Source organism: Trichosurus vulpecula, chromosome 6, assembly GCF_011100635.1.
Source record: "Trichosurus vulpecula isolate mTriVul1 chromosome 6, mTriVul1.pri, whole genome shotgun sequence".
Taxonomy (NCBI): domain Eukaryota; kingdom Metazoa; phylum Chordata; class Mammalia; order Diprotodontia; family Phalangeridae; genus Trichosurus; species Trichosurus vulpecula.
In genome coordinates this window covers 68,280,723-68,402,618 of record NC_050578.1, presented here as the reverse complement: position 1 = coordinate 68,402,618, position 121,896 = coordinate 68,280,723, and the positions used below count along the sequence as shown (strand labels likewise).

At 37.5% G+C, this 121,896-nt stretch overlaps 1 protein-coding gene across 2 annotated transcripts; it reads right to left on the bottom strand.

Moving 5' to 3' along the window:
* Nucleotides 1-1,397: 1,397 nt before the first annotated feature.
* Nucleotides 1,398-110,025, bottom strand: FAM13A (family with sequence similarity 13 member A). Of its 2 annotated transcripts, none has more exons than XM_036763255.1 (18): nt 109,752-110,025; nt 97,842-97,883; nt 78,137-78,178; nt 76,021-76,200; nt 71,007-71,154; nt 58,416-58,495; nt 57,483-57,525; nt 49,941-50,088; nt 29,092-29,305; nt 28,346-28,484; nt 26,592-26,673; nt 22,255-22,472; nt 20,802-20,885; nt 14,753-14,848; nt 12,833-12,916; nt 8,366-8,553; nt 7,613-7,714; nt 1,398-6,103 (listed from the first exon to the last, which is right to left on the bottom strand). In XM_036763255.1, the coding sequence occupies exons 1-18, from the start codon at nt 109,778-109,780 to the stop codon at nt 5,977-5,979; spliced, it is 2,046 nt and encodes a 681-aa protein (XP_036619150.1). In that variant the 5' UTR covers nt 109,781-110,025; the 3' UTR covers nt 1,398-5,976. The 2 variants fall into 2 exon arrangements, with proteins under 2 accessions (XP_036619150.1, XP_036619149.1); XM_036763254.1 differs by having other exon boundaries at nt 71,007-71,193; nt 109,752-109,974.
* Nucleotides 110,026-121,896: the final 11,871 nt, after the last annotated feature.

The following is a 121,896-nucleotide window of genomic DNA, read 5'->3' as shown; positions in this document are numbered from 1 at the left end:
TGAGAAGAATCTAGTATGCTTCAACTGAAGTAAAAAAGGGATGGGTAGCAATCATGATTTTAGACAGAAGCAAAAATGGATCTAATTAAAATAGATAATTAGGGAAACTACATTTTGGTAAAAGTTACCATAGGCAATGAATATCAATACTGAACATATATGCACCAAATAACATAGTATCCAAATTCTTAAAGGAAAAGTTAAATGAATTACAAGAGGTAATAGCAAGTAAAGCTACACTAGTGGGAGACCTCAATTACTCCAACCAGACCTAGATAAATCTAACTATAAAATAAGAAAGGATTAAAAGAGATGAACAGTATTTTAGAAAAGTTAGATATAATAGATCACAGAAATAAAAGTATACCTTTTCTTAGCTATACATGGCACCTTCACAAAAAGATCATGTCTCAGGGCATAAAAACCTTAGAAACAAATGCATAATTGTATACTTTTCAGACCATGATGCAATAAAATTATATTCAGTAAAGGACCTTTGAATCATAGATTAAAAATTAACTGGATATTAAATAATCTAATCCTAAAGAATGAGTAGGTCAAAGAACAAATCATAGAAACAATTATTTTGTTAAAGATAATGACAATGAGACAACATGCATGGAGGACAATTCTACAAATTCACTATGTGGGCCTGCATAGAATAGAGATTTTCCAAAAGCTCTCTATTGCTCTCTATTCTCAAATGAAAGAGAGGGGTGGGGAGAGGGAGAGAGCGGGGGGGGGGGGGGGAGAGAGAGAGAGAGAGAGAGAGAGAGAGAGAGAGAGAGAGAGAGAGGGAGGGAGGAAATGAGAGAAGAATCATTTTGACCATTTTGTCCTGGAACTAGTAATATTTGGGGTGGCTCAGATTCACTAGAACCACGGCATTAGCAAGAGCATGAGTTAAAGGAAGGAAATTTCCCTCTTGCATAATTAAAATGTTTTCCCCCATCACGCAGCCCAACTTCTGAAAATTTGGAGAGTAATAGTCCTATTTTCCCCCCTCTTGTTATCTGCTCCTAAAAGGGGGAGGGGGAGCAGTGCACAGGGAAGGGAAACCTGGAATACAAGCATTGTCCTCTAGTAATTCTGCTCCTCTATGTATCACTAAAAACCAAGTATAAGAAAGTCAATTTTCATTAGACTCTTCAGAGAGCTATCACAGTAAGCAGCAGCATTTAGTACCTGCTCTGTGTGAGGCACTTTCTGAGTCCCTGGGAATATAGATACGACATAAAAAATAGTCCTTGCTTTCAAAGAGTTTACATTCTATTCAAAGGAATCTGCAAACATTTACAGAGACCTCAGGTCTAAGCCACAATTTGTGGCTCCTAGGTTTGAGGAAATAACATCACTTCCTCAAATGTCCTTGATACCATCCAATTTCCAGATGCTCACAGAGGTAAAAATATTCTTTAATTTTGTACAAAATACAATCATGTACAAAAATGTACACATCTTTCATTCAGTTCACATTTAAAAAGTACACAGGGCAATTTTAAATATTACATGTCTATAAACAGTTCTGGGCCCATATTTCCTCAAATTTTATCCTTTGTTTGGGTCATTATTTGCATGATCACACAATTTGTTTTCAGATAGAAAATAAAGTCTGCCAAACTAATTTTACCAATCTGTGCACCTAAGAGTAATTGGCCTCTGAATTCTGGGGAGAAACAGGAATATCTATATATACCACAAGCATCTCCATACAAGAAAATCGACATATAAATGTATATATACATATATACACACATACACATAAGTATATATATATATATATATTTGTATTTTACACTCATGCTTATATAAATAGATTAGCTTGATCTCTATCAGTTCCCATAGACCATCCTCATAAAGCATGTTTTCTGACTACAGGGAGATCACCAGAGAGGCTGAATGAGCACTCTGGAAGTGAGGAAGCCTGACAGAGTTTAAAGCTCAGGATCATAGATCCTGAGCCACACATGTTGTATGGCTTTTATTACATTTTACCAGTTCCTTTAAAAGCTACCATTAGAAGAAACTTGGGTTTGCAGAGAATAATAAAGTTCTCTCTTTTAGCAAACTTTTTTCCCAAATCTTAGTTCTTAAAAACATGTAGTTTGAGGTCTAGAGAAAATAATAGGACTTTAAAAAACAAACCAGGGGAAGGATGCTCCAACACACTCAAGGCTTTATATAAAACTATTTCACAACATAGTGTTATTTGTCTGTTTATCCCTTTTCCTCTGAGCTTGATGGCTGGACATTGTGGTATTAGGAAGCCTGGTTTCTTCATTTCTTTTCTTTCTCTCTTTCTTTCTTCCTTCATTCCTTCCTTCCTTCCCATCTAGAAAATACTCTTCTTTAGGCCAAATGACAAAATCAAGATGTTGTATATAATTGGTGTATAACTCTTTGCAAACTGTGTTGCAATAGAAACAAGTTTCGTCATCGAAAAAATATGATTTTGACTGTAAAACAGATTTTATCAGATTGACATTTCACTAAAATAAACATTCTGAGGTACTTTTGGAAATAGTTCCGAAATAGTTAAATCAAGTTGATGTTATATTAAATAGCCTAAACCTAGCTTAGCTTCTAAGTCATCAAGTCAATACAATAAATGATTTTTATGTAAGAAAAATGGCATCTTCAATATTAAAGGCATTCCATCTAATTGCACTGTATCCCAAACTTAGCAATGATGACAACATTCTCATTCTTTCCTCAATTCTTATATATTTGCAGTAATCTATGGATACTTTTATTTATAAAATAGGCATTGGATATGCAATCATACAGAAATCCCCTGAGACACGAATTTCAATTTTCCTTTTGGAATACAATTTAGCAAGGCACATAGAAAGCATAGCATGTTCATCCTCATTAGAAAACTTTGAATCCCTCAGAGGTCCAAATATTGCACTCCACATAAAATGTTGAGATACCATCAAAATGCCCAATTTGTACTAGCCATACACAGGCCCTCCTCTTAAGTGTACACATACTTGTTGTCTGGACAGTTTTCTACACCCCATCCATCACGTCCATTTTTAAATGGAGATTACAGATCAGGCCATGTCTCTCAAATACAGGAACTATAATGGCCTTTTCCTCTTGTCAATTAAAGCAAGTATCCAGAAGTAAACTAGTCTCACACAAGCTGTTCACAACACGGTATTTCATCAAAGGCAAACAAACAAATCTTTTCATTTTGTTTTTCAAGTTTGGCCTGAGTTGGTGTTCTGTGCAAACATTCTTTGAACTTGAAGCTAATAAATGTGTACAAAGATGGAAGCCTTTCCCCTTACAGAAGAATTTTTTTTCTTATTTCTTGATGTATTTTGAAACAGCCCTTACTAAAATCTTGCATATATTTGCTTCTTGTGAAAATTATAAGCCTTTGCCATCCTAATTCTCATAATCAATCATAACTTTTATTTTGTTTTTTCTTTTAATTATTATTCACCTTGAAAATTTTTATATTGTTGGCATTTGGTAACAAACATGCACATTTCTAACAGAGCAAAAGAAAAAACTCACCCCACATTGCTCTCATCCATGCAAACTCAAATAAAATAACTTTTGTGTCATGATACAACTCTTTGCAAACTGTGTTGCAATAGAAACAAGTTTGCCTCATAACTATTTTATTTACACACCAGTACAGCATGTAATATGTCTACAAATAAGTTTTGAGCTATTTTAAAAACGATTTTTAAAAGTTGGGCTCTATAAGCTTAAGGATTTGAATGAGTACAAATTAAAGTGGAAATTAGAACTGAAAACAAGGATTTATTTTGCTAAGTTTTTTGGCCTACTTAATAACAAAATGAAAATTTGTTAATTTATAATGTTTTTAATTTAGATATGCCAGTAACATTAGTTTTCTCACCATTTAGTGTTTTGAGTTTTATAATTTAGTTATATAAGGTTTTTTTTTCTATAGGTTTTCTTCAAAGATATTCTCAGGTATAATAAGTTAAATAGTAATATACGCTAATCAATATTCCCTCATATTTAAGGTGTTTTAGAGGCAATTTTTTTCTTTAAAAATACAATTTCTGATTATGTAGAATTCATTATTAATCACATTCAATTTCAAAAATAGAAACTATCATTAAAATACATTCTATCTCTTAAGCTGTAACTCTTTGGAGTTATAACAATCTGTCATATAAACAGTGAATCAAAGCATCCAGAATCATTATGTCTAGTCTCATTTTTTAACTTAGAAATTCACAATTAACCTTTTGGCTATGCACTGTCATTGTATAGTGAGTTAAAATGGGGAAATTATTAGCACAGAGCTCATGCTTACATTCATTTTTTAAAAAAGGGATCATTTTCTCCCCTGACACACCTCTCCATCTTTTAGCAATTCTTCAACTAATTGACAGAAATGGAGAAAAGCCACTTTGAGGTTATAATGCCATTGACTGAAAGTGGTTTGGCAAAGTTAACATCAGAAATCCACCTCTGACACTTTGGATCAATTAGCTTTAAGAACTGTTGTGTCAATTCAAAGGTTGGCCCTCCAAAAGAGACAGGCGTGTTTATCCATCAGGTGCCCTCTTCAGAAGAAAAAACCTTAAGAAATCAGTCCATGCATTCAGAAATCTACTCTAGTTCTTCCAAAGCACACTTGCTAGATTTGGAAAGAGTATGAACCATAAAGTGATCTTTGTTGATATGCAGGATAAGAAGAAAAGCTGATAAATCACAGGGTGAACTGTCACACTTAAAATGTCAACTTTTGAAATGGCTGATTTGAAGTCTAATTGCCTGGTCCTAACAAGCCAGCCAGTGTAGATGGCTTTACTGAACATTTTCCAATAAATAACCAGCAATGAAAATGAATGTAAATGAATCAGCAATAAATTGTTTTCTGCTTACATATTTTTACTGAAAATGATGTGAATAATATCCTGCCTTGGAGATCACCTTTGAAGAAATAACTTATTCTTCAGTTCCTAGTTTCCTGTTATAAGCCCACTTTTGCCTTTAACTCAGGAAAACAAGAACAGAGACCTACCTCTTGTCCCATACCCAGTCACTGAAAATAAGAATCCAGCATGTTTGTCTATCTTATTTTTTAATCAAAAGAAAATAGCAGACATAAACTGTAGTTGCTATAGGCATGTGGGTGGCCTGAGTCAGTGTTAAATGAGGACTTTTAATGTTTTTTAACCTATCACAGAAAGAGAAATCACTTTTCAGGTAACACTCCAGTTACTTGAAGCCAGTACAACTAATGTCACTGCCTCTGCTGTCTTCCCGTCATCCTATCTGGGTTGCTGGATGCTGCCCAGTCATAGCCAAGGTATGACATCTATTGCTCAGTTGAAGAAATGTGAAAGAAAAATATGAATCAAGAGAGTATTTGTCATTCTGGTCTGAGCTGCCATCTACCTGAGCTGAAGTAAAAGCCAGGCCACAAACAAAGATGGTGGATGGCATAGTGCTATTTAAAATGTCACAATGAAAGCCAAGGCAGAATACCGGGCTAATTCACCAGAAACACTTAACTGAACTGGGTCCAAAGAGAACATAAGACTCCACAGCATGCAGACTGTAAGTGAACAAAGTCCTGAGCTTATTTTTATCGCACTGAAATGGAACAGTTCTTTGTGTTTCTCGGAACGTTGAATAACTGTGGGTCATGTGTAGGGTTAGTGTATCTAAACTTAATGATGGAATAGCTAATATTAGTAAAGTCTGCACCACAGTGAAATGTATGTATATGTGCATAAATGTTGACTCGACTCGGATACAACAACATTCCTAAACAAAAGTTTCTTTCTCAGTAGACAGTACGTAAGTGAATGACTGGAGCACGGACCAAATAGCCTGTATGACCGGAGCTGTCCTTTGTACTCCCCACCGCTGGATTTCTTAGTTTCCTAGAGAGCTGCTGACTGCCTTGTGAAGGATCCTTCAATAACTCAATCCAACTGGGTCTTTTCTGAAGGGATGTTTTTTTTTTCTTTTTTACATGATCTTTAAATCAATGTCTCTCTTGCTGATGAGCACTTCCAAAAGCCTTATTTTTGCCTTCACATGTTTGTATTCAATGTACTCTTCAGCCATTGGAGTGCGGTCTTCCTTTTGGACATTTCTGGTGGAAATACAAGGAGGAGATAATATTAGTTTCTTTCCTTTCTTCTCCATATAAAATTCTTTACTACAGAGGGACTGTATTATATTTTACATATCTTTCTGATAATTAAAGCAAACCAGGAACATTTGACATTAACCCAAGTCTCCAGGGTGATTAAGGTTAGCTTAAAAAGAGAACACCTTATTTACATTTGTACTTAGATACTTGGTTTACATTTTACTTAGATAAATTCTTCCTTTGAACATTAAGCTATACGCAGAGTATGAACTCTAAAAAAATGTATATTTAAAAATATATGGTATAGAATATGAACTTTAAAATTACATATTTTAAAATGTATAATATGGTTTTTAAATTAAAGCAAAAGTCAACATACTTGTTCTAAGACCAATTTCAATGATTTTAATTAAACATACATTTTTATTATCATAATTTCCATTTATATTATACACTTAATTTCTTTAGACCTCAGGTCTATGATTTGTAAAAATGAGGGTGCTGGACTGGATGATCTCCAAGGTCTCATCTATCTCTGACATTCTATGGGAATATTTTAAAAATGTCTCCCCAAATGTCTCCTTGGTATTACTTATAACAGGTGGGTTTTATAAATCTCTGAATTTAGGGTGATTATGATGTTTGGCTTGGTGAATGAGTAATCTGTTTTAATGGCTGAAACTTAACTAGAAAGAAAAAAGATCAACATACCTTACTCAGTTTTGCCTTTGACTTATTATGTGACCTTAAGCACATATGAATGCCAAATGAAATCTACTTTTAAAATGTGTCATAGAAATTGCACAAGGCTGAAGTGGAACAGTTCCTGTCCACGAGAGAGAACAAAGTACTCTTTCTACTCATTGTAGATAAGTTCTTCACTCAGACTATAAGCTGCATGACCTGGGCCTCATATGTGGACTCTAAAAATGCATGTGTCATTATGATGTGGGTAGTCAGAGACAACGCAGTAGAGTGGAAAGAGGCTTGGCTCTGGAGTCAGAGGTTCAAATCCCATCTGATACTTACTATCTGGGTGACCTTGGGAAAATCATTTAACCTCCCTGGGCTTTGGTTTCCCCATCTGTAAAAGGAGTGGGTGTTCAGATGACCCCTGAGGTCACTTCTAGCTCTAGGTCTGTGACACTATGACCTCATGATCATTTGTGTTCTAAAACAAACTGATTATTTATTTTAAATCGATTAAATACAATTTTTATGGTGGTACTTTCTATTCTTCACTGTGCTTCACCTTTCTCCCCCCCATTCCCAATCTCGGTTTCCTAAAAATTATTTCAAATCTAGTTACTCTGCTACCTAAAAAGAAGCATGTGATATTTTACTTCTTTCTTGGACCCTAATTTCTCAGGAGATCATTTAGAGAAACAGCAAAAGATAGGCTACTGAGAATGGGGGGTCTTGGAAGATAGACTCAAGGAAAGTAATACAGTGAAGCTCCAGATGAGTATAAGATGGGTGAGAAAGAAAGGGAGGGGGGAAATGTAGTACCTTGAGTTTTGTCTGAAAAAATTATCCTCAAAGTCACGAAGTTTTTTTCGAATTCTTTTCTTCTCTTCTTTTACTTCTTGAAGTTGTTCTAAGAGCTCATGTCTAAGGAGGTTAAAAAATTAAAGAAAATCAAAATTGAACCAAAAAAACCCCACACAGTAATGCAGTAAAAATGAAAACCAACGGGGACAGTTTTGGAGTAGTTATGAAAATAAAACTTTTGGGGTCAGCAGGAGCAGATGTCATGGCAGACTTTTGCTATTTTAAGTGTCCTTAGGGCTTATGAAGTCTCATGTTGACATTTGCCATATTTTGCTTTACAAAATAGAGAGGATTTGTACTTGAGATGTATCAAATTGTGAAGTGCAGATTCATGTAGAGCCATTTATAAACATCTTTTCCTTGTTGAAGCAGGAGCCAGTAAGAGATGTCAGGAAACTCCAAACTAATCAATAGTTAAAAACAAAACAAAACAAAACAAAACCTCACCCTTAACTCTGCACCAGTCAGAGGATCACACATGGAGAGCCGTAAGGCCACCCCAATGCCATATAGTCTAATTCCCTCAGAAAACTGAGGCCCAGGGAAGTCATACAATCAATTATCATTAAAGATATTTGAACCTAGGTCCAGTGTTCCATGCAGATATTTCCTGAATAAGTCATATCTTTTTGGTCTTTACATTTATCTTCATGAAAAGGTTGAAAAAAGTAGAATTCATAAAAATAGAAAGCTCTAAGAAGTGTGACATACATAGATGCAGCATGAAGGTTGGAGAGTCTCATATCCTGACTGCCTTTTGGAGGTAACTTATCATCCAAAGGGGAGACAAAATGTTCGGCATTATCTTCAAGTTGGTCCAGAAAGCAGAAGTCAGTTTCTATGGGGATCGTGAAGTCTGGCTTTGTGTTGCTGTCATCTTCTGAACCATCCTCTTCCTCCTAGAGAGATATATAATAGCCCTTTTCTTAATCTTAATCATCACAAACATACTGAGTACCTACTATGCGTATACTACCACGGGAAATTTCAATTACCAAGACATTGTTTAGAAGTCCAATTCTACTCAAGTCAATCAAAGCAAAGTCAATGACCCTGAACTGGGGAACGGCTAAACAAATTCATAATATGATATTGCTGAACTCTAAGAAATGCTGAATATGAAAAACTCCAAGAAGTCAGAAAGACTGCGTATGCTGACGTTGAATGATGTAGAAACGAAAACAGAAGAAGATGTATAGTGACAACAGTGCAAAAGAAAAGAACAAAAAAGAAACTGGTGGGTAGTGGACTAGAGTGACTCACTTCTGGGAGGAAAAACTGAGAAAATCATCTCTTTGCAGAGGTGGGTGACTATGAGTATGGAATCTTGCATGTACAAAGTTGATATACTGATTAGTTTTGCCAAGCTTTCTTATCTCTTTCTTTGAAAAAAAAATACCTAAAAATTACTTGGGATGATTTATTGGATAAGGGATGCAATAATAATATGTTTAGAAATAAAGGCAGTGTAAAATAAAAAAAAAAGTAAAAATAAGATTAAAAAATGAAAAAATAGAAGCAATCAAAATGATATGCTTTTGTAACAGTGTCATCTCTCAGAAGGTGGAGGAGACAGATGATGATGATGATGATGATGATAGCTAGTATTTATATAGTATTTTAAAGTTTGCAAAATGCTTGATAAATTCATCTCATTCTTTCCTTGTGACAACCCTGGGAGTTAGGTACTATTATTATCACCATGTTACAGATGAGGAAAATTGAGGCTGACAGAAATTAGGTGACTTGTTCAGGGTCATATAGCTAATAAGTGTCTGAGGTGAGATTTGAACTCAGGTGAGACTGGCTCAGTGTTAATCTACCGAGCCACCTTGCTGTTAATTGCACTTTATTCTGAAGAACAAATAAAAACTAGTTGGCTATGTGGAAGTGCTGGGAATATTGACAGAGAGTGGTGATATTTTTTTTGAGATTTCATAATAGCCAAGAAGGAGAACATTGGGCATAGTCATACATGTATCTTAGACTTTAAGATAAGTAGATTTCAATGAGTTTATAATAAAAATAGGTATGATCCCCATGGACAGAGAAGAAAGATACGGTTTGAGAGGTCATGGAACTCTGATGGTACAATCATTGAGGAAAAAAGGGGAAGCATTTGAAGAAATCCAAAAACGCCAGGGGTAAATCTCTAATGAGCTCACATTTATAAGGAACGTGCAAGGTCTTTCACACAGCCAAGGATGACAGGTATAGAAATAGTGCCAAGAAAGTGAAAGGGAAGAATAAGCTCCTTCTAGCAAACAATTGCTAAGGAAGGAAAACAAAAATGGCCTTTTACAGCTGGAAGATGAACGACGAGGTGAAAGGAGACAGACCTCTCACCATATGAGGCAGACTGCATAATATCAGCAGGTAAGAAGGAGAAAACAGAGTTCGTAAAAGCTTCTCTGTCAAGAATTATCGACCCTTTTCAGATTGAAGAATGCATTTAAAGGGCAACACAGTAATACTGCCTAGCCTTTACAAATGAAGTCAAGTCTTCAGATTTGGACAAGTTTACTTCCCAAAGTACTAAAAGAACTTGTCATGATGACTAAGCACCGTGATTACCAACCAAACAAAAATCAGCAGCATGCTGGAGACAGGAAGCATCCTGATTTTTCAAAAGGTAGGTACTGGAAACTATAAACAAAATTCAGGAACTGATTGTTAAATGTCTTTAGGACCACTTTTATCATTCTGTACTCAACAGAGTGGTGCCAGTCTGGGCTTTTTAACAGCTAATTTCACTTGCCTTTTTTGATATTGTTAATAGACTAGGAAAATCTGCCTTTCATCAAGACATCTGGCAATGTCTCTCGAGGTATTCCTGTGATGAAGTGCTAGTTTTCGAGTCAGTAAGACCTGACTTCTGAGAGTAGCTGTGTGACCACAGGAAAACATTTAACCTCGCTGAAGCTCAGTTTAGAGATACTATTTATAGTGTTATTGTGAGATTCAAATAAGTTAATGAATATAAAACACTTTCCAAACTTTAAAGTATTGAATAAATGTACATATATGCATATATGTACATATATGCATACATGTACATATGTAAAGAGTATATATATGTATTTAAAAGTAGATAGAAATGTGGTCTAGACCCACTATGGTGGATTCACAGTTGGTTGTATGACTAACAGATTTATACCACCCCCTACACTGCTTTATATGTCTCTTTCTTGGTAGATCCTGTCTTATCCAACATTTTTGCCAATAATTTAGATCCGGGGTGTCAACTCAAATGGGAACAGATCCCTGCTGGCTGCAAATTGACTTAGAAAACCACCGAATTAACATTATCTATGTTATATTGTATTTTTTTTATTTTGTCAAACATTTCCAAATTATATTTTAATCTGGTTCCAGATACAGTGGGCCCATAAGTCTGACACTTGATTTAGAAGAAAGCATGCTTCTCAAACCTATGGACCTATGAATCTTGGCTGATAAAACATTTAATGTGATCCAGGGTAACATTAAAATAAATATAATGTCTACATCAAGGGAGGCAACAGACTCACTGTACTCTGCATTTATCAAAAATGTCATGCTTTAAAACAAATTACATGTTCAAAGGACAGCAATTAAAATAATGAAATGATTATGAACTGCACCATATGAAGAATGGTTAATGGAACTAGAGTTGTTGGGCCCAAACAACAGAACACTTGGGGACAAATAAACTAGCTTTCTCCCAATATTTGAAGGCTGCTATTATGGAAGAAAGATTTGTAGTGCTCTGGAAGGTAAAATTAGGGCCAATGGAGTTATTGAGAAGCATATATAAGAGAAATATATAAATAAATATGTGTGTACACACACACAATTAGAAATGTCTAGAAATGGAGTGAATTCCATTACATAAAACTGACTGGAAGAGGGTAAAAAGATGATTTCAACTACAGGGTAAGAATTTTTAAAGGTTTCTTTCTAATGACAAATTGGAAGTATGTCCATAGTTCATGTGATGGGACAAGTACTACCAAATTCTGAATGTTGTTACCAAGAGCAAGTTTTTTATGTAGCAACAACTCTGCCCTATGCAAATACCAGAATAATGCTCTAATTTTCATACATGTGTCCAAATTCACAGGAAAAAAAATATGGTATTTGAATTAATTAGCCAAGAAACAACTTAATCGGAATTACAACTATATCCAGCTTCAGATTATCCTTGCAAAAGTTAGATGAGAACATCTGAAACCTCACTAGTGTCTTGGACAGCAACATGCCTTTTTCAAGAGTTGCTAACAAAGATCAAGAGTGATAAATGTGAGCTTCATTTTGGAATGTGATATCATCAAAGTCCAGGTAAGTGGAGCTGATCTCTTCATGGGTCAGTCATAAGTAACTGAAAAAAAAAACAACTTTGATTAATCTAGACCAGGGGGAGGGGAAACCTGTGGCCTGGAGGCCACATGTGGTCTTCTAGGTCCTTGGGTGTGGCCTTTTGACTGAGTCCAAGTTTTACAAAACAAATCCTTTTATGAAGGGGATTTGTTCTGTAAAGTTTGGATTCGGTCAAAGGACTGGACTTGAGGACCTAGAGGGCCACATGTGGTCTCGAGGCTGCAGGTTCCTCACCCCTGACCTAGCCTGAATACCTGTACTCAGTCTTGCCAATGGGTAAAGAGGAGACTGGCCACGGATAGTTTCTTGTAGCTCTATAATGGCAGCTAGATAAAAAATACAAATCACATGTTGTACTGAGGGTAGGTCAGAAGTACCATCTTCACATATGAAAAATATTGCAAAAAATAGTGCTTTTTCTAGAAATCTAGCTAGGAAGATATAGAGCAGGAGAAAAATCCCAGCACAGGTAGAAAAGTATGATCTATGTTGCTAAATGAACTGTTACTATGTACAAGTTGGAGAGATTTAGAAGAAATTCATTCCAGAAGCTTGTGTTAATTATGCAATCAAACATCAAGTTATACCAAGAGCTCTTTATGGCAAGGTGTTATTTTTAAAACAGAAACAAAGCAAAGGAAATAAGCTAATCTATGATAAAAAGAAAAAATGTTCACAGTTAACTATGTTCATGAAGTTAATGATTTTCTGGAGACATTATAGAGAAGTAATACTGGAGACCAAATATCAATATAGTTTTCATTAATGTGAGGGGTAGGATCTTGCCAGGACTAGCTATTAGTAGTTTTATGCCTTTACCTTTATGTCCTTGAAGAAGGAAGCTGTTTCACCTTCGATAATTGGTTGTAGCAAAGGACTTCTTCTCTTGTTGGAGGGGGAACCCTGTGGCAAACATTAACAAGTATGTTATATTGTGAATTGCTTTCTCTTCCTCCTTTCTCCCCCATCCTTCTCCTTTCTTTCATTTCAGCCACTGGTTTATATATTAGCTTCTCTTTAGAGGAAACTAAGAATCATGGAGTATAACCCAATTATTTATTTGCTCATTTAATTTAATTTTACAATATCTAGCTAGGAAAGAATCTTGCTGAAATGTATCTAAGGTGGCTGTTTAGGACAGATACCTCCCCAGCTAGTCTAGTCTAATGAACAGCTACTCTATTTAAATAAGTCCCCCCCCCCAAAATGTAATCACAAGGAGTTTTAGGGTCAGAAAAAAATTCAACCTAACACTGTATGTGAATTTCAATCACAACATAAAGGGACAAGATGTGTCATCGATAGATATTTTCAAGGCCTGTTGTGAATGTATTAGTAGAACTAAAGGTGTGGGACAATAATAACATTGAAATAAAATTGGCGTCAGGAATTCCCTGCACGACAAGGAAAGAGATATCAGAGATGTACAAGAAAGGGCAGCAAGCAACTGTATTAATGTATGTGTGTACATGTATGTACACATGTATGTATGTACGTCCTCAAAACCAGGGTACCACCTGTATATGCAGAACAGGATACTACCTTCCAAAACTTTACCATCAAAAAGTGGATAGTATGATAGGAAGCTGGCCAACATATTGAAACCATTCCTCATCATCGTGCGGAATTCTTTAGCATACAACAGCTGGAATCAGGTCAAAGGGGCAGAGAGCTTACCAAAAACAGCCAAGTGCTGTGGACAATAGGATCATTTCACAATCCTTCTAAAACTACCTTCTTCCCTTTCCTCTCCACACTCCCTTTCAACCCCCTAAAAAGGCCACCTCTCTTGCTACAAGTGGGAGTTTGTCTCCCTGAAGCTAGAAACCCAAGAAGGACAGATTCTTCCCTTGGTAAAAGTTTCAGAGAAGCTGTGATAGGATTATAAACTCCCTTCATAGAGGGAAGGAGGAGGCCTGGGGTTTGCTACTGGTGTCACTTTGACTTTGCTTATGAGGGGGCACTGAGTGCCACTCATGTTCCTGCCCAAATCTGCATAGACATAAAATTTAGAGAGGGGATTTGAGGGATGTCAATATAATTATATGTATGGGGGGAAAATGTAGGCAAAACTGAATAACTAAAGGTGATGATTAAAAATTGGATTTTTACATTTAAATTTAAAAATAAGATTTAAAAAGGAAATCTGATAGGCTTTATTTGATTAGTTTTGCCCTTTTGTGGCAAATGTAGCCATAGACATTTTAATGAATTCTTCATTCTGGCTAGAAATTTCTTAGGCTGACATATAAAGAGAGATATTATCTGTATCCAGAGAAAGAATTGAAAAATAGATGTATGGAATAATTTTACATATATATACACATACATGTGTTTGTGTGTATGTGTATGTATATGTATATATGTATATAAGTGTGTATATGTGTACATAAATATGTACGTAGATGTAGGGGTGTGTGTGTGTGTATACACACACAAATTTGTGTCTGATGGTATCATCTCTGGGGGTGGGGAGGGAATAAAAAAAGGAAAAAAAAGAAATTCACATGATAATTTTGTTGTGTATTTGGAGGGAACAGCAATTTGTACACGTTAGACTTGCAGTTTCACGTGCAATCATCTTTTTTAATTGTACTGTGTTCTGGAAATTCTTGTTTTATTCCCTGAATTGAAAATAAAAGAAATTTTAAAAAAGAAATTTCTTAGGCTGTCAAGAGATAGTAATGAGGATCTGGAAAACCACCTGTTTACCAAAAGCTAGGAAAGTATTTTACTCACAATGCTGGGAATGGTGTTGGCCCGTGACAGGATCTGTTTGACCAGCCGATATCTGTCATATAATGGCTTCATAACCTGACGTTCGTGCTTTGTTACCTGAAAAATAAAAAACAGGACAATTAGTTCACCTTTCTCTCGGGTTTATGATGCCAACTATCTTAGTAAGCAGAGCTGCAGGGTTAAAGGATCACTGGTAAGAAGGAAAATTGTTCAATCCCAGCTATAAATCTTCTCGCTAATAGCTATGTAAATAACACCATTTAGTCAATAAGTCTTATCAACGCTTAAGATAATATTAGTAAATTATATCAGGCTTTTAATAGCATAATTTTCAAGCATAGATTGACGAAGACACATGTGACACTCATGTATAAACACACACATGACCCATAATTACTCAACTAACCTTGTAGATCCCAACAGAAAAACAGACTTAGCATTCCTGGCTGGGTTTGTCTGTACATGTCATTTTTTTATTTTATTCAGCAAGAAGGCTGTGGGAAAGGGTAAAGATTCCTATCTGTAGCAACCTGCCTCATAAGACTTTCCAACACTTGTTAAATGTCCCTAAGTAGTATACATTAGACTCTTCACTGCTGCCCAGTCTATTTGTAAGGCCATGGAATAATGGGAAAAACCTGAAGGAGATTGTGGCTAAGCATGGAACTATCAATCAATCAGATAAGCATTTATTGAGCACCTACTATGTGCCACCCACTAGGGATAGGGTGTAGGGACTGGATTTACAATTTTATTGGTTTAGGGAACTCCAAGATGAGGAAACTCCCTCTACCAATGCAAATCAGCATGTATATAAGTATAGTTTGGGTCAGAGGTGGGGCTTGACAGCAGGTCTTCCTGGCTCTGAGGCCATCCTTCTATTTATTACTCCATGCTGCCTCTTTGGGCACAAAGGCAAAAATGAAACACTTTCTGACTTCAAGAGGTTTACGTTCTATTGAGAAAGACACTTCAGGTCTAGTTCCTATCCCCAGTTCACTTAATAAGAGATACTTCAGGTAGCAGGGGAATCCAGGAAGCAGCACTGGGCTGAGCTTTGGAGGAAGCTAGGGACTCTATGAAGATGAGATTTATGGAGGACAAGTAGCCTTGGAAGGCATGGAGAGAAAATGTTGTGTGTGAGCAACAGCAAAAAAGCCAGTCTAACTGGACCAAAAAATGCATCCAAAGGGTTGATGTGGAGTGGAATGGAATTAGAGGTGTCCCAGTTTTTATATAAGAATCAGAGACTGCATCACAGACTGAATGCATTTCTCAGAGTACAATTCAAAGACACTTCTATGGCTTTGAAAATTTCTACCATTTTCTATTCATGTCTCCTCTTCCATTATAATGGGTGATTGTAATTGCTTGGCTCCCTTGTGCCAAAACGTTTTTTCCTAATTCACATTTGTAGGTTGATCATTGATACATCCAAATCACACTGAGATGTGACACTGAGATATTTATTTAGGACTGGGAGTAGCTGTGGTGGGTGAGTTTTGGTTCTCCCTCAATTAACCTCAGGGTTATTTATTTCCCCAGTAATGAGCTGACCTCAAAGTCCACTTCTAACTGAACTGCGGATAAATTTGGTGATCCTGAAATTTACTAGTTTAAAGTACCTAATTCAGATGTTTGTCTTTAGTCTTTAAAGTCCTTGACAATCTGGATCCAACTGATTCTTCTAGTTACTCTTATCTTATTCCTCCTCTCACACTGGTTCTTCTGGTCACTGTTACCTCCTTGGTCCTCCCTTCACATTCCATTCCAGCTGCTGCCTTTGGGTCACCCCTATTCCTCCAGACTCTCTCCTCGAATTCATTTCTGAGAGCCCATAGTTCTGTTCAAAGATCATTCAAATGCCACCACTTGTTATACAAGGCCTTCCATGATTTTCACCTGTAGTTAATGCTCTCTTTCCTCAAAATGATTCTGGAGTATATATTGCTTATTTCAGTGGTAGTATGTAAGCTCCTAGGCTATCTTAATTCCTGTGCCCAGCATCGTGCCTGGCACACAGTAAAGTTACCGATAGGGACCAGACCTGGGATTTCATTAGTATTGGGAAATCCCAGCTGAACAAACTCTATCACTGTAGGTTGGCACCTTCTTAGTTATTTACAGTCTGAGAGAGCTGCCTGGCACATTGAGAGGTTAAGTTGACTCGCTAAAAATCACAAAGCCAATATGTATCGGAGATAGAACTTGAACCTGAGTTTTGCTGGCTCTGAAGTCGGGCCTCTTGCCATTAAATGTTTGCGGCACTGAGGTACTGGTATTGCTTGATTTTTCAGGCTACGCAGCAAGCTAGACCACACTGTTGTTTCAGAATCTATGAAATATAGAAATAAAAACTTGGCATTGCCTTCTTACCAGCCCAGGAATCAAACTTAAAACTTTGGCTGATTTTCTATTCTGACCTTATTTTCCTGCAATGTACCTACTAGATAAACATCACAAAGTCTGGAAAGGATGTCCTAATCAATTATCCACTATTTATTAACAGGAGAAGAAACACCACAAAGGCTGGATTTGAAAGCTGTTTGTCTTTTGTGATTAATTTATCTTTACCAAAAGTACTACAATCCCCCTAAACCCTGAAACAATACTTATTCTCTAAAGGATTTTGTTGTTTCTGTTCAGCCCTGTCTGACTTTTTGTGACCCCATTTAGTGTTTGCTTGGCAAAGATTCTGAACTGGTTTGCCATTTCCTTCTCCAGCTTATTTTTACAGATGAGGAAACTGAGGCAAATGGGGTTAAGTGACTTGCCCAGGGTCACATAGTAAATGTCTGAGGCCACATTTGAACTTAGGAAAATGAATCTTTCTGACTCCAGGCCTGTCACTCTATTTACTGCATCACCTAGCTGCCCAATACTTATTAAGGGATTAGTTTAAAATTTATGTTTATGAAAGAAATAAAGTACTGGGTTTTTTTTTGCTTAAAAGAAGACAAATCTTCCATGCTGTGAAATTGCTAAGTACCACATAATAAAGGCCTTACTTGTTACATGGACTTGCTAAATATTTACACTTGTGCTGGTCATCTTTTTGTTTTAAATAATAAATGCCCTCAATTAGTCTTAAGAAATGGAAATGAAAGTTATCTATCTATTAATCTGTGTCTAACTTTTGCCATAATGCTGACAAGATAGCCCACATTATCTAGTATGGATTAGAAAATGAAACAGAAATCAGTATTTCCAATGCCTGGGATTTTCTGAGGCAAAGTAGAAATGATCCAATAGCATTCTTTTTCAATGACTCATCGTGACATGGAAGTGACTTTGAGCCATTCCATTTATTGATGAAAAGTTTAATAATAAAGGTAGCTGGTGGCCAAGAGGGATGGGCAGGGTAGATGAACAGGCTCTATGTCAATTTGGGCATATGTATGAACACTAAATTTAACACTACTACTGAACTTTTTATAAGCAAAGTTGATGTAATAATAATAATAGCTTTTATGTCATGCTTTAAGGTTTGCAAAGTGGTTTCTATGTTATCTCATTTAATCCTCACAAAAACTTTGTGAGTTAAGTGCTTATCTAACCCCATTTCACACACATAGGCAGGAGTGGGGTTGAATCTGTCACCCCTGTGATCGCCGGTTCTGACTGGTGAGCTTTCACCTTGTTTGAGTGGCCTCGGGCCCACTGTGCCAATAGTGGTCAATTCTGCTGAGTCCATATTTCCCCCAATCTCTTCCAACTCTATTTCTGAAAACAGTAATCAAACCAACATTTCTACTGCCCTCTTTCTGACTCCAATCACCATTGCCTTTGTCTTCTCCTCCCTTGCCACCACTCTCCGGTGTATTTTGTCTTTCTAAAGTAGAATAAAGTCTCCTTAAGGGCTGGGACTGCCTTGCTTGTGGTATTTGTACCCCCATCACTTAGCATATAAATGCTTTTTTATTTATTTATTCATTTGGAAATATCTATTAAATATGAATTGAGCATACTGATAAGCAAATGACAAGAAAACTGAGCAAGGAGTTGGGTGGAAGGACTCAAAAGATTAGAAGCAGAGTCCAGAGGAAAAATAAACATATATCACTATGAAGCAATTTCATTTGCCACTCTAGAGCTCTGAATTCTGAAGTCTCGTGGAAGGCATAGTTCACTCTGAAAGTGTCATTAACTGTTAAAACATTTTAACTTTTTTCTGGTTTGAATATTTAATTCCCTTAGAAGAAACTCCTTCCGACCCAATGAAGATCTGTGAATGTTCTACAATTTACAGTCTTTTTTTTAAAGAAAAGTTTAGCCTTTATTTTTTAAAATTTATTTTATTCTGAACTTAAGAAATAAAGCAAGCATTTCCATAACATAGTAGAATAGAAAAAAAGATGATTGTACATGAAACTGCAAACCTATTATGTACAGCTTTCTACTCCTTTTAAATATGTAACTTACAGTCTTAAAGAGTCACGTGGGGTATTGAGGAGGTTAAGAGACTTGTGCAAGGTCAAAGAACCAGTATGTACCAGAGGCAGGGCTAGAACTCGGGTCTTCCTGACTCTGAAGGCCAACTTTCTATTCATTCCACCATGCTGTCTTTCAATAAAATTAATTCCAGAAGAGAAGATGAACTTTTATTTAAATGCAGAACTATCTACTGTCAAAGAGCTGAAATCAGAAGTTTCTTTCTCTTAAATCCATTTAATATTCTTAAACCCTGACTCACATTCTGACCTTTATCCATTCCCTAACCAAGTTATCTCAACTGAACTCATATTTTTAAAAGAATATTTATAACAAATTCTATGTTTGAAACAAGTCCTGGAAAAAGATTGCATGACAACTCTGTTATAAAACTCACTGTCCTATGATGAAGTTAGCCTTAGAGGTTCTTGATTGTTCACTTGACAACACTATGAATTATGGGAGTCTGAGGCTGGGAAGAGAGAAACCATAATTATAGGCAAAGAAGGAAAAGTATTTTTCTGTATGCCTCAGAGTACCTAGGAAAGTGCCGGGCACAAAAAAAAAGAAAGTGCTGGGCACAAAGCTGATGAGTCAATAAATGAAACAAGTCAAACTTGTTGCCTTGGTGAAAAAAAGCGTTTCCTATTATAAAAAAGAAAAAGGAAATCCCTCCTCCACGTTTTTTAGACATTCACGAATTGAACTTCAGTTAAGCATTTTTAGATTCATACTATATAAGAGAACGATATGTTTGGCAACGGGGAAGAGAACATGTTGATAAGGCCTGGCTCTTGCCCTGACACACCTGATAATAGCCTAGTAGGAGAATATGATTCATACAGAGCAACTAATAAAAAAATGATGCCTCAGTGCTTCCAAAATAAAAAGCTCAAGTGGGGGAAGGACCACTACTACCTAGCCTAGAAATATCAAGGAAGTATTCCTGGAGGATACAGCGCTTGAGCTGGGCTTTAAAGGATGGGTAGGATTTCAACAGGCAGGTAAGAAGGAAAGGGCATTCTAGGCATAGGAAATAATCTGGGCAAAGGCCCAGAAGAAAGTAAAACATGAATAGAGGGCATTTTCAGTTCTCCAAATTCAGCCAAAGTCCAGCTTCAGGAAGCAGGATGGGGTAGAGGAGGTAGTAGTAGTGGAAGATGGGAAAGGTAGAAAGAATGATGTCAGATTGGAGAAGATCTTGAATGCTGAGAATCTATATTTTATTCATAGACAAGAGCGAGTCAGGAAGAGCTCTGAGTAGAGAATAACATGATCTTATGTAAGGAAGCTCAACTTAATAGTAGTGTGAAGAATGGATCATTATCTCAAAAAGGCAATTACAGCTACCGTATCAACTTGAAGCTTCATTATCTAACTCTTCTCACTGGAAGGGACTGTCGAAATCATCTAGCCTAATCCCTTTATTTGACAAATGATAATAAAGAAGATGAGAGAGATGAGTTGACCAAGTCTGATACAAACTGCCAGTCCCGAGCTCCCCAGTCAACCCCACTGCTATCTGATTTTCATTGAGGCAGAGAGAATCTTCATATTACTAAATTTTACTTGAAAACTTTTTTTTTTCCAAGCCGAAAAGACAGAGCAGCTTACATACCGGTCTTCCATGGATGCTCTCATAATACAACAAAGATTTCTGCAGAGCCACTTTTTCAATGGCAATCTGGTCTCTGGTCATGTCCTACATGGTGGAGAAAGGAAAGAGAACACAATTAATATTTATTAATATTTCAATGTCTTTAAATAACTTCCCCAAATAAAAACCTGAAATACTTAGTATTCCATCGGTTCCCTTGTCTCATAGCTCATTCTGAGGTTGACTACTGGGGGCCCTATGAATAAGAAACTGTCAGAATACAATAGCATCACACCACCATTATCAATGATGAACAGCTAAGAAGCACTGAGGGCATCTAGGTGGTGCAGTGGATAGAGCACTGGGCTTGGGAGCAGGAAGAGTGGGGTCACGAAGAGCAGGACGTGGCTGAAATGACTCAACAACAACAGACTGACCACAGAAAGTATCTCCATGTTTGTAGGGAAGAGTCAGGCACCTGCAACAGCCAAAGGTCCTAGGGTAATATTTCATTTGTAGTAGGCAAGACTCTGCTTAGGTCTAAGAGTTTTGATTGTACTTATTTTATCACAGAGAATCACCAGTTAAATTGTAACACAAATACAAACATAGGATGCTTGATCTAGACTTGAAAGGGACGATCTGGTCCTGCCTTCTCATTTTACAGGTGACGAAAATGAAGATCTGGGAGGTTAAGTGACTTGCTCAAATTTAGACAAGGAGTATCAGAGGTGGGATTCAAACCCAAGTCCGCTTGACTTCAGAACCAGAGGTCTTTCCACTACATCATGCTGTTTCACTTAACCCAATGAATTTCTTTGAGCAAAATCTTGAACAGCACTCTCTAAACTGTGGGTCGAGAAAAATTTGGCAACGGTAAAAGCTTTCTGAACATGTGACAGCCAAAAATTAGTTAAAAGTCAAATGTGTAATGAATCCAAGGTGTTTCCAGCAGCGCTTGGCCTCATGCAACTTCACTGCAGCCTTGATTCTGAACACAAAGCATGTGCACTTTGCATGTGCATGCCTTCAGGCCATGTAACACCAACAAATGTGAAAAGGGGTCCAGAGTGGAAAAAGTTTAGGAAGTCCTGATGTAGAACACAATTAAAATCAGCTAAAATCATGACATTAGTCAAGTTAAGAAGTATTTATTAAAGTGTCAAGTACAGTGTTAAGTGCTAGGGATACAAAGAAAGACAAAAAAAAAAGTCACTGCTCTCAACGAACTCATAGTCTAATGGGAGAGGATTATATTACATAGTACTTGAATAGAAGATCTATACATAAATGATCATTCTCTACTTACTACCATTTCTGTTATGTCTACCACATTTTTAAGGTCCCAGCATTTAAGGCTTATGTATCATGGAGCACTACAGAAACAAAACTGTGTAAGGCTATGTGGTAGAGACTCCATGCACAGTTTTTGAATAAAAGTATGATTCCCTCCGCCCCCACCTTACTCCCATACCTTAATGTCCTCAGGATGGTTGGTTTCCATCCGCTTCTCTTGTAGCTTCTTTTGAATAGATTCCAGGGTGGCTTCAACAGTAGGTTTCATTGCTTTATCTGCCATCTCTCGCTTCTTATCATCCTTCTCCAACTGAGAGCCAAAACTCTTGGGAAGTGTGTTGCTTCGTTGGCGCATCTGGGGAACTAGTTCTTCTTCAGATATCTTTAGTTTTGACTCTAGTTACCAAAAAACCAGTAAGAGGCAGAGTCAAGATGAGAAAGTAACAGGAAGAAGCTCCCCACCATACCTTTTCCCTAAACCTCTAGAAAAATCATGACCTATGTCATCTATAAACCAGGAATAATCCTGATTGGAAAATCCAAAAAAAAATCACAGTAAGTCATTTTTTCCAAGGCAGATCAACACAGGGAGACAGACACAGAGGTTTGCAGACACTGGAGATGGCATCTGGCCAGGAATGTACTGCATCCCAGCACCAAGGGACTGAAAGAGGACCAAGCTGTGGAAGAGGTTACAGAGGGTCCTTGAAGCCGTGCAAGTTATAAGAATGGGTGCTATCTTGCAGTTCTGCCACTTACTACCTACTTCTAGGAAACAGATCCATGGTGGACTGAGTAGGGGAATCATTTCTAGGGATGGCAGAATGGTCATGGGTCCTAGCTATGTATTGAATGAGGAACAAATTAAGCAAACGGTAGCTTTGTGATTCTGACCCCAGAAACAAAGCAAAGACTGACTTCCAACATCCAGCCTTGTCTGAATTCTACAGTGAAATACCCAAAGCAGGGCTACCAGACCAATGGGAAACCTGTAATTCTGTAGCTCTGAACCTATAGAGCTTCCAAGAGGGCTGGCAGGGCTGAATCCAGCAGCAACCTATTGGAACCTCTGACTAGGGGACAAACCAATAGTTGTCTTGCTGAGATCCAAAGCTGGGTTAGGAACTTGTGAAGCTTAGATCAGGAGGCTAGTGAGAAGACTGCCCTAGGCCACATCACTTTGGAAGCACTAAACCTTTTCAGGTATCCAGCTTGAACTATCCCTGAGATATTAGAATAGCACAATTCTCAATATCCCAAGAAAGCAGCAGAAGGACTAAAGAGGGCAAAAGTTCAGTCCAGATATTCCTCTCAGCAATTTGCAGAGCCCAGCCCTAAGAAAAAGTCCAAAGTAAAGAATTATGTTATAAGAATGAGCAAACAACAAAAACAATCCCACCATAAAGATCTGTTAAGGTGATAGGGAAGCTTGACAAACCCAGAAGAAGAGAATGACTCCAAAACATTTCTAAGCAAAGTCTCAAAACAATCCCACCATAAAGATCTGTTAAGGTGATAGGGAAGCTTGACAAACCCAGAAGCAGAGAATGACTCCAAAACATTTCTAAGCAAAGTCTCAAAAACATATCTTGGGCACAAATTCAATGGGAATTCCTGAAGAGATAAAGTAAGATTCTTTTAAAAGCTAAAAATGATTTTAAAACCAAATGAGAGTGGTAGAAGAAAAAATGGGAAGAAAATAAAAGCTATAGAAAAAAGTAGAGAAAAAATTTGTTCGCATATTGTCTCCCCAATTAGATCGTAAGCTCCTTGAGGGCAAGGACTGTCATCTGCTTCTTTTTGTATCCCAAGGGCTTAGCATAAAGCCTGGTACACAGTAGGTTCTCATAAATGTTTATTTCAAAAACAGCTTGGAACAAGAGGGACAAAACTCTACCCAAGAAAATAACTCTGTGAAAATTAGAATGGACCATGAAACTCCATGAGACAGCAAGTAATATCAAAAGAAAGTCAACAGACTAGAAAAATAGAAGAAAATGTACTGTATTTTATAACAGAAATAATTGACCTGGAAAACAAATTGAAGAGAGATAATTTAAGAATCACTGGACTACCTTAAAGCCATGATCAAAAAGGAGAGACTAGATATCATATTTCAAGAAACCTTAAAAGAAAACTCCACAGATCTCTTAGTACCAGAGGGCAAATAGAAAGAATCCAACAGTGATCTCCTAAAGGATCTCCCAAAATGAAAACTCCCAGGAACATCATATACAAAATCCAGAACTCCCAAGTGGAAGAAAAAATTCTGCCAGCTGCCAAAAAGAAAGAATTCAAGTACCCAAGAAGTCACCATCAGGACCACACATGATTTTGCAGCCACCACCATCAAAAGAGCAAAGAGCTTAGAATGTGATATTCCAGAAGGCAAAAGATCTAGGCTTGCAGGCAAGAATAATTTATCCAGAAAAAACTGAATATAATCCTATAGGTGAAAAAATAGATTTTTAATGAGACTTCCAAGTTTTCCTTTTAAAAAGAACAGAGCTGCATTAAAAATCTGAAGTGCAAACACAGGGGTCAAGAAAAGAATAAAAAGCTAAACATGACTGAGCAATTATAAAAGATTAAACAAAGATAAGCAGTCTACATTTTTATATGGGGAGATAACACAGGTATCCTCTCAGAACTCTGTTATCATCAAGGATCATAGATTTAGTCTAACTAGACAGAAGGCCTGGGAGTGGTTGTGTTAGGTTTTGATGATCTTAAAAGAAGAATGGAAAGGGAAAGAAAGAGGAATGCACTGGGAAGAGGGAAGTGAGAGAAAGAATGGGGGGAAATTATCTCACATATTTGGGGCATGGAAGTAGAAGACAATACCGCAAAGAGTAGGGAGTGTGTGTGTGGGGAGCAGGAGATACTTGAACTTCACTCATCTGAATTGGCTAAAGGAGGGAAGAGTTCACAAACACACCCACATACACACACACAGAGGTGGGTATAGAAATGTTTCACCAAACAGAAAAGCAATAAAGAAAGGGGAAAATAAGAACAAGGGTAGACTAAGGGAGGGAGCAGTCAGAAATAAAATAAACTTTTAAAGGGGGTAGGCCACAGAAAGAAGGAAAAATATAAGAGAATAAGACAAGAGGGAAATATACAATTAACAGTCATAACTGTGAATATAAAAGGGATGAATTCATCCATGAAACAGAAGAAGATAGCAGAATGCATTATAAACCAGAATCCAACAGTATTTATTTACAAGAAACACACCTGAAACAGAAAGATGCATGCAGAATTTTAATAAAGGGCTGGGGAAAAAATCTATTATACTTCAGCTGAAGGGTATTAATTATGATCTCAGAACAAAAGAAGAGCAAAAAAGAGAATCAATTAAAAGAGATAAATAAGGAAATTACATTTTGTTGAAAGTTACTATATTCAATGAATTAATAACAATACAAAGCATAAATGTACTAAATAGAAGAATATTTAAATTCTTAAGGGAAAATTTAAATGGGTTAGGTACAAGGAGAACTAGATAGTAAAACCTTAATTTACCCCTCTCAGATAAGTCTAAACAAAAATAAATTAAAAACAAAAGAAGGACCTCATAGAATTTCAGAAAAGTTAAATGTGGTAGGCCTCTGGAGAATACTGAATGGGAACAGAATGAAGTATGCCTAACCTCAGCTATGCCCAGCACCTTCACAAAAATAGACCATGTAGTAGGTCATAGAAATGTCACAAGTGCAGAAAAAAGGAGAAGAATGAAAAAGAACTGATTTCTACAGACATAAATTACTATTTCTCTCACGTTAGCACTTGTCTTGGCTCCATTTCTCTTTCTCAGGCAATATCTAATTGCAAGATTAGGCTGAAAGGCTTAGATTGAATAACCCAGATAAGTAAACCCTTGATAATGAAAAATTCCCTTGGATTATTTGGAGATTTGCATTGACATGAACCTCTGATGTAGCTTTAGTTAGCTCAATCACTATATGTGAGTTAAACATCCTAATATTACTTCAATATTTTGTTGATGTACTCCCTCTATTGACATAGAACAGAGTCATCTATATTTGGCAAAGTGTCTTTGAGTGTAGCTGTAGCTCCTTTGGCCAACCTAGCAATGAGTGCTTTCAAACTAAACTGTGTTTATCCTTAGACGCCAAATGGTTAATATTTGACTGAGACATCACTTGAAGGTTTTCTAATTTGATAGGACCTTCTAGAGCTTTAATTCCACTGGCACATCCTTTGAGACCCCAGGGTAACCATGACAAGGCATAGAAGTAAGGTCCTAACAAGGACTTGAGTAAATGATATGCCCTCTTTGGAATCTGCCATCTTAGCAGACTTATATTTTCCTGTTATTGAGCTTGCTTGGGAAAATGGGGGGAGAAGAATGCATGATAGAAATGTTAGTAGTGTCTTTCAGGAATCCTGACTCTCCAGTATATCTTTGGTTCCTTTCTTCCTTTCCACCCCAAGATTGAATGAATAGCATGATTTATACCAGGGTACCTATATGGTTTGAACTTTTACCTTTCAGCTGTTTCCGGAATTTTGCAAGGTCATTTGTCCATTTCAAGACCTCTGGATTGGCTGCTTTGTCACTATGGGAAGGCTAAAAGAAGAAAGTCTAGATTGAATATTTTAGGGTTGGAAAAAGAAATTGTTTGCTCCATCCATTGCATTTTAAAAAGAAAAGGAAGCTGAAGTACACTTACAATGTAGGAAATTACATGTGACCAAATCTAAGGCAACAAGAGACTCTTCTGGCATCTTAATGAGCTATGATTCACCTGGCTGCTCCTTAACATAACTACTTTACTCCTTTTTATCTACTTCTCTAGAGCTATGTTTCTCATTCTCTATGACTGTGTTCCCTTTTTAAGTCATTTTCAGCCTTAATATGTTTTTAAGTGTTTTGGTCTATTTAGGGGAGTGGTGAAACACTGATCAGAATCACAACAGATGCTTTCCTGTGTTTATCTTGGTGATTACTAAAAAGGATAGCGCCAATAGTATTTTTTTGAAGGATGTACTCCATAAATTTCAAAAAAAGACCATACTGAATTGTTTTAGCCAAATATGAGATTTTATTCAGTTATATTTTTACCACTTTGTCTCTTTTGGCTACTTAGTAACAAGGAATAAAGTCTCCAGTTCATTATACCATTTGTAATGCTTCTGACAAAAATTCCTAGGAAATGTTGATGCATTATACATAGTGTTACTAGTATAATAAGGATGAGAGTTGATTAAGTCAATCAGGCAGTTCATCCCACCCTACTTAAAGTAACCTATGAGACACGACACCTTTGTCAGACAAAGTGAATCAATCAGAAGTTTGAACTAAGTTCAATTAAGGTATTTCAAATGGATATGACAGGAAGTCTGTTAGGATTTGTTTAGGATAGGAAGGACTTGGTTATACCCTGTGGGGCTTATACAAAACCAAGAAACTATTTTGGATTCAGCAATTTGAGTGTCTAGCAGCTTAGTGGTAGAAATCTCTAGCAAAACATATGAGAAGGAATTTCTTAGTGGCAAGTAGTGCCTTGACCTCCATATCACCTTGGCTGGAAGAAGACCTTATGAACTTTGGAGGATCAAAGGATTTGGACTTTTCACTGGTGTACTAGAAACGCTGTGGGACAGAAATGGTTGGTGGCAGTGTTCTCAGGAGCTCAGCACATACTAGATTTAATCAGTTAGGGCAGATTTAGGAATAAAGCAGAAATCTATACCATTTCCAAAGAGAAGGTGTTGAGAACTCTAGCAGAAGGACTTCCAGGAGCTACATCTAACTTTGAATCCAATTTTCTTTGTGTCTGTACTTCTTGGTGGATGGATATGTCACAGACTTTTGGGTGGATATTTTATATGAACTGTTCTTACAGTAGCACCTTAGTAGATACTGCTTACTAAAAAGGAATCAGTCTAACTGATATCAGCTGATAATTATGGAAGGGGAGTATGTCAGGGAGGAATCATTAGCCATGGCTGATGAAAACTGATCCCCAATCCTTTAGGCCTACCCCTAGAACTCTGAAGGGAGAAGTAGCAACCACTCTTTTGGGACTGGTCTAAGTGGCAGTTGAAAGATTAGCTCCAGAATATATGCTACACTGTGTACTTCATTTTTAAAGTGATTTTCTATTATGGAGTGCACTAAAAATCTCCATTAATTTGAGGTTATTCTATCTTGTTGTTTTTGTCATTGCTATGTCTTACTGCTATCAACAATGAGTTAGGGAGGTCAAGAGAAGGGAGAGGTATATGCAGAATCTTACCCTGTATTTCCTTTCTTCTTCAAATCTATCTTCAAACCTTCTGATCTTTTTCTTAAGGCTTTGAATCCGCCGAGTTAGCTGTGCAGGTGTTAGGTCTTCTTGGTCATCATCATAAGATCCCAAAGAGGAGCTCCTTCTCCTATTAGGAACATGACAAAGGGTTATATTTGGGAGTACTGAAATTTAGAGATAGTGCATGCCATGTGGCATACATTCAAAATTCTACTTTTCTCTGTTCCCTTGAAAGAAATGGAATTAATTATTAACTGTGCGGCCTTAGATACCATATTTCCTCCTATTAAATGGAGATGATTGCCATTTTCATGCCTTCTTACCCTGTCTTACAGAAGACGTGGTAGTTCTTTCTCATTTTTGCTTGGGTGCCTTCTTGGGAAAAAGAGGTATTTAAGTCAAACTATGATGATTACTATTGGCCACATTCCAACCTGGTTCTAAAGGGTTGTGACTCTAATAAAACCTATGTTCTCTTTGGGGGAGGGAGGTCAATCTCATGGTGTGAGACAGAGACCTTGTAATGGGCTTCATTTAGGGAGAAGGGAAACAATAGACCACTTTTTCTAAACAGGGAAACAAAGAATTCCACATCTGATCTTCATGTTAGTAAAGAGTTTACATTTTTTCCTATTTTTATTAATATTTACTGGTCACATTTTAAAAACCTGCATTCCCACCCTTTCTAATGTTGTGGAGATGACACATAAGATCATCAGCAAACCAAAGTATACCTCATGAAAGAATGTGAATTGGGGGGGGAAGGAGGCACTTCCGTGTCATCCAGGTACTGCTGGCTCTGCCCATGAGCATAGAAGCGAGGGGACAGCATGGGGTCACTGTCTTCATCTAGAAGCTGGTGAATCAGGCGCCCTGCCTGTGGGGAAAGGCGCGCTTCATCTGAATCAATGCTGTCACACTGCCATGAGGAGAGGGTAGGAATAGGCTCTGAAAATGAACAGGGGTACTGGGTTACGTTTTATTTTTTTTTATTTAAATTTATTTATTTAACATATTTGGTTTTCAGCATTGATTTTCACAACGGTTTGAATTACAAATTTTCTCACCATTTCTACCCTCCCCCCCACTCCAAGATGGCATATTTTCTGGTTGCCCTGTTCTCCAGTCAGCCCTCCCCTCTATCACCCCGCTCCCCTCTCATCCCCTTTTCCCTTCCTTTCTTGTAGGGCAAGATAAATTTCTACGCCCCATTGCCTGTGTATCTTATTTTTTAGTTGCATGCAAAAACTTTTTTTTTGTTTTTGAACATCTGTTTTTAAAACTCTGAGTTCCAAATTCTCTCCCCTCTTCCCTTCCCACCCACCCTCCCTAAGAAGTCGAGCAATTCAACCTAGGCCACACATGTATCATTATGTATAACCCTTCCACAACACTCATGTTGTGAAAGGCTAACTACATTTTGCTCCTTCCCAACCCATCCCGCTTTATTGAATTTTCTCCCTTGACCCTGTCCCCTTTCCAAAGTGTTTGTTTTGATTACCTCCACCCCCATCTGCCCTCCCCTCCATCATCCCCCCCCTTTTATTTTTTTTTTATCTTCCTCCCTCTTCTTTCCTGTGGGGTAAGATACCCAACTGAGTATGTATGGTATTCCCTCCTCAGGCCAAATCTGATGAGAGCAAGGTTCACTCATTCCCCCCTCACTTGCCCTCTCCCCTTCTACCACAGAACTGCTTCCTCTTGCCACCTTTATGCGAGATAATCCACCCCATTCTATCTCTCCCTATCTCCCTCTCTCAGTATGTTGCTCTCTCATCCCTTAATTTCATTTTATTTCTTTTACATATCTTCCCTTCATCTTCAACTCACCCTGTGTCTGCTCTCTCTCTTTTACATATATATATATGTAAACACACACATATATATATACATACATACACATACATACATATACACATAGATATATACATACATACACATTCACTTATATATATACATAAACATATATATATATATATGCATATTCCCTTCAACTACCCTAACACTGAGGTCTCATGAATCATACACATCATCTTTCCATGTAGGAATGTAAACAAAACAGTTCAACTTTAGTAAGTCCCTTGCAATTTCTGTTTCTTGATTACCTTTTCATGCTTCTCTTGATTCTTGTGTTTGAAAGTCAAATTTTCTATTCAGTTCTGGTCTTTTCACTGAGAAAGCTTGAAAGTCCTCTATTTTATTGAAACTCCATATTTTGCCTTGGAACATGATACTCAGTTTTGCTGGGTAGGTGATTCTAGGTTTTAATCCTAGCTCCATTGACCTCCGGAATATCGCATTCCAAGCCCTTCGATCTCTTAATGTAGAAGCTGCCAGATCTTGGGTTATTCTGATTGGGTTTCCACAATACTCAAATTGTTTCTTTCTGGCTGCTTGCAGTATTTTCTCCTTGATCTGGGAGCTCTGGAATTTGGCGACAATATTCCTAGGAGATTTCTTTTGGGATCTATTTGAGGAGGCGATCGATGGATTCTTTCAATGTCTATTTTGCCCTGTGGCTCTAGAATATCAGGGCAGTTCTCCTTGATAATTTCTTGAAAGATGGTATCTAGGCTCTTTTTTCGATCATGGCTTTCAGGTAGTCCAATAATTTTTTTTTTTAAAGCAATTTATTTATTTAACATATTTGGTTTTCAGCATTGATTTTCACAACGGTTTGAATTACAAATTTTCTCACCATTTCTACCCTCCCCCCCACTCCAAGATGGCATATATTCTGGTTGCCCTGTTCTCCAGTCAGCCCTCCCCTCTATCACCCCCCTCCCCTCTCATCCCCTTTTCCCTTCCTTTCTTGTAGGGCAAGATAAATTTCTATGCCCCATTGCCTGTGTATCTTATTTTTTAGTTGCATACAAAAACTTTTTTTGTTTTTGAACATCTGATTTTAAAACTTTGAGTTCCAAATTCCCTTCCCTCTTCCCTTCCCACCCACCCTCCCTAAGAAGTTGAGCAATTCAACCTAGGCCACACATGTATTATTATGTATAACCCTTCCACAATACTCATGTTGTGAAAGGCTAACTACATTTTGCTCCTTCCCAACCCATCCCACTTTATTGAATTTTCTCCCTTGACCCTGTCCCCTTTCCAAAGTGTTTGTTTTGATTACCTCCACCCCCATCTGCCCTCCACTCCACCATCCCCCCGCCTTTTATTTTTTTTTTTCTTCCTCCCTCTTCTTTCCTGTGGGGTAAGATACCCAACTGAGTATGTATGGTATTTCCCCTCAGGCCAAATCTGATGAGAGCAAGGTTCACTCATTCCCCCCTCACCTGCCCTCTCCCCTCCTCCCATAGAACTGCTTCCTCTTGCCACCTTTATGCGAGATAATCCACCCCATTCCATCTCTCCCTATCTCCCTCTCTCAGTATGTTACTCTCTCATCCCTTAATTTCATTTTATTTCTTTTAGCTATCTTCCCTTCATCCACAACTCACCCTGTGTCTGCTCTCTCTCTTTTACATATATATATATATATAAACACACACACACATATATATATATATACACACATACATACACATACAAACATATACACATAGATATATACATACATACACATTCACATATACATATATATATATATATATATATATATATGCATATTCCCTTCAACTACCCTAATACTGAGGTCTCGTGAATCATACTCATCATCTTTCCATGTAGGAATGTAAACAAAACAGTTCAACTTTAGTAAGTCCCTTGCAATTTCTGTTTCTTGATTACCTTTTCATGCTTCTCTTGATTCTTGTGTTTGAAAGTCAAATTTTCTATTCAGTTCTGGTCTTTTCACTGAGAAAGCTTGAAAGTCCTCTATTTTATTGAAACTCCATATTTTGCCTTGGAACATGATACTCAGTTTTGCTGGGTAGGTGATTCTAGGTTTTAATCCTAGCTCCATTGACCTCCGGAATATCGCATTCCAAGCCCTTCAATCTCTTAATGTAGAAGCTGCCAGATCTTGGGTTATTCTGATTGGGTTTCCACAATACTCAAATTGTTTCTTTCTGGCTGCTTGCAGTATTTTCTCCTTGATCTGGGAGCTCTGGAATTTGGCAACAATATTCCTAGGAGATTTCTTTTTGGGATCTATTTGAGGAGGCGATCGATGGATTCTTTCAATGTCTATTTTGCCCTGTGGCTCTAGAATATCAGGGCAGTTCTCCTTGATAATTTCCTGAAAGATGGTATCTAGGCTCTTTTTTTGAGCATGGCTTTCAGGTAGTCCAATAATTTTTAAATTATCTCTCCTGGATCTATTTTCCAGGTCAGTGGTTTTTCCAAGGAGATATTTCACACTGTCTTCCATTTTTTTATTCCTCTGGTTCTGTTTTATACTATCCTGATTTCTCATAAAGTCACTAGCTTCCACTTGCTCCAATCTAATTTTTAAAGTAGTATTTTCTTCAGTGGTCTTTTGGACCTCCTTTTCCATTTGGCTAATTCTGCCTTTCAAGGCATTCTTCTCCTCATTGGCTTTTTGGAGCTCTTTTGCCATTTGAGTTAGTCTATTTTTTAAGGTGTTGTTTTCTTCAGTGTATTTTTCAGTATTTTTTTGGGTCTCCTTTAGCAAGTCATTGACTTGTTTTTCATGGTTTTCTCGCATCCTTCTTATTTCTCTTCCCAATTTTTCCTCTACTTCTCTAACTTGCTTTTCCAAATCCTTTTTGAGTTCTTCTATGGCCTGGGGCCAGTTCATGTTTTCTTGGAGGCTTTGGTTGTAGGCTCTATGACTTTGTTGTCTTCTTTAGGCTGTATGTTTTGGTCTTCTTTGTCACCAAAGAAAGAATCCAAAGTCTGAGACTGAATCTGGGCGCGTTTTCGCTGCCTGGCCATATTCCCAACCAACTAACTTGACTCTTGAGTTTTTCAGTGGGGTATGACTGCTTGTAGATTACAGAGTTCTATGTTCTACGTTTGGGGGGGAGGTGCCAGCTCTGTCAGAGCCGCACTCCTCCTTCCCCAAGAACCCCCAGTCCAGGCTGGGCTCAGATCTTCGGCAGGCTGTGCACCCCTGCTGTGATCCGCCACTTAATTCCTCCCACCAGGTGGGCCTGGAGCTGGAAGTAACAACAGCTGTAGCTGCCCCACCTCCGCTGCCCCCGGGGCTGGAAGCCGAACCGCGAACTCCTTCCACTCCCGCAGCTTTTCCCACTAACCTTCTCCGCAGTCTTTGGTGTTTTTGGGTCGAGGGGTCTGGTAACTGCCGCAGCTCACATATTCAGGGCGCTAGGGCCCCCTCCGCCCGGCTTCTGGTCTGGATCGTCCACGCCGCTCAGGCTGGGCTCTGCTCCACTCCGTTCCCAGCTCCCCGCTCCCAGCTCCCAGCTCCGTGTGGAACAGAGCTCACCCAGAGACCAGCCGGGCTGTCCTGGGCTGGAGCCCTGCTTCCCTCTGCTGTTCTGTGGGTTCTGCCGTTCTAGAATTGGTTCAGAGCCATTTTTATAGGTTTTTGGAGGGACTCGGGTACGGAGCTCACTGTAGTCCGTGCTTACCAGCCGCCATCTTGGCTCCGCTGAGTTAGTCTGTTTTTTAAGGTGTTGTTTTCTTCAGTGTATTTTTCTGTATTTTTTTGGGTCTCCTTTAGCAAGTCATTGACTTGTTTTTCATGGTTTTCTCGCATCCTTCTCATTTCTCTTCCCAATTTTTCCTCTTCTTCTCTAACTTGCTTTTCCAAATCCTTTTTGAGTTCTTCTATGGCCTGGGGCCAGTTCATGTTTTTCTTGGAGGCTTTGGTTGTAGGCTCTATGACTTTGTTGTCTTCTTTAGGCTGTATGTTTTGGTCTTCTTTGTCACCAAAGAAAGAATCCAAAGTCTGAGACTGAATCTAGGCGCGTTTTCGCTGCCTGGCCATATTCCCAACCAACTGACTTGACCCTTGAGTTTTTCAGTGGGGTATGACTGCTTGTAGACTAACGAGTTCTATGTTCTACGTTTGGGGGGGAGGTCCCAGCTCTGTCAGAGCCGCACTCCTCCTTCCCCAAGGACCCCCAGTCCAGACTGGGCTTAGATCTTCAGCAGGCTGTTGTACTCCTGCTCTGATCCGCCACTTAATTCCTCCCACCAGGTGGGCCTGGAGCCGGAAGTAACAACAGCTGCAGCTGCCCCACCTCCGCTGCTCCTGGGGCTGGAAGCCGAACTGCGAACTCCTTCCACTCCCGCAGCTTTTCCCACTAACCTTCTCCGCAGTCTTTGGTGTTTGTGGGTCAAGGGGTCTGGTAACTGCTGCAGCTCACATATTCAGGGCGCTAGGGCCCCCTCCGCCCAGCTTCTGGTCTGGATCGTCCACGCCGCTCAGGCTGGGCTCTGCTCCACTCCGTTCCCAGCTCCCAGCTCCGTGTGGAATAGAGCTCACCCAGAGACCATCCAGGCTGTCCTGGGCTGGAGCCCTGCTTCCCTCTGCTGTTCTGTGGGTTCTGCCGTTCTAGAATTGGTTCAGAGCCATTTTTTATAGGTTTTTGGAGGGACTCGGTACGGAGCTCACTCTAGTCCCTGCTTACCTGCCGCCATCTTGGCTCCGCCCACCACGTTTTATTTTTAAGAGTATTTTTTCCCCCAAGTTATATCCACTTTGTCTGCTGAAAACAACTGCCTACTCAAATAACTGATTCAGTTTTGGAGATGGTATTCAGTAAATATTCACTCAATTTACTGTTAAGCTTAATGGCTTTCACTCACCTTTCCTTGTTTTTAGAAAAGGATTTGAAAAATCCATTTTGTAAACCAGACTAGTTCATCATTCCCACGTTATCTCAAGGAGTCCAAAATTCCCATTAGCAGCACTTTTTGTTATAGCAAAGAATTAGAAACAAAGTGGATTCCCACTGATTAGGGAACTGTCAGAACAATACTATACCATGATGAGTAATTAACATGAAGAATTCAAAGAAGCATGGGATGAACTGATTCAGAGTGAATTAAGCAGAATCAAAAAAATAACATACACAGTGACTACAACAGTGGACAAGAATAAAAAACCCAAACAAAGCAAATTTGTACAATAGGGCCTGGATTTGTGGTGATTTTGCCCCTGGTGAATTAACTCATGCTATGTCCCCATTTAGAAAGCAGGACTCTCTAGACAGGAGTTTTAGCTTCCAGATGCTCTACTAAGAAAGACCCCTCTCTTCTGACCTGCTCTAATTGCTCTCCCATATTCTCAAGTCATAAACAGAGGATACCAGACAACTTAAAGACAAGATCAGTCACAGATGTTTATAAAATCAGTATTAAGAATCTGACAAATGTGGTCTTCTAACATTATTTTTAAAAAAACATAATAAAGTAGAAGTAAGGCGGGTCAGGGTAGGGATCACTCTTTCCTCTTATTTTGTTTTCCCCCAATACCCCTCCGCAGTCAGACACCTCTCTGATTATTCATGCAGAGGTTACCTCTCAGGGCTCTATTAAAAAAAAATGGAAATGCAGATCTCCTGGTCACTGGCTTCCACAGTTGCATTGCTGTTCATGTCCTGTGCTCACTCACAGATTTCTTCTCTCCTCACGTTCCTCATGAGCTATAGTTGTCCTCTATCAAAACTTTGCCTCCTCTCCTATTCCGAGTCTTATTTCTCATTAGTTTCTTTTCTCCCCAAACTGGGAAGAACTACAATTCCCAGAGGGTTTAGTGGTTAGCCTTCCCTTTGCCCTGAATGATCATTTATGTAATTATAATGGGGAAAAGGTTGAGAAAATGCATCTCTTTCCTTTCTTTGCAGAAGTTGGGGGAGGAGGGATTGTGGGTAGGGACTAAGGCATATGATGTTTAAAATGGTAGATATATTGGGTTGGTTTTTCTGAGCTGGGCTGCTCTCTCTTCTCTCTCTCCTGACTTCGAGAGGGATATGTGACCTGTGTGCAGATCATCCTGGATGAATTCTTTGAAACCTGTGGCAACCTTATTTCTCTTAGCACAGACAAAATGGTAAAGAAACTAGAAGACATTTTCCAGCTAGAGTTTTCTGCACCTTCTAGAAAAGAGTTAGGTTAGCAGTTGATCCAGTCATACCGATGTATGCCAGGCAATGAGAGGCTTTCATGTGGCTTATATGCCTATCAGCATGTGCTGACTATGGATGACTTGGGGACCTTTTATGCACAGAAGTGGCTTAATGACCCAGTGATGAATATGCAGAGAGACCTGGCAATGGACACTTTTCCAGAGAAGGTTCTTTTCTTCAACATTTTCTTCTATGACAAACTCTGTACCAAGGGTTATGACAGAGTGAAAAGGTGGACCAAAAATGTGGATATCTTCAACGAGGAAGAGTTACTCATTCCTATGCACCAGAAATTATACTGGTCACTCATCTCTGTGTTGTGAGGCAGGGGACCATTACCTGTGGCAGTGACTGTGATGTCTTTGTATCGCAATATCACATGTATTTGGCCCTGTCTTAGCCCTTAATCTTCACGCAACAGTACATGCCCAAACTTTGTCAGGAGATCTATGAAGAGCAGTGTCTCTTCAAATTCACTGTGTGAGCCCTGAACCCCTGACCCCCAACCCTATGTGAAGGCTGGAGAACATCTTTCCCCTCTGACCTGGAAAAACCTATTCCCTTTTCTTCCTGGACCCCCTGCTTCCCTCATATACTTTTTTGTCTTTCATATTTAAATGTCCCCTTGGCTTCTTACAAGGGATGGTTCAAAGAGGAATGGAAATGTTCTGAAATTAGTGTGTCTGAACAAAAGATATCAATATTATAAAAATGAGCAAACAATAAATGACAGATAACATGGTATGTTGGTGTATTGGCAACCAAAAATGGGCTCCTTAGCACTTAGTCAACAAGTGGCCTTGACTAGTTTGGCTTTTTCCCCTGAACTAAATGCTGTTTGTATCTTGGACTGGAGTAAGCTTGTCGGCCCCTTCACCTTGCTTCCCTTGCTTAAGCTGATGGAAAGAACCTGTGCTTTCCCGGTCAACCCCTTCACCTTGCTTAAGCAGATTGAAAGAACCTGTGCTTTCCCCGGCGTACCTTACACCCCCGCAGAAGCTGGATGGTTAAAAGCAGCTCCCGTTGGAGCCAGAGGCTGCCACAGCCACAGCCACAGCCACAGCCACAGCCACAGCCACAGCCACAGCCACAGCCACAGCCACAGCCACAGCCACAGCCACAGCCACAGCCACAGCCACAGCCACAGCCACAGCCACAGGTAAAGCAGGAGCTGCCAGTAGCAGAGCTGACCTACGGGAGGAAGCTGAACAAAGACTTCAGGCCAGTGGGTAATCTTTTTACCATAGAGGGGGAAGCATGATTTTGCTTTACGCAATCATGCTTCTCTGTAGCCTCCTGGTTACTCTTTCAAGGCGTACTTATTGGGCCTGGAAGCTTTTGATCAATATATCAAAATGGGGTTGCTGGTTCATGGGTTGGTTACTGTGGAGCCTAAATATATGTTTTGATTCTTCTGCCTTCTACTTTGAGAGTTTCTTATATCCGGCGGTTCTGAACCTTTCAGACATGTTTATGATCCTCTTTGAGATTATAAACTCTGCCCTCCTACTACAGTTGGATAGAAAATTGACCCCAAAAGTATGGAAGACCTTGTTTCAGGTTCCATGTCTGATATATACTAACTCTGTGACTTTGAGCAAATCCTTTAATCTCTTGGTGACCCTTCTTTTACCTATATTATTTTTAATTTTATACATGTGTATCTACATACTATAAAAATCATCGTCAATGACCCTCTTTTCAAGAAATAATATAGTGTGCTAGTTTTTAATGATTGATAACCTATGAAATATCTGAGACTAGGTTTTACAATAATTCATAAATGCGAAATGTTCTATGTGCATTTGTGAATGTGACCACAGGATTATAATTCTTTGACCTTAAATTTTAAATTATTATTCAAATCACAGCAACACTTGCAGTTTGGGCAACTTTGATGCTAGCAGATTCCTGAGATGCACAAGAGCTTTACTGAATAAGAATATGGTTATTATAACTTGTTTGGAAAAAAGAAGCAGTTCACCAAGTATAGACTCCTACCTATTTCATAAAAGGAGACTGAAGTAGAATATAGTATTGGATATATATATTTTCTATAATACTCACAAACTGGTGCACATGAGACTTAGTTCTGTTGTAGACTTTGGCCTACAATGTAATACGATGCTCCAAAGAATTACAGACCAAAGTGTAAACAGCTCAAAACTGGGTAAGCTGGTTTTTCGTTCTTGGTAAATGTGGTATTTTTTTAGTTTCTTTCTTTAAAACGAAGAAGATACAAAAATTTTAAATTGCTAGATTGCAAATTATCCAAGGGATGGATGAATCCTTTATTCATCTGTGTATCCCCCAGAGCCTAGCACAGTGCTTTGCCATTGGAGTGCTCAATAAAATGATAGGTCATTTGAAGAAAGTAGAAAAGGAGGAGGAGGAAGAAAGGGGAACAAAATTTCAAGAAGAAAATTAATGTTTCAGGAAAAAGTACTATCAAAATTGGTCAAGACTATTCTTCAGATGTATCTAAAAATACTTATATTCAATAATAAAGCATTTTGTTTTGAGGAATGCGATACAGAGAATGCCTAATCAGGAGGAAGAAAAGGTTAAATAGTAATGAGGCAATTACTTAATTCCTGGGCAATGCTGGAGCAAAACAAACTGGGGGGAGGGGAGAAGAAGTTTATCAGGGATACAGAGCACTGGCAGAGGAGAAGCTGGGTGTTTATATTGGCACATGGACATGCTAGTTGGTTTAAAATTTCCACTTAATAATGCTGAAATTATTAGTGTTGACAAGTTCTTATATTCATATCCTTTGGGGGGGGGCAGAGAGAGAGGGAGAGGGTAGGGAGGGGGAGGAGGGGGGAGAGAGGGAGAGAGAGGATTATCTTAAGTTATCAAAAGAACCACTTTAATCAAAAGATCAGACTAGTCTATATGCTGCCTTTATAACTAAAGAAATTGTTAAGGCTAACTCAGGACCACCTTTTTACCATTAATTAGATTTATTCACAAGAATTCATTCCATTTATTGTAAAAACAAAAATCTGTATGTTGCCTACTGTGGTAAGGACAAATCTGAGATAAGATATACCCAGCAGTCAATTCCAAACATATAGGTACATTTATTCATAAGGCCTATCATATGATAAAGGTATGATAAATGAAACTATCTTCTTAAAAATAACATTACCAAACTGTTAAGTTTCTCAATTATAAGAAACAAGAACAACTGTTTTATCATTAATCAGCTTTGCAGACCAAGCATGAAAAGTCCATCTGCTATGCAGTATGTGATAACACTGGAAAACTGTGAATCAGAACACAAAAAGATGTACAAACACTCTCTCCTCCTTTTAATCTAGATATAATTTAATAAAGACTCAAATATTGGTTCTTATTTAAGGGGAAGTTTCCATACCCCAACCTCAGTTAATTAATCAATATGAGGGCATAATGAAATTTTAAATGTGTAAACAAGATGGGCTATACCCAGTGATCTCTTTACAAGGTGTAAACTTCTTTGATTAGGTCAAGAAAGCAATAGTGGATTGGGTGACATAATCGACTGGCCCAGAGGTGGGGAACCTGCAGCCTGAGGCCACATGTGGCCTTCTAGGTCCCTGGTGTAGCCTTTTGTTGAGTTCAAGCCTTACAGAACTAATCCTTTTATTAAGGGGATTTGTTCTTTGAAGTTTGGATTCAGTCAAAGGGCTGCACGTGAGGACCAAGAGGCCCACATGTGGCCTCAAGGCTCCAGGTTTTTTACTCCTGGACTGGTCACATCCCCAAGAGCTTAATATAAAAGGTTTGTTGTTTGTCCTTTTTGAAGAGGATCAATGGCATCATGAGATGAACTGGATTTAAGTGAGGCAGAGTCCCACAAAGTCCTCAGTCTGACTCTCTCTTCCAGAGTCATCCAAGACCAGTGGCAAGACAAAAGGTAGGATGACTGGTGATGGCCCAGAATGTAGTAGATGACCTTAGTCTTTGATGCCTGACCAAGCTCAAAGAGCTCCACAATGCCTGTTTCAGCATGTGCTGTCCCATGGTAGAAGTCTTCACACGCTTGGGATAGACATTGCCCCAACTTACCAAATGGCAAGCCCTCACGCCACAGGTGCTAGTCCTCTTTGAACACCCCATACACCCTATAACTGGAGGTGTTTCAGTGCTGAAGTAGCTTTGGAGAACTCAAAATTTGGGAGATAAAGATTCTTGTGGGGAGTTGAAAGGGAGAAAGAGATAGTTAAGGTTTTAGGTCACTGGAGAGACTAGATCATTAAAAGACAGTGAATCCATCAGAGATACGGAGAGTAAATATAATTACAGACAGATACCCCAAGAAATATTCACTTGAGGGAGGCAGGCAGCAGCTTTAGGAAGCATGATGCCTTGGACCATAAAAGAACGCCAGCTGGCACCAGGAGCAGTGAGTTACCACTTTGCCACATGTATCCCAAACAAGGGCATCACTGCCATTGTACCCTGTTTGAGGGTCATTTTTCCTAAGGATCTGTGTGTCATCATGGAAGTTTGTAGCTCTGACTCTGTGGGAGAAAGTGGTGAAGACATTTTCTAACAATCACTCTGACCATGCTACATTAGTAAATATGCTTTATAAAAGCTATTTCAGTCTAGCCCCCACTGATTTTCCTCATATTGGTTGGGGCCTATGAGTCACAGAACTAAAAATGCAGCCCTTCAAGGTTATCCTTAGAACCCTGAGAAGAGGAATAGTTATCCATCACCTGGGTACTGGCCTGCCAATCTGAATGTGTTGAAAAAGAAGGGGTGTCACATTACATAACACATAGCTTAATCTAACTGAATGATATACTGAGATGATCCTCCTCCTGTCCCCTGGTTTCAAATATTTTAAGAATACAAAGCTATTTAATTACATTTTTACACAGATGCCCAACTGTGAAAATAAGATAAGGCAAATGTAGCATGTGGCAGTACATACATTCTATTGCCTGCATAAGATTTACTGGAACATAGATTTCTAGCCCCTTCATCCTACAGGATAAAGAGATGGAAGCACTGAGAGATTGTGACTTGTCCAGTGTCATATAGATAGTAAATGGGAAAGTCAGGCTCCAACTTCAATTGGAGATATATAGATTTAGAACCAAAAGGAAGGAAATAAAAGGAAAAAGAACTTACTTAATAACTTTATTATATACTTAAAAGGAATAGCAAGCCGCACATAATAGATTTGTAGTTTCATATATAATCACCTTATTATACTGCTATGGAGTTGCTTGCTTTATTCTATAAATTAAAAATTAAATAAATGAAAATTTAAAAAAAGAACTAGAAAAGACTTCAGAGACTATCTAATCCAGCTGCCTTAGTTTACATAATGAAAAAACTGAGGCTCATGGGCTTACCCAAAGTCACACAGGTAGTAAGTTGTAGATTTAGGATCAAGCTACAGTCTTCTGACTTTAAATCCTGTGTCTCTATTTGCTACATGGCCTCTCTGGTTCTTTTGGAATTCATTTACCTGTAAGTCTTTCAAGACTTCTGGTATGGGTAAGATCATATCTTAGGTTTAGTATGCTGTAATAAGGAGCACGAGGGTATTCCAGGGAAATTATTTCAAAGTTGAATAGAAAGATTTTGAGCTTCAAAATGAGTTTTTATCTTATTTCAGTAAAAACAAGGAACTCAAATTTGTTTTACTATGTAGATCAAATTCCTAAGTACATAAACAGCTCACATTAGGAATTTATGTTTTCCTCTTCATGCATCTGGCTACATCTAAGGCAAGATGTAGGCAATGTTTTTCACATTTAAAATGCATCTACCTGATAGCAGCAGCTGCAGAGTGCAAGAAACTGAGGAAAACCTGATGAACAGCTGGAAGAGTTGCAATTTATGCATCTAACTATAAGAATTCTGTATTTGGAATCCAGGGATTATAGTTCAAATCCTAGACACTTGTATTATTGCAACTCTTGGCTGGTCACAAAACCCTCTGGAATTTGCAGTTCTTTTCAATTTGGGAAGAGAGATCAGCAAGACAGGAAGGGGTGGAGGTCTGTTCATGCGGAGAGATGGGGGACTGTAAAAAAAAGGAGAAGGGAGAAGTGGCAGTGGTCCCAAGGCAGTGGTGCAACCAGGGCAGCTGGTGCCAGCTACATCTGCAAGACTATGAAACATGCCTTCCGTCCAAATGGACAAGTGTATGTGCACCATGTGTTCTATTAAGGGCACTCACCCCAGTAGTAGGGGCACTGAGAGAAGTCAGCAGGCCTTACCCTGCCCCAGGCTTATGCTTGTGATTTTCTTAGATTTATTGTTAAACACTACATTTGCCAGATTTAATATTATTTCTAATTAGCACTTGGGGTCACCCCTTTCCCTTACATTGTTAGGTATCCCTCTGTTTGCAGCATGAGCGCTCAGTGGGACCCATGCTAGCTCTCTAAGTGGGGACATAGGCACAAACCATTTCATAAATATCCTTCTAGGTGCAGAGTTATGATTAATTCTCCCCTATTTTATAAATCTATTCCATAGTCAGGAGTCAGGGTCACAGGGTGACTTTATGTAACTCCTCTAGGGTCTCATTTTACCCAAATCAGAAGAGAACAAAGGGAGTTGAAAGCATCCATATTTTGACTAAATAGAACAACCAACGACCAACATTTACGATACAGTATTTGTTGGTAGATAAATTTCTACTTGGAATAACTTACATTGATTGAATTGAAACAGTCCTTATAGTCATTTAGTAAGTATTTTTAAGGCCCTGCTATATGTTAGAAACCATGCTAAGCATTGTAGATACAAAGACAGGCGAAAACCAAATGAACAAAATAATCCTAGGTTTCAAGGAGCTCATAGTCTAATGGGGAAGACAACCAGCAAGTAACTATGTACAAATAAGCAACAGACAGGATAAATTGGAGATAATAAAACCTGGCTTTATCCATTTGATGTCTCATGAATGTGCTGTCAGTGTGGCTAATATAAGTTGAGATGGGGCCAGACCACGGACCAGCGCATCCAAGTACGTTCTGCCTCCCACTGGGCCTGTCCAAAGCATCTCATTCCCCACCTTCATTTCCACTTCTAGCACCCCACACCAATCAAGGCCTCAGGCCACCCTCGTTATGACATCAACATGAGGGGTTGATATCCATTTTTCAGGCTGTACCTGTCATGAGCCTCAAATGATTAATTTGATGGGAACTCAGGGAAGGTCACGTTAGCTTTATGACCCAAACTCCTCTGGTATCATCTTGCTAAATAAATGAGTGAGATGATTGAAGGAGATTATGTAGAAGGTAGGGGGTTATCAGGGACTTGAAGGAAACTAGAGAGGCTGGGGGATAGAGATGAAGAGGTCAAAAAAAAATTCCAGGCATGGGGGATAGCAACCAAAAACATTCTGGAGTCAGGAGATAGCATCTTGTAAAAGGAAGGGCAAGGGGGCCAGTATCACTGGATTGAAGAATGTATGGAAAGCAGTAAGATATAAGGAAAATGGAAAGAGGTGTGTGTGGGAAATGTTATGAAGGGCTTCGAACGACACAGGATTTTATATTTGATCCCAGAAATAACAAGGAGTTCCTGGAGTTAATTGAATAGGGTCTGACCTGTGTTTTGGGAAGATCAATTTGAGTGGAAGATCAAGCTGAGTGGAGGATGGACTGGAGTGGGGAGAATATTAAGATAGGGAAGTCAACCAGCAGGCTGTTATAATAGTCTAGGGCTAGGCATAAGGACATGAGGGCCCGGACCACATTGGTGCCAATATTAGAGAAGAGATGGGAGATGTATGAGAAATGTTAGGAAAATGTAATTGGAAAGGGATTAATTATTAATTTAATTATTATTAATTATTTAACAAGAACTACTAGGAAAACAAGAAAGTAGTCTGGAAGATATTAGGCTCATTTCATATTCCTCCCAGGGTTGTTGTGAAGATCGAATGAGATGACATTTGTAAAGCACTCAGCACACAGTAGGTACTCTATAAGTGGCACATAGTAAGCACTGTACAAAAGCTAGCTGTCATCATTATTGCTATTATTAGTGGTGGTGGTAGCGGTAGTAGTAGTAGCAGTGGTAACTTTGACTGCCATGTTCTTCAAGGATCAGAGGGGCAGTTCAGAACAGGATGCTGCATGCACACCTTTAGCTGGCCCTAATCCAGCTATCCTCCTAGACTGAACTTTTCAAGCTCTAGACCCCAAGGTTAGGCAGAACAACCACAGATTTATCCTTGGGTGGAGATCCAGCTGACAGTTCACTTAGCTAGAAAGCTCTACAGGTTCAGTACGAGAGAACTATAGGCCAATCCCTGGCCATACAATCCCAAACCTAGTTACTCTTCCCTGGGATGAATCATAATTATAGGTCCAGGCTCAGAGGGATAGAGCTGCATGCTAACCCTTGATCTGAACCCAGGGGTTGAATCCATGGTCTTCCTCAGGATTCAGAGCAACAGAGCTGTTGGTCCACTTGTTTCCTGGTTCCTGCACTATTTACTTTGCTTGTGGGCTGAATTTGTGATCTTGGGCTGGAAAAATGACCCACTGTGGTTTCTTCTTAGATTTCCCAATCACTAAAGCTTTTTTTTTTACTCTTGTAAGATTTGTTTGGATTTGCTGAACTATATTTGGATTTCCTCCTCTGCCATTTTGTTGGTCTCTGATTCAAAACTTTTAAATAAAATCCTGCCAGACTATAGCAATTTATCTAAGAAACCTTTCATTATAAACAAGTTCAATTTATACCAGGGATTCAACATCAGGAAAACAATCACACAATTAATTACGTCAAAAATGTGAAAATATCCCAAACATGATTATTAACAGGGGCGGGAAAAGTCTTTGACAAAATATAATACTTATGCATGCTGAAAATTTTGCAAAGTAATGGAACAGAGGGACCTTTTAAACATCATAAAATATGTTTTTAAAACTAAAAGCAAAATGGGGATACCCTAGAACCTTTCACAATAAATACAGAAATCCAAGAAGACAACTCTGCACTATTATTTGACATAGTTCTAGAAATGTTAGCAATGAGGAAGGAGAAATAAATTAAAGTCTTAAATATAGGCAATTTATGGTAAGGCAAAAAATTATTGATTATATGATGCCCCACTTAGATATTCTAATTAGGAAATCATCAAAGAAACCAAATGAGACAAGTAATAGTTCCAGAAAAGTTATAGGCTTAGAAGAGAAATACACAAAAGTGAACAGCATGTATTATTCTATAAATAATAACAAAATCCAAGAAGCAATAACAGAAAGGTAAATCCAATTCCAGTGACTACAAAGGGTATGAAATATTTGGCGAGAGAAGCAACCTACTAAAGCAGATTAATACTAGAATAGAATTGATTACAAAATTCTCCCAAAAGAAATAAAAAAAAAACAAGTTTAATAGTTGGATGAACACTCAGTACTTACAGATGGGCCAGGCCAATATAATCAGGATGGAAATACTACCAAAATTGATTTTCAGTTTTAATGTGATACAAACCACACTACCTATTTCATAGGACTTGGAAAAATAATAAAGTTCATTTGGAAAAACAAAAGATCTAGAATAACAGGGGAAATAATGAAGAAAGGTAGGGATTATGGGGTGAGAGCACTCAAACTTTTATAAATCAGTAGTCATCAAAACCATCAGGTTTTGATTAAAAAACAGAAAAGCAGGTTACTGGAAACAGAAACAAGAGAACTCAATAATTCTGTTTGATAAATCTGAAAACAGTAAGTTACTTAGGAAAGAATTCTTTACTGAGGCATATGATATAAAATTTTAGTCTAAGCCTAATTAAATTCAAAATAGATACATGGCTTCGATTACTAAGGATGATGCTGTAAAAAAATAGAAGAAAAATCATCTCCTTTCATAGATGTGGGTGTAATATTAATTTTTAACCAAACAAAGGACAGAATCAAAAGATAAAATAGGTATAATTTGTTCCAACTGAAAAGCAATTGCACGAACAAAAAGAATGCATCTAACATAAGGGAACAAGTTGAAAGGGAAAAAAAAATCTTCATGTCCAATTTCTCAGATAAGGGTTTAGTAGCTAAGATCTATAGACAACTTACAGAAATATATAAAACCAAAAGCCAATCAATAGAAAAGTAGTCAAAGGATATGAACAAACAGTTCTCAAAAGAGAAATCGCAAATCATTAACAATCATATGAAAGAATGCTTTAAATCACTAATAATGACAGAAATGCAAATCAAAACAATCTTGAGGTTTAACCTCACACCCGGAAAAATTTGCCAAATATGACAAAAGCCTCAAGGCCGTGGGTTTCCCGTCCCTGCTCTAGTCAATATGGGAGGGACTGTAAAAAGAAAGGCATGTTGATTGATGCATTGTTTGCAGAGCTGTGTATAATCATTCTGTAAAGCAATTTGGATTTATGCAAATAAAACAGCTAATATGTTCATAACCTTTGCCTCTGAAATTGCACAACTAGACATATACCCCAAGGAGGTCACAGACAAAAACAAAGGCTCCATGTACACCAAAACAGGCAGCTAGTTGGTGCAGTGCTGGACCTGGAATCAGGAAGGCCTGAGTTCAAATCCAGCCTCTAATACTTACTAGTTGTATGGTCCTGGGAAAGTTACTTGACCTCTCTAAGCCTCATTGGCCTCATCTGTAAAATGGGGATAATAATAGCACCAACTCTAAGGCTTGTTGCGAAGATCAAATGAGACAATATACATCAAGCACTTTACAAACCTTAAAGCACTATATAAATGCCAGCTATTATTTGTAATTATTTTTATTATTTGTAATTTTATTTGTGATGATAATATTATTCATAATAAGAATATTAATAACAAACATTTGGAGTAGTAGCATATTTGTAGCAAAACTTTTTAGCAACAAAGTAGATGCCAAGTGAATCAAAAATGTCTAAACAAACTACGGTGCATGAATGTAATGAAATATTACTGTGTTTCATGAGATAATGCCCATAATGAGTATAGAGAACCATGGTAAGATTTACATGACCTTATGCAGCATAAACTAATTGGAGCCAAGAAAAATGCACAATTACTATAATATTGAAAACAGAAAGAGCCACAAAATAATTTTTAAAAAGGATGTTGCAAAATTACAAAGAACAAGTTTGGGCCCAAAGAAGAGATATGAGAAGGTACTTCCTCCAATTCCTCTGCAAAGTTGGGAGGAGGATATTTCCATAGCTGTGGAACACACATACACATACACATACACATACACACACACACACACACACACACACAATATCAGACTTCTTTGATGTATTCATTGATTTGCTGAATTCTTTCCATTCTTCCCTTTTTCTTTATTAAAAATGATTTGCTATAAAGGATGACCCTCTGGGGGAGGAAAGGGGAGAAATACCAGGAAAAATTTAGATGATATCAAAAAGTATTAATAAAATATCAGGAAAATTTTATTTTTAAAAAGCAAAAAATATAAATAATTGGGATGGAAAAAAGGAAGAAAGAAAGAGAACTGGTTGTGGAGTCAGAGGAACTGGGTTCAAAAATCTCTGATTCTTATGACCTTTGTTTGTTGTGTTAACTTCGGCAAGTCACTTAAACACTCAGGCTCAATTCCCTCATCTGTAAAATGCTGAAATGGTTCTAGGTGGCCTCTGTGGCCTTTCTAGCTCCAGTGTCTAGATCAGTGATCCTATGATCCCAATGATGCAATAATTCTAAACTCTTTGCATAACATGATAAAGTCACTTTTGGAATAACCACAGCTTATTGTCTCTGGATAAAATTTCGTATTTTCCTCATACTGGAATATAGTGCAAGTATATGCTTACCTCAAGACAAGAGTAAGGTAAAAGAAAGCACACACCCTCCTCTCTTCAGGGTGAATCATTAAGCCACTGGTTGAGATTTGGAACCCAGACAAAAAAAATCCCATGACCCAGAAGGGCTTTCCTCCCCGCCCCCTTCATTCTAATGAAACAGGTAGATTATCATATTTTGGAGACTCCAAAACAAGACTCAGTCTTTTCTGAAAGGTTTAATTTTAAGCACTTAGTGTTTTCACAGAGGAAACCTATTGCTGCTGGGTTTTTTTTTTTTTTGCCATCTCAGCCAAATGAATGACAGGAAACATATCTGATTATTTCTAAATAAAATGCAGTTTTACCTAGGTTAAAGAATTCAGATTCTGTCTGACGGACAAATTGAAAAAAAAGCCTGCAGTTTTTGCTTTATCTTCAAAGTGTCGGAAGCTGACAAAATCATACCTCAGATGTGAGTACTGGTTAAGAGGGAAAGGTTGTTTCAGAGAGGCAGGGTAAGAAAGTTTTTTTTCCCCCCACCTCTCACTTCAGTGAAGTCAACAGTGTGTCAGGTGCTGCTTTTTCGCTTGGCCTGACTCTCTTTTAAATCTTCTTTTATTCCATCTTCTAAGATAATTAACATGGAGTACTCATGGTTGGATAAGGGAATGGGAGATAGGGGAATCACAGAACTGAGAGGGGGCTGTTGCAGTCTATGCTAGGTCATTCTTCTGAATGATACTAACCTAAACCTTTCCTCTCTTTTTTTTCCTATTAAATATATAATATCTGTCATACAAACTGAATTTTCTCATTCTGTCTCTGTCTTTTAGTCTGTTTCTGTCTCTATCTCTGTCTCTCACATACACAAGCACATGCATACATACACACACACACACCAACACAAAAACATATGGTCATACACAAATTCCCCAACAGTTTATGTATAATTAAAGAGCTAACTGATCTCTAAACTCTAAGTATCAGCATTAATAATCACTTGCAAACCAAATTTACAAATTTTACTATGATTATGTAAACCAGGAATTTTAAACTCAGCATTGTATTCGATGAGTTGATGTCTGTTTATAAATTTAAAGGAAAAAAATCTGTGCATTCAACATTGAAGCAAAGGGAATGAAAATAGTCTTTTTGACAGACTTTTAGATCCCCACATTCTCAAATGATAGTCATGGGGGAAAAGATTTGGGATATGATTTTTGAGAGAAGTACCTTCCTCAGGGAAGTCCTACGTTATTTGACCTTACTCTCCTTAAATACTGTCTTGTAGTATTGCTAAAATGCAGAGTTCTCATGGATGCACAAGGCAACGGGTGATGAGAATAATAATGCTGAGTGGGGTCTGCTTTTTTAAAAATTGATTTAGAATTTTATTTAAATTTGATTTTTTTTTTAAAAAAAAAGGTCTTTTTTTTTTCTCCTGCTGGGAGTGAGGGGTCTAATGATAATGAGGAAACAGTTTGCTGGAATGTGGGGAGGGAGAAAAGGCCATACTATAAAAGGAATACATAAATGCAGCCTGCCTCCTCAGTATCCTGAACTGCAATACAGTACGTGCAAAAGAACATTTTTTCAGAAGTAAAACGGAATATGCAGATGATGCTACACTGGGAAATATCATCTGGGACACATTCTTGCATTCAGACCAAAAGAGATTTTCTATCATTTTAGGTAATTTAACACGAGTGCAGTTATTCCAATGCAGTCACATCTTTCCTCCCCACTGGTATGCACATGCTATTTCAATAACAATCAAGAAAACATCGCGCCACCGTACCTTCCCAGCTGTTCTCATTACACAAAGTGGTCAAGTCCAACTGAGGCATTTCAGTGGCAAAGCTATCTTCCTGGACATCCGTGTCCTGGTTTCTCTGGAGTTTCGTTTCGGGTAGGCTTGGATGTTCCTGAATTTTCATGGTGAAGATCTGCAATAACACCCACGTAAAATTGTAATGCACAAGAAAAACCAAAAGATGCCTGCAAGGTCTTTTCTCTAGGTTGGAAGCTTTCAAATAGTAGTTGCACGGAGGGCAAACCCAAAAATCAAGCCTTGCCTGAAGAGCCCCTAAATGCTACTTCTAGTCACTTGCTCGCATAGCATGCACCCATATGCTTTCCCTTCAACTTTTCCTTCCTTCTAAATCTACTACGTAAAGCCTCTAAAGCGAAAGGCAGCTCAAATTGATAGCTGAATGCAGCTGACAATCATGAATATTGATTGGGGGGAAGGAAAGAGGGGAGGGAGTTGCTAGTTTCTTAAAGGAGGATGCCTCCCCTAGATTGTAAACAAACAAACAAAAAAGAAACCGCTTTCACTGTTGCTAAGGCTGCGGTAGCAACACGGTTTCTTTTCAAAGCCGGCTTGCTAGCCCCTAAGGTAAACAGCCCCGGACAGCTAAGATCAGAGGCTGAGAACAAGAAAGCCTTCACGCAGGCCGGGCAGGCTTAGCTCAATTAGTGCCGGCGAAACTGCAGGCTGCCCATTCTCTGATTTCCTCTGCTTGTTTTCTAGCAGGGCGTGGGGAGAACAGTACTATTTATGGAGGAGCTCTGGGTTAAAGCAATGTTGCGCAAATGTAAATGGTAGTGGGGTTTGGCGTATCAGCTGGGAGCAGTGCAGAATCTGGTCAAGAGCCAAAACTGCAGAGAGGCCGTCTTTCTTTCTTCTGCTTCTTTTTTTTTTTTTAACCCCTTCTAATAAAAGTAAGGAACTGTCAAGCCGGTGATGAATAATTTATATTTTGCAACATGAAATTGTCATTTGTTTCCACTACTCTTCATCCCTTGGATATTCCATCTACCTTATTATTATCATAAAGAAAAACAATATTTGTACAGGAACAAAACACATTAGATTTCTTAAGGTAATTTCTTTAAATAAAAGGATCATAACCTAATCAAATCCTAAGAAAAAAAATTCTGGAAAACCTAAAAATAACTCATGATAAATTTCATATATTTAAAATAAAACATGACTTTGCTTGACAAGTTACACTTAATCATCTAATCCACTTTAACAGTGCTGGCGGACTAAAGGCTCTTATTACATTTCCAGGAGGTGATTCACAAGAAGTAATATTTTCTTTAGTGCACTAGACTATCATCAGTTCGTGTGTTGGGGGAGGGAGGAAGAGAGGGAGAGGGAGAGAGAGGGAGAGAGAGAGAGAGAGAGAGAGAGAGAGAGAGAGACAGAGAGAGAGAGAGACAGAGAGACAGAGAGACAGAGAGACGGAGAGAGACAGAAAGAGGGGGAAGGGGGAGGGAGGGGGAGAGAGGAAAGGAGATGGAGACATAATATCTTTCCTAATTTACTCCAGCCCTACCTCCCATCATCTTGTATCTATATTATACATCTACAAATATATGTATATATATGTATATATATATATACACATATGTATATATACATGAAAGTAAACTGAAGTAACTAAAATAATAGGTCTCTTAAAACAGAATAGTTTGACATAAACATAAAAGTTCTTTAAGATACAAAAACATGACATAACTGTCTCTTGGTCTTACTGTTACCCATCTGCTTCCTTCTGTCTCTACACTCTCTCTACACTTTCCCCATGAGCCCAATTAGTATTTCTAACCTGTATATCCAACATATATCTTTGTCTCTTGAGCACCAATTGTGCATTAGCAAGCACTTGCTGATTATCCCCACCAGACCGCCATCTCAAATTCAGCATGTCTCAAATGAACTTCATTATGTTTTCCTCTAAATCCACTCCTTCTTCTTAATTTCCATATTTCTGTATAGGGTGCCATCATCATTCTAGGTACCCCAATTTCAACCTGAATGATTTCTTCTTCCTCCATCCCATTACTTCTCAAGTCTTGTTGATTCTGTCTCCACATCTTTCCCATTTAGCTTTCTTTCCACTCACACGGCCAACAGCCTAGTTCAGGCCCTCATCATCTCTCAACAGCTCTATTGCAATAGGTTCCTAATTGGCTTTCTTGCCTCTAGATCTCTCTTCACCATAATCTATCCTTCACAGAGCTGACAAAGAGATATTCCAGAAGTACAGGTTGGACCATGCCACATTCTTGCTCAAGATGCTCCAATGATTCCCTGTTGACTCTGAAATGCAAAGTTTTTGGTTTGTTGTTTAAATGTTGGCATTGGGAACGTGTTGAATCTGGAGCGAAAGGACCTGGGTTCCAATCCCAGCTCTTCTACTTTTTAACTGTATGGCATTGGGCAACTCACTTAACCCTTGAGACTTCTATTAAGAAAGGCTGTGGGAAGAGTTTATTGCTTTGCCCTCCAGTCTTCCATTGGGAGGAAGAGGCAATTGAGGGAGAACCTCACAGGATGTGGATATTGGGTAGTGTTTGAAGTACAATTAGTCAGACAGGCAAATGCAATCAGACCTAACATTCAACATAACACAAACTGCACAGGAAGTAGCAATTCATCATAAACAGAAGAGTCAAGTGTTACACTGGAGAAAGGAGAAACACCTAAGCTTCTAACACATCAAACTTGAGGAAAAAATGTGAAAGTTGAGGTTTCAGAATCCTTTTGAGATTGTACTGACTTGGAAATGGATCCAAATAAGGTAGTGTCTTTTTCAAGCTCAATTAGTTATCATCTAGAAAATTTCTAAACTTTTTATTATGAAAATCTAGTAGGTGAAATAATGGAGTCTTTCACTCAAACAAATATTTGTTGGTGAGTTTAATGTACTCCCAGGTATCAACAGCTTGGCACATGTGACATCCCTTATCAGTTAATTGATTTTTTTTCTTAATCTTAATGGAAAACTCCTGCATTTACTCTTTAATATCAGGCCCTTCCCCCCCTCCCCTTCAAGAAATGGTAAGGAAAAGAAAATAAGAAAGTACTTTTCTCATTATGAATGACCTATTTGTTATCAAAAGTATATTTCTAAGCTCCTCTAAGCAATAGGCTTATAAAGGACAAGGAATGCAAAACTATTTTTTGAAGGAATTTAACATTTTCTTGATCTCTTGGTTAAGACAACACTTTTCTGTGCAATTACTAATTTGTATTGAATTTATATTTCTTTATAAAAAAACTGAGTTTAAAGAGAAAACAATTGTAAAAACAAAGCTCAATTCTGAGGACCAATGTCACTGGAGAAATTGTTGTTCACTCATATTTAACTCTTTGTGACCCCATTTTCTCCACTAAGATAAGGAAGTAGTTTACCATTTCCTTCTGTAGCTCATTTTACAGATCAGAGAACTTGAGGGAAACAGGGTTAAGTGATTTTCCTAGGTCATACAGCTATTGTCTGGAGCTGGATTTGAACTCAGTTCCGGCACTCCATCCACTAGCTGCCCTATTGGGGGAATTACTAGGAATAAAACTTAAAGAAAGATTAGAAATGTAATATTGCTATCTATTTCTAGGTAGTATAACACTGTCTTTTGAATTGTTAATTTTTTAGAAAATGCTTTAAAAAGCATTTTCTCCACTTTGCCCACCTTTACTTTCCATAGGATCTTAGATTTAGAGCTACCAATGCATCCTGGGCCATCTCTAGTTGTCCTGGTGCATATCAGGCCACTGGACTCAGATGGCTCTGGAGGAGAAAGTGAAGCTGGTGACCTTGCACAGCCCTCCCTTACTCAAATCAAAGTCAACTGCAAGTCAGGTCATCATTTCCCTGATGTCCTTCGAGAACGAAGGACAAACATAACAACAAGAAGGTATCTTAGAATCCACTGAGTTCATTACCTCATTTTATAGAAGATGAAGAAGGCTTAGGTGACAGTGAGAATCACGTAAGTGCTAAATGGAAAAGTAGGATTTGAAATTAGGCCTTCTTGAAGTACTTTAACTACTGCAGAGATCAGAGATTCAGGGAAGGAAGGGACCTTCGAAATTCATTTTACAGATGAGAAAACTAAGGCAGAGAGGTTAAGTGACTTTCCCAGGGTCACACAGCTAGTGTGTAGAACACAACCTCAGGTCTCCAAGTCCACTCCTTTATTGACCACTCACAAACATCATTTTTTTTAAAGCTATGGGGGTAGAAAAAGGGGAGGATTGGAAAATTGGAATTGGAAAATCAGAAAAAACAAAACTCCAAAGGACAAGTTTTAAAGTATGAGCTTAAAAGAAGAGAAACATGGTGGGCCATTGCTTTTTATTTTTAAATCACAGATTGGAATTTCCTATCATTTTAGGATCACCTGTCAAATTATATGATTTTTACAGGGTGTAAATGCCTTTTAAAAACTATAACAAAATTAGACCGACATCCTTAACCTGGCAGCTTTGGCATTTCTGCATGTGTCAGATAGCTCAGCAGATCTTTTGTGCTTGTGTTTATCTTCTCATTTGAATTGTTATGATGATGGTGATTACCAAGTAGTCTTTATACAAGGCAACACTGTGCTATGTGCTGCTGATTAATAGCTGTACTGGAGGATAGTGAATGTATTTGGTAGAGGGAATTAAGATAAATTCCATTTTTCACTTGTGTGTGACTTCATTGGAAGCTGTCCAAAGAGTTCTTAGAATTGATTTATTTCAGTGTAGTCTCTGATTGGTTGTCTTTGGAATTTGTGAATTAATGTTATAAAATACCTCTAAAAATCCTTCTTTATAGCCTTGTATCTTAAAGAGTGTGACAGGCATGAAAAGAAAGCACTGAGATGAGCTCCATCCAGAGAAGAAAGCCTAAGCAATTTTCTTTCAAATAATGCACAGTGACACGAGTAGATGCTTTATGAAAGGAAAAAAGGGCACATAATGGAATGAAAACACAGGTGGAAAATAAGACAATACCAAGCCAAGGTGGAGATTATGCCCTTTAAGAGGCAAAGAAGGATAAATCAATATGCTAACTGGGGTTCAAGGGGGAGGGAGGGAGAAATAGATGGCATAAGCTAGGAATACCAGTTGAAAGTCCTTTCCATCTCAAGATCTACGACCCCATCTTTCTCAGTGGGTGAAACAGCTGTGAGGCCAGTTTGGTACTCACTGGCAGGGATACTGGAAAACAAATGCATCTCAAAACAACTGTAAAGAGGGAATTTTCAATGTCTCCCTTTCTACAGGATCATCTTTCTGTCTACAAATATACTCAGATGACCCATGTTCTTTAAAAATAAACAACAACAAAAAAATCCCACTGCATTTGATTCTACCATTGTCTGCAGCTACTGCCCTAGACCTCTCTTCTTTTTCACAACCAAATGCTTATAAAAAGCTGTCCACACTTGTTGCCTCTAGCTTCTCACTTACTCACTTCTTAATCCTTTGCAATCTGGCTTCTGACCTCATCATTCAACTGAACTAATCTAACTAACTAAACTATTCTTACTAACTAATCTAATCTAACTAAACCAATCTCTCCAAGAATATGAATGACTTATTAATTTCCTTCTACATATTTTAATTGATTAGTATTTTATTTTCCCCAATTATGTGTAAAAGATTTATTAATTTCTAATGGACTTATCTCAGTCTCTCCTTTTCCTCCTTGACTTTTTCAAAACATCAGACAATGTCCATTTCCTTGAAAACCCTCTTCTTGTCCAAACTTCCCAATTTCCACTGGGGGCACCAATGTCCTTGGTTACCCAGATTCCCAACCTTGGAACCATCCTTGATTCTTCTCTCTGCATTGTCTCACCTCTCACATCCAAAACAGTTGCCAAGGCTTCTAAATTCTACCTTACTCTCTGCAACTTCGGCTTCTTACCTGAACTAGGTGATCTGCCTAGTCTCTACTATATATAGCTGTTGACATGATATCACTAAACCACAAATCTGACTGCCTCACACTCCTTTCCTTTTTTTCTGTTTTCTTTTTTTGTTTAATATTTGTTTCCCCCAATTACTTGTAAAAGTAATTTTAATATATATTTTATATATATTATAATTAAATTATTATATATAATATAATTATAATATATAAGAACATAATATAATTATAATAATTATAATTTATAATATAATATAATTATAATTATAATACATAATAATATAATTATAATATATAATTAAATATATATTTAATATATATTTTAAAAAATTTTGAATTCTAATTCTCTCCCTCTTCCTTCTCCTTCCCCCTTCATTGAGAAGGCAAGCAATCTGATATAGATTATACTTCACACTCCTTTTCAAGAAGTTCCAGTGGTATTCTATTAATTTGAGGATAAAATGCAAACTCCTGTGGCTTTGAATGGCCTTCATAATCTATCTTCAATATGCTTTTCTAGTCCTATTGCACATTTGTCTCTTTTATGCACTTGTTGTTTCAGCCAAACCAACCTGTACATGATATTCCAGCTACCATTTTGGAGCCCTGGCACAAGCTATTCCTCATGCCTAGAATGCATGCTCACCTCACTTCTGCCTCTTAGAATCTCTAGCTTCCTGAAAAATTCAGTTCAAGTGCCACCTCCTGTAAGGAGCCTGTTTAATCTCCTAAGTTGCTGGTGCCTTTCTATCCAGAAATTACCTTGGACACAATTTGTATTTGATTTTCTACTTGGACATTTTCCCAAGCAATAGAATGTAAGCTCTTTGAGGTTAGGGACTTTTAAAAAATCTCCAGATTCCCAGTACTTTGCATAATGCCAGGTGCATAGTAGGCACTTAATAAATGATTGTTGAATAAATTGAAAAATCAGAAAGTTTTTTCTCCCCTAGGGGAAGAATTCTGAGAAATCAAGAGCTCAAGGTTTGGAATCCAGGTACAAATGCTAAGTATTGATCTCTCTATCTATTTTTCTGTGACCATATCATCTATCATTTATCTATCTATCTATCTATCTATCCATCCACTCATCCATCATCCACACACCCATCCATCCATCATCTATCAATCCATCCATCTATCCATCCATCCATCCATCGTCTATCTATCCATCTATCTATCCACCCATCCATCATCCACCCACCCACCCATCATCCATCCATCTATCTATCTATCCATCTATTCACCCACCCATCATCTATCCATCTATCTATCTATCTATCTATCTATCTATCTGTAACACTCTCTTCCCCTCTCCTTCTTCTCTCCCTCACCCTCTCTCTCTCTCTGTGACTCTCTCTGCCTTCCTTTCTCTTTGTGTGTGTCTCTCTGTGATCATCTGGGATTTAAGTGAAGGTCCCCTGACTCCTGAATCAGTGTTAAGTCCATTGTATTTCATTCATTCATTTCTTCAATAAACATTCATTATATATTTATTAAATAAAAGAATCTCAAATGTTTCTTCAGGAACATTCTCAAAGTACAGTACTGATCTTCTAGTCAAGAATGGCCCAATTACTCTATCTCACACTGAAACACAATATATAAAGCAATAGGATACTGACCTGAGAATTCTGTGGGTACTTCCCATTACTGCTATTTTCTTTGCTAAAAAATAAACAAATACACATTGCATAAAGCAAAGGCAATTTGTTTTATTACAACACTTCTCATCCTTTCCTCACTTTTTCCATTTCAGACTTCTGGCGCACTTACATTTCTATGTAGTAGCCAACTTGAATCGTTTTAAAAAAGAGAAAAATATTCACAATTTGAATCATTATTGTTGAGAAAGAGAAGTTCTTTACCCGCACATAAACATCAGCCAGATCACAAAAAGCACCAGTGAAAAACAAATGGAATCCAAATCTATTTCTTTATTTAAAAAATCAACTAATTTTTAAATAATAAGTTTTTATCAAGCCTTTTGTTTTTACATTACAGTCATTTCTAGATACAGTACTCCTCCATAATGGAACCTGCCCTGGTAATAAAGCAAAACAGTTAAGCAAAACAATGGATATGATAAAGACACCTGACAATGTATGTAACATTCTATCCGAGAATTGTCTTAGCTCTATAGTTCCTTATATTTTTGTTTTACAGGACCATTACTATTTAAAAAAAAATTACTCAGGGCATGATTTCTTTTTAGTGATCTTTTCATTTACATTGCTGTAGTCTTTATCTACATTGTTCTTCTGGTTTCGTTAAAATGATTTCTTTGCTTTAATCCTCATTTGGATTCTTTTATGTCGGAAAATAAATATTTTAATATAATATGTATTACATAACTATATAATATGTATATATATTTATATAATATGAGAAAGAGAGACAGAAAAAAGAGGGAGGGAAGGAGGGGGGGAGGGAGAGAGAGAAAGAGAGAGAGAGAGAGAGAGAGAGAGAGAGTTTGTCTGGAATGACAGGAGAGAGGGGGCCTAAATTATTAAAGCCCACAAAAACTTATTCATGGTCTCTTGAACTCTTCAATTTACCTTTCATCAGACATCAGTTCCAGGATATCATCACATCCAAGTCTCTCCTGTGGTCTTGCAGAATTGATGCTTTCCATAGTCTATAAGGCAATATACCGTTATTAAAAAGGGCACCGCATGTAAGATACAGATGTTACATTTTATGCAGAAACAATCTGATTTTAATTTTTGCCATATTTAAACTATTAGAATATATAAGAAACACTTTACAACAAAATGTATTTTTTGTACTTATATGACCCCTTTTGTATAAGAATTAAGAAAGCATTCTGGAAATAACAATTATATCTCTAGCACTCTTGTTATGTATTTTCTGAATCTGATAGATAGATATAGTGAGATGCAAAGATTAAAGACAACGTTGTTAAAGGAACGCTTTGTCGATATTTAGAAAGGAAAGTGGTAATCACTAAGAGACAGTACAGCTTCATCAAAAAACAGATCATTCCACACAAACTTTTTTTTATACAAGGTTGACAAAAGATCAGGAGAATGCTGTAAACACAGTTTACCTAGATTTTTAGCAGAGCATGTGACATAAACTCTCAGGCAAGATGGAGTGATGGCAGGTAGGAGACATTAATACAATTAGATCAATTCATAACTAACTCTGACTGAAGAGGAGTTATTAGATGATTAATGTAAGCTCAAAAAGAAGTCTCTATTGGACTACCCCCAAGGATGTGTCCTCAGTACTATGTTATTCAACACTATCAATGACTTGGGTAATAACAAAATTATCAAATTTTCAGATAAAGAAAGCTAGGAGGGATAGCTAATGCAGCAAACACAGGAATCAGAATCCAAAATAAACTTCAAAGGTTAGAAAATGTACTGAAAGGTGAAATCTAATGGAGATAAAGGTAAAGTCTCACACTTGGCTTACAAAAAAAAAAACAACTTTGCAAGCATATACTGGCTGAGGTAAAAGTTAATATGCAAAAGATCTGAAGAATTTAGTAGAATGTAAGCTCAATAAAAGTCATGTGAAATAATGGTTTTTTTTAAAAAAGGAATGTGTTTTTAGGCTATTTTGCACAGCATAGTACCCAGAATGTGGGAAGTGATAGACCCTATTGCTCCATACCATGAACAATACTCCACCTTCAGAGTATTATATTTAGTAATGTGTCACAATTTTAAAAGGACATCAGTGAGTAGACAACACATCATAAGGGGCTCAGCTGAAGGAAATGGGGATGTTTGGGAAGAAGAAGAGATAACAGGAAGGGAAAATGATAGCCTTCTACAAGTTTCTTAAAATATTATTATATGGAAGAGGGACCTAAGTCTATCACTCAAGTTCTCCCACAAAGGTTCAAAGAGTAGAACATAGAACAACTGGTAAAAGTTGTATAGAAGCAAATTCAGGCTTGATGTGAGGAACTATTAATAAATAGAATGGGCTCCCATGGGAAGTGATGGCCTTCACATTTCTTTTCTTAAAAAAAGTTATTAAAGTTATTATTTTTTAAAAGTTATTATTTTTAACTTTTTAAAAAGTCAACTAGCATTTATTTTCTGTCCTCCCCACTCCTCCCCCCACAAATGAAAACGAAACAAAACAAAATAAAATTCTTGTAACAAATAAGCATAGCCAAGCAAAATAAATTCCCACACTGGTTAAGTCCAAAAATATGTCTCATTCTGCATCCAAAGTTCTTCAATAATCTATTAGGAGGTAAGTGACATGCAACATAAATTCTTTGTGATCATAATTAATTAATGAATTGAGAAGAGATTTTAAGTCTCAATTTTTTTTCATTTTTTTCAATACGATATTATGGAAGAAACTGGTTCTACTAATTTTGCTGTGTATCCGTTCGTGCAATTCTCCTCAAGTTTCTCTAACACTGTCCCTCTCATCATTATTATGGAAGAATAATATTCCTTCATATTGATTTATCGTAATTTGTTTAGTGATTTCCTAATTGATGGTAAACCCCTAATATTTCAGGTGTTTGCCATGAATTTGTGTAGTTGTGTTCCTTTTCCCATTATTTTATTGCTTTGGTATATAGGTCTAATCGTGCTATTGGAGGGTCAAAGGGTATGTACAGTTTAGTAACTATTTAGACATAGTTTCAAATTGTTTTCCAGAATGGATGGACCAATTCATGGCACTACCAATAGTGCATAAATGTGATTATCCTTCCTCATCCCCTGGACATGTCATTTTTCTTTTCTTCTTTTGGTCAGTGCTGTCAGTCTGATGGGGGTGAGATGAAACCTCAGAATTGTTTTAGTTTGCATTTCTCTAATTATTAGGGAATTGGAGCATTTTTATGTGGCTGTTGATGGCTTGGAATTTTTCTTCTGAAAACTACCTGTATGTATCCTTTGACCATTTATCAGTTGGGGAATGGCTCTTGTTCTTATATATTTGAATCGGTTCCTTATATACTTGGAAGTGCAACCTTTTTCAAAGAAACTTCTTCTAAGGTTTTATTGTCCCCAGTTAACTCTAATTTTAGCTGTATTGGTTTTTTTTGCAAAAATTCAATGTAGTCAAAATCATACATTTTATCTTCTCTGATCTTCTCTCTTCCTTGCTTGATCATGAACTCTTCCCTATTGATATGAAAAACAATTTCTCCCTAACTCCTTTAATTTGTTTTTATGATTTATCCTTTAGGTCTGAGTCATATACCAGTTAGGAGCTTTTCTTAGTATACAGTATGAAGTGCTGGCCTAAACGTAGTTTCTTTAAGACTGCATTCCAGTTTCCCGAACAGTTTTTCTTGTCCTTGTCCCAATATCTGCAATCTTTGGGTTTGTCAGAGGCTCATTTGCTACTCTACTATTTTGCTTCAATATTATCACATATATAATCTGTTCCATTTATCGACCTCTCCATTTCTTTGTTTCGAATTGTTTTGATGATTACTACTTTGTGGTATAATTTGAGATCTAGTATTCTTAAGATTTTTGACCTTTTGTTCCCCCAGATGAATTTTCTTGTTATTTTTTCTAGCTCTCTGAAAGAATCCTTTAATAGTTTAACTAGTATGACATTGAATAAGTAAATAAATTTAGGTAGTGTTATCATTATTATATTTTCTCAGCCTATCCATGAGTAATTGATTCTTCATTTATTTAAAAATTTCTCTATTTGTGTAAAGAGTGTTGTATGACTGTGTCATATAGTTCTTATGTATGCCTTAGCTGGTAAATTCCCAGTATTTTATATGGATAGTATAGTTATTTTAACTGGAATTTCTCTTTTCATAGCTCCCTGTTGGATTTTCTAGGTAATATTCAGAAACATAATACATTTGGGTTTATTTTATGTCCTTGAGTACAAGTTTGCTGAAGTTGTTAAATGTTTTAATTAGCTTTTTAGTTGGTTCTCTAGGTAAACCATTATATCATCTGTTAAAAGTGATGATATTCTTTCTTCTTTGCCTATACTTATTCCATCAATTTCTTTTTCTTCTCTTATTGCTGTAGCTAGCTTTTCTATTGAATAGCAATAATGATCATGGATAGCCTTGATTTACCCCTGATTTTACTGAAAAAGCCTGTAGTTTATCCCTATTCCAGACAACGCTGGCTCTTGATTTTAGATAGGTACTCCTTATCACATTAAGGAAAGATCCGTTTATTGTTATGTTTGCTAGTGGCTAGATTTTAAAACAGGAACGGGTATTATATTTTGTCAATAGCTTTTTCTGCATCTATTTATATAATCATATGATTTTTGTCGTTCTTCTTGTTAAAATGGACAATTAAGTGTTTAGTTTTTTTTTTAATTGAACTAGCTCTGAATTCAAAGGTTCCAACCAGGGTATATTTTTTGTGATATGATGTTATAGTTTCCTTGTTAATATTTTATTTTTAAAATTGCATTAATATGTATTAGTGTTATTGGTGTATAGTTTTCTTTCCCTGTTTCAACTCTCCCTGGCTTAAGTATTAAAGCCATATTTAATATGACATCTTCCTTTCCTTTTTTCTTCATCTTTGTGATTATGGATTAAAAGAATAGGAAAGGTGGGGTATGATCTCCTCTTTTTTTGCACTGATTCCCTACTCAAGAAGCTATTGTTGCTTCCTGTTGCCTCAGGGTTAAATAGTAACTCTGCTGTTTGACATTTAAAGCACTTCACAGGTTGGTTCATTCTTTTTGAATGATTTCACATTGCTTTCTGTCATGCATTCTACCTCCCAGGTAAACTGGCCTGTTTACTATTCTCCATCCCAACATTCCATCTTAATCCTTGGTGCTTTTACACAAGCTATGCCTTAACATGAACAGTGCCTCTTGGAACACCTAGTTCCCTTCAAGGACAGTTGAAATGATTCTTCAGGTTATGTTTCCTCTTCCTTGTGCCACCAGTATGTTTACTTTGCATATATTTTATATTTACTTATTCGTTGTTGCCTTTCTTTAGAAGGTACACTCCTTGGGCTTGCTTTAGGGAGCAAGAAGTTAAGCTCTCTATTTCTTGAGGTCAGTAACTAATTTATTTTTGCCTTTTTTGTCTACAGTGATTTGTACACAGTAGATATTTAATAAATATTTGTTGAAGTGCATATGAGGAATACAAAGCACTAAAAGATCAGATGAGGACCCCTACCAGCTAAGGAGAGCAGAGAAACTTAGGAGAAAAAGTGGCATTTGAGGTCAGCATTGAAGGATTGATCAGTAGGTCAACTTGTCAGTGCAGACAGAGACAAAGTTAGGGAGACAGATCCATTTGTCATTGAAATAAGTAGGACTCACAAAACTTTACCGGCAATGCTGGTGTTCATTGTTGGTTTTTTCCTGAGGGAGGAAAGTGCTTTACCCATTGCAACTGACTTTACCTGTTGTCTAGCTGACCCTGAGGGTCTTCCCCTCCCAGCTTGATTATTTTTTTCCTTTTTTTCTAATTGAAGGGGCCATCCCTTGACTTACTTCTTAAAGAGGCCTATTCACTTAAATGGCATTGCCTCACTCTAAATGAGTACCTGAAAAGGCCTTAGCCTAAAAGGGCCAGGGTCTCCCATTGCACCAGGGCCATCTCCAGTCATCCTGATGAATATCTATCTGGCTCTGTAGGAGAAAGTGAGGCTGGTGACCTTGCACATTCCTCCCTCGCTCAAATCAAAGTCAACTGCAAGTCATGTCATCATTTCCCTGATGTCATGGTCCTCTTTGAAAACGAAGGACAAACACAACAACAGCTGACTTCAATTCCAAAGTCAAATATAGGTGACTGTCTACTAAATGCAAACCCAATGACTTCTGTGAAAGTACATGGTGTCCTTACAGGCCATTTTATGTAACCAGGTTATGAATATTCAATGTGCTAACACAGACCTGTGGGACAAAGTCATAATTAGAACAATTTTAATGTTGAAATCAGAAATATCAAACAATATAAAGAAATCAGACTCTAAAAGCTAATTGTTGAATGCACTTCAACACATGGAAGGTCATGCCCCACCTTTCCTTATCCCTTCAGTCCAATATCACAAAGATTTTAAATTTTAATTTAGAAAAATAATCTGAAATTTAAGAAAGCTAAGGCTTTTTATGACATTAACTCTTAAATTGTAGAAATTATTTCCAATTTCTTTTTCCTTTTGTTCTCTGAGTTTTGTTACCAAAAGCTAAATAAAATATTGGATTCCATGCTGTCTTGGGGGGGGAGAAGGAAGGGGAGAAAATTTGGAACTCAAAAAATTGTGGAACTGAGTGTTGTAAACTAAAAATTAAAAATTAAAAAAGAAAGCTAAATATGAAATAATTTGACCATAGAAGCATTTAAAAACACTCAAGGCAAAACAATTTTTTAAATTGTAAAATGCCAAAGAATATTTTTTTTAGATTGCATGACAAAGTGATTTTTCTTCTTACACAGAACAAGGTAACCTCAGCACTCCTATGCTAGTCACAACTGGTTCACTGTTCTAACTTCACATAACCAGAGGAAAATGAGCTTCACAGCTAATAAATTCTTATTAATACAAACTACGGGCAGAGTTAGACTTTTCCTTACATGTTTCATTCCATATGCTAACACACTGAGTAATCTATGATACTGTCAGGCTGGGGAACTCCTGGTATGGAAACCTCTTACACTAAACGAAGGGCACAATTAGCAATTCCTCCAGACTTACCTACGGTTCATAGAAATGGATGATTTGCCCAGGTTCATATAGGAGAGGTAGGAGTGTCCTTGACTTTGAGCCCAGCACTCACGGATACAATGCTTCCTCTCTTTCACGCCAAATTGTTTGCAAATGTATTATTATTAAAACATTCAGAAAAGGACCAGGATTACTTTTTCACAAGTAAAGTAAAACTCACCTGAGCTTTAATCTCAAAGCTAATTTTCTCTCAGTCTCTTCCTTAGCCCTATAAAGTAAGAACTCCCTTTGTTTATTTCTTCTCCTTTCATTTTTGTGATAGTCTATGCTAATGTGGAGAAATCAATATAAACTGACAAAGGAAAATGAAATTGTCTGTTAACAAACATTTACTAAGTGCCATGTGCCAGGCAATGTGCTAAGCACTGGGGATAAAAGAAAGGTAAAAAACAGTCCCAAGTCTCAAAAAGCTCACAATCTAATGGTGAGAAAATATGCAAAAACTATATATAAATAAGTTATATGCAGAATCAATTGGAAGTAATCAACAGAGGGATGGTACCAGAACTAAGAGGGATTGGGAAAGGTGGACGGAATTTTAGCTGTGACTTGAAGGAAGCAGGAGATAAAGATGAAGGAGGAGAGCATTCCAGGCATGGGGGCAGCCAAGCAATGGAGTATCTTGTCTGAGGAACAGCAAGGAGGCCAATGTCACTGTTATCAAAGTATGTGGAATAGTGTAGGGTGAGAGAAGACTGTAAAGGTGTGTGTGGCAGAATGCTTATAAAGGGTGTGTAATGCTCACAAAGGATTTTATATTTTATCCTAGAAGTGATAGGGTGTCATTGGAGTTTATTGAGCAATTCTTATTTATTTATTTTTAATGTATTAGATGATAGCTTGGTAGAGTATAGTGAACTTTTAAAAATTTTTATCTATCTATCTATCTATCTTGAGGCAATTGGGGTTAAATGACTTACCCAAGGTCACACAACTAGCAAGGTCTGAGGCCGCATTTGAACTCAGATCTTCCTGACTCCAGAGCAGGTGCTCTATCCACTGCATCACCTAGCTGCCCCATTTTTTAAATGACATGGTCAGACCTATAATTTAGGAAGATCATTTTTGACAGCTCAGTGGAGGATGGACTGGAGTGGGGAGAGACTTGTGGCAGGCACACCATCCTCAGACCACTGCCAAGCATGAGATGATGAAAGCCTATCCCAGGGTTGTGTCAGCGAAGAGGGATGTATATGAGAAATGTTAGAAAGGTCAAACTGACAGGCCTTGGCAACAGATTGAAAATGGGTTAGGGGTGAGAGAAAGTGAGGGGTCAAGGATGATGTCTAGACTGTACGTCTGGGTGATTGGGAGGATGGTAGTGTCCTTGACAGTAATAGAGAAGTCAGAAAAGGAGAGGGTTTTGAGGGAAGAATAAAGAGTTCAATTTTGGGTATGTTGAGTTTAAGGTGCCATAAGACATCCAGTTAGAGATGTTCCATAAGCAAGTGGAAATGTAAGACTGAAGGTCAGCAGAGAACTTAGGGCTAGGTAAATAGATTTGAGAATCTATTCAGAATAGAATTTGAGATTTGAGAGATGATAATTGGAAGCTAATGAAATTACCAAGTGAAACAGAATAGAGGGGGAAGACAAGAGGACCCAGAACCGAGTCCTTTGTGATACCTGCAATTAGCAGGTGTGGTCTGGATAAGATTCAGCAAAGGAGTCTGGTAGCAATGTGTCAGGACTTTCCTTCAAGATAAAATATCAAGATCACAATGCATGTTTCTCTTCATTCAGGTAATCTCTGCTCTAGCCCTATGAGTCCTCTTGCTGGAGCTCAAAACATTCCACGTCCTGTCTGATTTTGTGCAGATTGTCCAACACACCTGAAATAAATTCCCTCCTCTTTCTACCTCTTAAAATTTCTAGCTTCCTTCAAAGATCAATCCAATTGCCACCTCCTACAGGAAGAGGCTTTTCTTTCTAGCAACAGCAACAGCTTCCTACCCTGTCCTAAAATTAGTCTTTATTTTCTGTGTATGTATTTTTGTATAGACTTATATGTGTGCATATAATGAAAGCATCAGGAAGACGGAGACTTTTGTCATTGTGGACCTAGTGCCTAAAACGGTGCCTGGCACAGAAGAGACTTCTGTTAAATGCTTGATGATTGATTGCTAGAACAGTACAAAGTGCATAAAAATGGTGGGTGTGCTGTTAAGCACAGTAAGAGGAATTTTTTAAATTGGAAAAAGTGTTCAATTTCTTTGATTTTCCTTTTAGATTAAAGGTTTTTGCTCAAAAGAACCCAATGCTTTTAGTGGTACTTTAGTAAATGACTGGTTTCTTAGTGCTGAAACTGCTTAAAAGAAACATTCAATTGTCAAGTTATATGTAAAATATATACCAAAAGTACAACTTTAAACACATATGAATATTGTTGTCGACTTAGTTCTGGGGTCTGTGTTCTTCTCTAAAAGATATTCGTTTTTGTTTTCCAAATAATGAACAGTAAAGCAATTGGAGGGGCTATGAAATAATTCATGTAATGACATTTGCCATAGTATTGATGAATATAAAAGGTATGACTACATGGAAACAAGAAATCTATGAAAAACAATGGGATTAAGGATGAAACCGAAAAAATGACCAAACGATATTTAAAAGATAATGCTATTAGTAGCCCTTATCAAAATGGTTCTTAGAAGAAATAGAGTAACAGTGCCTACATCAATAAGAGAAAATAAAAGACTAGATGAATTATCTGTACCTAAAGACACTAGACAAAAAAAAGGGAGAAGGAAATTAAAAAAAAAAGAAAATCGAGCTAATAAAAATGAGAGCAGAAGCAAATAAATAATTACCCTAATTTTATGGATGAGGAAGAAATAATGAAATGACTTGCCAAGGTCATGCTTAATTAGCCTCCAAACCAGAATTTAAATAGAGGTGTTCTTATCCAAGCCCAAGGCTCTTTCAACTAGCTCTTTCCACCTGAAGCCCTTTATTTTCGGAAAGTGGATGAAGAATGGTACCTAGATTTAGTATGGAAAAATACCTCTTGTCTAGTTAAGGTCATCACTTTCCCCCATCCCCTGAGAGGACACAGGAGTGGGGAACCTGTGGCCTCAAGGCCCTCTAGGTCTATGTTGCTCTCAGTTCTCCTTTGACCAGCTCGAAAGAAGAGCCTCTGAAGGACGTGGTCAAACAAGATTGGGGGATTTTAGGAAAATGATTCTCCAGGAGTAGGCCTAAAGTCCAAGGAATAATTTTTCTGTTTGATAAAGCAAAATATGAATTTTTACCTTACCCTGAGTCATAACTATATTTTATAAAATTGTGAAAGTTTCTTTATTTTAAAATGTGACATCATTGTAGAATCTATTTCAGATTACATGCCATCTTGGGGGATAAGGGGGAAGAGAGGGAGGAGGAGAAAATTTGGAACTCAAAAACTTGTAGAACTTGTAAACCAAAAATAAAAAATAAATTAAAAAAAATAAAATGTGACATCAAAATGACTTGTATTAGAGAGATGTGTTGAGACCATGAGGAGATTATATCATTTCTCTCTCCAAGTAGAACAATGCTTAGATTTAGATTAATATAAAATTAATAAAAAAATATTTCTTGTGGCCTTGTGCCTATAATGGAGAGAATTAATATTTTTCCTTGATATCTTTCTACTATAATAAACTTTTAACTGTTAACAGACTAATATTAAAATTAAAGTTATTCTCTGACCATGAACATTGGTAGGTATAGTCCTGAAGCATGTTAATTGGCACAGGAAAGACAGACTGGGATAAAAAATTAATCAGAGGTCATAGTCACAAATTTAAATCTGAAAGGGATTGTAGACATAATCTAGTCCAATCCTTTTTTTTATAAATGAGGAAACTGAGGGTCAGAGAGAATTAAAGTGATTTGCCCAAGATCACACAGGTAGCCAAGTTGATCTCTAAAATGGATTCTATATACATGAGAGGTAATAATATTAACTTTACTTTGATGATCTCGATATACATCCATATGATTTTTTCCTTTTTTATATAATATTTTATTTTCCCCCAATTACAAGTTAAAGTAATTTTTTAAACATTTTAAAAAAGTTTTGAGTTCCAAATTCTATCCCTCCTTCCTCTCCCCTCTCTCTGAGACAGTAAGCAATCTGATATAGTTTATACATGTGCAATCATGTAAAACATTTCCATGTTGGTCATTTTGTATAAGAAGACTCAAGAAAATCTGAAAGGCAGTATGGTGTAACGAAGAGAAAGCTGATAATGGAATCCACAAGATCTTGGTTCAAGATCCACCCCTGATGTATCCTGTCTATGTGACCATGGGCAAGTCACTTAACCTTTTAACGTCCCCAAGCAAGGTGCTATGCTCTATAAGCAAAGCAGAATTGGAGTAGCTAAACAACGAAACAAAATCACAAGATGAACAAATTTAGAGAATCCACCCCAAAGGCTCACACAGACTATTTGTGCCTGATCTGTGGTAGAACATTCCAAGCTCGTACTGGTCTGATCAGCCACAGTCAGACGCATTGTAACTTGATTCTAACACAGTGATGTCATTTTGGTCTTCTTCAAGAAGGAAGGATGACAACCAACCCCAGGCCACTTTCTAAGAAAACAAATTGCAGATGTGGTGCTGTTCTGAACTGGTAGAAGAAGTTTTCTTAATGGAATTTCTCAAATGCTTAAAGGAATTTTCAAAGAAAAGACTTAATATTTGAATCCCCCACTCACTAAAATGATATAATTTATCTTCTAACTTTCAACATTAATTTTTTTGACAAGAATGAATTAGGAAACAAGTATCTTATAGAAGAAACTGACACATAAGCTAAAACTAGGCATACAGTAAACTTTAAATAAATATTTCTTTGTTTAAAGCAATTTGCCCAATGATCCAAACACCATTGTCAGTGGCATATATAGGTCTAAACTGTTGAATGTTTTTTGAATAAATATTTTAAATCACCCTTTTATAATCAAAGATCTTGATTAATTTGAAAAATGATTCATTTACTAAGTATTTACTATATTCCAGGCACTATTCTAGAAGCTGAAGATACGAAGACCAAAAGTGATTCCTGACTTCAAGGAGCTTACTTTCAACTGGGAGGTACAAGGATAATACACACACATACACACACACACACACACACACACACACACACACGCACACACATGCACATACACATAATATATTATATTTTATTTATATATAAAATGTATTTCATATATACACACTCACACACGATGTACACAATGTACAAAATAATATATACAATATACATACATATATATGTACAGATAGAATATACATATACATACATATATTTGGTATATACGTGTACAAGTGTATGTATATACACATACTTTGTACATATTTTATATATATATACACACACATACACTTATATACATATATACAAATATATTTTGTATACATGCATACACAACATATATACAAAGTAATTCTAGAAAGGTGGGGCCCTCAGCATTATCACTCCTTTTTATTCTTTTTTAAGTTCTGTGTGGTGGGGCGGTTAGGGAGGGTTCTAAACTTAAGATTTCATTGGTGTTGGGAAGTCTTGGTAGGGAAACTCCATCTTAAGTTGCAGGTTAGAACCTGCTTTGAAGTTGGCTGTCTTAGCAAGTTAGTTACCTGGGTGCACTGAGACATTAAGTGAATTGTCTGGGTCACAAAATCAGTATGTATCATAGCTGTGACTTGATCCTGAAGCCAGCTGTTTTTTTCTTTATTATGTCATACTACCTTTCTTCATTCATTATTTTTTATGACTTCAAGTATGATTTTATTCTGTTTTATTTTCATGGAGATGGTTATTAAGTTGGCAATAAAATTATTTTAGAAATAATAATTATACTATATTAAAGTAGTGATCTGTCAAAAACCTCTCCAAAAAGGAGGAATTTGGACAAAAGCCTGGGGGATGAACCATTTAGGGTTGGAAGGCAGGAGGCTTTGAAAGGAGCCAAGCCAGGGGACAGGGAGTGCTTTGGCCCCTTCTTTCCAGGACACTGGAGCTTGTGGTCAGGCTGGACAGCAACAAGATTGACTTATGGGCTGGCCACTTCCCTGTCTTCATTTATTTTTAAAAATGTAAACTCTGAGGTAGCACTCAAAGGATGGTGTGGAAATAAGAAAAGACATCAACTTTCCTTGACTAAAATCTAACCTCTTTCAAAGATATTCCAAAGGACATAAAACCCAAAGCTGATTTTGGTTGCAAAAGTTTACACCAATACTATCTTGGCAAAAATTTAACCTTTCTCTATCTCTGGTTCCCTATCAGTAAACAAGTGTTAGATGACATGATTTCAATGGTCCCTTCCATCTCTGAAATTTCATGATTGTACAAAATTGGGTCCAAAATGAGTTTTCATGTTCTGTAATGTTTAGTAGAAAGAAATGATCTTCCTAAACATGCTGCATTTCAATATTTTATAGGAAAAATTCACTTACCACATGATTATCTTGGTTGTCATTAATCTCAGAAAGTCTGGTACTGGATTTCTGTCGTTTAGGTTTGCTATTTTCTTCAATATATACACAGTTGTTTTCCTGGTATTTTTCTGCTTCCTGTGCAGTCAAAATACAATCCTCGAGGCTGCTGAACTCAGAAGGAATATTTTCTTTGTTGATAAGTACCCTTCAATTTAAAAAACACATAATTTTTATGCCTAATTTTACTGAGAGGAGAAAAGACCCATGATCTTAATCACAGCTCATTGAAGAAAGATAGATGAGCACCAGGCCTTCCCAGGTGTCATCCTGAGATCATAGGCAAAAGCACTACAACTCCTGAAAAACAGCCTGTGCAAATCTGTATGCTAAATAAGTTACTTATTTTGCAAGGCAAGTTATTCTTGGACACAAATTTGCAAGGGCTACTATTCTACAATGTACAACTTTTTCAATTGTAGTCAAAATAATTTATGTGGTTTTTAAAAGGGAGAAGAATTAAAGATTCAAAAGAGGCTTCGGGCATCTAGGTTTGGAGGGATTTATTTTTTTGGTTATAAAGAGAATGTGATACTGGGGAAAGGAAATTAAATGTCCTATTATAAAAACTATGATAGATTTATCACCCATGTAGGAAACATTAAAAAAAATTAGAAAATAACATATTTTTCTTCTCCGATGCATCCTCCAAACTTCCTGGTGTTACAACTAACACATTAGACAAAGTGAAACCTTAATAAAGTAAGTTAATCAAAGGGCAAAGTTTCAGTTAAATGAAAGTCTAAAATTTAAAATGCAGTTTGGTTTCTTTTATGTTTGTGAGGTATTAGAAATTAAGTCTTATAAAAGGATATAATAACATAGTTTTTTGAATAGATAAAAATTCTGTGAAATTAGCAAAGGTATTACAAGCAAACAAAACTTCTAAATTTCTTGAAAATGGATCTGTTTAAGTAGCTTAAATATACTCTAATGAAATTTTATTTAAACTACAAATTTATTTAGCAAATTTCTTTCCATAAATAGTGGAAAGGTAAGCACATGTCCAAATTACATTACCTAACAGGGAAGAAACTAATGAGGTGGCTAAGATGAACTATTATTGTCTGCAAATCTTGCTCCCTGGGAGGCTGAGAATGGTAGATCACTTGAACACAGGAGTCCTGAGCTGTAGTGGACTAAAGTTCAGTGGGTGGCCTCACTGTCACCAAATAGTGAGCTCACAGGAACAGGCTGCCTAAGAAGGAGTGAAACTGAGCTGATCAAAGCTCCCAAGCACATCAGCCGTGGGCTTGGCCCCTGTGAGCAGCTACAGAAGAAGAAACAGTAGGAGAGGGAGGAAGAAGGGGAAGATCAGGAGGAGGAGGTGGAGGAGCAGGAAGAGGAGGAGGAGAAGGAGGAGGAGGTGGAGGAACAAGAAGAGGAGGAGGAGGAGGCACAACAGGAGGGAGAAGAGGAAGAGAAGAAGGGGGAGGAGGAGAAAGAAGAGGAGGAAAAGGAGACGGGAGGAGGAACACGGGGAGAAAGAGGATAAGGAGGAGGCTGAGCAGGAAGGGGAAGAGGAAGAGGAGGCGGAAGAGGAAGGTGAGAAGGAGGAACAGAAGGGAGAGGAGGAAGGTGAGGAGGAGAAGGAGGGGAAGAAAGAGGAGAGGGAAGGAGAGGAGGAGGAGAAGGAAGTGGAGGGGGAGGAGGTGGATCAGGATGGGGAAGAGGGAAAGGAGGAAGAGGAAGAAGGTGAGAAGAAAGAGGAGAAGGGGGAAGGAGGAAGAAGAGGAGAAGGAAGAGGAGGAAGGCGAGGAGGAGAAAGAGGGGGAGGAGGAGGAGGAAGAGGAGAAGGAGGGATGGGAGAGGAGGAGGAGGAAGAGGAGAAGGTAGGGCAGGAGGGGAAAGAGGAAGAGGTGGAGGAGGAGGAAGGGGGTGGAAGAGAAGGAAGTAGAGGAGAGGAAGGATGAGGAAGATGAAGAGGGAGAGGAAGAAGAGAAGGAAGGGGAGAGGAGGAGGAGGAATAGGAGAAGAAGGAGGAGCAAAAGGAAGAGGAAAAGAAGATTATCAAAAATGATACTTATGATCCACATTTACATAACTGATGCAATTTCATAGTGCTTTCCTCACAAAACTCTAGAATTTGGATTGTTCAAATATCATTTTTTTTGCATTGAAAAGATGAGGAAACTGAGTTCCTAAGACATTAAGAAGCCTTCTCATGTCCCAGTTAGTAAGTAGGAAAGACAAAATTTTAATTCAGTTCCATTAACTTCAAAATATGCTGCACTTTGCAATTTTTTTAAAAAAAATCACAGCTCCCACCCCACTCCTTTCCTTCACCTAATGAACATGCCTGCAAAAGGGTTGAACAAAACCATCTGACAACTGACTGACTGATTGGCTGATTGAGAGCCTATGTCCCATCCTGCCCATGTCTACCAAAAAGGGAGATGTGCATTTCACCATCTGTTTTCCAAATGGTCACTCAGAATATGGTGACTGCAGTGCTGATGGATATGGCTCTCATTTTCTTTCTTCTATATTAGTTCATACAGGTCTTCTCATATTTCTCTTATCTTATGACACAATAATATTGCACTACATTCATGCACCACCCTTGGTTTATTCATTCCCCCATCAAAGCACCCACTTTGTTTCCATTTTTTTTGGCATCCCTAGGTTAAAGTCCAAGAATACCTTAGTGATTTTTGTCATATAAATTCAAATTATTTTCCAAAGTACTTGAACCATTTCACTATGCCACCAAAAGTATGCCTTTTAGCAGGAGCCTCTAGGTGGTGTAGTGGATAGAGCACCAGATCTGGAGTCTTAAAGACCCAAGTTCATTTGTAGCTTCATGACACTTTCTAGCTGGGTGACCCTGGACAAGTCTCTTAATTGCTGTTTGCCTCAGTTTCCTCTTCTGTAAAACAGGGATAATAACAACACCTACTTTCCAGGGTTGTTGTGAGGCTCAAATGAGCTAATAATTGTAAAATGTTTAGCACAGTGCTGGAACATAGTAAATGCTATATTAATGTTAACTATTATTACATTCCTGAGTTACCTTTAACATAAAATTATCAATCTTTGTTGATCTTCTGGGTCTGGGGTATAATCTTAGTGTTGTTTTATTTTTTCATATTATTAATGATTTAGGGCAATTTTTATGTAGTTGCTGATAGTTGCATTGTTTTCCCAACTGTGCACTACTTCATTATAACCTTTACAGAAACAGTCTTCAAACTTCCAGGTACTTTTGTTTTCATAAATAATAATACAATCCTGCTTACATTTCTTTATCAATTTATACAAGTAAATTGCCTTCTAATGATGGAGGGTTGTTGTATCTAACATCTGACCTACCTACCTCAAAAGTTGCCTGATTGGGCATACCAGTGGAAACAGCTTTTAGCTTTTCAGACAGATTTAGTGGAACTTTTCCTGTCTCTTTACTCATTTTAAATGTTTTTACTTTACTTTTCATTTTAAATGCACAGTTATCCTTTCCACAATGTGACTTCCCCATCATGGTTTCGATATATCGTGGGTCAGCATAAGAAATTAAAAGGGAATTTTTGGGGAGTTTTGTGGGAGTTGTAGATTACACACACAGGCCAGCATAAAGCACAGAAAAAGTTTAGAAACTCAGAAATGCATAAAGTATATGGATAGTACTGTATAATAGCATAGTATTGTATAAAGACATAATAATTCAGTATTATATAATACCATAATAATTCAGACTTCTTCCCTGGTATGAAGGGAGGGCCAAAGATTTTTACGTGGATTTTACAGATTCGAGTGGGTGCTGCATCCCTAATCCCTGAGATGTGCAAGGGATATCTGTATGGCCTATAGGGAGAGTAGTAAATGGTTCTTATCTTAATCTAAATATTTAACATATACTTTATCTAACCAATCAATAAGCTTTTATTTAGCTATGTATCATCTTAGGGATAAAAGGGCAAAAATGGAGTGGTCCCTGCCCTCAAGGAGCTTAGATTCTATTGGGGGAAACAAGAGGTACACAATTAGTCTACACAAAATAGATTCAAAGTAATTCTAGGAAGAAGCAGCAGAAGTTGAGACAGGAAGAAAGGCTTCCTATAGGAGGTAGCCTTTGATCTGAGCTTTGAAGGAAGCCTGGGATTCCAAGGGACAGGGGTAAGGAGAGAAGGCATGTCAAGCATGGAAGATGGACAGTGGTTTTCAAAAACTCATGACTGCCTCCAGCCAGTCCATATATTTTAAGGGTGGCAGCTACTGGGGAAGCAGTGTTAGGAAAAAAAATAGGAAAATACTAATACACAAAAATAATTAAAAATTTTTTTCTTATAAAAGTTTGAGTAAAACGACCATTATAATAGCAAGATATTCTTTTCCTTTACTCCTATATGTTCTTTTTAATAGTAAGATATAATTTTTTCCTGTATTTTCTTCATATTTCTGAGAGATAATATTAATCTTCAGTATAAATATAATACTACACCTACAATGTAAGCCTTGTTCACTAACACTCACTTTAGGTTGTATATGTGATTGCCGTATGACTGAGACCTTAATGAAAATGAGAATTCTTGCATATTTCCTCCGTTAATGATATCTAAGTTGGATCTGCCCTATGCAAAATTCTTCTCCATAGTCTAAGAGTCAAAGGGATTAGGTTTCACAACCAAAAACAACACTGTTGCTAGATATTTTATAAATACCATGTCATAGGTCTGCTTTCCTTCCAAATGGTTTATCATTACTCAAAAAATAAGTAATTAATGGAGAAAACATGACTTCTAACTAAAGTCTGAACAAATTTCTACATGAAAAGTAAAAACTTTTATCAATCAAAAATGGTTCTAAATACATGAAATTTTTTTCACCTATAAAGATGCAACTATTAACATAGCTACAGTATAGTGGTATTTTATGAATGCATATATAGTTATATATTTGTATATGATATTTATGTATTTATATATACATAAATATATATGCATATATGTATGCATAAACACAAAATTTTACATCTTACCTTTCTCTGCTATGTCTGATTTCATTCTGACCCTTGTTATGCCACCGTTTATGCCCGGCAGCTGCTGTGGAAGAAGCTGATGGTCCTCCACATTCTGAATCTTCTGAACTTTGACCCCCAGAGTCCTGAACATCAAAAAGATGCTGTTCCACAGTTGACCGAATTGTTCTTTCTAACAACCTAGTAAATAAAGAACACATTTGGTCAATTACAAGTTTTAGCATCTACAGAGTGATTGTCATTAAAACATTTCTCTATAATCTTAAATTCTTTTCAGTATATAGTACTGAATTTGTGGCTTTGGTAAGTCTGTCATACAAGGCAAAGCATGTGACTTTAGCCTTCATGTGCTTATGCAACACATTATCTTTCAAACGAAGCATCTCATTAGTTCTTTGCCTGTGTTCTGAGTCTTTGCATGGTATCTAAAGTCACAGAAATGTATATAGTAAGCAAAGGAAGCATGACAGGAAGTATTCAGGAAGCAAGTGTCATTTAAGATAAAGCATGATAAGGAAAGAAAATTTTTCTTTAGAGAACAACTAACAGATTTAGTCTTAAGAAAGCAGGTTTCCTTGAGGTTTTAATAAACAAAGAGGTAGCAAGGCTCTCCTAAGAAGCCAAGCAAAACATCAGATCCAATCTTATGTTGCCTATTAAATTTGGCAATGTCTCTTTAAGGAAAAAAAGGAAATAGATGGATAATTGTAATTCCTTTCCTTGACTTCCCTCCCCAAAGATGCAATTACCACTTATTACAGCAAATCAACACAATCCTTTCTTGAGTTCTGCCCAATTTAGACATGATGCATATCATTGTAACGGGTAGTATTCATTTAAATACTCATGATATATCAGCTGAAAGGTTGAATTTACTTTGGTTAAAATGGGTAAGATGCTCAGAAGAAAAAGAGAAAAAATTGTGCATTAGGCCCTCTAGAGGGAGCTTGGTCTACACCTTGGGAGGAAATACTGATGGTGAGGAAGGTCAGAAGTATGTCTACAAATACTTAGGTATGCTTGCACACACACACACACACACACACACACACACACACACACACACACACATATATATGCATATATATATATACACACACACACACACAAATATATACACACATACAATATGTATACATAAACATACCCACATATATGTATGTGATATGTATGCATGTGTGTATGTATATGTTTATAGACATGCTTCTGTATTATATCACCACAGGTATTTATAGTGCAATAGATGTATATCCAGATACATGTATTATACTATATGTGTTTATATATATATATATATATATTTTTTTTTTTACTCAAACTGTCATTTTAACGGGCTAGGAAACTCTCCATATGGAAATTCTCTCTACCAAAGAAGATGAGCAGCACTTCATGTATATTTTACAACATTAAAGACTTGTATGGGGGCAAGGAGAGGCTGTATCACTTGCCCAGTGTGTTAGAGGGGGAGACTTGAACCTTGGTCTTCCTGGATTGAGGTGAGCTTTCTATCCATTACCCCATGCCACCTGATACAAATATCACAAATGCACAAACAGACTTATTATCTGGTGTATCTAAGTAGTAAAAAAATTAATATAGTAAATTAAAGGATATTTATCTTATATTCAGAAGACCTCGTTTCAAGCTTTGCCCCCTCACTGGCTGTGGGCCAAGTTTCTCTATCTTTCAGAGCTTCACTTTCTTCATCTATAAAAATGGGGTTGTAATATTTATATTTATTTCACAATGTTTTATGAGGAAAGTGCTTTGTAAATCCAAAAGTAGTATATAAATGTAAATTACTGTCATTAATTCATGTTATATGTATTCACTTGTATTATATCAATCACAAACTTACATACCCACATTGGCTATTTGACCCTAGACAAGTCATTAACTCAATGCTGGAGGCACCAACTCTGTAAGACTAAAGCAGAAAAGGCATTGATCAGCATTGCTAGAGAAAGTTTCCTATCAAGAGACTTCACTATAGCTATGAAATTATGGTTCCAGTCCCTATCCATGAATTCAATATCTTTTGTCTTTCAATAAAGTTGCTTTTCTTGTTGGTTTTTCACAGTGAGAGAATTAGAATGAATAGATCTAAATTACTTACTCTCCAGTTGTTGGAACATTCTTGGTTTGGGACACAGGAGCGCTGTATAAAAAACAAAAAGAAAAAACAAAAGGAAAGATTGGTGATGAAATATCTGAATAAGAGTCAAGGGGACCTCAAGAGGCCATCTCTATTCAAACTATCCTCAGATAGATCATTATATGGTCTATTTTTATTTATACTAAGGACTTTGGAGGGTAGCTTCATCCTGGACAGATGGATGATCTCTCTGACTTTTAAAGATATCTTTATGTTGTCAGTAATATCTCTCATTGGCAGGATGTGTTTTCATAGAGGGAGGGAGTGGTTGGTTACTTCACTGAGCCTGGAGTCAGGAACTTGGGCTCAAGTATGATCTCAGATTCTTACTAGCTGTATGACTCTTGGTAAGTCACTTAATCTTTGTTTGCCTCACTTTTGATGGTAAAATAGGGATAACACTAGCACCTGCCTTCCAGGGTTGTATGAGGATCAAATGAGATAATATTTCTTTAAAAAAAAAACACAGCACAGTGCCGGGCACATAGTAGGTGCTATATAAAATGCTTATTATATATAGTACAATATGTATGTATATATGTACATATATATATTCATAGCATAAATTCTTTAACTATATTTAAACTACTGTGGCTTAAAATTAGCCCCTAGCAAATATGAAGATGGTGCTTGCTACAATGTTTAATCACTCTTATAAATGATAAATTTTTATATCTAATAAAATATTTTCTTGTTACAAGTGTAAATTTTTCATCTTGTTAAGGTACTGCAGGAGGAGGATACATAATCAGTATTTTTTTCAAAATGAATTTATATCAAATTGAGCCCTCTCTTAATTTCCTCTGTGGGCTTAAGAATTCTAAATTTCCTCATAAGATCTATTTTCTATCCTTTTAATTTTTATTGATGTTCTTTTCTAAAATTTTTCTCATTTCTACATCTAAGAGCTTGAAAAATCCAAGAAATGCTTCAAATTCCAAATTTGGACAATGAACTTATATCATTCTTTTTTTTATTCTTCAAATTTTTTACCTTTATCAATGTACATGACCATGTATTTATATTATTTTAAAGCAGTGGGGTCAAACTCAAATTGAGAAGGATCATTGGGGGCCATATACTGACTTCAAAACCGCAAATCAACATTGTATTGCATTGCATTTTTAATTTATTTTGTTTAGTATTTTCCAGTTACACTTTAAATTGGTTCAACCCTAGAGAGTTTTGTTGGGCATTTTGCGGTCAGCTGCAGCTTGTGGTCTCCTAATTTGACACCTCTGTGAAGCATTCTGTTGCTTAGCATTCTTTTTGGTCTTTTCTCATGAATGTAGTTTTATTCTGAGCCAAAATTTAAAAGTGTTTATATTTTAAAGTGTTAATATTTGAAAATACCAAGAGATTTGGTTTTTGAAATCTTCAAGATATGACAAAATATGGTTCTGTAATATTTCTTTCTTGGCTTTCAGATGTTTTATTTCTTTTTTTCCCTCTCTCTGAATGCCAATCTGTGTCTTTTTATCTATCTGTTTGACTCAAAGATCATTGCAGATGGTGACTGTAGCCATGGAATTACAAGCTGCTTGCTCCTTGGAAGGAAAGCTATGGCAAATTTGGACAGAATACTAAAAGGCAGAGACATCACCTTGCCGACAAAGGTCTGTAGAGTCAAAGCTATGGTTTTTTACAGTGACAACATATGGTTGTTAGAGTTGGACTATAAGGAAAGCTGAGCACCACAGAACTGATGCATTGGAATTGTGGTACTGGAGAAGAATTTTAAGACTCCCTTGGACAGCAGAGATCAAATCAGTCAGTACTTAAATTAATCCAGAATATTCACTAAAGGTCAAATACTGAGGCTGAAGCTTAAATACTTTGGTCACTTAAAGAGAAGACAGGACTCCCTGGAAAAGATTCTAATGCTGGGAAAAATTGGAGGCAAAAAGAAAAGGGGACAGCAGAAGATGAGATGGATAGATAGTGCCATGGAAGCAATGAACATGAGCTTGGATGGACTTTGGGAGTTCGTGGAGGACAGAAATCCTGGTGTGCCATGGTCCATGGGGTCATGAAGAGTTGGACACAACTGAACTACAACAAAAACAATATTGATTGACTTAATACTTGAGGGAAAACTATTATTACCTAACATCCTTTTCAAGAATTCTTGTGGAATTACTTTTGCTGGAATCCTTTAACTGTAAAGGTTAAACATTTTAGCAGGTCAAGTTTCTCTTTCCCAACCCATCTGGTTCTTATGTTGACTCTTAACAATGCAAAGACAATTGACTGTGTATAGCTATTATTTATATTTTTGGTGAAGAAAGGTCCCAGCCAGGAATATTGGTTGCTCTAATCATATTGTCACTACACTGACAGGTAACGTGTGATGAGCATGCTCCAAAGAGTTCTAAGTGCTCTATAGTCATTAAAATCAGTGTAATGGGGCAGCTAGGTGGTATAGTAGATAGAGCCCAGCCCTTGAGTCAGAAAGATCTGAGTTCAAATTTGACCTTGGGACACTTATTATCTATGTGACCCTGGGCAAGTCACTTTACCCCAATTATTTAAAAAAAAAGCAGTATAATGCAAAGGGAAAAGCACTGTCAATCAAGATACAGGTTCTTGTCATTCAGCTGCTAGCTCTGTGATCCTGGACAATGCATTTGACCTCTCTGTACTTGTTTCCTTTACTAAGGAAAATAGGGAGTTGGATGAGATTTCTAAAAGGTAAGAGAATCAAAGAACCTTAGAATTAAAAGGGGCCTCAGAGGCCATCAAGTCCAAGTCCCATACCTGACCAAGAACCCCCTTTATATCCTTGTCAGTAGATAGTCATTCAGCCTCCACTTGAAAACTTGGCAGTCAGAGGTCCTAGGTTCAAATCTTGCCTCTTACACTACCTGTATGACCTTGGGAAAGTCACTAAACTGCTTTCAGCCTCAGTGTCCCCATCTGTAAGATGAAGGTGTTAGACCAGATGTCTTCTAACCTCCCTTCCCTTCTAAATCTGTGATTCTGTGAGACTGCGACCTCCAGGGGGAGGAAACTCACCACCTCTGAAGTCGGCCCATTCCACTTTTGGATAACTCTAATCAATACCTGACATGCACAACTTCTATCCCTTGCTCCTTGGTCTTCCCTTTGTCATCAAGCAGAACTATTCTATTCCGTTTCCCACATAAAACCCATTCAAATGCTTGAAAATGTAGCCTGGATTGTCCCCACCATTACCCTCCTTCATTCCTATGCATGGGCTTCTTGAATGTAGTTGAAGAAACTTTCCCAACAGCACTAACTGGGTACATTATAAATTCAAGTTTTCCAACTTCAACAGGGCCCTCACTGACACAAGGCAGTAGTTTCATTCTTCCCTAATTGGTTCCCTATCTCATTCCCCAGAGAAGTGACTCCAAACCTTGTCTTCCCTTCTCCCCTTCTCTCCTTCTCTTTTCACCCTACTTCCCTTCAGCTGAGGGCCTGGACTCTTACTACATTTCCTATCAGTGTCCTTTTCTCCCTTTCTCTTTCTCTAAAAACTTCTTGACTCTTTCTTCCTCTACTCTCTCATGTCCCCTTGTCTCTGACAAAGATGTGGCCTTTTCCCTTGCCAATGCCAACTCTCCTGTTCTTGACCCCATTGTTGCCCAACTTCTCCAGCAGATTTTGACCTCAGCCATCCCCTTCTCTGCTGAATCTTCAACCTTTACCTAACTACTGATTCCTTTCTCATTGCCTTTAAGCATGTCCAAATATTTTATCCTAAAAAGAAAAAAAAAGATTAGATTTAGCCAGACCTTCAAGCTATCGTGTTCTATCTCTACTCCTTGTCTCAGAAAAACTCACTGAAAAACCTGTACACATTCACTGCCTCCACTTCCTTTCCTCTTAATGACTACAAAATGTGTCTTCCAATCTCATCACTCAATTGAAATTGCTCTTTCCAAAGCTACCAATGATCTCTTAATTGCCGAATCTGATCATGAAAAGGTTTTACTTTTTATCAGTTCACTGTGTCCTTCCTGCATTTACATTATTTTTAAGTAGTGATGTCAAACTCAAATTGAAAAAGGATCCCTGGGAACAACATAGTAACTTTAAAAAATACAAATAAATATTATCTATGTTGCATTGTATTTTTATTTATTTTTTTAAATTATTTCCTAATTACATTTTACTCTAGTTCAGCATTGCAGAGTTTTATGGCCAGTTGCAGGTTGTGGTCTCCTATTCTCACCCTTTCTGTTTTCCCACCTATCTTCTTTACTTCATACTGTTGATCACCCCCTTTTCCTGGATATTCTCTCTTCTCCAGGTTTTTGTGACACTACTCTTTCCTGGTCTTCCTCATATCTGTCAAACTCCTCTTTCCCACCTCTTTTCTCTCACCCATGTCATGCCCTCTACCTCAACCTTCTTATGGTTCCCTAAGGACTAAGTCCATTTACCCTTCTTCAACATTCTCATCAGCTCCTTTGATTTAATGATCACCTCTGAGCAAATGACTCGCAAATATACATATTTTGGTTTCACTCAGCCAGAGTCCCTCCAACATCACCAATTGCCTACTGAAAATTTCAAGCTGGATGTCCCAGAGATATTTCAAAATCAACATGTCCAAAATTGTCTATTATCTTTCCTCCCAAACCCACTTCTATTTGAGAACTACCCATTTCTGTCAAAGGCACAACTATCCTCCCACATTTGTACCTTTGGCATTATGATAGTTATACAGACTTATGAAATATTAACATTTATAGCAGTCACTAATAGCCAGTTTGACTAAAATGAATGAATATGCTAATTGTACTTCCCTGGAATTCATCTGGTTACTTGATAAAGATTGAATACATACATCCACAAACTTTTAAGATTCAATCACCTCATCCAAGAAGTCTTCCTGTTAGATTCATCACTCTCTTTAATACTATATTTTCAAAATGCTATAATTAAAAAAATTAAATCTCTTGAACAATTCTAGTTATTTGAAGGGAGAAGGCAATTAAAGAAGGAATAGAGATGAGCAACTTTTTTCACCCCTTTAATCTTGGTCCTCTCCCTACTTCCACATTTTCCCAAGATGTGAAAGGAACAGTGGAAAGATAGATCCCCAGCTGCACTACCCCACACTAGCTCCTGTGGACCACATGAGGACACACCTGACATGCTTTGTAGTTATCCTCTTTTCAGGTATGTATATGTCATTAAACCTTGGAATTAGAGTAAAAAATGTCCTGATTTTGAATCTTACCTCAAATACTTACTAGCTGTGTGACCCTGGGCAAATCACTTTCCATCTCTTAGACTTGGTTTCTTCAACTGTAAAATGGGGATAATGATGCCTGACTCCTGGGATTGTTATGGGAATTATATGAGATAACAAATGGAAAGTATTTTGAAAACCTTTGAGCACCATATCAGTGCTAACTATTATTATGTGGAAGAATGGTGATGCCTTCCACAAAATGGGGAAGCTCAGAAGAGGGGAGGCTTTGGGGGAAAAGATGAGATCAGTTTTCAGTGTGTTGAGTTTGAGATGTCTCTAAGACATCTAGAAATCTGGGTCATGTATCCATTTGGCACTTATTGTGGTGTGAGTGGGTAGTCTAAACTTAATTTCTGTCAGATTGCTTTCCAGTTTTCCTAGAGGTTGTTATCTAATAAGTAGTCCTTCCCCAAATAGCTGAGGTCTTTGGTTTTATCAAACACTATGCTGCTATCTTAATTTCCTTCTGGATTGTATCTAATCTCTTCTATAGAGCAAGTGTGAAAAGTGATGATTTCTCTCTGGTATTAATAACTAATTATTGTATTAGGACCAAAGATTTTCCCCCTTTCTACTTCCTCATCCAGAAATCAACCAGTGTGGGAAATCTCTCTCAAAGATGTGCCCAGGCCAAGATCTAATCAAAGGCGATAAAGACATTCTAAGTTTGGGCTAATGGATGCATTCCTGCATATTTTGTTTGCTCAGACATGTCGGGGGGGGGGGGGGGGGGGAAATGTGGATTCTCCCTTTTGTTAGACAAGTGATATAGAAGTTGATAAGTCTCTTTGACCAAGATTTGGGTGACTGTAGCCCAAGATCCTCCTTATAATATAGCCCATTCTATCACTGTAATATTCATTTTCTTATTAATTGTTAACCAATCAGAGTTGATCAGTACCCTCAGGAATACTTACTCTTCAAAGGGCGTATAAACTGCCATGAGGGGTCTTTGGTTTAAGGGAGACAGCCAAATGATCATCTATTTATTAAAAAAACATGCTGGCCTTTATAAAGTCATTAAATTACCTAGAAACTATGTCTCTCAGAGCTTTTTAAAATATCACACAAGTTTCTTGTAACAGCAAGCATCCTGGCACACCCAGGATGCCCTGCTAACACAGGTTCTTTGATCTGCTTTTCTTAAAGGAAAGGCAACCTTGAAGGGATCAATAATCTTACTTTAATTACATTCACTAGCTCAGGGGAAAGGTCAACACCCTGAACATGGAGAAAATACAAGCAGAGAAATTAGCACAAAGACCAACAGACAGGGCTCCAACTGTCGGAACAAGGTAATACAACTACCTACACATACCACCAAATTGGGGGAGCACCACTACATCTGAGTAGTTGAAGGGCTCTTAACAAATGTCTACTCAGAGTCCCATCCAGGGAATCAAAAGGTCCTTCTCATGAGCAAGCACCCAAAGCAAAATCTTACCTCAGAATATATATCTACTTCTCAGAGCCAAAAGGCATCACAACCTACATGCCTCAGTGCCTAATTACCAAAAGGTGTGAAAGCCTTCCTGCAAGCAAGCCTCCCCATAAGCAAGCTTCCCCTTTAAGCAAGTCCCTCCCCCAATGGATTCTATGTGACTTAGGATATATCACAGCTATGATTGAACACATATGGTCACATAGGCCTATTAATGGACGGGGAAGATCTTCCTAATCCCTATTTTTTTTAAATCAGTACCAAACAATTTTGATTAGTATTTCTTTATAACATTATTTGAGATTTGGTACTGCTAAACCTCTTCCCTTCCAACTTTAAAAAAAATATTATTTTCCTTGTGTGATAGGACGAAGCTATACCTGAGACCCCTTAGCCTGAGATTCCTTGATACACCTTCCTGGTTCAAGGCCTCAGACTATATGAGTTGCCATGGGTTTTCAGACATAGATGAGAGTCAAGTTAGAGAAGCTAAGTGTCACCATATCTTTTTATATTCTTCCTGTGTTTGGGCAAAGTAACCCCACTTTATTAAATGTGCAATAACTTATAATTTTATCACTTCTTCCCAACCAAATCTGACCTAAGAGGGTGCTGATGGTAAGACCATATCTCTGATATTGGGTATAGTTGTAGGATGGGACAAAATGAGATGGCCTCATGGTTGAACTGGGGGAAGAGCCCTATAAATACAGAAGAGAGTGAGGTGATGGATGGAGAGACACTGCAGGTCTCCTTGTTACAACCAGAACCTTCCTGATCCTGTTTGAGGAGCCCTATCTGTGGGACAGGGAGCAAGCTCCATGCTCAGTGGGTGCTGAAAGAGACTGCCCTGGGCATTTTCATTTGATCTACCAAATACCTGGAATTCTCTTTTTCTCTTCTAATTTCTGGCTCCCTCTGACTTCCTTCAAGTCTCAACAAAAGTCCTTCCTTCTGTAAGAAGATTTTTCCATTCCCCTTAATGCTAGTATTTTCCTCATGAAGATGTCTCCAATTTAACCTGTACTTATAGTTTTTGTACACACTTGTTTGCATGCTATTTTCTCCATTAGACTGAACTACTTGAGAGCCAAGACTGTCTTTTTTATCCCCAGTGCTTAGTACATCGCCTGGCACATAGTACTGTATAATAAACACTTGTTGACTTGACTTGTCTGGAAGCTGTCATGTTCCATTCAGTTTGCTATGGATACTGATTACAGACTTTTAAGACTCTGCTTATTTCTTCTCAAGATTAGTCGCTTTCCATTTTTTTCTTCTCTTCAGTAATCATAGAAAAGTCTTTCTAAAACACACTGTACTTATAAGTTCCTCACATAGAGTTTCTTTATAAACTTCTCTCTATAAGATTTTATAAAATTACATTTAAGATAGTTTTCACAAGCAAGATGTCTATCCTCACTTCCTCTTTTCTCCATGGATTCTTTTATTCAGTACTGATAGTATTAAGATTTATTATTATAACAAATATAATAAATTATTTACATTATAATAAATATAACAAAGTATAGGAAATATAATAAATTATCATTGTAACAAAGTATATAAAATATAAGTTACTTGTCCTAATAAATATAATAAAGTATAATAAATTATAATTTATTATTATTAAGATTGCTTTAGTAAATTAGATTTTATAGTGTTATTTTAGAATGCTTTTATGACACTTTGAGAATATCTACTTTTCTAACTGATGGTAGAGGCAAAAAAATTACTTCTAACTTACATTTAGTGTTACATAAATGCTACCAGAATTTTGTACATCTCTTACTTAACAAAATAAACTAGCATCAAACTGACTGGTGTGTGTATATTAAGCCAAAATTTTTCTGGTTTATTTATATACATAAATAATTTCTTCTTAACCTTGGTATACCTAAATTCCAGACACAAGTATCTTTTAAAAGAAAAAGTTTAAATCTGATTTTTAATTCTGATGGTAATGTAAAGCTCTGGAACTTATTCATTTTCCTTTTCAGCTAACATGGTGTAGCATAATATCCACAGTTTGTGGCAGACAACAAACCAACAAGTAATTTGAATACCACCTACTACTCCAGTAGGAAGTACCATCACTTTTCTAATGGAGCCATCCATTTACTTGGTAGCATAGTCACAGGGTAGGAATAATACTTCCAAGTAAGTGAGATCATGACCTAGAAAAAAAATTCTGCAATATGTAAAAAAAATGTTTAAGACTCAATTTAATTTTGACTAACTGAGCTCTTCATGCTTTCACATGAGTTTTGAGTTTGTTTTTGAGGTCATTTTATTAATCATTTATTCTCATGTTGTATATCTGGCCAATTCAGCCATTATGGTAATAAGTGAGAGGTTATGTTTCATGGTTTGCATTTCTGACCTCATCTGGGACTTTTTGGTCTATATGCTTTTGTATGCAGTATGGATATCTAGCTTTAGCCTCTGCATGTCAGGTGTGTCCTCATCTGGTCTGTAGGTGCTGGTGTGGGCCAGTGTGGCTGGGGAACTATCTCTCCATGTTCCTTTCACATGTTGGGGGAAAATAGAAGTGGGGGCAGGACCAAGATTGAGGAGGGGTGAAAAAAAGTTGCTCATCTCTTTTATTTCTTTAATTGCCTTCTCTCACCTCTTCTAGAACAAGTTCAAATAACTAGAAATGTTTAAGCCTCTTCTGCCCTAGGGTAAAAGAAGCAACAAAAGTTTAAGTTTTCTGTCTGGCTCTAGGACCTGGTCATGAAAAAATAATTGCATAAAATAACTCAGTGCATAGGAGACCTCCACAGATCCATTCTATAGCCTCACTGATCACAGATAAAACACACACGCACACACACATACACATTTTCTCTGACTCCATAGGGAATACTCCATTCACAACAAGCCATTTTTTCAACTGACTTTAAAGCAGATCCTCCTAGATCACAGATAAAAATATACACCTCCCTGATTCCATAAGAAGAACACAGTCATTTCTTAACTGAATTCCAAACTGCAAGCACAATTTTCCCCTTTAATATTCAATTTGGCTCTTAAGGCTTTAGTAATAATTACAGTCTCTTAGAATCTATGGGGTCCCGATTGGGGAAAATGCCACAAAATACAGTACTAAGTGAAAAGCCATAAAATTTAAACTCTGAAAGGTAGAAGCCTGGACATGGTGACCTGTTAAAATTATAACTTAGTGGATCATAATTTAGAGACTGAATCATAACTTAAATACTATGACCTATGAAAGCCATAACAAGAACATTGTGATGCATATGTGACTGGTACATGATCAATACACAAACTTGGGTTTGGGCATAACATTGGCTTAACACCCAAGCTCATTACGAAGCAGAAAACCAAAACTATCCACCAATCAGTAGTTATGCACTCTCTAGCTCCTCCTCCCTTTGCCTGTTTTCTATAATTACCATGGGGATTTTTTTTGCAGGGATTCACTGATTGGTTTGGCCACTGCCACCTCAGACCATGGATAATTAATATTTTGGTAGGAATCCATTATACTGTCCCAAATGTAAGCAAACCAAATTGATTAAACTACTATCTATAATCAATCTGGAGCTCCTTGGCCTCTTACTTTGGTATTAAGAACACCACATGGTTATGGGGTAGGGGGGGGGAATCCTGGACCTTTCAGAAACAGAAGAATGAATAAAAGAAAACATTTATTAAGAGTTTATTATATGCAAAATACTTTGCTAAGTACTGGGGATACAAATAACATCCCAGTGGTTAAAGTCATTCCTGGCTAAAGAGGTGAGATGTTGACTACCCAGATGAAAACAGATGATAGTCAATAAGCATTTATTAAGTGCCTACTATGTGCCAGACACTCTGCTAAGTTCTGGGAATACAAAAAGAGGCAAAAGCCAGCCTGGAGCTTGAAATCCATTGAGGGAGACAACAAGCAAACTAATGTGTTAATTGGTGGGAGGTTGTCCTTTGTTCTCTAAGAGGGCCAAAATAACATCACTATGTTAGGGTCAAGCACAGTGTATTTAACCATGGCTGAGAAGACCAATATGAGCTCAGAAGGCTCTACTACGCATGGGACATGAATAATCCATATGAACATTTGGAGTGGAGATGTCTCTAAATTTGCACGTCTCCCATTTCTATATGTACAAACTACGTACAAACAAGTGACACACAGGATAAATAGGAAATAATTAAGAAGGAAGGCATTAGAATTAGGAAGATTTGGGAGAGGCTTCCTATAGAAGAGTAGTGTCAAACTCAAATAGAAATAAATTCCTGAGGGGCACATATTGACTTAGAAAAGCACAAATTAACATTATGTTGTATTTTTCTGTTAAAGATTTCTTATTTCTATTTTAATCTTTCTGGCAGCAAGTAAGATAATTCTGCCTAACTTTTCTTTCTCTTCTGTTCCCTCCTTCCCCCAGTGTATTATTCTTTCCCTCTCCGTTCTTTTCACATGATCATCCAAATATAACAGAACCACTCCCATGCCTTATCTAATTGAATTCCTTCTGTGACCCCTGATGATGACTGAGTTCAGTAGATACCCTATTGATACCCTATTAGAATGCAAGCAAGTTATCCTTGCTTAATCCCTTATGGCTATTTGGTTTAACTGTTTTATGTTTCTCTTAACTCTTGTGGTTGAACTTTAAAGTTTCTATGCAGCTCCGGTCTTTTCATTAGAATTTGGAAATCTTTTATTTCTTAAAAATCTATTTTTCCCCTGTAGGATTATATTGTTTACTGGGTAAGCTATTCTTGCCTGTAAGCCTTGATCTTTTGCCTTCTGGAATATAATATTCCAAGCTCTCCACTCCATGACGGTGGTAGCTGCTAAATCTTGTATAATATCTTGACTGCCTCCTTGGTTCTTGAATTTTTTCTTTTTGGTAGTATCTTTTATTTGATCTATAAACTCCAGATTTTAGCTATAATATTCATAGTTTTCATTTTGGGATTTCTTTCAGGAGTTGACCAATGTATTCTTTTGCCTTCTCTCTCTAAGGGATCTGGGCAGTTTTCTTTTAAGATTTCTCAAAATAGGATCTCTAGGTTCTTTTAAAATTATGGCACTCAGGTATTCCGGTGATTTTTTAAAATTTTCTCATCAATCAGTTTTCTAGGTCAGTTATTTTTGTTCTGAGATACCACACATTTTCTTCTATTTTTCAGTCTTTTGACTCTTTTTAACATTTCTTGTTGTCTCATAGAGTTATTTGCTTCTGCTTGGTTTATCCTCATTTTCAGGGAATTTGTTGTTTGGGCAAGATTTTGTATCTCTTGTGCCAGGCTATTAATTTACTTTCCAATTTTTTTCCTATAACTCTCATTTCTGTTCCAATTTTTTTCCTCAAATGCTTTGATTTCATTAATGAAAACACTTTAAACTTTTTAAAAAAAATTCCTACTTTTTCTCTTCCACAGAACTGAATTTATTCCTAAACTGTGTTTTTTCTTTGAAGCTTTGCTCATAGATGTTTTGAAGTCATTCTTTTCTTGGTTTGGATATTGAGCATCCCTGCCACCTCTTTGTGGTGGGACTCTTTTTTTCTTTGCCCATTCTTCCAGTCTACTTCTTGGCTTCAGACTTGATGTTAGGGCTTGCCTCTGAGTCTTTTTGGAGTAAAGCTAGATCCAGTCCTGCTACTGTTTTTGTTTTGTTTTATTTGTGTGTTTTTGCTTTTTTTTTTTAACATTGAGTGTTCTGTTATTCCAGGATCTTGGGGATAGATCAGGCTGGGGACCTGAAAGCTTTCAGTGTTCCCAAATGGTCTGATTGAGAGAAAAGTCTGCTCACTGCCCTTCCAGTCTGAGTTCTGCAAATGCCTAACCTGACTTTGGATCTGAGCAACAGCAGACTGTTGCTGTCAGCCACTATCAGCCAACTGGGCAGCTCTGTTGGTTCAGAGTGACAGAAATGCAGTTCTCCTTTGGTCTGGGATTGCTGTTCTGGTTATTCCTTTGTAGTCTGCTGATTGAGCTAAATACTGGAACTGAGATCCCACTGTGTTTCTGGGGTAAGAACGACACAGCTGCTGCTTGCTTCTGAACTTGCTTCCTGTGCCACCCCTGGGTCCCTAGATAGCGCACTGTAGATCTGTGACCTGGGATTGTTTTCCAGCTGCTCATTTGCACAAGACCAAGCAGAAAACTTTTAAAATGATCATTAGGCAAATATCCATTGCTTATGGTCTAACCTATAGGGATGAGGATATGGTAAATATACTCTAGCATAAGTTAGAGTAAGCTCTCTCATGAGAGGACCCAACCCTGAAGCAGGAAAATTGGTTAAAAAAAGATTTTAGAATTTGGTAGAAGTCAAGATACATAACTCTCTGAACTGCCACCTTTTCCCTTTGGGAGTTGGTAGATGAAAGAGTTCATACCTCTTTGCAATACCACCTGCTGCCTGGATGAATTGGTTGAGTTAGTGAATGAGGCTATGCCTCTGTACAATTTCATGTGCTTTACTAAACCACCCTATAGCCCAGCCTAAGGAACAGAACTGAAGAAGCTTCTTCAAATCCCAGAATTTCTGCCCTTTCTGAAAGAGCATAACACCAACCAAGCAGTGAAGAGGCCCAGCCCAAGAGAACAATGGCCTAGCCCATCTGTGGAGCAGCTAAGCCTAGTATCAGATCCACCCATCCAAAACAGATACCAGACCTATCAGTGAACTTTGTGTAGACTGTCCCCAAGAAAGAGAAAAACATTAAAGTAAGGTCTACTGTTCTGTAAATATGTGTTGTTGTGAGCACATGTTCCTTTCACATATGTGTACCACTACTATGCTAATTTAGTTTGAGTTATCTCTCTATGGGTGTTAAGTACCTTTTTGGTAGAGTGTACACCTGTTTTATGGAGAAGAATATTGTCTAATTATTAATTTTTCCTCTTGAGTAAATGCCTTTATTAAAAGTTAACTGAGTCAGTGGCTCATTTGTTAGTGGTCAGTACACCAATGGGGGATCAGCAGTGAGAGTAGCTAACCACAAGGTTCCCTCTAGTATCTAGGATCTAACTTGTTAATGATGGGAGGGAATGAGGGAATGGAGGGAATGAGTTGGGGTGTAAGTTTACTACAGTAGGTCATCTAGTCTACCTTCCCACTTTCACAAATATGAAATCAGTCCTAACTTACCCAAGTGTGCAACAACGTGCTATGTCTCCAAGTTGAAGGTTTTTGGTTTGTTTGTTCTGTTGAACCATGCTGGCCCCAATATTCATTTGTGCGCTCCTTCTTATTTTTGCTGTCACCACAATAATACTGTGAACTTATCAACCTTTCTGGGACTCGTTTTGTCTTTCATAAAATGAAAGCATCTGGGCCAGATGATTTCTAAGGGCCCTCCCATCTCTACTTATGATTCCACTGTGACCAACAGGACTGGTTCCTATTAATTACCAGTACTAAAATATGCTAAATGGCTTAATATCTATCAAATATCTAATGGTCATCAGTATAAAATTACCACACTGTATTGCAGAATAAATACCAATCCATATACATCCAGAAATATACTCTTTTATGCTCTCCATTTATATGATTGGAGGGTGGAAGTTGCTCATGATCAAGACCAGGCTAACTGGCAGAAAATTAGTCTAAATAAATTGGATAACAAAGGTTTCTGAAACACAACCTCATTTGTCACAAAGTGATGATCCTGTCACAAAGTAACAGTGCAATAGGCTACAAGTTGCTGAAGGACAATTTGCATCTGAAAATAAGGCACTGGGCTGAGTGAGGTGCCCTTGAACAGAATTCTGAGTTGTTGATGGAGGACATAATTGGATGATGAAACTGGCCTCTTGACAAGCTTAAATGACAAAGGTACAACTGTACATCACATACAAAATAGAAACAAAAAAACAAATGAAGCTGAGCACAGGGAAGCAAAGGGAGAAGTATCATTTACATGGAAAAACTAAAATAAGAAAATTCAGGCATGTCCTTTATTTCCCTATTTCACTCTCATTTATATTTTAAAACTTTTTAGGATGTGTCTCTAAAGAAAGAATAAATTAAAAAACCTTGAATTTAAATCTTGTGGTTTAGTCGGTCACTGTGGTAAGCCTGGTGATAAGGCAGAAACAGTCTCTACCGCCAAAGAGCCAACATTCTAATGGGTGACACAGGATGTAAGCAATTAGGTATGCACACAGTAGATGAAAGGTCATGTTGGCAAGGAAGGACCCAGTGGCCGGGAAGGGCCTTCAAAAGCTGGAATTGGAGCTAAAGGAAGGCTCTGGTACAATATCAGGCAGCACTGACACTCTTTACTCAATGCAGGGATAAAGACCTGGAAAACATGATTTCCACTAGCTTGAGTTTTGCAATACTGTAAATGTAGGCTTCTGAAAAATAATTCTACACTTGATTATTATGGTCTATTCGGTTACTGCCTATTTATTCACTTTCTAAGTTGCCCTCCAAAGTGGAAGCACCTTCTAAGCCGCACATATGGGCTTGGTGCAGTGAATCTGGAGTCAGAGGCTTGCTGCCACTCTGTGTGTGACCCTGGCCAAGTAACATCAGTTTCCTCCAATGCAAGATGAGGTTCAAAAAGATGCCCTTTGTGATATCTTCCAGCTCTAAATCTATGATTCTAGACATAATTTATAATGTATATTTGCCATAAATATACAAATATATGCTTATATAAAATAAGTACAAATATTCTCTAATACTTCAAAAGACTATGACTCTAATGGTACGGATTATCAACCATGGCAGGTGTTTCAACAATCTGGCCAGCAGCTTCTGTGGGGTGGAAGATCCACCCACAGCCAGCACCCAGAAAGCTGCCAACAGCACAGGTTCTTTTGATCTGCTTAACTAAAGAAAGCAAGGTGAAGGGGTTGACAAGCTTACTTTAATTCAGCACACAAATATCATTCACTTAGTTCAGGGGAAAAAGACCAGCATACTGAACTTCAGGGCAAAATACAAACAAATTACAAACATCAACAGACAGACCTTGTCTGATTCAAATCCCAATACATAGTTACCAGAGTTTAACAAAGTCCCAGCATCCCTAAACAAATTACAAACACACAGACCCAATACAATTCATAGTTACCAACATCTAGGTGCAGCCTGGGAGCTTAGAACAAGGACTGGCCCAGACTCATGCACGCCACCACTGCTGCGGCAAAGAGCTCCAAAGGAGAGGAGGCCAACCCCTGGTTTTTATATCTTTTTCAGCATCAGGGGTGAGTCACACATGTGACTCACCCACGTGACCTAGAATCGTCACAAAGAGGCAACTTAAACCCACGTGGTCTAAACGCCTCTGGTGTCCCAGACGTAAACTAGGCCCTCCCTGGAGTTAGCCCCACCTTGGGCCCCACCTTAGTTGTCAATCCACACCCACTAAGGTTTTACACCTAATAGGGGTTTGGGCCTGGGGCTTAGCACCTAGTAAGGCTCAATGAAATACACTAAATTACTCAAAGCAAACAAAAGCCAAACTCTTCAAGGGCACTGGTTGAACTAAGTGCTAAGGAGCCCATTTTGCTTACCAACACAGCAGGTTCTGGTAACCTGCTCCAGAAGTAACCAGTTTGCCTCTGAGCTTTAGCAGGAAGTCTTCAGAAGTTGCTATATTCCCTCCCAACCCCATTCATTAACTGATGACCAAATATATTCATATACTATAGTATAGGGTTGTCTTGGGGGAGGGGGAAGGAAGACAAACCTGGGATTTTATTGGTAAAGAGAACCGGAAATGAGGAAATTCTCTCTATCAATGCAGCTCTGCACATGCTTTGCATCTGTTACTTTGCCTGAATCTGCTGGGTAAGGAGGGAAGCTCCCGCCAGGGAAGGAGGGGAGCTTCTTAGCATCCTAGTCTTACTGAATTAGGCATTCCATTGTACTCTCTCCAAGGATTTTCTATGACTCCACCTCCACCTGGTCTGAGCCTGCCCCAACCTCCTCCCTCTCCGAAACCCTGGGAGGACTTGACCCTGAATTCAGATGCCTAGGGATGATGATAACTTAACCAAACACATTCTACAACTCACGAATTCCATCATATTCTCCCCATCCCAGTGATTCTGAAGCCTTGGTTGTCACTGGTCAAACAACATTCTCCAACCCCCATTAACCACCCCTATGAACCCAAGCCTCGACCAAACCCAAGTGCTTGACCAACTCACCAATTCCTCAACACTCTGGAATGCCTGCTCAATAAACTTGCTTTTGTCTTAAACCTTTTCCTTTCTCCTTCCATTTTCTTATACTCGCTGAAACCTTGCTCCCTCCATATGTCACAACTTCCCTGGCCAGAACTGGCTGCACATTCACTCATGCCCTCTGACTTACTGGTTGAGATGGGGGCATGTTGGGGGTTGTAATACTCTTGAGTCTTTTGTCCCTTTCTTCACTAATCTTGACTGTGCCAAGCCTCAGTCTTGGACCTCTCCCATCAATCACTCACTGCCTTCACTCCTACCCACATACTGCTGAACAAAGCTGGAGAAAATAATGAAACCCTGCTGACTAAATTCACTACAAATTTATGTTTTATAACTCATCTGGGTTCTCGCTGCAGTAGGGCAAGCCTTTTATATCTCTCTGATTGATTCATTATCCCATTCACCACAGTGACTTTTCCAAACCTTTTTATATTTCCAAATCTCCCATAGCTTCCCCTCTCCTACTTAACTGAGAACCTTACCTCAAATTCACTGAAAAAAATTGAAGTCATTCACTAAAAGCTCCCTCTTTCCCCTCCTTATCTCACGTTTCTTAGATTCCTTTTACCACCATCTCTTCATGTACCACTGTCTCAAATGAAGAGGCAGACTTTTTCCGTGCCAATGAAAATCTTTTTACATGTGCAAGGGATCACATTCCATCTAGTATTCTCCAGCAGACTGCCTCCTACATCATCACTATTCTTTCACTAATCTTCAATCTCTGCCTCCCTATTGCCTAAACACATTTCTGTGTCTTCCCAAATCCTTAACAAACTCATTTGATCCATCTATCTCTGCTAGCCATTGTACTATATATCTCCTCCATCATCCATGCTAAACTCCTTGAAAAAGCCATCTACAAATTGTTGTCTCTTCTTCTTACTCTTTTCTTGGCTGCAGTCTGGCTTCTTCCTCATCATTCAACTGTAACTCTTCTCCAAAGTTACCGATGGTCTTTGAATTGCTAAATCTAATTGTCTTTTCTTAATTCTCATCATTCCTGGCCTTTCTGCCGAATTTGACAATACTGTTTACCTCCTTCTCTTTGATATTCTTTTCTAGGTAGGTTTTTACAACACTATTCTCTCTCCTGGTTCTCCTCTGACCCATCTGACTTCTTGGTCTCTTTAACTTTATTTTCATCCATATCATGCCCACTTACAGTGGCTGTCCCTCTAGGTTCTGTCCTGGGCCCTCTTTTCTTCTCCCATTGTACCTACTTCACTTGGTGATCTGATCAGCTCCCATGGAGTCAATGATCATCTCTAACCTCCAACATCTCTCTTGACCTCTAATGCTGCATCTGCAACTGTCTATTGGACATCTTGAACTGGATGCACCATAGACATCTTAAGCTCAACATGTCCAAAACCAAATTCAATTATCTTTCTCCCAAACCTCCCTGTCCTCCAAACTTGCCTTTCACTCTCAAGGGTACCACCATCCTCCCCATCACCCAGGCTTACACCCTAAGTGTCATCCTCAATTCCTCATTCTCTCTCACTCTCCATATCCAATTTGTTGCAAAGCCTATTAATTTTATCTTCACAATATCTCTTATATATTCCACCTTCCCCCTGTGAGGTTGCCAGCACTCCGGCCCAGGCCCTCCTCACCTTATGTCTAGAGTGTTGCAATGGCCTTCTGGCTGGTCTCCTTTCTTCAAGTATCCCCTCACTCTAGTCCATCCTCCACTCAGCTGTCAAAAAAGATCTTTCTAAATAAAGTATAGATCTGACCATGTTAGACCCCTATTGAGTTAATAAATCTCTATTATCTCTGGGACTAAATATACAATCCTCTGATTGGCTTTTAAAGACCTTTACAGCCTTGCACTTTTCTACATTTTCAGTTTCCTTTTATCTTAATACCCTCCATGTATTCTATGATCCATTGACACTGGCCTTTTTGCTCTTCCTCACATAAGACACTGCATTATCTCCTAACTCTGGGCATTTTCACTGGCTGTCCTCTATTCTTAGAATTCTCTCCTTTCTCATCTCCAGCTTGGCTTCCCTGGCTTCCTTCAATCCCAGCTAAAATTCCACCTTTTTGCAATAATCCTTTCCTGACGCCTGCCCTTTCCCTCCTCCCCATGCTAGTATCTTCCTCCTGAGATTATCTCCAATTTATCTTGTTTCTGCATAGTTGTTTGCATGCTGTCTCTCTCATTAGATTGCAAGGTCTCTGAGAGCAGAGAACGTGTTTGCTTTTCTTCGTATCCCCAGAGTTTAGCACAGTGTCTGGCTCTTAATAAACTCTTATTGGCTCGACTTGTCTGAAAGCCCAGTCTTATTCAATTCAGGTTTCCACATATACTGATCAAAGCCTTTTAAAGACTTTAGACACTTAAAGCCTTGTTGATTTGCTATTGAATTGACTCTGCAACTTATAGCATTATAGAGTTGTCTGTGACAAAATGGGTGAAGTGATTTGCCCAGCCACACAGCTAGTATCTGTCACAAGTAGAAATTAAATACAAGCATTTTTGACCCTGAGGCCATCTCACTACACCCTGCTAATGGTAATACAATGGTACAGAATAGAACGAGCTGAATAGAGAAGAGCAGAATCATTAGGTGATTTTCAAGTTAAAATTCCATGACACATCTGCATATTTGTCTTCTATCCTTTTCAATTGTTTGTTGGAAAATTTTCCAGTTGTCTGCCAGAAAATATCAGAGGCTGATGGTCATGTCTTAATGTAGCCCAAGTTTCAAAATACGTCATAACGTAGATGACTAAATACATTAAAAGAACCCTTAAGCTCCTCTAACACCCAAAACAAATTAAAAAAATACCTTAAATAAAAAGGTGACATGGGTCTTTCTTCTTCTTGAGAACTAGAAGGAAAATATATTTGATATTAGTATATAGTTGAGTTATTTGCTTAAACAAATTAATTTGTAGGAAAACATTTGCTTTTGTAAAACTAAAATTTAAGTATGGTATGAGTGGAACAGGATTCATTTTGCTACATTGATGTTAACCTTAGCATAGATTAGACTAAATTAAATATTTTTCCAATTGGAAATGATCACTCAGCTAAGGCAAGTTACCTCTTCCAGAGAAATCGAGGTAGGACTTGAGGTCTTTCACTTCACCAGGATCATATTATTAAAGGGAAACATTTAACCACCTTATTCCAGTAACAGAAATAACTACAGTATTTTAATTTTGTTAGAACTTTTACAATGCATGCACTGTATGAATTATTCAAAGAAAATGAACCGTAGCTCATTATAACGAAGGAGAAACTGATTAACAGCAAATAAATAATCGGTGCACACATGACGTACTATGGGCACAATTCTTTTAGCAATAGCAAAGCACACTGATGAACACTAAGCACTTTGCTCCATCCCCCCCAAGTTTCTCTGATAAGTTTCACTCTACATTAGTGAAATTTAAAGGTTCTATCAAGGCATAATTAAATAAACATTAAATTAAGATAAAACAATAATATGGTTTTAGAAATAATTATAGTAAAATATTTAAGCTAAATTTTTTGCATTAAAATATAGACTTCATAGAAACAAAACAATTTTGTTCTCCTTTATTAGAAATTGAAATTAAAAAAAAAATTTGAGTGGATGGCACTGATTAATCCTTGTCCTGAAATACCATAGGACTTAATACTCAATACTACTCTTACAGTACCTCTATCAATTTGTGTTTTTACACATTTTTTCATCTTATTTCTAATTAGATTGTAAATTCATCAGCAAAAAGACATTATTATGAGTTACTGGGGGCGGAGCCAAGATGGCGGCTGGTAAGCATGGACTAGAGTGAGCTCCGTACCCGAGTCCCTCCAAAAACCTATAAAAATGGCTCTGAACCAATTCTAGAACGGCAGAACCCACAGAACAGCAGAGGGAAGCAGGGCTCCAGCCCAGGACAGCCCGGATGGTCTCTGGGTGAGCTCTATTCCACACGGAGCTGGGAGCTGGGAGCTGGGAGCTGGGAGCTGGGAGCTGGGAACGGAGTGGAGCAGAGCCCAGCCTGAGCGGCGTGGACGATCCAGAGCAGAAGCCGGGCGGAGGGGGCCCTAGCGCCCTGAATATGTGAGCTGCGGCAGTTACCAGACCCCTCGACCCACAAACACCAAAGACTGCGGAGAAGGTTAGTGGGAAAAGCTGCGGGAGTGGAAGGAGTTCGCGGTTCGGCTTCCAGCCCCGGGGGCAGCAGAGGTGGGGCAGCTACAGCTGTTGTTACTTCCGGCTCCAGGCCCACCTGGTGGGGGGAATTAAGTGGCGGATCACAGCAGGGGTGCACAGCCTGCCGAAGATCTGAGCCCAGTCTGGACTGGGGGTCCTTGGGGAAGGAGGAGTGCGGCTCTGACAGAGCTGGCACCTCCCCCCCAAACGTAGAACATAGAACTCTGTAATCTACAAGCAGTCATACCCCACTGAAAAACTCAAGGGTCAAGTTAGTTGGTTGGGAATATGGCCAGGACGCGAAAACGCGCCCAGATTCAGTCTCAGACTTTGGATTCTTTCTTTGGTGACAAAGAAGACCAAAACATACAGCCTAAAGAAGACAGCAAAGTCATAGAGCCTACAACCAAAGCCTCCAAGAAAAACATGAACTGGCCCCAGACCATAGAAGAACTCAAAAAGGATTTGGAAAAGCAAGTTAGAGAAGTAGAGGAAAAATTGGGAAGAGAAATAAGAAGGATGCGAGAAAACCATGAAAAACAAGTCAATGACTTGCTAAAGGAGACCCAAAAAAATACTGAAAAATACACTGAAGAAAACAACACCTTACAAAATAGACTAACTCAAATGGCAAAAGAGCTCCAAAAAGCCAATGAGGAGAAGAATTCCTTGAAAGGCAGAATTAGCCAAATGGAAAAGGAGGTCCAAAAGACCACTGAAGAAAATACTATTTTAAAAATTAGATTGGAGCAAGTGGAAGCTAGTGACTTTATGAGAAATCAGGATATTATAAAACAGAACCAGAGGAATGAAAAAATGGAAGACAATGTGAAATATCTCCTTGGAAAAACCACTGACCTGGAAAATAGATCCAGGAGAGATAATTTAAAAATTATTGGACTACCTGAAAGCCATGATCAAAAAAAGAGCCTAGATACCATCTTTCAGGAAATTATCAAGGAGAACTGCCCTGATATTCTAGAGCCACAGGGCAAAATAGAAATTGAAAGAATCCATCGATCGCCTCCGCAAATAGATCCCAAAAAGAAATCTCCTAGGAATATTGTTGCCAAATTCCAGAGCTCCCAGATCAAGGAGAAAATACTGCAAGCAGCCAGAAAGAAACAATTTGAATATTGTGGAAAACCAATCAGAATAACCCAAGATCTGGCAGCTTCTACATTAAGAGATCGAAGGGCGTGGAATGCGATATTCCGGAGGTCAATGGAGCTAGGATTAAAACCTAGAATCACCTACCCAGCAAAACTGAGTATCATGTTCCAAGGCAAAATATGGACTTTCAATAAAATGGAGGACTTTCAAGCTTTCTCAGTGAAAAGACCAGAACTGAATAGAAAATTTGACTTTCAAACACAAGAATTAAGAGAAGCATGAAAAGGTAATCAAGAAACGGAAATTGCAAGGGACTTACTAAAGTTGAACTGTTTTGTTTACATTCCTACATGGAAAGATGATGAGTATGATTCATGAGACCTCAGTATTAGGGTAGTTGAAGGGAATATGCATATATATATGTTTATGTATATATATAAGTGAATGTGTATGTATGCATGTATCTATGTGTATATGTATGTATGTGTATGTATGTGTATATATATATATATATGTAAAAGAAAGAGAGCAGACACAGGGTGAGTTGAGGATGAAGGGAAGATAGCTAAAAGAAATAAAATGAAATTAAGGGATGAGAGAGTAACTTACTGAGAGAGGGAGATAGGGAGAGATAGAATGGGGTGGATTATCTCCCATAAAGGTGGCAAGAGGAAGCAGTTCTATGGGAGAAGGGGAGAGGGCAGGTGAGGGGGGAATGAGTGAACCTTGCTCTCATCAGATTTGGCCTGAGGGGGAATACCATACATACTCAGTTGGGTATCTTACCCCACAGGAAAGAAGAGGGAGGAAGATAAAAAAAAAATAATAAAAGGCAGGGGGATGATGGAGTGGAGGGCAGATGGGGGTGGAGGTAATCAAAACAAACACTTTGGAAAGGGGACAGGGTCAAGGAAGAAAATTCAATAAAGCGGGATGGGTTGGGAAGGAGCAAAATGTAGTTAGCCTTTCACAACATGAATATTGTGGAAGGGTTATACATAATAATACATGTGTGGCCTAGGTTGAATTGCTCAACTTCTTAGGGAGGGTGGGTGGGAAGGGAAGAGGGAAGGGAATTTGGAACTCAAAGTTTTAAAATCAGATGTTCAAAAACAAAAAAACTTTTTGTATGCAACTAAAAAATAAGATACACAGGCAATGGGGCGTAGAAATTTATCTTGCCCTACAAGAAAGGAAGGGAAAAGGGGATGAGAGGGGAGGGGGGTGATAGAGGGGAGGGCTGACTGGGGAACAGGGCAACCAGAATATATGCCATCTTGGAGTGGGGGGGGAGGGCAGAAATGGGGAGAAAATTTGTAATTCAAACTGTTGTGAAAATCAATGCTGAAAACCAAATATGTTAAATAAATAAATTGCATTAAGAAAAAAAAAGACATTATTATATTATTCATAGTGCATTTAGTGCACATAGCATCTTGTAGGTACATGCATATTTGTTGACTAAGCCCAGAATAATGGAGTCTCAAGCTATGATAAAAAAACCCCACAGATAAAAGATATAGAACTAAAAAACAAAAACAAAAAAACAACCAATCTAGAACTGGTCCACTCTCTTGCCTTCAGACTAGAAAGTTACTTTTCCCCCTTCCACATTATACTGATGAGACAACAGATGATACCTTCTAAGAAATTATTGTTGACTAATATCTGGTTGGAATCAATCAGTTTTCTCAAAGCTTTAGATTTCTTAAAGAAAACTAGCTGTATCTATTATTAACTTGACACCTTTGTAAATTTCTTACAACCACATATATGTATGTGTATTACACATCTGCATATATGTATAATACATACTATATATATATATATATATCAAAAGAAACATGGGAAACATGACTAATAGTAGAATCTCTAGTTTTTATTTATCAAATACAATGGCTTTTATTTATTCAATAAATAAATTCAAGTTTAAAATGAGTCAAGAGTGAGACATGGTGGCCAAAAAAGCAAATATAATCTCATAATATATACTTATGTATAAATATTGTATTCAGAACAAAGGAGAAAATAGACTAACTGTGATCTACACTGGTCATACTGTGCCTTGAGTACTATGACCATCTACTTTAAAAGGCACTTTGTCCCTTTTAATATCTAGAGAAAGGTATATATTGAGGGGAGGGTAACCAGAAGGTTGAGAGATCTGAAACCATGGTATAACTGTAGTGTGACTCTTGACAATTCAATTATCTGGGAGCATAAGTCTATTTCTGAGAAAAGCAGTTGCTGGGTTATGGCTGCCTTGATAGTTCATTTATCTGGGGTATAATTCTGCCTCAGAGTTCTAAGAGAAGCAGTGATTGAGTTAAATTTGACTCAAAGTTCCATTGTAAGACCGGCATTGTTCACTTGTATATGACAAGCTCTAGGACATAAAATGAATGGAGAACATAGTCTGTTCCAGTGGGCTGCATATGAAGAATTAGCGAACTTTTAGGTTAGTTTTGGGAAATCTAGACACCAGAACAGATTATAAGACAAATATAATTTACCTGATTATAGACAAAAGATGAGAATTTATTTTACTAAGCATAAGGTGTACCATAGTTGTTCAGAGAGGACTCAGCTGCTGAACCAAGATAAGTTGAGAGAAAAAGAAAAGAAAGAAGTGAAAAACACATTTTTGAACTGAGTCAAAGAGAGTTGATAACTTCCTCTCTGCACTTTGATACATATCAGATAAGACTGGTTGGTGAGGAGAGGCTGTTCTCTACTGCAATCTTCTTCTTCTAAGAAGAAGAAGAAGAATGAATAGAGAATATTCTATTTTGACTGGCTGCTGAAAAGAATAAGAATGAATAGAAAAATGTATTCACCTCCTAATTGTGATTTCTTGCTGAGAAGAAGAAAGGAGAAGACAACTTATCTTCGTTACTACACAATATTGCCAAGAGGAGAAAAATCTTGCAAAGAAATAGAAGTGGAGAGATTTCCTGACAACTTTAGCCTAAAGGTCTTTTCTCTTTTCCTAAAAGACCCTAACATTACTTCAGCTGAAGGTATGATCTTAGTCTGAAGATTGAAGTGTTGTCTACTCCAGGAATAAGTCCAACTGAACCAGGAAAAGCTTGGAAGTCCAAACGAGTTGAGGAAAAGCTTTGAAGCAGAGACTACCCAAAAGATTGTCTAGTGTGGTTGTGAGGTGTTACTCAAGCACAGTGTGGATCAGCTCGGGTTAGCAGTGGAAACATTTAGTCAATATTCATCATCCTATTCTGTGCTCATCAAGGACCTTTTATAGGTGGTTCCCAAAAGAGAAAAGCAAAGTGTACTGTTCCAGAGTTGTCCCCTACATAATTTAGGTGCATGCCTATTTTCCCTAACAACATTGTCTGCATTGTAGGGAGAGTATAATTGAGAGTTATGGTTGAATATTATTTAACTACTGAGTGTTTTGTATTTTGAGTAAATGTTTTTGTTAAGCTTAGGTTAACTGAGTATGAGTGGCTAATTTGTAAATGGACAATATACAGGTAGGAGTTCATGAGCTGTAGTGTTGGTGAGAATAGTCCTCCTAAAGGGTTATCCCTAGGAATTTGAAGATTAGAATAGTAGCTGCTACTCTTGGCAACCATCCTAACCTGCTGAATGGCTTAGGGAATTTAAGTAAGAGAATCTCAGCCTACAGAAAGCAAGAGAGAGAATCTGGGAAGAGTTGAGGTCAGTACCATGCTTGGATGACATAAAGGTAGGTTGGCAGAACTAAAGTTGTTAGAAGACAACAAGGAAAAAGCCATGTTCTTTAAAAACTGGGAGATATCACAGTTGCCTTCTAACATTAGAATGATTTTTATTAGGAAGAGGGATGTGCAATCAATGATATAGTGTCTAAGTAATATTTTTTTCTATTCTGTTCACCTATAAATGTAGTGATTCTATTTTTCCCCTGAAAAATGTTTTAGCTACATCTCAAAAACTATGGTATATTGTTTCATCATTATACTTTACTTTCATATAATTACTAATTTTTTTATGATTTGTTCTTTGAATCACCCATTATTTAGTATCATCCTACTGTTAAGTTTAAATTTGGGCCTGTGCATTGTGCTTGTCCTCCCCAAACAGATTAACATTTTTTATTGTATGATGGTCTTTAAAGCATAAGTTTATGTTTCTGCACTTTCAATTTTGTTTGCAATATCCATGCCCTAACACATGACAAACATTTGTAAAAGTTCCATGTGGTCATGAGACACACACATACCTATACATGTCCATTCCTTACCAGTTCTTACCAAAAAGACATGTCATAAATCTTTTCACTATAGTTTCTCTAGTATTTTGTCCAATTATTCAATGCTTTCCCTTTTCTTTATCTTTAGAGGGACATGAAATCTCCTGCTACTATGTCTTTTTGTAATACAATTATTTTTTCCTTTATTGATTTAGATATTAAGGCTTTTGGAGCCCATAAGTTCAATACTGATATTGGTTTGTTGTCTATGATTCTTTTCAGCATAATGCAGTTTCCTTATTTATCTCTTTATATGCTGTGAGTGTTTGTTTTTGCTTTGTCTGATAGTATAATTATGACTCTTTTTTTTTCTAATTATCTGACTACTTAGTTTTTTTCCAGTTCCTCATTTTTATTCTGTGTGTGTTTTTAAATGCGTGGGGTTTTTTTGTTAGCAACAGTGTCAGGTTTTGTTTTCTCAGCAAATCTGTTTCTTTTTCATTTTATTGGATTGCTTAACTCATTCACATTTAATGTTATGAGGGCTAGGTTCCTCCACTTGTCTCTTCTTTTTTGCCCAGATCAGGATTTCTGCCCCGCCCCCCATGAAAACAAAATACTTTGTCTCTTAGGTTATTTTAGCTTACTCTGCTTCACGGCAACCTTATTCCTCTCAGCTCTCTTCCTCTCATGCCCAAGCTCACCTCTCCTGTACTCTTTTCTGTAGTTTTGGAGTTTTGCTTAACTTATTAGTTCCTTTTTTCTTCTTCCTTTTTCTAGTTATTTAATACTTCTCCCTCTTTATTTTCCTCTCAGTTAAGTAGTCAAGCAAAATCCTCTTTCCTCTCCTCCCCTTCAACTTGTTAGCTTTTTGTTAGTTTTTTATTTTCTCTACCTTTTCCCACTCATTCCCTTCATTATTTATCTTCCCTTTTGCTCTACTCTAGACTTTTATTCTTTGATTTATCACCCTTATAACTTAGGCCCTTCTTTATTCTTTGTATTCCCAGTGGAATTAAATTTTCTAAGGTACCTACTTTGGGTTTCCTCTTCTATTCCATTTCTATGTTATTTTCTTATAGATGTTGACTCTAGAAACCTTTTTCTGTTTTGCCTCATTCTTATAAATGCCAGTTCCTGCAGCTGATAGAGTACTGCCCCATGGTAAGAATACTTCTATGTCCATGATTGTGCAGTTCATCATTAATATTTGTCTTATCTATGGTCATTTCTCCCCATCTGCCTTGAAATATCCCTCCCCATCTCTTCTGGGTATCAGTTGGCCCTGGGAATTCTGATTCCTTTTTTCCTGAGGTGCCTTTTCTTAGCACCAAATCCTGGCAGATTATACCCATTGTAAACTCCCCACTTTCCTTTATAGAATATCTCTCTTTCCCATGACAGCATTCTTCAGTGATATCCCCTTCCCACAACAGAAATAAGATTTCTTTCTTTCCTTCCTTCTATCCTCCCTCCCTCCCTTCTTCCTTCCTTCTTTTCTTTTCCTTTAACTTCCTCCCTCTGACTCTTTACCCATTCTCCTCTAGGCTCCCTTCTTCTTTAGAGGCCAAGGGAGTTATTTTTCCTTCATTGTTAGCCTTTGACTTGGTTAGGGTACATTATATCTTCCCTTTATCTTCATCCTCCACAATTTCCTTTTATTTGTCATCTGATTTTGTAATTCTGTCCCATAAAAAACATTGATTGACCCGTAGGTGGAGTGTTGTAACGTTTAATCCATGGTATTTGGAGCATATTTCTCCACCATCACTTCTACGTGATTTCTGTTTTTATCCTTGTCTCTATACTTTAATAAAGGAATTGTTTAATGGTTTCCCTAGTATTATTTTGTTGTTGATGTTGGTTGCTGTATTTGTTTACTTTCTTGCATATATGTTGTCTAGGCTTTTTGAAAAGTAAATTATTTGTTCAGTTCTGGTTTTCTATCTAAGAATGCTTCAAATGCCTCTTTTTATTGAATGCCCATCTTTTTTTAACAGTTAAGTTCAGGTTTGCAGGGTATGTCACCTTGCATTACATCTTGAGCTCCTTTGCTCTTCAAAACAAATGATTCTATTTCATCCTTTGATTTCTAGTGGGTTCAGAATACTCATGTTATTTGAATTTGCTTTCCTTTATTTCTTAAGGTCTTTTGGTTGCTTGTAGAATTTCTTGTTTGTCATTGGCTTGTTAAATTTAATCACTATATGTCTTGGACTTTAAAGCATAGTTTTTGTTTTGTTCTATTTTTTGTTTTATTTTGTTTTCTGGAGGAAATAATTGGATTCTTTAGATTAACACCTTATTTTCTCTGTTCAGAAGTTCTGGATAGTTTTCAATGTATTTTTTTGCATTATAGTGCTCAAGAATTTTTTTTTACTTGTCACCTTCTTTTTCGAGACCTATAATCCTGAAGTTGTTTCTACATATATCCTATCTTTCAGATCAGTGTTTTGCTTCACGATTATCCTTTTTTCTTTGTTTTTGTATTCCCAATTATCTTCTTTTTTGTTGTTTCTTTGGTGACATGTCATCATCGGTTGAATGGTTTCTATTCTGTCCATTATTTCTGCTGTGCAGGCCACAAGTTTATGCTTGCACAAATTTTATTTCTCTTTTAAACTATTCAAGAACATTCTCCTGTTATTCCATAATCCCATGGTGCTCTGTTTCATCAGATGTTGATTAATTTTCCTTTGTCTGGCAAAATTTACTTATAGATATCCACATTTATTTAGTGGATCTGCATGCCATATTGCTTCCTTTTATAATTATATTCTTTGTTTGCCTTTAACTGTTTTTTTAATCTTCTGAGATCTTTGGTAATTTCAGTCATTTTCCTATATTTTCTCCTATTGCTCCCTTTTGACTCCTTCCCATTTGATTTTTTCTCTTTCTGGAAGTTGTATTTCAAAACTAAGTCTGTGTCCTTGTATGCTAAGCAATTCACATTTTACTACCCTCAATGTCTGCACTAAGTGACTTCTGGCGGAAGTTGGAAAATGGTTTCTTCTGTTCAGGCTTGTAGAGTGCCACACATGTGTTCTGCTTCACTTCCCTCTGTTCCTTAGTTCCCTAGCTGAGTTCTGTTGCAGCACAGAGCATTGCCATACTACTGTATCAGCTTGAGCAAGCATCTGCTTTTTAGCTTTTTGCAGCACATGGTGGGGGTGGGGTGCAGGTTGATGGGGCACTGGTGAGTTCTGTTGCAAGCTAGTGGACTGGCTTGTGTAGCCCTACTACTGCAGAAGTATGGTAGGTGGTGGGAAAAGGGTACTGAATGAAGATGTTAGGAGTTAGGGAATAGCTTTCTCTGCTGTTAGTTCATTGAACTGTTATCTTGTTAGAGTTCTTAGTATCCTAGATCAGTGTGAAACTTGAATAGAAATGGGGACAGTCACTTAACTTAAGAATCCTTGAAGGTCACACATTGTCTTACAAAGCAACATATTATCTATGTTTTATTGCATTTTCAGGTATTTTCTTAAATATTTCCCAATTATAATTCAATCTGGTCCAGGATGTACTCAGGAGTGTTGTGGGCTACATGTAGCCTGCAGATTATTTGTTTGACCCCTCTGTCCTATGCTATGGAAATAGTTGGAATTGCTTCATCTCTTGCTCATAATGCTGTTCTGGAGAGGTTTGAAAAATGTCTGCATCATGAGACCTTGAATTCATCAATGATCTCTTAACTGACAAATCTAATGGCTTTTTCTCCATCCTCACTCTTTTTTTGACCTCTAATAATAGCCTTTAACAATATTCATCCCTTCCCCCCACCACACTCCTACCTTGATACTTTCTTCTCTCTACGTTTTCTGGACACTGCTTTATCCTGATTCTCTTCCTTTCTGACTTCTTTCCTTTCTGACCTCTTATCAATCTCCTTTGCTGGATCTATGGCCAGCCATTCCCACTCACTATGGGTGTCCCACAACTCTCTGTACTAGGCCTTTTAGCTTCTCCTCCTATACTATCTCACTTGGGGAGCTCATCAGCTCCCATGGACTCAGTGACCCTCTCTATGCAGAAGATACTTAGGTGTCCTAATCTAGTGCTCACCTTTCTCCTCACCTCCCGTCTCACATATCCAACTGCCTATTGGACATCTCTAATTGCATATCCTACAACCATTTTAAATTCAACATGTCTAAAACTGAGCTCATTATCTTTCCCCTCAAACCTTCTTTTCTGCCCACCTTACCTATTAGGGTTAGGTGCCACTATCCTTCTAGTCATTTCAGGCTGCTAGCCTGTGTCATCCTCAACACTTACTCCTCATTCCATACCTAATCTGTTGCCAAATTCTGTTGATTCTACCTTTACAACACTTCTCTTATTGGTCTCCTTCTCTCCTCTGACACTATCATCCTAGTTTAGAAACTCATCACTTCATGCCCAGATTATTGTAACAGCAATATAGTTGGGACTCCTGCTTCAAGTTCCTCCCAACTTTATTCCAGCCTCCATGTAGCTGCCACTAAATTGAAGGTCTGAATACCTTACTACTCCATTCAGTAAAATCCAGTGGCTTTCAGCGTGAAATAGAAAATCCTTTATTATATGCCAGATACTGAGGTAGGTACTAGCACATCAAAGAAACACAAATGAAATGGTCTCTGATCTCAAGGAATTTATATCTGGGAAAGATAACATGTACATATTTAAATGCACACAGAATACATATTAAATAAACAAGATAATTTTGCTTCCATGAGGAAGTTTTCTCTATGGAATAGATGTTACTCTTTGCATCAACACATGAAGAATTATGCAAAAGAGAATAACATATGGTGGCCTTCTACAATTTCTCTTTACCACAAAATTGCCCAGATGTGAGATCTAGAGAGGAAGGGTCCTCAGGAGTATAGGAAACAGTCTAGCTTTTTAGCATCACTTAAACTAAATATACATCTTTTACTATTTTACCATATTACAGATGAAAACCTGATTAATGTATTGATTGTTTTCTTCTCCTCAGGTACTCAGAAAATTCACTTGCTGTTTCTTCCTATATTCATTTGCATTCAATAAAGAGGGCAGTTGAGCATTCCTATTTTCCAGTAATTGAATGAGAGTCAGAAATAAAATTAGCCACTGTGACTGTCTGGAGGAAAATAAAACCCTTTTAAACAGACACACTCTTAACATGACTTAAGTATTAGCTATGTAAGTGGCAAAGTTATATGGTTTGCATGTTAATCAGCTAAGACAAAATAAAACAAGACAAAAATGAATACCTTTGCAGAGGCATGATTTCACAAGCCATTGCAGTATCAAAGTTTACAAGGGGATCATGGAACTGCTTCTTCTGTAACAGATCTGGTAGTTTCTGATTTCAGGCACTTTCTTCTAAAATGGGTCTGCACCCCAAGGGCTGTGTTGGGACTGGCAGCCGCGAACTCGTAGCCAAGGGAGTCGGCGAGTTCCTGAAAAATCGAGTCTACCACTTCTCGAGGTCCACACGGTTCTTCCAGCAGGGCTATTTCTCTTAGAATCACTCTGCAGTCCTCTTTGACCTTTTGTTCCGAGGAAGCAGCTGCACTGGACAGCCAATCAGAAGGAGCAGTGGCCGAAGTTCTGCATACCTACCTCCCTCCTCCTACGTAGGGGCTTGCCATCCCGGTAACTGGAAACTTTCTCTCCAGGAGTCCCGCAGAACCCTGTCAGTCTGGGGAAGGCAACCAATAACTGCTTTGGAAGAAACCTTCCAAACCTCTAAGCATGACAGAGATTGCCAGCAAGAAAAAAAAAAAAAAAAAACAAAACCATTTACCAAGAGAAGGCTGTGCTTCTCCTGGGCTAGACGCTCAGAATCTAAAGGACTGATTGGCAGAAGTTGGTAGCAGTCAGCCTGGAAGACACCAAGCTTTTCTAAAAGACACTCTCTTCCACTTCTGCGTGTACAGACTTGTATTTCCTGCAGATGTTTATTTACACTGCAGTAGTGACTAAGTAGGGACATCCCATCTGGCTTGCAGTTTTCACTCCTGGTACTCCTTAAGGGAGCTGATGATGCAAGACTCTCCACTAGGCTCCTAGACAGCAAAAATGACGGTTACTTTTTGTCATGGCATTGATAAAATCTTATTTTATTTTATATATTGTTATATTATTTATTTTGTTATTATATATTTATATATTATATATTATTTGTCTTTCTTTTTAACAAATTCAGTAAATTAGATTGACTTACACAGCAATCCTCTTTAAAAATATCCCTCACAGAATATATCAGATCCAACTTCAATACTCTTATTTTTTCCTTTTTTAAAAAAAATAGTATGTTACTTAAGAAACAGATAGCATATCGTTTGACCCCGAGATCCCTCTAAGAGGAATATATCCTAAGGATATTAAAAGGGAAAGAAAATGATCTATCAGCACAAGAATGTTCATTGTAGCTTGAATAGTAACAATAACTGAAACCTACCACTATAAATAACCTATATGTTAAAAACGTGTAGAGAGACTAAATAATTTAAGGAAATATTATTGTGCCACAAGAATCGGTGAAGATGAAGGCTAAATACAAAATAGGAAAACACAAAGAATTTCAGAATCTCAGAAGCTTTGTATTCCACCGCTTACCTGAAAAATAATCTCTCCCATAAAGTGATACAAAATGGACAAAAGCAGAATTAAAATAATATAAACATTACGATTTAACAACAACAATAATAAACTTTTAAAGAGGCAGAAAATATGAGTAGATAGCAGGAACCTGGCCAGCCCTGTGATCCAAGGCAGATAATTAACTCCTCATTGCAATGAGGAGAGGAGGCTTCTTCATGGATACTTCCCTAGACCAAGGAAATAACATGTCTGATTTTTTTAAAATTAAGAATCTAGTAATGTACAGGAAGCAAAGATCAAGAGACACAGAAGTAAATTATTACACAGAGAGAAGGGTAGCATGGCATCTTGGATGGAGTGCTGGACATGTACTCAGGAAGACTTAAGCTACATGTGACTCTGAACAAGTCATATTTTTTTTGCCCACAAATTCCTCAAAAAACGGACATGAACTAATTCCTACACTTTGTAGACTATTTGGGAAAATAGGTGAAGGAGTCCTACCAAATTCTTTTTATGACACAAATATGGTACTAATACTCAAACCAGGAAGAGTCAAAACAGAGAAAGAAAATTATAGACCAATTTCTCTAATGAATATTGATGCAAAAATTTTAAATAAAATATTAGCAAAAAGATTGCAGCAACTTATCACCAGAATAATACACTATGACCAGGTAGGATTTATTCCAGGAATGCAAGGCTGGTTCAATATTAGGAAAACTATTAGCATAATTGACCATATCAACAACAAAACTAGCAGAAACCATATGATCATCTCAATAGATGCAGAAAAAGCCTCTGACAAAATACAACACCCATTCCTATTAAAAACACTAGACAGCATAGGAATAAATGGAACCTTCCTTAAAATTATAAATAGCATCTACCTAAAACCATCAACAAGCATTGTTTGTAATGGGAATAAGCTAGATGTATTCCCAATAATATCGGGGTGAAGGATGTCCATTATCACCCCTACTATTCAATGAGGTACTAGAAACGTTAGCTGTAGCAATAAGAGAAGAAAAAGAAATTGAAGGAATTAGAATAGGAAAAGAAGAAACTAAATTATCACTTTTTGCAGATGATATGATAATTTATCTAGAGAATCCTAGAGAATCAAGTAAAAAACTACGTGAAATAATAAACAACTTTAGCAAAGTGGCAGGATATAAAATAAACCCACAAAAATCCTCAGCATTCCTATATATTACTAACAAAGCCCAACAGCAAGAGATAGAAAGAGAAATTCCATTCAAAGTTACTGTAGACACTATAAAATATTTGGGAGTCTATCTGCCAAGACAAACCCAGGGCCTATATGAACATAACTATAAAACACTTTTCACATGAATAAAGTCAGATCTAAATAAATGGAAAAATATCAGTTGCTCATGGTTAGGCTGAGCTAATGTAATAAAAATGACAATTTTACCTAAATTAATCTATCTATTCAGTGCCATACCAATTGAACTACCAAAAAATTATTTTACTGAGCTGGACAAAATAATAACAAAATTCATCTGGAAAAACAAGAGGTCTAGAATATCTAGGGTATTAATGAAAAGAAATGCTAGAGAAGGTGGCCTAGCCATACCAGATATTAAACTGTACTCCTGGAGCAGCAGTCATCAAAACTACCTGGTACTGGCTAACAAACAGAGTTGTGGATCAATGGAATAGGATAGGAACACAAGATGGAGAAGTCAACAACTATAGCAATCTACTCTTTGATAAACCCAAAGAGACCAGCTTCTGGGCTAATAATTCACTATTTCACAAAAACTGTTGGGAAAATTGGAAAATGGTAGGGCAGAAACTGGGCATAGACCAATATCTTACACCATATACCAAAATAAAGTCAAAATGGGTTCATGATTTAGGAGTAAAGGCTGATACTATAAGTAATTTGGGAGAGCAAGGAATAGTTTACTTATCAGATTTATGGAAAAGAAAAGAATTCATGACCCAACAAGAGATAGATAGCATTACAAAATGCAAAATGGATAATTTTGATTATGTTAAATTGAAATGTTTTTGTACAAAAAAGGCCAATGCAACAAAAATTAGGAGGGAAGCAGAAAATTGGGAGAAAATCTTTACAACTAGTATCTCTGATAAAGGCCTCATTTCTAAAATATACAGGGAACTGAGCCAAATATATAGGAATACAAGCCATTCCCCAATTGAGAAATGGTCAAAGGATATGAACAGGCAGTTTTCAGAGGAAGAAATTAAAGCTCTCTATAGGCATATGAAAAAATGCTCTAAATCACTACTGATTAGAGAAATGCAAATCAAAACAACTCTTAGATACCACATTTCTCCTTTCAGATTGGCTAAAATGACAAAACAGGAAAATAATAAATGCTGGAGAGGATGTGGGAAAATTGTAACATTGTTACATTGCTGGTGGAGTTGTGAGATGATCCAGCCATTTTGGAGAGCAATTTGGAACTATGCCCAAAGGGCTATAAAAATGTTCATACTCTTTGACCCAGCAATACCACTTCTAGGGTTGTATCCCAAAGAAATCACACAAGCGGGAAAAGGACCCATATGTACAAAAATATTTATAGCAGCTCTTTTTGTGGTAGCTAAGAACTGGAAATCAAAGGGATGCCCATCAATTAGGGAATGGCTGAACAAGCTGTGGTATATGAAGGTAATGGAATACTATTGTGCGATAAGAAATAGGGATGATACGGACTTCATAACAACCTGGATAAACCTACATGACATAATGCTGAGTGAACAGAGCAGAGCCAGGAGAATATTATACACAACCACAGATATATGGATTCTGTGAGGACCAACCCTGACAGACTTTGCTCTTCTCAGCAACACAAGGTACGAAGACAACTCCAAAGGACTCACGATGGAGAATGCTATCTACATCCAGAGAAAGAACTATGAAGGATGAATGCAGATTGAGGCACACTTCATGCTCGCCTTTTTCTCCCCCCTTTTTTTTCTTCTCTTTTGTTTTAGTTTTTGGGTTGTTGTTGTTTTTTTTTTTTTTGGTTCTGTTTCTTCTTTCTCATGATTCATTCCATTGGTCATAATTCTTCTCCACAACTTGACTAGTGTATAAATTAATTCAATGCAAAGTTATTCGTGGTAGTTATATGAGATTCCATGCCGTCTTGGGGAGGGAAGGGGGAGGGAGGGGAGAAAATCTGGAACTCAAAATTATGTAGAACCATGTGTTGTAAACTAAAAATAAAAATTTAAAAAAAAAGTTCACAAAAAAAAGAAAAATGGACATGACAATAGCACCTACATCACAAGGTGGCTGTGGAAAACAGCATGGCATAGTGGATGGGGTACTGCACCTGGAGTCAGAAAAATCTCTGCTTGAATCCCGCCTCAAATATTAACTAGCTATGTGACCCTGAATAAATCATTTTTGCCTCAGTCAGCTAGCATTTACTAAGCACCTACTATGTGCCCTGACACTAGGTTGGTTTTTTGCTTGACTTCTAAGGTTCCTTCCACCTCTATGGTTCTAGAAATGAGAAACACTTTGCAAGTTTTAAAGGATATAAATATATGAGTATATTTATATGTGACATATAAATATATATTTATACAATATATATAATATTTATATGTAAATTATATATAAAGTAAATATGTAAACATTCTCTCTTATCATCTTTTAAAGTTCATATAGAAATTGAACACAAAGGGTAAGACGTTTAGAATTTACATTTTGTGTTTGATTTTATTTTTCATTCTGTTTTAATATTATTAAGTTTATAATAAGATAATGCTAAAAATCTTGCTAGCAGAATGTCTTTGTCTTTATTCATTACTAGATGCTTCCATTTTCCATTTTATTATGATGTCTCATTAAAATTAAACACAGCGCACACATGAGAAAAGTGTTTAGTAAACCTTAAAATGTTGTGGAGCCATGAGTAATAACCGCTATGGGCCAATGCTGGAACCAGAATGAGGATTGCCCAATTCCTAATTTATTCCTATCTTTCCACAGAATTATAATCTCTCCTCCAAATTCAATTTAACACAACAAACATTAAGTAATTTATTCACTGTGTGAAGCATCCTGGTTTATTAGAATTAATCAGATGACCTGGTTCTAAATCGCATCTTTGCCATATATGACTTTGGTAAGATATTGAACCATTATGGGCCCCTTGGCTTCCTCACTGTAGTATGAAAGTGCTAGATTAGGCAATAGAGTACCAAAGAGTTTTCTAAAATGAAAATCCTGTGATGCTGAGTTTTTAAAGCAATTTGTAATAAACCAACCTTATTCTAAATCATAATTACAAGTAACATTGAGGTTAAAGTGACAGAAATTACAGCTGGTATTCTTTGAACTACTTGTATACATAGCACTACTTCTTTCTTGGATATTTTGATATATCTATTTATGGCCCATACAGTTGGCATGGAACTTATTTTAACAAAGCAAGACATGAGACAAAAGAATTATGATATCCTGTGTTTCCAGCCTCTCTAGAATCTCAGCTAGATATAAAAAGATTTTAAAATAAATATCATTAGGATAGGTCAAAACTTGTGCATGGGCTAGTTTTTACTTCTCTGGACTAGACACTGACTAATTCTAAAATGCTTATACTTATTTAGACAGAAATTTGCTGTATGGGGAAAGTGGATAGAAGGACTGGATTGCCCTTCCTGCTTCCTCAAAAGGCCTCACAAACCCCTACACTGAAACTAATTTCAATCCAGGTCTTTCTAAGCACAAAGCTATTTATTATTCCACATTGCCTCCACATATAGCCTTGATTACTAAGAATCCTTTTCCCTAAATCACATATTTTCAATAAGCAGGTGTGAATTCTCTCACCTGATCAGACCTTATTCCCAGAGGTTTACCTGGAGTGGTTTTCTCCATAAGAGGTGAAATTGCAAGAAGAAAAGAATCAGGGTAGAAATGATAGGCATCTTCAAATATAAGAAGTGCTTCTATGTGGAAGACAATGATACTTTAAAAATTTTGAACTAAGTAATCATCAACAAACATACACAACCTAATATGCAAAGAACAAAAGGAGAATTGCATATGAGAGTGATAACTTCTATAGTATAAATTTATTTTAAAACTACATATTTAATTTAACAAAGTAGTAAAAAAAATTGTCCTATTTGTGTCCTGGCCTAAAAAGTTTTTGGTTTACTTTTGTGTTTGAATTTTTTTCTGATGCTCTTTTTTTACATCTCTTTTATTTCCCAAGAACTCATTCCTCTTCCAATAGAAGCTCTCTTCTGCGATACAAATATATACTCACCCAAATCAAATCCGTACACTGACCATGTCTAAAACTATACATATCTCATTCTACACCTCTGGTCTATCACCAATGAGATTTATTTTATTTGTCTACAGAAAACAGCACTAAGAATGAATGGATGGAAATTTAAGAGAGAGAAATTTGGGGTTACTAAGGAAGAATTACATATAAGAATGGGGGGGAAGGGAACAAGCATTTATTAAGTGCCTACTGTGTGCCAGGAGCTATGCCAAGTGCTTTAAAAATATTGTTATTTAATTCTCACAACCACTCTGAAAAGTAGGTGGCATTATTATCCCCTATTCTGCAGTTGAAGAAATTGAGGCAGAGATTATGTGACTTGCCCAGGGTTATACAGTTACTAAAATGTCTAAGGTTGGAGTTGAACTAAGGCCTTCCTGACTACAGGTCTGGCACTCTGGCCACTGTGCCACCCAGCTTTCAAGAATTACAGCTAGCCAAAAGTAAACCAGATGCCTTGGGAAAGAAGATTCCTCCTCATATGAGGGGGAATATTATGGCTCTCTCCATAGGCCCCCCTCCCAACTGAACAAAAAAACAAACAAATATCGCAAGTATGCATAGTCCAGCAAAATAAAGCCCTACATTCATCAAATCTAAACATGAATTTTCATTCTGATATCCTTTCTTCTGATAGGAAGTGGATGGCATGCTTCAGCTTCGGTCCTCTAGACTCCTGCTTTATCGTTGCATTAATCTGAGTTCTGAAATCCTTCAAGGTTATTTTTCTCTCTAATATCATACGGTGAAGAGTTTCTCCAGTTCTGCTCACTTCATTCAGCAACAGATTACAAAGATTTTCCCCTCAACCAGAGATTTTCTAGCAAAGGCTGAAGGGGCTATTGCCAGGTAAGGAGTAAGGGAGATGCTGGGCCACATGACTCCCAGGTCCCTTCCGATTTTGAAATTCCATGATTGTGTGACCTTAGAAATCTCTAAAGCCTTGTATGTTATTACCACATCTGTCAAACTGGTTATTTAGGTATTTTCCTCAGAATGCTTAGCTGGCTTGCACATTTCCAATTTTCTTACATAACTCTTTCAGCAGTTTCCAAGTCTTTTGTAATAATTATGTGTGCCCTCAAGAGAGATAACTATTCCAAAAAGATCAGCCGTATTTGTTTCAGTTTCAACAATACTTCAAAATCCCTAAGCCCAAAGTTTCTTTGTGCAAATTAGTTATTTGTTTATCGAGGTTCTTGTTTTCAACACTCTCTGAGTTGCCTCCAAAACAATTTGAAATCTACAAAATATGACTAAGTGGTAATAATATATAGATTTATTAGTTTTGAACTACTTTATCTTCCTGTTAAGTCCTATGAACAGAACACATGCAGGGACAATGTCTTATCTGTTATTCAAATTCCTGTAGCCTGTACTATAGTGTTATATACCAAGGAATTACTCGACAACAGTTAATAAAAGATTGTGATTTAATTAGACAACCTTCTTCATGGTCATGGAGCCATGATTTTCGGATATTTAAATTAAAATAAAACGTTTACGTTACCTTTATCACACCTTGGTTGATTCATTGACTTATATATATACATATATATATATATATACATATATATATATATTTTAAATAATCAACATTTCCAAATATATCTTCAGCAATCCTCCCACTAAAACTGGGGTGGGGAGGGGAGAAAATAAAAAGCATTTCAGAAAACAACACATCACTGGGGTGTGACGGTATTTGCAGTTCTTCGCATCTATTGTCCTCCAACACCAGAGAAGGGAGAGGTGCATATCCTCTTTTTCGTCATGGCCAAATTTATTATACAATTAAAATTACAAAGCATTCAGTTTTAGAATTTTCCTTCTTGGTAATGGAATACTATTGTGCAATAAGAAATGGGGATGATACGGACTTTATAATAACATGGAAAAACCTACACGATATAATGCTGAGTAAGCGGAGCAGAACCAGGAGAACATTATACACAACCATAGACATATGGATTCTGTGATGACTAACCCTGATAGACTTCTCTCCTCTCAGTAATACAAGGAGCAAAGACAACTCCAAAGGACTCACGATGGAGAGAGCTATCTACATCCAGAGAAAGAACTGTGAAGCATGAATGCAGATTGAGGCACACTGTTTGCTCCCTTTTTTTTCTCCCTTTGTTTTTTTCTCTTTTGTTTGTTTTTGGTTTTTTTTTTGGTTTTGTTTCTTCTTTCTCCTGATTCATTCCATTGGCTATAATTCTTCTTTACAACTTGACTATGGTGTAAATAAGTTCAACGAGAAGTTATATGTAGAAGATATATTGGATTCCATGCCATCTTGAGGGGGTGGGGGAAGAAAATCTGCAACTCAAAATTATGTGGAACTCAGTGTTGTAAACTAAAAATAAAAAATCTTAATTACAAAAATAAAATAAAATAAAATATACGGTATTTAATCAAAAAAATAATTTTCCTTCTTTCCATTTGTTATTATAGTCATTGTATATATTGTTCTCCTTTTTCTGCTTACTTTACTTTGTATCAGTTCATAGAAACTGTCCCATACTTCCTTGAATTCTTCATATTTACTATTTCTTACCCTGCATTTATATTCCATTATATTCATGTATATGTGTCAAAATTTGTTTAGTCATTACCCACTCGATGGGCACCTCCTTCTCACTTCCTTGTTACTATAGAAAGTTACACCCTGATTTAACTTCCTCTTATCCAATTGAAATTGGACACTACTGAGTTTAGGAGTAAAGTTTGGTACCTCCAGAATAAATTCGTAAGTCATAGAATAATAGTCTTAGAGCTGGAAGGAACTTGGAGGCCACGAAGTCCAATTCTCTCATTTTACAAATAAGAATGGGACTAAAGGCTAGAACTAAGTCCCCCCTCATCTCTTGGGCTTAGAGTCATATGGCTAAGTTTTTGGAACTTGTTCCTTTCTCCTTACACAGGTAGCTTTCCCCTTTCAGATTACCATAATCCTCTCTGTACCTAGCTATTCATAGGTTAATATACATTATAATGTGTACTCCTTGGCTGGGGATTTTGGCATGTGTCTATTGTCCTGACTACTGGGAAAGCTGAAGCCAATGGATTGCTCATGTTCAAGACTTCTGAGCTGCACTAAAGCTAAAGCTTATAGAATGTCTGCTCAGATTTGGTGCCATTATTTGAACACCCAGGAGTTATGGACCACTAGGCTGCATAAGGAGGGGTAAACTGACCTCGGTCAGAAAAATATAGCAGGTTAAAGCTTCCAAGTCCATAATGTATTAGGATTGGGCCCATAAGTGGCCATTGAACTTCTAGCCTAGGTGAGAAAAGAAATCTAATCTAAATTAAAAATAAAAAAGAATATATGGTTTTTGAGGGCAGAGACTATTGTTTTTTTCTGTTGTTTTTTGCTTTTCTTTCCATCTCCAGTGCTTAGTATAGTGTCTAAAATGTAGTAAGCACTTAATATATGCTTGCTTGTTAACTGACTCACTAATCAACCTCAAGTGCATAATTCTTTTCTGGCAACTCCAGTCAGTCATAAAACATTTATTAAGTAACTGCTATGTGTCAGGAACTATTTTAAGTGCTGGGGATACAAAAGACAGTCCTTGCTCTCCAGAAGCTTACGGTATTAATAGAGGAGACAAAATATAAGCACCTATGAAGGTATTTACAGGATAAATTGGAAAAAAAACAGGGAAGACACTAGAATTGAGGAAGATCAGGAAAGGCTTCCTGAAGAAAGTGGGATTTTAGCTAGAACTTGAAGGAAAACCAAGTGGCAATGAGGAGCATTCTAGGCAGGGGGTACAGCCAGTGAAATGCCTGGATTCAGGAGATGGTGTATGTTATGTGAGGATCAGCAAGGAGGACAATGTCACTGTATAGAAAAATACACTTGGAATGAAGGGAGGCATAGGGTGTAGAAAGACTACAAAGGTATTGAAGGCTGGTTATGAAGGGCTTTGCACACCAGAAGATATTATATTTGATCCTTGAGGTGACAGGGAGCCAATGGAATTTACTGGGGAGGATTTTGATGTGATCAGAACTGTGATTTAGGAAGATTACTCTGGCAGATAGGCTATAGTGGGGAAAGACTGAGGCAGGGAGACCAAGAAGTAGGATATTACAATAGACTAGGAATGAGGTGAAGAAGGGCCATATCCTAGTGGTGTCAGTTTCAGAGGAAAGAAGGAGGCATATTCTAGAGATGGTACAGAAATACAGTCAATAGGCCTTCGCAAGACAAGGGTGGAGTAGAAGGGTGAGAAAGAGTGAGAAGCTGAGGTTGACACCTAGGATGTGAGCCTAGGGGGACTGAGAGTAGGTGGCTTGATAGTAATAGGGAAATTTGGAAAAATGCAGGGTTTCTGGTGAAAGATAATGAGTTCGGTTTTAGACATACTTAATTTAAGATGTCAACAGGAATCCAGTTCAAGATATCCAATAGGTAGTTAGAAACATGAGACTTGGAGGTCAGCGGAGAGGTTACAGCTAAACAAGTAGATATGAGAGTTTTCTATATAAAGTTGATGATTAAATCCATGGGAAATGATGAGATCACCATGTGAAACTGTATAGAAAGAGAAAAGAAGAGGCCCACATTTGGTAGGAATGACCTGGATGAAGATCCAGCAAAGGTGACTAAAAAGGAGAGGGAAAGAAAGAAAGGCAGGAAAATCAGAACAGAAACAAAAAACTAGAGAGAAGATTTGAGTATCAAGGAGAAAAGGTGGTCAGCAATGTGAAAGCTTGCTGAGGGGTCAAGAAGGATGAGGATTAAGAAAAGAAGGAAAGAAGAAAGGAAAGAAGGAAGGAAGGAAACATTTACTAAGTGCTTACTATTTGCCAGGGACTGTGCTAAGCATTTTAAAAATAGTATTTTATTTGATCCTCAAAACAACTCTGGGAGGTAGGTGCTGTTATTATCTCCTTTTTATAGTTGACGAAACTGGAGCAGAGATTAAGTGACTTGCCCAGAGTCACATAGCAAACATGTCTGAGTTGGATCGGCAATTAAGAGATCATTGGTAACTCTGGAGAGTTATTTCAGTAGAATGATGAAGTGGGAAGCATGCAGAGTTGAGAAAAGAGTGGGAGGAAAGGAAGCGGAGGAATCGATTATCGATGGTCTCAAGAAATTAGGCACGAAAGGGAGGTGCTAGCAGGGAAGGTTGGATCAAATGAGGACTTTTTTGAGGACAAGGGACCCATAGGCATGTTTGTAAGCAGTAGGGAAGCAACCAGCAGACAATAAGAGACTGAAGATAAATGAGATAATGGGGATTTACAGAGGGGACAATTTGCAGGAGATGATGGAAGAAAGTGAATGTAAAGGGGTTTGCCTTGGTAAGGTAAAGACCAACTCATTACATGAGACAAGGTTGAAGACAGTAGCAGAGGGGATCTGGGAGATGTGAGTTGACAGAAGAGGAGAAGAAGTTTTCAGCAAATATACTCTTTTTTTCAGTGAAATATGAGGCAATGTTCTCAGTTGAGAGGATGGGAGGTGGAGGAGCCATGG

What these genes read in the sequence shown, in the direction of transcription:
- FAM13A (XM_036763254.1), bottom strand. Translation starts at nt 109,780, where the DNA reads ATGGCTTGTGAAATCATGCCTCTGCAAAG. An exon ending in AGTACCCACAGAATTCTCAG is followed by an intron (nt 50,089 to 57,482) that starts GTCAGTATCCTA and finishes GTGTTATTGCAG; the next exon opens with ATCTTCACCATGAAAATTCA. An exon ending in AAGAAGAAAGGAAATACAGG is followed by an intron (nt 26,674 to 28,345) that starts GTAAGATTCTGC and finishes TTCTTCTTTTAG; the next exon opens with CCTTCCCATAGTGACAAAGC.